The 134,228-nt window shown below is 43.6% G+C and overlaps 10 protein-coding genes across 11 annotated transcripts; 3 read left to right on the forward strand and 7 right to left on the reverse strand.

The window, feature by feature from the left end:
* Positions 1–15,685: 15,685 nt before the first annotated feature.
* Positions 15,686–16,342, reverse strand: LOC139301040 (growth arrest and DNA damage-inducible protein GADD45 gamma-like). The gene is made up of 3 exons (XM_070924301.1): positions 16,242–16,342; positions 15,920–16,127; positions 15,686–15,799 (listed from the first exon to the last, which is right to left on the reverse strand). Exons 1-3 carry the CDS (start codon positions 16,340–16,342, stop codon positions 15,686–15,688), a joined length of 423 nt encoding a protein of 140 aa, XP_070780402.1.
* A 3,977-nt stretch (positions 16,343–20,319) lies between these two features.
* gadd45gb.1 (growth arrest and DNA-damage-inducible, gamma b, tandem duplicate 1) lies at positions 20,320–21,013 on the forward strand. 2 transcript variants are annotated; one of them, XM_070924439.1, is made up of 3 exons: positions 20,320–20,462; positions 20,572–20,783; positions 20,907–21,013. In XM_070924439.1, exons 1-3 carry the CDS (start codon positions 20,320–20,322, stop codon positions 21,011–21,013), a joined length of 462 nt encoding a protein of 153 aa, XP_070780540.1. The 2 variants fall into 2 exon arrangements, with proteins under 2 accessions (XP_070780540.1, XP_070780539.1); XM_070924438.1 differs by having other exon boundaries at positions 20,572–20,779; positions 20,900–21,013.
* A 2,102-nt stretch (positions 21,014–23,115) lies between these two features.
* nim1kb (NIM1 serine/threonine protein kinase) lies at positions 23,116–26,531 on the reverse strand. Its single transcript, XM_070924954.1, has 3 exons — positions 26,258–26,531; positions 24,584–24,852; positions 23,116–23,877 (listed from the first exon to the last, which is right to left on the reverse strand). Exons 1-3 carry the CDS (start codon positions 26,529–26,531, stop codon positions 23,116–23,118), a joined length of 1,305 nt encoding a protein of 434 aa, XP_070781055.1.
* A 3,177-nt stretch (positions 26,532–29,708) lies between these two features.
* Positions 29,709–33,980, reverse strand: LOC139301532 (coiled-coil domain-containing protein 152). Its single transcript, XM_070924955.1, has 8 exons — positions 33,918–33,980; positions 33,327–33,432; positions 32,677–32,745; positions 32,268–32,332; positions 31,426–31,561; positions 30,893–31,020; positions 30,515–30,619; positions 29,709–29,837 (listed from the first exon to the last, which is right to left on the reverse strand). Exons 1-8 carry the CDS (start codon positions 33,978–33,980, stop codon positions 29,709–29,711), a joined length of 801 nt encoding a protein of 266 aa, XP_070781056.1.
* A 1,747-nt stretch (positions 33,981–35,727) lies between these two features.
* Positions 35,728–47,107, reverse strand: ghrb (growth hormone receptor b). Its single transcript, XM_070924957.1, has 8 exons — positions 47,029–47,107; positions 41,279–41,402; positions 39,847–40,025; positions 39,001–39,179; positions 38,642–38,786; positions 37,394–37,484; positions 37,045–37,114; positions 35,728–36,606 (listed from the first exon to the last, which is right to left on the reverse strand). Exons 1-8 carry the CDS (start codon positions 47,105–47,107, stop codon positions 35,728–35,730), a joined length of 1,746 nt encoding a protein of 581 aa, XP_070781058.1.
* An 8,080-nt stretch (positions 47,108–55,187) lies between these two features.
* Positions 55,188–64,305, forward strand: c7b (complement component 7b). Its single transcript, XM_070925115.1, is given in 21 exon segments — positions 55,188–55,194; positions 56,295–56,326; positions 56,328–56,345; positions 56,347–56,370; positions 56,827–56,876; positions 57,115–57,190; positions 57,689–57,830; positions 58,055–58,199; positions 58,349–58,487; positions 58,851–58,979; positions 59,134–59,377; positions 59,836–59,949; positions 60,121–60,287; positions 60,640–60,868; positions 61,155–61,326; positions 61,480–61,567; positions 61,807–61,939; positions 62,534–62,725; positions 63,270–63,372; positions 63,453–63,658; positions 64,127–64,305. Coding segments are annotated over 21 exon segments (2,589 nt in total).
* Positions 64,306–65,064: 759 nt separating this feature from the next.
* On the reverse strand, positions 65,065–75,682 carry c6.2 (complement component 6, duplicate 2). Its single transcript, XM_070924139.1, has 17 exons — positions 75,537–75,682; positions 75,161–75,317; positions 74,144–74,288; positions 73,738–73,879; positions 73,171–73,309; positions 72,478–72,669; positions 71,950–72,193; positions 70,899–71,021; positions 70,620–70,786; positions 70,266–70,491; positions 69,908–70,076; positions 69,490–69,601; positions 68,774–68,906; positions 68,414–68,608; positions 67,475–67,562; positions 67,098–67,342; positions 65,065–66,460 (listed from the first exon to the last, which is right to left on the reverse strand). Exons 1-17 carry the CDS (start codon positions 75,680–75,682, stop codon positions 66,276–66,278), a joined length of 2,808 nt encoding a protein of 935 aa, XP_070780240.1. The 3' UTR covers positions 65,065–66,275.
* A 4,575-nt stretch (positions 75,683–80,257) lies between these two features.
* On the reverse strand, positions 80,258–83,748 carry LOC139300930 (regulator of G-protein signaling 7-binding protein B-like). The gene is made up of 6 exons (XM_070924140.1): positions 83,617–83,748; positions 83,119–83,291; positions 82,244–82,374; positions 81,185–81,323; positions 81,021–81,091; positions 80,258–80,349 (listed from the first exon to the last, which is right to left on the reverse strand). The coding sequence occupies exons 1-6, from the start codon at positions 83,746–83,748 to the stop codon at positions 80,258–80,260; spliced, it is 738 nt and encodes a 245-aa protein (XP_070780241.1).
* Positions 83,749–87,061: 3,313 nt separating this feature from the next.
* On the reverse strand, positions 87,062–91,736 carry rnf180b (ring finger protein 180b). The gene is made up of 7 exons (XM_070925263.1): positions 91,680–91,736; positions 91,060–91,158; positions 89,809–90,552; positions 89,217–89,339; positions 88,392–88,614; positions 87,859–87,984; positions 87,062–87,258 (listed from the first exon to the last, which is right to left on the reverse strand). The coding sequence occupies exons 1-7, from the start codon at positions 91,734–91,736 to the stop codon at positions 87,062–87,064; spliced, it is 1,569 nt and encodes a 522-aa protein (XP_070781364.1).
* Positions 91,737–94,412: 2,676 nt separating this feature from the next.
* Positions 94,413–95,663, forward strand: htr1ab (5-hydroxytryptamine (serotonin) receptor 1A b). The gene has a single exon (XM_070924659.1). The coding sequence runs from the start codon at positions 94,413–94,415 to the stop codon at positions 95,661–95,663; it is 1,251 nt and encodes a 416-aa protein (XP_070780760.1).
* The last annotated feature ends 38,565 nt before the right edge of the window (positions 95,664–134,228 follow it).

A 134,228-nucleotide genomic window follows, 5' to 3' on the forward strand; every position in this document is an offset into this window, starting at 1 on the left:
CATACAATATCAGTGAGGTGACGATGCCACCTTCTTTCCACCGTAGCAAAAAACAGAATCTTTGTGTAATGCTGACGCTGAAATCTTCTTTCTGAAAAAGAATTTGAATCAAACAAACTCCCTCACCACTGGAAAAATAATGCTCTAATAATGCTCAACACAGCAATATCATCACATCATAGGCCTATACCTTAGAAGGGAAGGGGGGGGCTAAGAGGGGGAGGTGGTTATTGACCCCTTAAACACTAAAAGTCTGAAAAAGAACACATTTTACACACACATGTATACACTACCCCTGATGTACCGGTGTGTACGAGCTGATCCACTCCTTATATGTATTGTATTCAAATGTCCCCCCAGTTCTGTGTTCATTATTACCTTTTTCTTTTGCCACTGAGCCTTTCTATTGACAAAAAAAAAATCTCTCTTGTTTCGACCAGGTCTCATTACAGGCCGAATTATTATACATCTCATTAAATGCACTGAGTTCAAATTCAGTTTCTCAGCCTCAAAACAAGAGGGTTCCCACCGACGCAGGAAAGTCCACAGAATCTTAAGTCAAAGTTATTTTGAGTCAGTAAAACACCTCGTGTTTTTAAATACAAATGCCACGAGCATAATGCACAACAGAATCAGAATAATCTTTTAGTGGGGGAACTACTAATAGAGGAGTGGCTGCAGGGGACGGTACGTTAAATGACCAACTGAAGCACACAAACACAGCAATAAACAAAACACATCAAGTACAAGAGGACGTTTAAGGCAAATCCATGCAAATAACAAAGGAAAAGGAGGCTCTTGCTACACCGCACACCCACAGCTGTAACCACGCCCTGCAAGAATATCATATTATATAACATCAATATAAAACTACTGTTGAGACAAACACTTGAGCTAGCAGTCGTCCCAAAATCTAAATCAATAATCCTTAGTAAATAAACATGTAAATCAAACTGCCAAGACTAAAAGCAATCTGGAAGAACCACGATTAATGTTCAAATGCAATAAAATGTCAAGCAGAATTCAAGTTCTGGCCAATTAAAAAGCTGTCTTAGCTAAAAGAAGGCATAAAGTAATAACTGAGCGAGCACATTAACGGGAGCAATGCAAAGCAAAGCAAAGCAGCAGCCCCCCCCCCCCCCCCCCCCGCCCATCAGTGGTATGGCAGGTAATCTCCCAGCACCAGGCTGACGATGGTAACCTCCAAAAGCAGTTAATGAAAGTTCCAACTGTCACTTTACACTTAATACCCTCCGGACCGGTGTGTGCTGGAAACAAAGTAGTCCGTGCAATGTGTTGGATCACATCTCAAGTGTTTGGAGCTCTTCCAAAAGACATGACAATCGTTACCAGTGGTGAAAGCAGTATTTAAATACTTACTAAGTAAAAGTATACCACACTGTGAAAATACTCCACTACAAGTACACGTCCTGCATTCGAAACCTTGATTAAGTGAAAGTATGTGAGTATTATCAGCAAAATGACTGCTGCATTAACGTGCATGTTGCATTTCACTGCTGTAGAGGTTTACGGTTGTGCTCATTTGAAACTTTAAACTACTGAAAGGCATCATATTCTAGAAGATCATCACATGGTTGTAGCGTCGCTGTCCTGTGAGAACCACGCATCTCTAAAAAGTCAACTTTTCGTGAGCTCAGAAAAACAGCCCAGTTTTCAGCTTTGTTACGCTGCATTTTCCAGCTAATCCAAGGAGGTGGGGGGGGGGGGGGTTCTCACTGTTCTCAGCCCATAAAGGAACACGAAGGAACACGTCATCGTTCAGTTCATCAGAAACATTCAAATTCAATGGAGATACATGGTTTTCACTGGACAGGAAGGGTCTGAAAAGTAACTCGTAACTAAAGCTGTCAGACAGACGTAGAGGAGTAAAAAGTTTGTGTAGAAGAATAAAGCTAACATTGTACTTAAGTGCAGTACTTGTACAGTAAATGTACTTAGTTACATTCCACCACTGATTACCGATAAATAAGCACAGCAGCGCACACTTTCAGACAGTCGCACCAAAAGTGAAGGAAAAGGTGTGAGAAGAATGAAAAACTGAGCTTGAGTCGAACCCTGCCCACTTTCATACATCTGCTCACCTGCCTGCGGTGGGCGTGCGTGTGTGTGTGTGTGTGTATTGTCTTCCAGTATTGCGTCCATTGCAGGCAATTGTGAAAAAATGAAAGGAAACCTTTTATTATTAATATGAAATTGATTAATTCAATCAATTGGTCCAATAAGGGTATCATCAGGTATATGAACCAGCATCACATATATATACGCTATGGTATATATGTGATGCTGTGTGGGTGTGTGTGTGTGTGTGTGTGTGTGTGTGTTGCTCTGACCTCTGTGGCGTCTCAGCAGCGCTGTAGGACGAAAACAGCTCATCAGCAAACACATCAGAGTTTATTTACCCCTGCTAACCCGCTCAGCAGCATCTTCATACGGCAGATGAAGCCTGCTCCTTTGATATCCATTACCGTATTATTCGCCGGTAATGTCTCCGCCAGTGTTATGGCTGTAATTATGACTGTCATTCAAGCCGGGCTTTTAACATAATTGAGTCATAAGAAATTAGCATAAAGGCTAATTTGTTTGATTATGCGTGAATTTGGGGGAATTATGGGGCTAAATGATGACGGCTGTGTGGCAGGTTAAAAATGAGCTGTGGGGGAAATTGTTTAAGGAGCTCGACAGAAGTGCGGCGAGGCAGCCGGTGTTCATAATGTGTCCGTCATGCCTGCAGATCAGCACCGTCCGGCTAGGACCTCGTAAGTCTTCGACTTTTGACTTTCATGGTGTGACGTCAGCTGAAGGATCACACGCTCCTCTCTAGATCCAGCTGGGGGTCGTATGGAAATGTCGATGGGTTTTTTATGGACAAACACGTAAGTTAACTACCATTAGAAGACGTGACCCTCTCAAAAACAAGATGGTTCCCCTCAAGGGGTTCATCCTTACATCAAAGCGTAAGGCCACAGGCCAAGCTGCCGTATTTGAAGCGTTGGGAGTGAGAACACATTGACGTGTACGACACCAGGACACTGAAGCAGCTAGATGGAATTCAGCCGTCATTCATTTTATTTTTTTTTACACCTGTGTTTTTCCTACTGTGGTATGTCAAGATGTCCTCATATGTCCACATATTTTTTGGCCGATTAGACCTCTTCTCAAGACTGTGTAGCTGTGGACTGTTTGATTGGCTTCGGGTCAAAGCTTTGTCACGCCTCTTAGTGATCAAAATAAGTGTGCTACATGAGACAATATCATTTTTTAATCAGAATTTTCACATTTCATATGGGCAAGTCAGCACGAAGGTATTGTGTCATTTAATTAGTGATTCATTGATGGTCCCTGTAGTCATTTCCCAGTGCGAGTGTGAGGAGGCGAGCTAACCGTCCTCCTGCCAACAAACGAGACAAAAATGTGTAAATGAGCTTAAGAGGTGCTGGTAGGTGGATTTTGTTACCTTGGGATAGAGCTCGGCTAGTATTTATGCTAAGCTAAGCTAACTGTCGCGTCATACTTTTATTCCGTCAGCCTGTTCGAGCTCTTCAGCGGAGCTACATCATGTTTACTCTTTTATCGCTGCATCATTCCTTTTAAGTGGAAACATTTGAGATGTCTCGTCATGCATCATTCAACACACATTAACCTAAATTTCAGTCTGAGACATTTGGCATCTTTGGAAGCTTTGGGATCTGCCAGGGAGTAACTACCCAGCTAACGCTTGAGAGTTATTTTCTGACAAGAAAAGGGCATTTCATTAAACAGTAATTGGATGGATAGATGGTAATATGTCATTAATTCTCTCTGCTCTGTATTTCACACAGTGAGTAACACTTTCCACCCCAAACTGTGTCCAGGTTTTGGGTGCAGTCAGCTTCTACTGGAGCCCCAACTTTCCTGCAAGTACAAAAAAACTACCAGACTGACCTTTTAATTCTTTTTTTCTCTGTTCAGCAGTGGACTTTAACTAGTTTAGTTATATACATCCCAACTCTCTTTTTGTATTTGCTTGAGCACTCACTTCTTCTACCTCTATAGTCCCCCTTTTACTGACCAAAGACACACACAAAAAAGCATTTCCAAAAAGCCTCCCTTCACAGCTCTGAATCCTTTTATTGCAGATTTGTACTGTTGTTATTCTGGACTTTCTGCCTGTTTTACTGAGAACATGTTCTCTGTTGTCACTGGAGGTGCGCTCTCTCTCTATCTCTAGTACAAGGACGAGTGCATAGATCAGTGAACCGTTTCTGACTTGTATTTTGCTTTTGAAAACCATGGAAACATCTTTTTTTTCCTCCCTGGGATCAAAGTTCAGCTTCTGGACGAAGGATTTAAGAAACTTTAAATTCAATTACTTTGGTTTGTGTGGACTCGTGCAGTGCCCGTTGAAATCGCGGCTGTTCGAAAAAGACTTTGCCACAATGCAACTTCTCCAGTCTGTCTTTCTTCATCTGTTCTTGAATGTATTGTAGCGAGCGACGGAGAGCGAGCTGTACCCAGCATGCCGCTCGCTGGTGTAACGGTCAATACACCACACACACTACTAATATATATATATGTGTCCCGTACATCTCAAGAGCTTGCACTCGACACTGCACTTCCTTGGGTCCTCAGCAAAACGCCCGCCAAGTGTGATCGGATGAACGGCTGTCGAGATACTCAAAGGACAGACAGACGGAGATGAAGGACAGTTTGAAGAGGTTACAACGTTTGTAGTTCAGAAAAGTCTGTAACAGCTCAACAAATCCATTAAATGTGTCTTATTGCAGCTTTGACTAAACTTACAGCAAAGTCTAAAGACTAAATCCATTACTGCATGGAAAGAAATAATATAGATCTGATGACAGATCGTACTATCTTCTGGTACCAACCAGATGCAGAGGTTTTCTAACAAACTATAATAATGAAAATAAAAGTACAGTTGTTTTTTTTAAAGCATCAAACACGTGGTTTACTCTTGAAATTCAGATTTAAATGTTTTTGGAAACAACTTTAAATAATCACTTCTGTTCAAACTAGACTATGTTTTGACACGCGGGCGAAATTTCATGTTTTGGGGACTTCAGTTCCAATGGAGGGAAATAAAATAATATTTTAGACAATAGTGGACCTCACTTACGCTCTTGCGGCTGAAAGGGAGCAAATCCCTGCAAAGGAAAGCCTTCCCATAACAGTTATGGCAGCAGATTACTGTAATGCACATGGGTTTATGTTCAGGTGTCCACGTACTTTTGGCCATGAAGTGCAAATGCGACTAAAAGCAACAAAAAAAAAAAAAAAAAAAAAGAAACTGTCCCAAACCCGACACACACTTCTTTCTCTTTTAGTCTGAGAGTTTAGCTGTGTCGAAGCACCCCCGTCTCTCCCTGGAGTGTGTTGCTGGTTTGCTGCAGGAGGCTTTGTGTCCTGCAACACGCTGATACTCAGAGTCAGTGAAGCGCACAAATCCAATTTGCTGTGTGGGAGCATTAGAGTATTAGACTCCTGTGTTAATTTCTTTCTGAAATGACTTCCAGTCTGTTCTGTGTTCATCCTAGGACGGAGAGACTGGGGGTTGGAGAGAGGCTAAAAGAAGGGGGAGGGGGGGGGGGGGGGTGGAGACAGAATGAGGAAAAACAACAGATTAAAAATCGGAGGATAGCTAGTACGAGGACACTGTTTAGAGAGACTTTAGCGAGTAAATCAAACCGGGACAGTAAAAATGTGTTTGTTGGGGATGAAAGGGGGGGCTAGAGTTTTGAAATGAAAGTGGTTTGGAGACATTGGGGGCCGAAGCTAACAGGAGAATAACAGTCTTGACCGTGAGCTCAGCAGTTCAATGCCCCTTGATTTTTTTTTTTTTTACTTCTCAAGTTAGTACTTGCTGCCTCTTGGACATGTGGACATGATGGTGTTGGATCTCACATGGCCTTCTTGGGTCCTGGGTCCGTGTGCCTTTGAATCTGCCCACTCCACCGAATTGTACTGCTTCTGGTCTGGCATCATGACATGAAACAGCGGTTTCTCGGTTGAAAAGCAATCGATCCAATGGACGCCATGGGGTGGGTGGGGGGGGACTAACTATTAGCCAATCAGCGCTACGGGCAGGACTCTTTTGTCTAGCTGTTGTTAAGCGTTGTCTCCACACTTTGGAGAAAGGTCTGGCTGAATCCATTATCATTCTGTTAAATGGGTAAAAAATGCTCTGGCTTCGTCTTGGAGGGCACTAAACCCAGGATGCAGCGACGGGTGCCCCTGCAAAACGGTGACACGCAGGTAACGGAAGGGGAGGATAATTCCGACTGAAATAGTCGGCCGATGGCAGACCTATCCCAGAAGCCCGCATCCGGTTGAGTCAGAGTAAGCGCTGTCAAGATTCAGGTGGACGCGTTGGTCTCGAGTGATTGGCTAGGGAAAAATCAAATCCCCCTCCCCCACCGAAATCGGTTAGAGCGAAGGCAATGTCAGGCTGAAGATGGAAATGGAGTTCTGCCTGATATCAGGCAAATGGCCTTCCTCTGCGGATGGAGTTTGCTGGCTTGCCTCCACACACGACCGCCTGTTATCACGTGACGTTCATGTTGATTCTCCTGTGGGCTTGATGTCAACCTGTGGACCAGTGCCTCACTAGAACAGGTGTGTGTGTGTGTGTGTGTGTGTGTGTGTGTTTCCTTGCCTTACTCAGTTTTGGAATCAGGGGCATGAATGCAGTGACCCAACGTGTTTTAACTCATGTCTAAGTGCTAAGCATGTATTCTACCTGGCGCCGAGTCTGACACAGAGAGAAACCCCCCCGTCAGCACTTCAGTCTGAACTGGGTCTCTCAAGCCAAGGAGAGCTTCACGGTGCTTTAAAGCCATTCACCAGTCTGTCCTCACAGTTTAATGGCGTGCGTATGAATTCAAACATTTCAGCCTGCTGCCGCACTCTGCTCTGAACGGCAGGTCCGTCGGAGGCAAACGGGGGCGACCACACGCAGATCCTCTGTTGACTCAGCAAGCACTCCCTGCGAGCTGAAAACGCGCTCCATGCGTGGGTGGTCTCGGTTGTTCGGGACGTGGAGGGATGACCGCTTCCTGCAGCAGCTGACATCAGCAGCAACAAAAAAAAACGACTTCTTTCATGATTCGAAAATTCAACCTGACTGTAGGAAAAGGAGACTTATAGAGCTAACCTGACACTAAAGCAGAACACGCACTGAAAACATACAAATACTAACACTGTGAAGTAAATCAGTGTGGCTCCACGTCCATGATGGAAACTATTTGTGCTCTTTTCCTTTTCTTTTTCTTTTTTTTTGTTTAAAATTCTCTGCGTGTCTTAATCAGTGTGGCTGAAAGGTATGTTGACTGAAATGATTACTGTGAAATAACTGTTGTTAGTGTGCAGCTGGGAAACATCTGGGGAGAGGGATTGTGGCAGATAGGGGGGGGGAGGTCTATAGATATCCATGAGGGGGGAAAAAAAGAAGGAAGTATTTTCCAAACATTTACTTCTTTCTCTGTCATGGGGCCTAATTTGTCGAAGGCCCGTCATGTTGACTACTGAGCCGGTGACAACAGTTGATGTCTCAACTTGTACACCGTACCAGGAAGTGAGAGTCTAATGACAGACGGTATTGAGTGGCATTATGGGAAATGTATTTCAATTTAACAGGGATTAAAAGTCAGGATGTCTCGGCCTCTGCTGCATCGAATTTGACCGATTTTTTTTTTATCCGTCTTCTGCGAGTCCCCCGTCTTTATGGAAGTGCAATACTAAATCACTGGAGGTCCCCTTGAATACATCTGTTATTGGATGTAATTATAATTTGGCAAACCTCTATGTACTGTATATGTCTATGTCCTCTTTTGTGCAAGCTTGCCACATGCCCGTCCATCCCTCAAAACAGAAATCCTGCATTCAAAAAAAATGTCTGAAGTAAATTCGAATTATTTTAAAAGCATCGTCCCAAGGAAGTAAAATAAGTATGTAAGGGCCGGATTTAGATTCTCTTTCCTCCAGGTTCATATGACACAATAGAAAAGTAAACGTAATCAGAGCATTGCAGAGCGCCTTTCAGACAGGGAGGCGATTCAAAGTGCTTGATATGAGGCGTTCAACAACGCAAAGAAAAGTCAGTTCATATGAAATACTTTTAGTTACAGTTAAAGTGCAGTGATAAGTTGCCTCAAATGTAATAAAAGAAATATTACAGTAGTAAAGCACACTGGTTGTGTGTGTCTTGGACACCCTCAGTCAGCGTGCATGATTGGATATCAAACAACCCAAAGGAAACTGAACTTTGTAAATGTTTATGCAGCTAATATTTTGTATCAGTTTGTGCTGTCAGCCGGATAAAAAGCGTGCAGATTCTTCATGTTCTCATGATTGACACAGTCACTTGTTTTTACGATTTGGTTGAATCAAATCAGAATATCAGCAGGTCAACTCAGGATGCAGGAGCGACTTTCAACAACTAGGTGGAGCCATTGCTCCGCTTCATCAGGCTGAATGAAGGGAGGGGACGATGCCTGAGAGGACTACAATCATCGCAGCCTGCAGTACTGCTGTTACACCACTGGGTGGCACATCTCACACACAACCACACACACACACAACCACACACACACACAACCACACACACACACACACACACACAGATAAGACCAACTCTGTCAACTGGACCTTCTTCTCATTCATTCAGTACAAAACTCAACTCACCTCTGAATCATTTAGAAGAGGGGTTCTCAACCTGAGGATCACAAGGTGGTTCATGAGATAATATGTTCTAATATATCAGTCACAGGGGACGTTTTACTGCAGAGCCAGAACTTTTGCGTAGTACGTTTTGCTGATAATACCTCTGTACTTTTTGGAAGAATCTGAAAAGTTCTTTCTTTCTTTTCATTTGAAGCCACAAAAGGAAGTACCTACATGCACCCGTCTTTTTTAGGGGTTTTTCTTTGGCATTTCTGCCGCAGTAACTGACACAGAGAGGGAATTTGGGAAGCGTCTGAAGGAAACAGTTGCTACAGAAACATATATACTTGTATCTGTATGTACTGTATATTAGTCATAGTTTATACATTATACCTCAGTCAGGCTTTTACTGTTGTGCAGCACTGCTGGACTAATTATTTGAGTATAAACAGTAAATGTTTTCAGTGGAGCGTAAGTGTTCTGCACAGGTTTCTGCAGAGGCTGAGGGAACAGAGAGGCAAAGCTGATCTAGTGTCTTCATAAGTTTAAGTGTGTTTTCATTTGCCAGATGCATTGATTTTGTTTTTTTCACTGATTTGTTCCATTCTGTCATGAATTGATTGTTTTATTTGGAAATCAGCTGAGCTAAAAGTCCTCTATTGGTTGAGAGAGGCATGCGAAGAGCATTATTGTGAGAAGCCGACCATTAAAAAAATAAAAGTGGTTCGTGGAAATGCGATGTAACACTTTGGAGAACCACAAGTAGCCGTGGTTATAAGAACCAGCACAAATCAATCCGTCACGCAGATCATCCTGGAGCACTAAAACAACACAGTGCCCTCCTACCTCTCTGGCTAATTGAGACACTGTGTTAATGACAACACCTCTACAGCCAATCAGAGACCAGAGATGTGTTACTGGGTAGAGCTGGGTGCAAAGCTCGCGCTGCCATTGGCTCTGGCTGCATTTTCCTTTAGTGATTCCTGAGCAGATGATGTGCCTGCGTCCATATGGCAGACCTCTGGGACTCCTTTGTGCTGTGACTGATGTGGCTCACGTCAACTTTAAAGGCTTCCTCCTTCACTTTAAGACCCCCCCCCCCCCCCCCCCCCCCCCAGCTGAATGGGGAGTCAGCTCCACGTTGATCTGGCAAAGTGTGCCTTTCGTTTTGTATACAGCCTCCCTCCTTCTCCTCCTCCTCCTCCCCCTCTTCACCCCTGCAGCCCTGCAGCCTGCACACTCCCAACTCCAGACTTTGTGTTTTTGGTGAAAGGGGGCCGTCTCAAATGTCCCGTGCAGCCAACAGCAGCTGCTCCTGGACTTCGCCATTCTTCAACACAAAAGAGGAGAGAGGGCCGGGGTCTCGGGGCACCTTTGTGCAGGGCCCCCTCCTGTCGTTTTCCTGCTCTTTGTGCCCATTGATGAGGGTGTAGAAGTGTTGGCTGTAGCTTTTGTCTGAGTTTTTGTTTTGGTGGGGGGTGTGTGCAGTGGATGGGGGTTAGGGTTAGGGTACAAGCACATTTAGCCATCTGATCTGGTTCTGCAGCACATACATGGCCTGCAAACACACAGGCACAGACCAGTGTTTGTGTACCTCAGTCTCCAGTTGGGTCTCCAGTCCACATTATTATGAGTCTGCTATCATTTCCGTCTTGCATGCATCTACAGAGCCTCCAAAGTCAAAGATGGCATGTTCTATCTTGTGTGATATGTGGTTGAAAGTGCTGCAAAAAAAAAAGCTAGTAAGTGTACCTTGAGTTCAATTCTTTTTTGTACTATTTCCAAGAATGAACTCAAGATTCATATTCTGACATATTGGCTATCTCAAACACAACACACACACACACACACACACACACACACAGTGTTGCTGTTGTGTCTGAACGAGGCCTTTGAGGGCCCCAGCACTGAATGGAGAAGAGGACCAGTGTTTTGGCAACAGCTGGCAGTGTGGCTGTGTGTGGCTCTATGTGTGTGTGTGTGTGTGTGTGTGTGTGTGTGTGTGTGTCTGCCTGTCGGATCTCCACTTTGTGTTTACAAGCTGCAACCATGGACGTAAACAGATACAAATTCTTTATCTTCATATTTGTTTACACTCTGGTTACCTTTTAAAGATAAAATCTAACACAAAACGAACACACTTTCACTTCCAACTAGCGTCTAATTCACTTGTAATAATGCAGTGATGCAGTACGTGGTATACAAAAAACACAACTTTCTTTAGATTTAGAGAAACAAGTTCTCACTTTAACACCAAAATGAGGATGTTTGGATAATTACGTGGTTGTTTTGAATTGTGCAAAACAAAAATAAAAGTATTTGAATGAAAACTGTGTAGTGTTGTTTAGTAAGAGAGCAGCAGTCCGGGGGGCTTCGGGTACGTTAATGTAATTAGTGATTATGTCATCATGAGCTGAAACAGGCCTGACTGATGGATATCACAAATTAGCATCAACAGCTGATAACTGAGGGAATGGGCGTGTGTGTGTGCATATACACAGATCTGACTGAATGTACACGCACACACAGGGTTACACGTGTGTGTGTGTGTGTGTGTGTGTGTGTGTGTGTGTGTGTGTGTGTGCGTGTGTGTGTTGTTTGACCCCGAGCCTGCTGTGACCTGCAGCACTACAGCAGCAGCAGCAGGCGTATGGTAATGACAGAGGACGATATTAGCATAGTTAAAAAAGTATATTAGCATAGCTATCAGACAGAGCTGCTCAGCAGACTTTACCCTCTGGAACTCTTCAACCATGGATCCATCTCATCCAAACTCACCTTTGAGTTGGTTTTTTTTTAGATACTCCGAGGAAATAAAATGTAGAAAATTGAGTTTGAAAATTTCACGCCGCATAAACACAACGTGGCTTTAACAAGCAGGTGCAAAATACATATGATACTCGGAAGTAGACATGGGGTGAAATTCAACATGAATTTGGCTCCTGGATGAACAAATGCTTAATGGTTTTAAATACCTAATGCATTTGTGTGCAATAGAGAAAATATTAGAGAAACAAAGAAATACAGATATAAAAATGTGTTTCAGATTGACGGGCTGTGGAGGGGATGCTCATGCCTGTATCCTAGCAACCTGCTCAACCAAAACACCAACGAACTAAGGGCACAGGAAAAACACACACACACACACACACACTCACACACACACACACACACACACACACACACACACACACACACACACACACGTACTGTGCAGCCAGTCTGTACCATCTGCTGCAGCTCTCCAGCACACAGAAAAGATTTTGGGGAGGAGGAGGCTTTTATGTTGAAAGGACACTTGAGAAGCAGCATGTGGCTGCAGCAGCGGAGCTCTTTATACGCCAGGGTTGAGACAGGGGGCAGCCGAGGTTGTTCAGGGTGAGAGGGTTCAGAGAGACTGGCAGAAAGTATTTTTACGTTTCTGTTTGTGTACAGATATAACAAACGTGTTAATAAAGGAGCCAGGCTCGCCGTTTCTCCTTGCCTCCATGTCTCTGTGCTAAACTAGGCTAACCATGGCCTGGTATCCATCTTCTCATCTCACTCTCACTAAGCACATTTCCCAAAATGTTAAACTATTCCTTAAAAGGCTTTTACAGATTTGATTAAGTTTATCTCTATAAAGTCACATTAGTTGTTATGTAAGTGGATGCAGCTTCATCCTGTTGTGACTTCAGTCGTGTTTCTGCTGACTGTTGGGGGGATGTTGCTGTTGTTGTTGTTGTTGTTGTTGTTGTTGTTGATGAATGGCAGCAGTCTTGTGCCAGGCACACGGCCTCCTCCTCCTCCTCCTCCTCCTCCTCCTCCTCTCTCCCTTTCTCTTTGGACAGCAGATGGAATGAGTGCCAGGTTGGTTGCCGTGGAGATTTAAAGGGGTGATTGCGTTTCAGCTGGTCCTGCTCAGCCCATTTTTTTTCTTTCTTTTTTGACATGGAGGGTGTGTGTGTGTGTGTGTGTGTGTGTGTGTGTGTGTGTTGCACGGTAAATGATGCTTCAGGTTCATCAAATGTCGCAACTGTACAGACTCAGAATCAGTTCTTCTTCTGTTTTCTTTTATTCTGGTGAAACACTGCATTATACGAAGTTGAAATGAGCACTTCAATACAAAGAGATAAAAAAATAAAAGCAGTCCCAGTCGTGTGTGTGTGTGTGTGTGTGTCACAGTGGGCGTGGGGGCTGCAGCAGCTGTTGACTCCACAATAGTTTGCAGTGACATGCAACATGCAGGTCAGAGTGACTTTAGAGTTTGAATCCAAAGGCACAAAAGCCTCTTCGAGGTTCTGAATCACAAATGAGAGAGAGAAAAGAAAAACCAGCGTGTGCCAGGAGCAAAAGATCACCTTCATTAAGCTGCTGCTCCGGTTTGATTTTTTTTTGACATGACATGACGACAGCGTCATGAAATAAAGCTACAACTTCTGTTAGTGATTAGAATTAAAGTTAGTATGACACTTTTTGTCTGTAAACGCAAAAAAAAAACAAAAACACAACACATCTCACCAGCTCAAACACACGTACCTGACTGAAAATAGTCTTATCACATGCCAAGCTGCTGCAGCAGTTTCACAAAGAACTTTACAACTCTGGAACAGGAAAGGTTCTTATGGCAGGAGTGTTTTGCTCCTCTGTCTTGATGGTAAACAGCAGCATAAAGCGACAGTACAGCGGACATTCACCCAGACTGTGTGCACGCATGTATTTGATTGGTCAAAAAATCAACCTTTTGGCTTAACCCCTGCTACGCTAACAAAGTTATTGAAATGAAGGAGCAGCGTGCGTTAAGCTAACGTCGGCCTGAACACAGCCCACAACCCACAGAGCCAGGTTAACTGTTTCCAGTCTCGATACTAAGCTAAGCTAACCATCTGCTGCCTCTAGCTGCACATTTAGAGACTTGACTCATCTAACTCTCTACGAGTGAACATGCACCTTTTTCCATATGTCAGACTACTCCTTTAAAGAAAGTGAGATGTCCATGTCTTGTTTGATTATAAAGCAGGTCTGGGTGCTGTATAAATACTGGGAAAGGATCGAAACGCTCAGTCCAGAGAAATGAAACACAGCCCGTATTCAGAAGCTGCGCCTTTAAACGAGCCGTCAGGACTTCTGTAAGGTTGTGATGTCACAACTATACAGTCACCGCAGCCACGCCCCCAGCAGGTCATCTGCTCCAGGCACAGCACCACCCGCCAAGTACAGGGACGCTCATCCACCCGCTCAGTCCGTCTAAGTTATTGGAGCACTCTGCGCAGGACGACTCTTCTAGTGTTTGGAGGTTGTTCAGTTTGTCTCACACGGCTTGTTTCAGACAGACGGTGAACTGAGGGGCTGCATGAAGGGCCAGGAGAAGATAAATAAGGACTTTTTTCAACTGTGAATCATGCAAAGCTGCTCTAGTGGAGTCCCAGAATATAATTATAGAGCTGAAATGAGCATCATATGGGACCTTTAAATATTGGAGGACCAATGACTGCCCAGCATGTTGTCATTTAATTCCTCAGCTAGAGGAAGAGTTCATGTTGACCGATTGAGAGACAGAACTGTCAATCATCTGTTGCATAGCCTTGAGATCTGTCCCAATAAAAAAAAAAAGCCATATTGTGAAGGAGAGAAGGGAGAGCAGTCACCATCCAAACACATGACTTACATTGTAATCAGCACATTTACTAATAAGGATGTATAGTATTTTCTTAGTTCTCATGCTAAACTCGCATTACAGGTATTATATTTCAATGACATCTGTGTCACACACTGCACAGCTTCTCGTCTCATGTAGGCTACTGTACATATTCTTAACTACCAATTAAAACTCATCACAGGGTTCCCATTTTTGTGCTGGACACTTTTGATTGATTTTGTTGAAGCATCTCACATTTAGAGGGAGCAAATACTTCAGAGTATTCCAAATCATAAGCCTCTCCAGAGCTGAGTCGATGTGTGAAAGGACACAGCGGTAGATGAAAGAAGACCTGACAGATTGGCAGACTGATTTCAGCCGAGTTAGTCAAGTCTCACTTTTTAAAGTACAGGAAAGTTTTAAAGAAATTCCCAAAAAGGGCTCAGAAAGTCCCAATGTCAAACCAGACTGGAGCAGTGCGGCCGATCAAAAGGTCTCCATGGCTCTTAATTTGTGCTATTGACAACTTTAACCTCAGGTGGAAAAGTCAAAGTACAGTCAGAGTGCAATGTTGAAGTCAAATATTTTATTTCTATGCTTTCATCTTACAAAAAAAACATCAGATATGCAGTGAACAAGTTATTTCATTTGACATAAATAAAGCGGAAGTGAAACCTTCAGGAAGTCGGCCTACTACAGTTTTATTTTGTGTCAAGATTCAAGGTCAGATTCACACACTTGTATTCTTTTTCATTTTTTCTTTTTGTATTTTTTTTTTCTCTCAATGTTAAATATCTAAAGTGAAACCTTTAGATATTATATTTTTTTCGATTACTTTTTTTTAAAGAATATTTTTGTCATCGTTAAATTTCTAAAGTGAAACCTTTAGAGAATTAAGACAATTCTGGAAAGTGGGAAACATTTCCGCTGATCGCAACTGTTGTCGTGTTGCTCAGCAAAGAAGACGTCTTCAAAAAGTCCCTTTTTGATGACGTCTCTTTCTCAGCACCGCTTCTTCTCCTGCTGCGCGTGCTTCAAGGCGCGAGCTCTGCTCTGTGGACGCACAGGACGCAGAACTCGCTTCTCCTTCCTCTCCAAACCTCATCCGCACAAAGAATGAGGGTCGATGCGTCGCTCTTGAGGCATGCCTGACCCCATTCACATAAAGAATGAGAGTCATCTTGGCACGGACGGGACAAGAGGCGACGGTTCACGGGGTGGGGTGGTGGTGGTGGGGCCCACTCGGGGCCGGCGCCGTGCTGCCTGGACGGGGAATCCTCCTCAGGAGTATCCAGGGATGAGCAGAAACAGTGTCATCCTGTTCATCAGGATGAGTATTTCCAGACGAGAAGCTTTACAGCATCTGAGCAAGAGGGGAGCCGAGTCTCCGGATCAACGCTCGGGGAGGTTGATCTCGGGAACCCAGTCGTTCAGGCGGCGGCTCTCCTCACAGAACAGGTGCAGCTTCTCCAGAGCGGGGTCCTCCCAAGACCCGTCGGCTGGGTTCTGTTCAAGAGGAAAGAGGAAAGAGGCTTTAGTCACACAGTTTTCTTTCATCAAAGCGTCACGTAGAGACTTCTGGCGTGAGTCACGACAGCGGGGTCTCGCTTGCTCAGCTCTACGTACCGTGATGAGGACGCAATGGGTGTCTTCGAGCTGCGCCGCCTTGTCGCCAACAATCTCAGCCAGACGCTGCATGTCGCTCACTCTGACGATGCTGATGTCGTTGTCGAAGCAGAAGGACTGGATGAGGGTGAAGTGGATCTGCAGGGCGATGTCACACTCGAACTCCTCATCCGTGGCCAGGACGCAGAAAGACACGCTGTCCGGGTCACTGTGGGGACAAAGAAAAGTCAGCTCGTGTTAATTGCTGCAGTTCGATGTTGATCATGTTGAGTGTTGAGCGAGAACGGCAAAGTCATATTTAAGTCACGTTTGGTTTACTTACTCAGTCATGATTTTAGCGCTCTCGTAGACTCCAACAGTGAGTCGATCCTCGCTCTGAGCACTGAGCAGAGCTTCTTTCAGAGATTTTCCAGGAGACTGCATGGTGATGATTAAGCTTACAGTTTAGCTGATGTGGTCAGAAAGTCCAGAGAAGAAGTGTTTATGCTGCTTCTAAGGATCTGCCAGTATTTATACTGCAGACCCGGCACACGCTCTCTCTCTGATTGGCCGTTTGGGGCACAATGGCTACAACAGGCCTGCAGCCCCCACCCCACCCTCAGGGACGCGTGCCTATAGAAAAGTCTTAGAAAGTCGGGGGTAGCTTTGGTTGAAAGGATCAGATGTAGAAACTCTCTGACCTTCAAATGAGCCTTTCAGCTTACAGGAATAATGAAACCACACAGGAAGACCAGACTGCTGTCCTCAAAGTCCTCAAAGTTTTGGACCATACAAGGGGTTCTCCATGTTCACCTCTATAGTCCTTTACATCACAGCTGAACATTGTGCAAACCGTGCCATTGTGTTTTAATTTCCATTCATTTTCCACGTTATTAGTTGTAAGGTAATCAGTTCAGACTTTTCAGATCGATCGGCACATTTATAACAACTTCAAACACCTCAAGCAACTCACAAAAGCCTGCTATTTGATTTTCATGCTGCACAGAGCAAGATTAATGTAAACCAATGGCTGCCTTGAGCAGCACAAGAAGTGCTACATTTGGTTTGTTTTGTTATTGTCCTTCCATGTTGTTTCACATTTCAAGATGCAAGATCAGATTTAAAAATGTATATTCCCTACCGGTCTGGTCAGCCATTGCCTTCCATTCATTTCTACACGACACACAATCAATTAGCAGACTCTCTGACTGCAAAGAAATGAACAAAACAGAATGTAACTCTTCTTGAAGGTTTCAGCTACATTCATGTCAAAGGAAATAACTTTTTCTCTGCATTGTGTTTTCTATAAAACCTCCAAAATAAAAGTCTGAATTCAATATTGTTCTCTGACAATCTACAGTTAAAGTTTCTCAAATGAAGTCTCATGTAGACCTTTTATTTTGTCAAAGCTGTTTTGACTTTTGGACATTCTCTTTTGGGGGGGGGGGGGGTTGTTTCAGAATGAGATTTTAGCACTGAATGTTCCTGTACTGCAGTGTGGCCAAGGCAACTTATAGCTGTACAGCCTGCATTTGAAAATGGCCAGCAAATATGAAAAGTACATACAGCACAAAATGCTGGTGTGGTCCTTAAAATGCCTCTAATGAAAGTACAGAACGTTTATATACATACATATATATATATATATATATATATATATATATATATATATGTATATATACCTGTGTGATTGCACTGGATGTCAGACAGACTTTTATAACTCATGACCAATTTCCCTGCATGAACTATTTTTTGTAGATTGGGCAGTGGCACGCGCCGCTGCTTTGCATGCGTAAAGCCGGGCCTCACTTGAGGCGCGTGGCATCTGGAGATGCCTGCATGCTTTATCTCTCTGTCTGAGTCACTCTCCATAGCAACCCAGAGATACCATCTGTCCGCAGGGGTGGGGGGGTTGGGGGGGGGTGGACAAAGGAAGTCAGGCAGCACCTGCTGGGCGTGATGGCAGTTTTTCCATTCCGCTGCAAATATGATTTTTCAGTCTTCAGGCTGAACAAAATCCGAGCGCAGAAGTTTAACTTAATCACACACAAGTTTGTTACGTTTCGTCCGTTTTGTTTTTTTTTTATATATATCATATCATCCCTTTCCATATGAAAGATCCGCCTGTTTCCCCTAACCCCAAGTCATATTTGCACACACCAGAAGCCAAATGTGTAAACATCGTATCCTGCAGCTTCAGACACGTTCTATCCCCACAAAGGGGTTCAGGGCTTTACTTGGTCGCCGCAGGTCACCAGAACAGAGCTTTGACCCACCAGCACCTGTCGCGCGCTGCCGGGGAGGCCTCCGTCTGGCAGATGTGCTTCAGCAACAATGGGTCGCTATCGATTTGCACGCGCCCGCCCGCCCTGTGGCCACGCAAGTTGATCCTTCCAAAAATAGCTCAGTGTGTGAGCCTCTATCAGCCGGATCCAAATCAGCCTCTCGGCCAGCTGACGCGCTGATGAGTTTGCAAGCACGCCGGGCCAGAAACCGAAAGCGAGGCAGACACAAACAAATGACCGTGTCGCTGCAGTAACGCGTAGATAAGGGTTTTGTTGTTTAGCAAAACACACTTCGGGCATTCTCGCACGTGTTTACAGCTCAAACTGAAAGTTTTTTTTATCTGCCTTTACGCGTCTGGCATATTTTGGAGATAACACTCTTCACTGTGAAAGTTCTTTGGCAGTCAAATGTAATCGAAACTCAGACAGCAGACCGGCGAATGTGGAGACTTGTAGACAAAAGATCGGCGCGCCCCGGGGTCGGGGTTGACCTGGGTTTAGGAGAGAGGAGAGGAGGGGGTGTCCCTCATAGCGACAGTCCTCCATCTGCCGCTCTGCCTTCCGCAGAACAATAGCGCTGAATCAATCACCGCCAACCTGTGTCTCCTGCACCGCCTCTCCTCCACAACACCCCCACTCCCCACCCTCCTCTATTTACGCAGTGGCAGCAGGCCTGACCTGATGTGTCTTCAATTATTATGCAGATAAAATAGAACCAACTAAGCACGAGCCGTTGGGGAGAAACTGCTCTGTCAGATGCGTGCCGTGCGTAAAAGTTCTCGTCGTGCGTAAAAATGCATGAAAAGTAATAGAAAGTTGTCATAAACACATTTATTTGAAACCACAGATAGAGACATTTAGTGGATCCACACACCAAATACTAAATATACTCAAATAAGCAGGAGGTGCAGGGGAGAAACAGCTCAGTCAGTGTGGAACAGATGGAACAGAGCTGTGCGTTAAAGTTTCTTGGTGCGTAAAAATGGTCGGAAATGAACAGAAAGTTGCCAGAAATAAGTTTAAATAAAATCACAGATGAAGACATTTGTTGGAACTACGCACAAAAAGAAAACAAAACAAAGCTTCAATAAACTTCACAAGTTTTTTCCCCCCTATAGTATTCAGCCCGTGCGGCCCCTGAACTCCCCAGAGTAAATAAATAAAAAACCGAGCAAGGATTTTCCGGACAGCTGATGGCCACGTGGTCAGCATTGGGCCAGCAGCGCAGATTGCGCAGCACTCAGAGGGCTCTGGCACGCGCTGGTCATTTGCATTTGTATGGGGGGGCCGTGATAATAGAAGGGCTTCTGTGCGCACAATGGGGCCGTTTTTATGGCCAGCCTCGAGTCCACAGATGGCATCATCCACCTGCCCTTTCTCTCTGCTGCTCGGGGGGGGGGGGGGGGGGGGGGGGGAGCCGAGAGAGAGGGGTGGGGGTTGAAAGTGCTTCACACTTTCTCCATGTTGCTGCTGAAATAACCAAAATTCTGAAAGGCAAAAAAAAACTAAACAAAAACAACAACAACAACAACAAAAAAAACAGTACTGAGAGTTTGTCACGATTTATGTTGAATGAGATTCTTTTTTTTTAAAGTTTGAAAGGTGGCTTATGGGGCCGTAACTGTTCTATAAATAGCTTTTGCGTTTCCAAAAACGGACAATATGAAGCTTCTGTGCATGTTCTGCATGAACGCATGTAAAAGCGCAAGTGGTGTTCAGAATGCACCTCAGCGGCTACAGTCACCCGCCGCGTCTTCTCTAATGTGCACCAAAGTGCTGCAGAGTGACCAAACCTGTTTTGTTTTAATGAAGCTATTTTTAGTTTCAGGGCCAGGCCAATGCGCCCAGAGGAGGAGGGGGGGGGGGGTTGGGTGGGGGCGTGCGTGGCTCGATGACCCCCATCAATCTGCCACGAGCCGGAGTGCGACAATGGCATTATCATACCAATACACCATTCAGCGTTCAGCCAATGGGAGCGCAGGGCTTTCACTGCGCCGCACGAGCTGGAGAGTATAAGAGGGGGCGGGCTGCAGCTTCAGAGGCACTCTGCTCCTTCTCGGATTTACTCTCCGACCCAACTCTTCCAAAGCTCTTCCCTTTTTTTTGCGGAATATCTTCTTCGTCATCATCTTCATCATGACTCTCGAGGAGGTCCTGATCCAGAAACCCGCCGAGCGCGCTCAGTGCACCGGCAAAGCCCTGGAGGAGGTGCTGGTGTCCGCCAAAGACAACGACTCCCTCACCGTCGGCGTCTACGAGTGCGCCAAAGTTATGAACCTGTAAGTCAGACTCTCGGCTGAAGATGACCTCTGTTGTTTGTTGTTGTTGTTGTTGTTGTTGTTGGAATGAAATCTCACGAGCTTTTCTCCCTTTTCTGTGTCCCCACAGTGACCCGGACAGCGTGTCTTTCTGCGTCCTGGCCACGGATGAGGAGTTCGAGTGTGACATCGCCCTGCAGATCCACTTCACCCTCATCCAGTCCTTCTGCTTCGACAACGACATCAGCATCGTCAGAGTGAGCGACATGCAGCGTCTGGCTGAGATTGTTGGCGACAAGGCGGCGCAGCTCGAAGACACCCATTGCGTCCTCATCACGGTACGTAGAGCTGAGCAAGCGAGACCCCGCTGTCGTAACTCACGCCAGAAGTCTCTACGTGACGCTTTGGTGAAAGAAAACTGTGTGACTAAAGCCTCTTTCCTCTTTCCTCTTGAACAGAACCCAGCCGACGGGTCTTGGGAGGACCCCGCTCTGGAGAAGCTGCACCTGTTCTGTGAGGAGAGCCGCCGCCTGAACGACTGGGTTCCCGAGATCAACCTCCCCGAGCGTTGATCCGGAGACTCGGCTCCCCTCTTGCTCAGATGCTGTAAAGCTTCTCGTCTGGAAATACTCATCCTGATGAACAGGATGACACTGTTTCTGCTCATCCCTGGATACTCCTGAGGAGGATTCCCCGTCCAGGCAGCACGGCGCCGGCCCCGAGTGGGCCCCACCACCACCACCCCACCCCGTGAACCGTCGCCTCTTGTCCCGTCCGTGCCAAGATGACTCTCATTCTTTATGTGAATGGGGTCAGGCATGCCTCAAGAGCGACGCATCGACCCTCATTCTTTGTGCGGATGAGGTTTGGAGAGGAAGGAGAAGCGAGTTCTGCGTCCTGTGCGTCCACAGAGCAGAGCTCGCGCCTTGAAGCACGCGCAGCAGGAGAAGAAGCGGTGCTGAGAAAGAGACGTCATCAAAAAGGGACTTTTTGAAGACGTCCTCTTTGCTGAGCAACACGACAACAGTTGCGATCAGCGGAAATGTTTCCCACTTTCCAGAATTGTCTTAATTCTCTAAAGGTTTCACTTTAGAAATTTAACGATGACAAAAAAAAAAAAAAAAAAAATATTCTAAAACAAAAAAGTCTCTTCTCTAAAGGTTTCACTTTAGGAAAGGGCTAAATGAAGTTAATGTTGAGAAAATGATCATTGTAAGATTATATTCTTAGAAACATTTCATTATGTACTGACGACAGAAAAGATTTGACTGATGATGCTGTGATCCTGTTGGAAAGAAACACGTTTTCTATCTCTATCAGTTTCACGTCGGGAATTGTTGGAAGCCATAACAATGCTTAATAAAACAAAAAGATCATATATTTATCTGCAGTGCTGTGTTTTCCCTTTCTCTTGCAGAGGGTTGTGTGCCTTGTGTGTTGGTGGTGAGGGGTCAGAGAGGCGGGAGTGAAGAGGGGGGGGGGGGGGGGGGGGGCGTTTATGAAACTAACACAAGTTTAAAACTCAGCAGATTTGCATGGAAGGCGCTAAGGCCTGTCATCTGCTCGCTGCCGTCCCTCCAGACCAGCAGTCCTCATCTGCATGTGTATGGCGCAGCGCACAATAGCGGAGCTCCGGGGCCCGTCAGCTCCAGCGGTCCGCACAGAGCGCCCATTGTCTGGCCTGCAGATGTCTCCGCAGCCACGCCGCGCCATCTGCCGCGTCCTGCAGGTGGGGGTCGGGCAGGGCAGGACTGGGAGGAGTCGAAGGGGAGGAGGGGGGGGGGGTTAGACTTGTCAGTTTCCAGTGCCAGGGGGGGGGCAGCCGGATTTCTGGTTCTGGCTGGTTTGGTCCGGTTGTGGAGACTGAGGGGGGAGGGGGGGGGGGGGGGTCCTGAGTATCATCTGGTGTCCTGCCAGCTGCTGCAGGGACTATTATTTACTAGCACGCACTTAGTGAAACTTTGGTAAACAGAACACAAAGGCGCGAGGCCTGCTCGGTCTGGGTGCAGCGGCGGCCACCTGCTCGGCGCCTCAACAATGAAACGCATCAGGGTCTTTATTTCGTTTTTCATAAACAATAAGAGTCTTTTTCAAGAGACAGGATTGGTTTAAGTGGGTGTAAGCTTGCCCCCTTCTCCCTTAGACAAACTTACAGTGTTGTCCATGCGTACCAAACCCCTTCAGTGCACTCTAAAGGACTGAAAGGGTTGAATGAGTTGCAAATATATTTTGCATGAAAGGTTTAGTGGATGGACAGAAAATGAATCATTAACCAGTGCAGCTTTTTTGGGGGGGGTTTCTATCATTGTAAACTAACTGATTATGGGCTGTTTGGCTGAACGTTTAAACAAATACTGGACACTTTCACCCCTTCAGGCCTCTACAAGTCCTTCAAATCAAATCATTTGAGAAGGAAAAATCACTCTTTAGTTGAATTTATATGCTTTCACAACTTTTATTTCATCAGGCACTTTTACATATACCTAAGGCTATTCCAGATAGATGCATTGGAAGGAGTAAAACAAATGTAATCAAATCTACAAAGTGTGAAAAAACATTTGACAGTAAAAACTCAATGTCCCACAAACAATGTGAAGTAAAAAAAAATCACTACTACTATTCATTTGTATAAAAGAAATCTGTATAAAAACTCCACCAAACCTCCACCCGTCTGTTATGAAAGCACACAGAATTTGGAGGTGTGTCTGAGGCCCCTGTAGGCCCGGAGCCCCTCCCTCTTGGGGTCCCTCACCATCCCTCGGACCACAGGGGGAGTGTCGCAGCCCCTCCTCTTCTGGGCTCGGTGCAGCAGGATTCGATAAACCCCGGTGACGGGGCTGCGGCTGTCTTTGGTCTGATTGTTCCGCAGGTGCTCCGCGGTAAAGCCGAGCTCCTCCAGCGAGCTCCTGACCTCCTCCTCCTCTTCCCCCTCCAGGTCCCCGTGCTCTGACTCCAGCAGGCTCTGCAGAGCGCTCGCTGGTTCGTGAGGCACCAGTGACCAGGGAAACTCCACAGGTAAGAGCCAATCGCAGCCCAGCATCTGGTCGACGGCGTAACGCTCGGCGGGGACCGTCTTCAAGATGCCCTTGATGAGCCTCTGGCAGGGGCCGGGCACCCAGGGGGGAATGGCGTAGGCACCTTCGATGATGCAGCGCCGCAGCTTCCCCATGGTCTCAGCTCTGAACGGCATAGTGCCGGTCACCATGAAGAAAAGCAGGACACCCATGGCCCACACGTCCACCGGGGGCCCCAGGTAGCACTCGTCCCTGAAGAGCTCCGGGGCGGCGTAGGGCGGCGAGCCACAGAACGTGTCGAGGGTGTTGTTGCGGTTTGAAACCCGTGTGCTGAATCCAAAGTCCGCCACCTTCACGCAGCTGCTGCTGGTGAACAGGACGTTCTCCGCTTTCAGGTCCCGGTGGATGATGTTGATGTCGTGCTGCACGCGGAAACATACAAGAGAGATATTTCTAAATATCGAACACATCTGAGATGACAGATTTTCTGTGGGACTTTGGGGACTTTACATCTTTATAATTATGATATTTATATAATTATATATATATATAATTATAACTATAATTAGAATTATAATGGAGTCTGTCACATGTGATCAGGAGTTTTAAACCAGTCCGTTTCCTCATAACAAATCAAGACAACTTGGAAGTGAAAAGAAATGTAAATGTTCTCCAAAGCTCTCCAAAATGTACAGGTAGTCTGGGTAGGAATTTTAAAGCCATCTTTGTTTTCATATCTGAAATGAGTGGTTTAGTTAACTGGCTCAAAGCGTGTCAGTGAACCAGCACGCACAACACCAGGACCCTGAAACCAAAGCAGCTGAATGGAACCCAGCCATCACTAAATGTATTCTTTATACCTGTGAGTTTCCTACTGTGACGTGTCAAAACGTCTCCAGTGAAAAAGGCCTGCTGCTACCATCTTCCTCGATGGGTTGCTGGGTAAATATTGGCTATGGCAATTACCTAGGGGTGCACCTGTGTCTTGTGTCTTTCCTACTTAAGAGATACCTGGATCAGCTTTTCTAACGTGAGGATGTGCTGCTTTTCTTTTTCATATTTTAACATGACTTATTAGGATAAATACATATAACAGCATGAGCTCGGAAATGTTTCTACGTCACTAACCATGTATTTGATGGCAGAAAGGATCTGGGCGAAGATGATCTTGCAGGCGTTGTCAGACACTTTTCCCTCGGTGCAGATCCTGTTGTGGAGGTCTCCTCCTCCTGCGTACTCCAGCACCAGGTAGAGGCGGCTCGGCGTCTCCACCACCTCGTACAGGCGGACCACGTTGGGGTGCAGGAGGAACTCCATGCTGCTGATCTCCCTTGAGAGCAGTCGCTGGGCCTGAGTGTCCAACCTGGTCTTATCCAGGATCTTCAGGGCCACTTTGTCTACGAGGAGGACAGATGAAGGGACATGGAGACGTTAAAAAGCAGTCTGGCTGTCAACAAGGGGACGCGGTAAAAAAGCTAGTCAGGACAAGCTGCTTCAAGTTTTATTAAATTTGAGGATTTTACGTTTGATTATAAACTGAATACTGTTGGGTGTTTGGATCGTTGAACCGACAGGAGGTTTGAAACAATTAGTCAATTACAACAGATTATTAATCATCAACAATTGTGATAATTGGTTTATCACTGAAGCCAACATCAATATCTGATTCCAACTTCTCAAATGTGACAATTTCCTCTGTTTTATATCATTGTAAATTAAATATCTCTGGGTTTTGGACTGTTGGTCTGGCAAAACAAGACATTTGAAAACATCACCATGGACTCTTTAAATGGTTTGTTTCACTAAAGATAAAAATAACAGAGTGTCTATAACTGTGTGAGAATAGTCACACAGCAGCTAATCAAAATGGTCAAATGCGGAGACTTGTCGTATGATTAGCTAACACAGCTAGGGTAGCAAATGCTTCTTAAATATGCTACTTAATTTAGCAATAGTTAGCTAGCTGAAGGCATACAGTAATTGTGCTAACTACCATTAGCACCAGCTAGCTAAATGGCTACAGTTGAACATGTTTGGACAATACGTGAAACTTTCACATTTCCTACAGTTGGTTGAAATACTCTGCTGTGTTGCCATTTACAACTACTACCATTTGCTATTTATTACATCACTGTGGCGTTGTGAATTTTTTTTACACTGTCTGGGATTACAAAAAGGTAAACAAAATCATTTTACAGTCATCAGCAATGCAGACGTTAATGTTCATAATTGGTAGATGACCTAATAATGAAAACAGTAGCAGCAGCCTTAGCAAGGACTAGACTTTTACTATCCGACCTGAAGCCCGACAAAGGATCAGGTTTGGAGTCGGATTCGGCCGGTTTTGCTGCATAAAGCTTGGGGTTTGGGTTATTATCAAATGTAATTTCATAAGAAATGTCTCTTTGTGACTGTGCCAAGTGCACATGCAATGCGTGATGAGAAAGACAGCAACTATAGGCAATGCGTTGCATATTGATGAATGAAATAAAGCAAGCTTTATAGCTTTGGGTAGGGTTCTGCTCTCAAATTTGGCAATATACGTCGGGTTCAGTAGGGTCGGGTCGGGTCTATGAGACACAGGTATGGGCTTGGTTTGAGTCTCTGTTTTGGGTTTGTGCAGAACTCTACTGACGAAAGTTTTTCCTATGTTGTTTAACAACAGCATCCAGTTAAGGTTCCTTAAGGTGTTCTGTGTATCTCAAATAAAATAACGGGGCTAAACAGTGAAGGACCACAGGCAAAGATAAGAAATGGGACTCTATAACAAAGGTGTGATGGATGGACAGCATAAACACCTACCTTTAGTCAGAGCGTGGAAAGCCAGCTTGACCCTGGAGAAGGTCCCACAGCCGATCTCCCCACGGACCTTGTAGAAGCCCACCCTGCGGCCTATGATCAGCTCCTTGATGGTGTTCTCGTCCTTGCACATGTCAGTGGTGAGCTTCTGCAGGGGGGTGAGGCGCACCTCGGGGAGGGACACCTCATCCTCGGGGCCCGCATCAGAGCTGTCCGTCAGGCTGTAGAGGCTGTGGTGGAGCTTGGAGCTCGTCACCTGGTACTGGCCTCCAGGCATTTCTGCAGCAGGCTGAAGATAGGGTCATCTTCAAAAACACAACAACGTCATCAGGTCTTTACCGGCTCATGGTTTGGACACACAGTGCTTACTTTCTTTTCCTTGAACATTGCTAATAAGTATATGTATATGTAATATGTTAAAAAAGACATTAAACACAGCTTAACAGGAAACACTAAATGCGAAATGGGTCTAAGTCAGTAACATAATGAGGAAGCAGGCATTTGAGACATCACATATAGGCCTACTGGTGAGTATTTGCTCAATGGAACCCTACATTTTAAAATTAGTGAATGTCCTCTAAGATCACACATAAATATTCTGCCCTTCCTGTGAAGCCACATCACTTAAGATTTTAAGACTACACACATTGTATTGCATATTAATGGAGAAACGTCTAACCCTCAAATGACTGCAATAAGACAGGAGACATTTTACAAAGAGATGAGTGTAGAAAATGAATATGGAAAACAAGATTCTTACCAAGTGTCCAAATTGCTGCTCTGCATCAAAACACAGCTGAGGAATTCATTGCAAGCAGCAGTAGAAAAAGCAAAGTCCTTCTTTTAGACCAAAAAAAGTCTTCACTCACATGCTGAAGTCTGACACAATTTGTGCAAAAATCATACGAGACAGTCTTATCCTAGTGAGCCGAGCGGTGCCGCAACAGTTTCCTTCTGTGTCCTTTCTAACAGACAACTGTACACTGATGCCCACAACTCAGGAGGGGAAGGGTGTGTTTGAGCCGCCAGTCAGGTGGATGGTACGGGAGTACGGGCTTTCCTGACCACACCCCTCACAGCTCACCTCTCCCTGTCTTCACCATCGCCTCCTTCACTGAGGGACGCGGGATTAAGGTGGTGTCATGAACTCTAATCCTGTTTTAATTTAGGTCTGTCCTAATCCCTTCAAATGGCTAACATCACTTCAAAAATGAGGCCAAGAGGATACAACGGACGTCAAATGCAACTGCACTTGTGTTTGTATCTGCAGTGTATATGATCAGAATCATTTGGTTCAGCACAACACAACCTTGGGTGAGAGAAGTGGCAGTGTTATGCAGCCAAGGTTGATCTCCTGGCCTTTGCGAAGATGAAACATTATGCAACGGTGTTACCCAATGTTCCCATAGAGATTAGCTCTCTGTCCCCTTTAGACGCTGGCTGAGCAGCTCAGATAAAGAGATTACAAAGCATGAACCCTTCGGCAGGCGCAGCATCTTCATTCAGGTGTGTTGTCCCTGTGAGGAGTGGTGGAGGGGCAGCAGGGAGACACGACAGTCGAAGGAGATCAAGAGTTATGAGAGCACATTCAGATCTGCTTTCTTTAGTTAGCTTTAGATAGATTGGTATCGGCAAACGTGGCTCAATTACACCGGAGAGCACTGACAAGTTAATTGTGCAACTGTAAAATGTCTGCAAATGTCTCATTAGTCATCAATGACTGATCTGACTATATCCCGAGGTGACGTCTCCACATTGCCTGTTTTTTCCCGGCCAACAGTCTAAAACCCAAAGATATGCAGCTTACTATCGTATGTGACAAAGAAAAGCTGCAAATCCTCACATTTGGGAAGCTGGAACAAGAAATGCCTGAAATCTTAACCCATAAGAACCCATGGTGACACCAGTGTAACACACACTTCAAAGGCCCCAGAATCTTCCTTATACAGCTTTGTGCTTGATCTTAACTCATTAAGTCCCTAAGCGACATTTACGAAACATCCTGGTGTGGTGGTCATGTCACAGTCATGTGACTGTGACTGGTCGGGACCTTATCAAAATGGTGGTGTGACATGTAAACACAAGTGAAGGAAGCAACTAATTTCAAAAAGCCTGTATTTTGATACTGAAGGTAAGTTAAAACCCATTTAACGATTCTAATGCTTTAATAGTGTGTCCTGTATACAGTCAACCTGTTTTGACCATATTTCTTGAACAAATTAATATAAAACAATAAAACAAGTAAATTTACCATAAACGCCCAACGTAACGTATATGTACCATCACAGATCTTTGACATTAAGTATTAAAAAAAAAACCCATCAGAAATGTCTTCAATGTGGTCCAGTTGGTCTGTGGTGTACTCCCCATAATTTTCCTTTGAGGGGAAATGGGTCTGGGTTCTTATGGGTTAAAGATGAATAGATTGTCAATAATAGTCTATGCATATGGACACATTTATTCATCAATTAATGGTTTCTGCTCTCAATTCTTCAACGACCAAATTGAAGGGAAGTGCTGTTTATGTTTTTTGTTAAAAATATGTTACAAAAACAAACATCAGCCAATATACTGCTCAGGTCTGATTTTTTAAAACCAATTGGGCATTAAAATTATCAATTGGGCTCCAGTGTGTGTAGGCTGGGATGTAAAAAAGTCCAACATATTGTATAGCTGCATAATCAACCGCAGAAATTGATCTTGGTATTGAGCTCAGATTAGGAGTACTGCTCGGGTGGATTTCAAGTCCCAAATGACTGCATTGCTATGAATGTTCCCACTGAACACAAAGTTGTTCAACATAAAGAAACCGATTCTTAAATAATTATTCAGGTAGACGTAAAGCTTTTAGGCTACTGACAAAAGAAGATCTTTTACCTTTTTTTTTTTACTTTCCTAAACATCAACAATGGGAAATCCTTGAAGCTCTACTTTCCCAAAATGTCAAACATTAGCGGAACACAAGTTTGACTTAGAGGGATCTGAAGAAATAGGAGAAATTAGTTTAATGATGTCTGTTTTCTTTCAATGAAAGGAGATAAACAGGTTTAATTCACTGAAAGAGATTGGCCTTCCAGCTATCTGATTCACTCAGAAGTGTGCCTCTCTTGCTCTACGCCTCCCCCTCCCTCCCAGGCAGGCGTCTGATTGGATTATAGTCTTAGACAAGAATACGGCATGCGTTTAAATGTGCTCTCTGCACACTGGTCACCTGCAAGCAAGGCAGTGAAACTGCAAATCTAGTCAAGTATGACAGTGTACAATAAGCACTACAGTTAAATAAATGATCTGTGAAATAATGAAACAACCCAGAGGAATTGAATTGTGCTTTGAAATGAAACTGAAATACCAATCTGGTTAATTTCAAAACACTTTAGTCACTTCTGGCCCCTGAGAGGTTAGGAAATTGGTGCACCTGCAGAGCGACCAGGTCAAGAGCCTGTCAGCGTCCAAACTAGATTTTTCGCTTCTTCAGACGGCTGTCGCTGAGGCCGCTGGCACGCTGGTTCTCTTCCAGCTCTTTGATTCTCTGACGCAGAACCACAATCTCCTTGTTCTTCTCCTCCTGGAAGAACTGCAGCTTCTGAGGAAACACACGCACAGTTAATCCACACACACACACACACACACACACACACACACAAGAAAGAGGAAATATAAACAAGACATGCAACACATTTCTCAGAACAGCATAGCTGACAGCAATGACCTATAAAAATATCACCCACTCAGTGACTACTAATCAAATTGGTTCTAGGGCTGGAACTAATGGTTATTTTCATTATCGTTTATGAGTTCTGAAATTATTCTTTTCTCGACTGATTTAGTGTCTAAAATGGCAGAAAATGGTGGAAATGCACATCCACAATTTCCCAAGTGAATGCCTTTTTGGGCCCCTTTCTTTTTCAGACTCAACATAACAAAGCTGATGGGGCATGCTGGGAGGTAGCCTGATGACACTCTGATGTTACTTAGAAGGTGGGGACTAAACAGGATGAGACATCCAGGTGAAATCTACAGGTGTTTGCTCTGCTCTCAGCTGAGGTGTGCATGCCAAAGTTACAAACCCACACCATCTTGCAGCAAAATGTCTGTAACATCATTTACACTCATGATTCTGTCCTCACTCCTGCACAAACTGGAGTGTCAAATCTGTTCCTGCACGCCAAGAACCAGTGTGACAGATTTGTTTTGTACCTTGTAAGTAGACCTCTATAAGGAAGAGGAGAGGCTGTTAAAGGCACTGTGTGGGCAGCTCACCCTCTTGAAGACGCTCTGTGGAAGAAGGTTGGAGCCGTGTTGTTGTTGCTGCTGCTGTTGGCTCCACTGAGCTGCACTCTGAACTCTGGCCAACTTTGCACCAAACTGCCAAAACACACAGAGTAAAACTCCAACAAGCTTATAGAGAAGCCTGGGGAACACCAGTCAGTGTCCTCAATTAACTGCATTCATATCTGTGCGACGGGAGCTTATTATCAGCTGATAAATATCAATAAACCAATAATCAGTCTATTCTTATGCAAAGTTGATTATTATACAATAGCCTTGTCAAGCTTTTAACTCCAAAAACGTCAATTCTTGTGAGTTTTTCATCACTCCAGCACCCCTGTTGGGAGTAAAAAGTAGCTTTTAATTTACCTCCATCTGTAACTTCAGAAGCTCGCTCTGCCTCTCCCTCTCCTGGTCCTTCAGCTTTATCCTCATCTCCTCCAGATCCAGATCCTTTTTCTCCAGCAGATTCTTTACCTCGGCATCTCTAGCTGCCACTGTTGTGAAATAAACCAGCAGGCGGGCACAAATAAAGATTCAGCTTCAAGATGCTTGGTTTGTTTTTTCTCTATTTTTGTCTTATTCAGTGTCCATACTGCTGCTCTGCTCCGATGCTGTGGGCTGATATCTAGACAAACGTGTCGGGGATTATTGTTATGAAACTCTCACAATGTTAATAATGTTTTACAGAAAAAATGTAGGAAGTAGGAAGTGCAACACACACCTACACTGCAACCACCAACCACCAAGTGTAAAATATACATTTCAGGATATATCTGATCCACTGTATTTGTCTGTAGGCAGGTTATATTGCACATGTATAACGTCAGTATTCCCTAAAACATCTTACAACATCAACACTGTCACTGTCTCAGTGCATCGAGTGTTTTGCGAGGCCTTACACTGATTGAAACCCTCCCTGTGGGCGTCCTCCACCTCTCTCCCACACTGCTGCCTTACAGTCTCTAGCTCCCTCTTGTGTCTCTCTCCTTCTGCCCTCAATTCACCGACCAGCCGCTGAACCTCAGTCTCTCCGTCCTGATGACCACACACACACACACACACACACACACACACACACACACACACACACACACACACACACACACACACACACACACACACACACACACACACACACCATCACTGATTGATACCACTGGAAAAACATTTGGAATTGCTACCTAGTTTTTTAGTTTTTAGGTTTTGAAAGGCACCAACCAAGAAGGCATATTTAAGGAGAGGATCAACTGCTCATTATGATGTCAAGCTGAACTGTAACTCAGGAGCTTAAAAACAAGTGCTTCTATCAAGTATTTTTTCTTCAACTAGACAAAACAAATATATGTATATACTGTATGTCAATGCTGTTTATTTACATACATTTATATTCACCTAGCAAATTACACATTATAATGCAATCTGTCTTCTGAATTGCACAATTACACATGTGGCCTTAATGTTTATATTATTACAGCATTAGCCTGAGATAACATTTCCCATCTCATCACAGTCATAGGCAAGACGGTGTTTACAGATATAATGATGACTAAACTGAATGTAAACTGTATCTGCCCCCCATGTAAATGCCACCCCAACATTCATATCACAACATACAGAGAACGTTGACCTGGTCCGCACACTAGCTATGGAAACGGAAACATTCACCTTTCAAGTGAATGTCTTGATTCACTGCTGTATTCAGTTTATTTAATGATAAATTCTGTCAGTGTTCCCTTCTCACCTCTGCTGCTCTCTCATTCTGTTGTTTCAAGTCCGCCACATCGTTCTTCAGTCTCTCATTTTCCACTGCAACACGAACAGTTTCAAAGTAGCCATATGATGAATATCCTTGCAAAGAATTTCATCTGTAATTTAACTCTATGTAAATTACTAAAGCAGTAATGCTTTGGGGTTAATTACGAAGTATAATACTAAGTGAATATCACACAAGGAATAAGATGTTTTTGCTTTAAAGCAATATTAAAAAGAACAACAACAGCAACACTATTACATCTCGTACTGGGAGACCATTTATTTGTTGTAGACCATATTCTTCTTCAACTCTTGTGGCAAACCTGTGCTTCACGAGTGTTTAGGCTTGTGCGTATTTGCGATTGTGTTATGTATATACATATGTCCTATACAGTCACCTCTGAGGTTGCACTGCTCCTGCAGGGTCTGCTGCAGTCTGTTCACCGCGACAAGAAGACTGTCTCTCTCTGCAACAGGTAGGTCAATTAGCATTAGCAACTTAGCATCAGGGTTTGTGTTTTTAGGTGCTGGTATAAAATGACTCAGTGAGAGATAAACAACCATTGAAATATTTTTTTAATGTATTGTTTGATTTTCTGTGGTTAGACGTTTACCCATCCATCCAGTATTTTCCATACAAATGAATGTGACATTTGTGTGTGTCATATAATATTAATTGTAACTGTAATTGTAATTGCAATATTCAACCGTCTGACACAGTACAGTCATCACTTTCTCACTGTTGTTATGTCAGCTAATCTCACCTGCCGTTCAATGTTGACCTGCATTAAAATGTATTAGAAATTAGATCAATAGCCCATCTGTAAGTTTTAACAAATGTATTTAATTTCTTGAATTGAGAACTGGAGACGCCAGGTCAGAAGTAACTGTCATTTGACAAAATCGCCAGCAGAGGGAGACACACAATCACCAAATCAAGCCTCACAAGGATCTTAAACCTTAGAAAACAAAGCCCGTAGTAAAAAAAAAAAAAAAAAGGAAAATAAGCGAGAAGCTCCAGTTTTCAAATGAAAGGACAAAAACGTACCCTCGACCAGACTTTTCTCCTTGGCCAGATAGAATTTCATGTGTCTATTGGCATCCTCCAGCATGATCTCCAACACGTTGTTTTTTCCATTGACCTCTGTGATTTTCTGTTTGATTAATGTCAAAGTGATTGGAGATACTCAGTTTTAGTAGTTAAGTGGCGTTGTATTGTGTTTTGTTTCTTTTGTTTTAAGTGACTTGGCTGCTGTAACATCACAATTTCCCTTTGCGATTAATTAAAATATCAATCTAGCGGACAGTACAGATTTCAATAGACATATACTGTACAATACAGAGAGAAAAATAGCAAAAGCAAACGAGTAGCTAATGTTAATCATGGTCTTGGAACATAATCACATACAATTAGCTATCTTCTTTGAAAATATGAGCTTGTGCCCAAGGTTGCCTACCACTCCTTAAGGCTCTCTGTAATACTCTATTATTATTAGTACTTTCTGTAAATTCTCCTCATACCTCTGACCCTCTCATCTAGCTAATAAAGCGGCACAAACTGAAAAACAGACACATAACTCAAATGGCAGGAGACATCCATAATTAATTTAGCGTTAGCCATTAGCTAACGTTACTTTACCTGTTCTAGTTGAGTAAACTCCACCATGAACTTGTCAAGATTAACACAGTTCAGCTTCATCATTTCACCAGTCTACGAAAGAGCAAGCAACTGTAACGTTAGTAAAAGTAAATGTGCCGTATCGTATGACCGCTACACTAACGTTAAGTTAGCTAACGTTAGCGAGTTGCTAACTCGGTTCACTGCGCAGTTACTCAGTTAAAGCTAGCTTACTCCCTGCACGAGCTCAAACGGCCGTGCTACATGGCGCCTGCACAGAGAAATGATATTTACGTATTGGCAAACTATTAAGAATGATGTGAGTACGTTTTTAAGGTAGGCGTCTTTAGTATTTCCTGTTTTAACACTTTTACTCAACATTTCAGACTCAAGTGTTAGTATTTTCCCAATGCAATGGTGCTACTTGTGCTTTAAAAAATATTTTTTCTGTTTGTTGTCGTTTGCCACCATCTTTGTGGTCTTTGCAGTGCGGTGGAAACCTAAAACTAGCTGAGGTTAATGACAAGACAGACAAAGGCAAAAGTATGAAAGTAGTTTATTTGTAACTTAACACTTTTGAACAGTTAAAATGCAAATAACCTTACAAATTCAACACAGATGACCACGTGCCCCCAACATTAAATGCACGGTTAACCAGAAACTAAATGAAAAATACAAACTTTTACAGTCCATGCAAACACAATACTGAGACTGACAATCTTTTCACAGTTGAGAACACTTGGTATGTAATGGCGTCAAAGTAAGAAAAGCATCTAATAGTTTACGCTCCGGTTGACCCTTTTACAAACAGAGCATGAACGTCATTTTACATTTTCTAGAGTTCATGTGTTGGTAACAACATAATATATGAGTATTTACAAAAACACAATGGGTTACTTATTGTTTGAGTACAAATTTCACTGTAGCAATACTCATCAACAAGCCTGAAAAGGAATGAAAACATTATGAAAAGTGTAAATATGTTGGATTCATAAAAACAGGACTTATTTACAGACAGTTTATCAATTACACATGGCCTGATATAATTAAAAAGACTTTTGATATGTACAAAATGTTTGGAATAAAGCATGTATGGCAGTACAATTAAATGTGCTCTCATTTAAAGCTGCATAACTCAATATTTTCATATTAACACTGAATGAAAAAAAATGACTGCCTGTGATGTGAAATGTGTTATTCGCAGTGACAAAACCGCAGGGAGTTACCACCGACTCTGCAGCTCCACAGAGCTTTTCAGCCTCTTTTAGCTCCTAGCACCAAACGGCAGACAAAGGAGCAACTAGCTGGTGAAGAAAGTGGTGGACAGGAACAGGACTCCAAATGAATGATAAGAGTTTCTCTTTGTCAGCTGGATGTGTAAATAGGCAAAACAGTTTTCTAATGAATTCACTGGGGCTGTGCGTCTGTGAGCTTGCTGCGTTGTTCTTCTGTCCTCTAGTGGCCAAAAATGGATCGATGCAGCTTTCACAAAGATACTTGTAGTGTTGTAGACCTGTTTTTTTTAGGCGGCAGAGTATTGATGTTTTAAGGCAATTTCCAGCCCCAGCTTGTGTTATTTCTCTTTGAGCGGTTCCCTTTCCACAACTGCAGTGAAACACATTCTTGTGTGCTCTTTCGTCACTCACACCAAACGTCCAACCCTGTCGACTTTACTTAGAGGAGGTAGATGTGATGGCAGGAAAGGCACCGATGCCCCCCCAACTATTTTAGGAGAGCTGACATTCAATAATTCGACCCCCGATAGTCAATCTGCAAGACTTATCTCTGCCTTTGATTGAATAGTCTTAACTTTGCACAGTTCGCCGCTGATCTATGGTGTGATGCTTCCCAAAAGGTCAGGGGTCAGGTAGCCGTCTGGTGTCGGCATGGTCTTTGGGATTATCAGCTGGGGAGCAGGTGATGAGTTCGGTGTCAGTAAGAGGCTGTTCTGCCTGTCAACGCCCTCTACCACAGTGTAGACGGGAGCAGGTGGAAGAGGGGACATGGGGGTGGTATCGGATTCGTGGTAAGGCGACGGGGACGACGAAGAGCTTGCGTCTCCTCCCGTCTGGCAGGGTTCACTCATGTCTCCTGTGGACCATCTTGGGCTCATTTTTCCTGCGTTGAGCTCTGAGGTGTAACCTCCATGATCTGGATTCATCACCAGGAGATGAAACTCTTTCTTTTCTTTCTCCTTCTCTGCCATAATGTCTTTCTCTGTGTCTTTGCTGGTTGTTTTCTCCACCTCAGTCTGTTCTTCGGGTGACAGCAGCACCTTGCCAGATGAAATCACCTCACTCACTCGGGTGTACAATGCCTCTCTGCCCGGTGCTACAAAAAGACGTTCCCCAGTGGTGGGCCTCTGGACCGGGGAGCTTGGCTCAGAGGCTGTTGGGCATGACAGTTCCTTACTGACAGCTTGAATTGGGATGAGGGGATGGAAAGGTGATGCTTCCGGGTCGCTGGGGAGATCTGGGTCGCAGCAGCTGGCCCGGCCTGAGTCATCGTCTCTGAAGCCAATGGAAACGGGAGTGCAGTTGGAAGACAGGGAGCGGTGCATGAGACAGTCCGTGTCCAGGTCTGTCCGTCTGTCGTTCTGCTCCTCAATGTCCAAATCGATGAATTCAACCCAGGGGTCGTTGTTGTACAGCTCTGGCCTCAGGTCAGGGGGGGCTCCCAGGATGGATTTCAACTCCCTCAGCTTCCCTTTCTGCCGGATAAAGAAAATAGAGTTGATGCACTCAAGAGGCCACATTCAGCAACTAAGTTAGGTCGGCTGCTTCGGGAGTTAATTACTTTAACTCTAGTTTATTACTCCTTGGGTCTTATATTTGTAGCTCTATTAGTAATATAACATTCTTCTCATCAAGTTACTTCCTGAGAACTGGGAATGTGAAGACCGGACAAGAAACACGAGCAGTCATACAGGTTTTACACAAGCGCAGGTTGGCCAAACTCATTTGGAAGCGGAAACGTCCTTCCTGGTTAATCTTTGACCTTCCGTACTAGTTGTGTGCACACAGTTTTCCTGTGCAGTGAGGGATTAGTACTAGCATTTTGGGTGAGCTCACTTATCGGTTTTCCCTTTTACATTTCAGGGGAAGAACCACTGTAATACAGAGTGTGCTAGCTACATGTCGATGAATACCTTGAGTAGTTCAGCGTCAATTCCTTTTATTTTAGGCCCAGGAACAGGAGGCAAAAGAATAACCATCAACCTAAGGGAAGAAAAACAAAAAGGAAAAATGTTATAATAATAAAAACAACACATGAATGACCAACACAACAAATATAATATGAAACCACGGTATAAACACTGAGGAGTGGATGTACAGAATGTCTCACTGTGTGACACCTCTGAATGACAGCCCTGATAACAGAGACACTGAGGAAGTTTTCAAGGTCAAGCGCCCCCCACGCTACACTTTCTCATTTCTCTAAGCTTTTCAAACCCTTCCAGTCCCACACAGAAATTCTAATGGTTGTAGAATACTTACTTTTCCTGCTGCGATATGATGACTAACATCAGGATGGCGACTAAACACAAGGCACCAAAGATGAGCAAGGCCACCACAGGAAATCTTGACACTGGGAAAAGAGATTCACACAGATTCACATATACTGCATTATAAAATCAAAACAATCGATCAAAATAAATGGATGCCATGAAAGGCTGTGTTTTATATTGACAAATGTATAAATCACAGAAGCCCTTTACAGACATGAAATATGTAACATTGCTGGATCTGGTTCATTCAGACATGACCCTTACGACCTTATGATTGCTTTGTGCATAAGGTCAGATTCACACCAACAAACATCATTTTTAGCCATGCTAGCTGCATGGTTGTTAATGTTCACCTCTAGATGAGTTTTAATCATATTGGTGGTCCCCATAATTGGTTTATGACCAAATACCTGCAAAACTAAAGGCGTTCCCATCAGCCTCAGCCATGCAAATGTTAGAATTCTAACATGCTAAACTGAAAATAAACATGATATATGTTTTACCTGCTAAACATCAGCGTGTTAGTATTGTCATTGTGAGCATGTTAGCATGCTGACGTTAGCATTTCGCTCAAAGCACAGCCGAGCCTCAGTACAGCCTCTCAGAGCTGCTAGCATGGCTGTAGACTCTCGGTAAATGTGTATATGCAATGATTACATTACATTAAAGTTACAGAAATACAATGCTGTTTTAGTCCAGAACAAATAAAACTTTTGAGACAGCGAGCTTTAGTTTACGGCTGCCACATTTGTTTAGGTAAAGAAATGCAGGTGCACCTTGAAAAAAGGATCTACTTCTACTTTATTGTTTGCCGGAGGGAATATTCTTTGTAGCAGCAGGACAGAAGAGTCTTTAAGCATTATGGACATGTCTTCAAAAACTTTTTTTTGACAAGTACACTGGTTAAATCCTGTGCTGCATCAATGCAAAATTCTTTTAGGCAATTTATTTAGGCATAAACTGGGGCTCGATTCACACATGCTACTGGTGCATTCTGATCACAGCGTCAAGACGACCACACAGATATCTAGTGGAAAATCATTTCTTTGCCATACAGTGATTCAAGCTACTAATGCTCAGGTGAATATTGAGTGATGTATTCACGGTGACAAGGACATTCAGCTGCAGCCTCTACAGTTTGAATGTAAATTTGAAAAAAGAAAAAAAAAACCTTTAGAGCAGCATTTTGTAACAGCTTTCTTACATCCAGCCTGTTAACACTGCAGTGAGTGTTTACCTTTAGATGGAATGTGGACGAATACAGAGTCACTGAATTCTCCAAACTCCTTCCCACCGAACATTTTGCACCGGACCCGAACCTCGTGATTGACGTTAGTTTGAAGCCCATAAAGGGAGCGATGTGTGCTTTTCACAAGGTCGACCTGTGGTGAAGAAAACAAGGTTGAAACGCCAGAAGCAGTGCAGTGCAAACAAAAAAGTGACTTTAAAAATCAATAAAGGTTAGATTCTTGTACTCTTAAAATGAACTACGCTGAGGTTAACTGATGCACACAAAAGCATGTTTTAATATGATACTAAAGATGAGATAAGACTGAACTGAAGTTCTAATTTAGCACACTAAAAGAAAACACCCACCGCTTCCCACAGGTCAGAGCTGACGTCGCGGTACTGGACCTCATACTGCAGCGTCATCCATCCCGTCTCCACGTCCGCGGAGCCGGGAGGCTTCCAGCTCAGCATGATGTCATAGTAAGTGCCGGTCAAACTCACATTCAGCAGCACCCAGTTCAGGTCGACGGGAGGATCCGGTTGCACTGCAGAACATATTTTAATTTTAGAGTCGTTTCATTATCAGCAGTCTCAGTGTTTTAACGGACAGTGTTTTGCACACTGCACACTGCCTTTTTACTCTCATTCCAAAACCATGGCCATTTATCTGCTGCTATAACAGGCTCCACCATTATGGGAAGGCCTTCTAGATGATTTTGGAACCTGGCAGGGATTCGCTCCCATTCAGCCGCAGGAGCATTATCGGTTCGCTAGAGGAAAAATCAGTCACCAAAGTGGGATTCATCCGCTACAAAATTTCATGGCAATCCATTGGCAGACCAACATTGGCATCCCTAGAGCCATGCTACTAGCTAAAAACAACTACAGCTGCCATGAGGCTTTGACTCATGGGATATGTTGTACAGGATTGGTTTCCATTTATCTGAAAATGTGGACAAGAAACTTCTATTTAGGGAGGTGTAGGAAGTTGAGGAAGAGCAGTGGTGCTTTTTTTCACCCAACAGTTCCTAAAGGCTATTCCCAGCAAAGGAGGCAGGATTTATTTGCTACCTGAGGGGTGCAATTCAGGATAAATATTGCCCAAAGTGCTCTGTGCTGCTCATTAAACTGGAAAGTGTAATATGGGAAGACCTTACATGACTGTACACAGGTTTTTAATCTTCCTGGTGGGAGGTGAGGCAGTTAACTCACCGATGTCTTGCACGTGGAAGAGGATCTCGTCGTAAAGGCTGGCTTGATCCCACGAGCGGAGCTGGACATTGTAGTATGTCCAGATGGACGTGTGGTTCTCATTGAAGAAGCACTCATTTGGCCGGTCGGTGCTGTACTGAGGACACTCATTCCAGTCTTTAAGAAAGGCAGGGAGTGGTCTGTGGGGGGGGACAACAAGAGGTCTTAAAAAACAACAGCATGGACAAAAGGAAGGAAATCTACTCAACAAAGCAGTTTCTTAATATTTATGAAAATAAATCTGTAGTGACCATCTTCATAGCTGTACATCCTAACAGGGTAAACAGATTATGTGGTCAGTGATTTCATGCCAATCTGCCAATTATCTTATAGTATATTACATCTCGTGAACAAAGCTGACATTTTGGCCTGGTACGGGAACGTTTATGGATGAAATACTGATTCAGAAAGTCCTGATTCAATTCAATTCAGTTTGATTCTCTAAGATTGAACAATTGTATCAGGTGAACCCTGATATTGCGTAAATGTCAAAGTGCTTCTCAGAACTCTTCTCTTCTCAGGATTAGTTGACAGTTAGAAAAACACAAAGTGTGTCCCGGCTTATCCATAAAAACAGCAACTTTAAGAAATCTCGTGGTCCTTTCTGGAGTGCATTCATAAATTCACTTACCCAAGTCGTTTACTGTTAACTATTCGATAAGAGAGAAACACTGCTATGTCCTCGGTTACACTTTTCAAAAGTAATATAAGTGTAAGCCCGAATTGGACTTTAGTCCTGTCAACACAGACTGAGCAGGTGCACCGTATCCCAGATAAGGTTCAGACACAACAATGTGTGTGCAGTGACGCTGCTTGACCTTGATCAGGTCAGCAGTTTTTAAGTGGTTTAAAACAAAAACCTACGCTCGCTTACACAACATGCATTTTCACACTTTCCCTTCTTTCCTCATCAGACACATATGTACAAACTAACTTCACGTGTAATCCAGTTTCTTCTCTTCTTGTTTCTTCCAAAGATGCTACTTTCTTTCTTTCAGCTGGAAACTAAGTAAGGAAAAGCTAAACAAACATATGTAGGTCGGTTAAAAAATAATAAAACAAATCAGAATATACTCCTGTACTACAACTTGAGGCCCATCATTTGTTTCTTTCTCTTACTATGCATTTGAAAAATGTACTAATATTCTTTTCTTTTCTTTCTCCTTCTCTCTATTCTTATTTTGTATTATGATATTTCTCTATTATTGTAATTATTATCCGTATTTCTTCCATGCATATCATTTAAAAAGCCTAGATAGTCAAGGTTTTTATCTTTGGCTGTAATGACTACATTATTTGCACCTCTTTTTGTGTTACCCGGATTTCCTTGAAAGCACAAAAAAAAAAAGAAGAAAAAAGACACTGTTAGTAATGACAAAGTCTTCCCCCTCACTTTTTGTTAATGTAGAATAAGCGGAGATCTCCCGGCTCGGAGACGCCTGCATTCCACCTGCAGCGGAAAGTCTCCATGTTGGCGGAGACACAGCCAGTGAGGTGTGGGTGTCTCTGGGGGAGGACTGTAGGGAGACAGAGAGAGTAAGATTCCTTATTTTTGATACTGTAAAGATCTGCTTTGCTTTCTTCCCTTTGTTGCAACTGTTAGGACTCCTCGTTGCCTTTAAGGGTGGCTATGCTGCACTTCAGGGACAGGATAACAACTGTGACCTGACTGGTGAGCAGCCCGGCCGCAGGGCGAACGTCAGCATTTTCCTGGAAGTCATTTTACTGTTCTCCAAGCTGCAGCTGCAGCTGGAGAGTTCACTGCCACGGCTGTCGTAAAAAAAATAATAAAAAAACTGTTTGCTTTCTCTGTGCTCGGAAACCAACTTCTTACACAGAAAGTACCACTTGGATCCTTGGATTAGCGGCTCCATAAACTCATAGTCCGTTTCTACGGCTCTCTCGCAGCAGACCTTAGCTGTGTCCCAATTCCTGTCTGTCTGTAGTGTGTTCATGCAAAAAATGAAGTCTCGAATATCAATATCGGTCTCAAAATTCCAGCATCCAGGGCTCGACTCAAAGCCTGGACATATAAACCTAAAACGTTTCATAAAATGAAACTTAATTGAACGTCCACAGATTGCTTTCTTTTAGACCGTCTCACACTCTTTGCAGTAAGTGGATGTAGTTTGCTTAGAAAACGACGTGCATGACCAGCCGCTGCACCTCGCTGTAAGTGAGGAAATATTTCATAGTTTCTTGTGTTTTTTCCCCCCTTTTTTTACATTCCGTTAAGTAAACACTGCTGATTGTACCGCCAGGAGGCTTTGTGACTCTGGGGGCAGCAGCAGCAGCAGCAGTCAGCCGGCCACATCAAGATTTCAAGAGAGGAACAAGACACGAGCTGAGAACCGAGACGTGTGAGGACAAGATGGTGGCAGGGAAGGGGGAGCTACAGGTTAAAAATAACCTGTTTACCACATCCTCGACGCCCTCCTTGGAAGTCTGCTTAGCGCGGGATTAAGAGAAAAATCAATTTGACACTCAGCTATGCAGAGCATCTCCGTGGATCACTTCCTCATGATATATGAGGACATGTGGAGGGTTCGTAAGTTGTGCGAGTGGGAAAATGTGCAAAAACAATATGCCATATTGATTTATTACAGTTTTTTGGGTGTGCGAGAGTGTGTTCCTGTTTTTGTTTTTAATCGTTATTATTTTACATTACTGAACTTAAAGATCAAACTCAAAGAGTGGCGGATTTACTGTGCTCAGCACAATTTTGAGGGAATTGGACAATATGACAATATTGATGATAACAAATCGAAACGTTTCAATTCGCCATACTGTTTATGCCGAGGCAGCTATTCCTTTCACATCTCCGGCTGTATTAGACGAGTGACGGCAAAGCGAGGGGCAAGACTGCTTTATGGCAATATATTTTCATATATCTACAGGATTGTTGCATCAAAGTGAGCAGAATAATCTTAACTCAAAGGCCCACCACCTTTAACTTATTTGTGGGGTATTTACTGTATAGGGTTTGTCAAACACTGGTTATTTTGTCTGTAAATAGCTTCTCAAATGACTTTCCAGAAAATGTACTGTATCGCAAAATATAGTAGAACTGCGATATAAAATGACATATAATGTGATAGCAGGTTTTAACCTTGTCACCCACCCTTTTTTGGACTTCTAATAGTAGATTTCACATTCGCCTTCATGTGCAACCCTGTCTCCAACAAAATACTTTTAATTCGTTTTGCCACAAACGCAAACAAAAGCGAGACCGCTGCCTGGATTATTTCTCGTGGCATCGCTTTTTCTCGATTGAGTGAAGCGCTATGTTCACTTGCTGCGCGGCATACGCAGGTAGGCGGTTGGGGTGGACGGTGGGCACACAAAACGCAGTCCTGTGTGAGGTTAGGTTCAGCCGATGAGAGGAAAACATTTTACTGGTACGTTTTGTGTCAACTTGCCAGATACGTTGAGGAACACATTTCCTCATTATGGCGATAAAAAGTGGAATCTATCGTTATAAACACAATAACAAGGAGACAGGGTTGTTTGTTTGACGATTGTAGTACTTTGCAGAATTTACATTACATGCAAAGCATATATTCAACTTATGCATTGTTATAGACCAGAATACCAAACAGTACATGAAGTAGTCAGAGGTAGCTCCACTTCCACCAGCTCCAACATTAAAATGCACATTAATGCATCAATAATATAATAATCCAATAATTTTATATAATACATAGAGCTGAAAATGTATCTGCATCCATTTTAATATCGGATTAATCTTCGTTGGATGGCTGGTTCTAGACATTTTTCACCACGGTCTGACATTTTATTTACAATTGTGCAATTGTGAATGCGGGACTTTTATTTACATTTACATTACATATTTTTATTAACCACTACATTGTGGTTTTGCTACCTATTGGATCTGAATACTTCTTCCTCCACCGCAAGAAAGGAATATGAAGAGAACAGAGAGGCTAGGCGTGCATTGCTCCGTGATGCTTAATTCTGACCTGGCACATCTTAACATACATACAATGTGTACATCGTGTCCTTACCGGCGGGGAGTGTGCTTGGAATAACTAGATCAACACGCACGCTGATAGGCTTCATTTTTGTGCGTGTCAAAGTGCGTGCTGCTGTGTTTGCTCAGCAGCTGCCAAGCGGAGTTCACTTCTGGTGTTAGGTAAACATGTGAGCAGTAAATGCCGGGCACTTTCTGAACACGGCCGCCAGAGCCGCAAAACACACGCGGACGGTTTCCCAGACGGTGATATCAATTTACGCCGAATTCTCACTACAGGACTCCTCTCTCTGAGGCAAACTGCCACAACTCTATGGAGTAAACATGTTTACAGCACGATTTTCCTCTGGGTGCTGCTGACACGGCCTATTTCAGGGCGAAACAAAACATCCTCCCTCAAACTGTTTTGACAAGCCCAGATGCATTTCCTTTTAGCCATGATTTTTGCAGGGAGCAGGAAATAGCAGCCAGCATTAATTTCCTTTAAGGGACTCACTCAAACCTCCAGCAGATCCCATAAATTATCAGGTAGCTTATTGTCGTCCTTTGTTTATACAACCGCTTGATGATCATTCATTGTGCGTGTTTTTCCTATCACATCGTCTATTAACATCAGCACAGAGTGTTGGTGGGAAGCCTTCATTACTGTCTTTCCTGAGAGCACTCCGGGCAAACGCCTATTTAGAGAGTCACATGTTCAGACATCAATCAGTGCACTCTCAGGGGGGAAATATTTCATCCTCTACATTTAGTACAGCCGTTTCCTTCCTTGGCTAAGAGCCACAATGCTGTCATCAGTGATTACTGGACCTTTTACTAACCTAACAAGTCTCATGGAAACAACACGGACGGAGAAAAACGTTTGTGCATGTCCGAAAGTGAGGAGCGACAGTGTGACCTCTCCAGTCAAGAGACGTAATCACATTAAGAACCAATGTCCAACCAAGATGGTGAGGAGGAAAAAAACACCTGCCCCCCCCCCCTCATACAGGGACCATTCAATTTCTAGAAGTAGTACCTCCGGCTGCTGGTGCTCCAATAGAGCTGGGAAGTGAGGGGAGTTATTTTGGGCAACCAGTGCTCTTAAAGGAAAAGTCCCTTGAGTCATTTTCTCATAGACAATGTCAGCGTACATACAAGCTTCTTTAGACATGAAACTCTCCTGGCTGAGTCGTCAACACAGAAGATGACAAAATACCTGGTGCTTTGGTAAATAACAGCCAAAGCCTGTTTGCATGAGAGAGGAGAGGAGAGAGGGGCACTTCCAATAAAGCTGAAGCTACAGATTGCACTTTGTAGAAACCTGATAAAAGATTCAGCAGTTTAAATCAGCTCACTTTCAGATTCAGGGCCAATTGGGATGCATTTAGCAAAAGAAATCACACCAAGCAAAAACGATACAGGAGCTAATGTTACTGATATCTGAGTACTCTGAATTATACACGTCTACGCCGAGCACCAACCTCCGTGTCTGAAAAGTGAAGCCAATGTGGAAGTGCCTTAAACCTGTATCCTTTCTAATGGCCAGCAGGGGGTTGCAAGAAGAAGTCCGATTGTATAGAAGTCTATGAGAAAATGACTCTACTTCTGACTTGATTTATTACCTCAGCAAACATTTTCCTCTTGAGTTTGTGGTCTCAATCGCTAGTTTCAAGTCTTCTTCAATACAGCATGATGTCCATTTAGTAAATTATGGTCTCATTTCGAGTAAAATATACAATAGAGCAGGGTATGCTTTAGGGCGTGGCTACCTTGTGATTGACAAGTCGCTACCACGGGGACCTGTCAACCGTTCGTTGTACTAAAAGACACACTAAAGGAGTTCATTTTTTCCGATAAGGACATTTACATGCTAACTTTGTTAGCAGCGGCGTCAAAACGGTAGTCCACAAACCAGTGGGTGACGTCACGGTGGCTACGTCCACTTCTGTGGTGTACACCAGCAGTGAAAAAAACACCATTTTTTAAAAAATGGTCTGCAAAATAAGCTTCAAAGTTTTAATTATCCAGTTTGTGCCATTGTAGCTTAACTTGTTATATTAATTGTCTCATATTGCTAACCATTCCTCCTACTCTACTTAAATACTGAGATCATCAACATTACAACAACTTTATATTTGTTCTTCGGTCACGTTACATGTAGTTGTTTCTCCCACAGGGCAAGTAGCCATTCAGCAAAGCCACACCAGACTGATTTAAATCCCACAACAACATTTGAGATCAGGCAGCCAGTCACAAACCTGCAGGCCATTAAAAGTTGGCAGACTTGCTACCAAGTCTGCATTAAAAAAGAACTATACTCAGCTGAGGCACCACTTCAGTTTTGGCAGTTGTTTGCTCTCACTCCCATATTATGCTACAGGGGGAGAAGGCCTGTCACAACACTGCAGCTTTGTTCAATCCCACGTAAAGACATACATAAACAGAATAAAAATAAGTAGCAGGAGAATAGGAGTAGAGGGGGAACACATCCCCCAACCCCACCTCCGCTGAGCTACTGCCTGAGTGTTGCGTAACAAGACAAAGCACAAGATGTCGACACGTGACTTTACTGCTCAATGCCGACCCGGTTTATATCTGTGGATAAAACGCCACCCGTGTATGTAAATACACAGCCTCTCCACTGCCACTGAGGGGCTGTTTGTTGGGGCCTCTACGCACTAAACAGCTTTCCATTGTTCAGGGGTAGAGTACTCTCTGCTCTCCAGAATTCCTGGGAAGCCACTTCACTAGAAATCTGCTGGCTGTTCCCTGCAGCTCTCTGTGGAGGGCTTCGCTCTTGTGCAACCCATTTTATATTCGTTTGAACGCCAAAGCGGCTCAGTAACTACGCATAAATAACAATAAATCATGATATTTTAGATCATTCTGGGCTGAAATTGTCCTGTGGCCCATTAAAAGCATTTTTTTTTTTCAAAAACTGGTTGTGCAATTTTTGATCCCAAACCAAATATATCAACAGGAATTGAAAATCTGGGCATGAATCAATGCCAAGCATAAAAGTTGCAAACATCGTTATACAGTGAACATAATTTCAACCTTGCTCAAGTCTTTAAAAGGCTGCAAATGTTTGAAAATTCTAATCTTCTCATGCTAATCACATAAACTGAAGACACTGGCCACCAAATGGATATCAGCATTCATAAACATACCTTGCTCAGAGGCTGAGTCCAGCGCCGAAGCAGTGAAGATGTGGAGGAGGAAGACGAGCATGGTGAGAGCGGCAGCCATGGCGTTGAGCTGTGGAAGAAGCATGTGGTAAATGTTAGTTTCTCAGTGCAGTCCACGCAAGCCATGAAGGCCCAGCCCACTAGCACCATTAAACATCCATAAAAGAGGAGAGGTTGGGTGCACCCATGATGCAACTGTAGAGAGCCACGGAGTTGTAAGGTATCACTCATCAAATGACTTGACAGTTTCACTTTGTAAACCCACTCGAGTGCACACATAGCAGCTTATCTACTAGACTATTCCATAACATTCTGCTGGATGAACTCTGTTCCCATTTTGCACATATTTTGCTGAATACGTGCAACTCTTTAGGACATGAACCCAAGAGACCCCTTTGCCTTCTAAATCTTTTGCTTTCTAAGCGGCTGACAGTAAGTGAACTGAACTGACATTTACTGTTGTTTGACTTCTACATGTGAAGTCACGCCATTGGTTGTTTTTTTTTTTCATATTTTCATCCCAGTCATTTGAATTAAAGGACATTTTAACTGATGTCTGCACTCAGCTTTCACGCTTGAGCTGACACGAGCTCCTCTTCACATTGACACTTCCAGCTCTATTTATCACTTACACTTCCAACTACTACTTTCAACTCCTTTCAGCAGCTTCACTTAAAGTCACACTGTACTTTAACGTCACACAGTGCTCGCACTGCAACTGTCACTTTGTCACAGCTTTATTCTGCACTTTAAACTTGAAACTTCAACTCCTTTCAGCAATGCCATTTTAACTGTCACTTCAAGTACTTTTAGAAATCTTCGGAATCTCTGATCTTCAGAAGTAAACTTCAACTGACACCGTGCTTCGACTTCACTCAGCACTTACTGAGTGAACTGCCACTGAAGTGAACTGTCACTTCATCTTCACTCAGCGTGCAAACTGAAACTTCAAGTCCTATCACCAATTCCATTGCAACTGCCACTTGAACTTCTTTCAGAAATCTGCTTTCAGTTTGTACTTGAACTGACACCAACTCCTTTCAGAACTTCACTTTAGCTGACACTTACTTTTCCTTTCACACTGCCACCGACATTTCAACTCCTTTAAATGCTTACACTTTATGTTTACACTTCAAATACCACTTTCAACTTCTTTTAGCTTCACTTCAACTACCGCTGTAAACTGAAACCGTCATTTCAGCTGAATTTGGCGCTCACACTTTAAACTGAAACTCTTTTAAGTCCTTTAATTTTTACTGCAACTTTCAACTCCTTTCAGAAATCTTCTTCCAGTGTTAACACTTGAAGAAACGCTAATTCCTTTGAGGGCTTTCAGAATCAGAATCAGAAACTGTTTATTGCCAAGTAACATACATTACAAGGAATTTGCTGTGGTCTGAAGGTGCTATTGTTTTGATAACAAATAAGTAGAATATAAAAGCTAAAATAACAATAAGAATAAAAATAAAAATAAGATAAGATAAATAACAACAGTGCAGTGACCAGAATAAAGTAAAGTGTCCAGATAAAGTGTCCAGTAGGGGGTGAGTGCGTTAATGTAACGCAGTGGGGACAGGGGTGATGTACGTTAATATAACGTATAGCTTGTGGTAGTGATCGGGGGGGTGTCAGTGAGAGTTTGTCAGGTAAGCGCTTTGTTGATGCTTACACTTCATCTAACACTTGGACTCCTTTCAGCGCTTCAACTTCAAATGATACAAGGCTGAAACTGAAACTTGAAAATGATTTCAGTAATTCAGGCAATTCTGTTCAAACTGTCACTTCAACTGAATTCCCTTTATTCATTTTCATATTGTTATCATTTCAAAATGTCCAAAGACTCAACGTGTTTAAATGATTTAACATGTTTTTTTCAGCACAAACAAGCACATGTAAATGAAAATGTAGACTTCATATGTTTTCCCATGTAATTTGAAATGACATGAAAAATCAAGGTAATGAATCATAGTACATCACACTTAGTGGCCAGCGGGAACGACGAGCAGGTCTAAATCAGAATCTGAGCATGTTTCATTCATTGTTGTCTTTGTGGTATTCACACTGCTAATCCTTCCTGGAGAGGCGTGTTTCAAAATAGTAAACAGTTTTGTTCTGAACGTGACATCCACCTCCAGCCAACAGCGCTGAGTTCCAGCCAGCACTTGTGAAATCCATCCCTACTACATTCTGGGCCTAGTTTAGATCTTGTTTACTGATCCTGGTTTAGGGAGTCATACGGGATTTAAATGATTTCATCTTGTGAGTTTTTCAACAGAGAAGTCAGGGCCCTTTGTGCATTTGTGATTCCCAAGACATTTCTCAGCCTGATTTCTTAACAATATCTTTACAAATGATCTATTTGGATATGCCTCCTTACTCAGATAAAAACAACAGTGTCCTTTTCAGATTCCAATGGCAACTCAACACCTGTCTAATCGCTGGCATTGTGATTACTTCACGGCCCAAACATTCGCGTCGACAGCCAGAAACGCAAGAACAAGGCGCTAAAGCCATTTTGTGAAGACAGAGAATACGTGCAGAGGGATAAGACGGTAGACCACAAAATGAAAACAAAATGAATCAAACATTTCAATAATCAATCCATCATTTATCGTGGAAAAATGCCAAACAACCCCTGGTTTGAGTTTCTCAAACGGGAGGACTATTGAGCTGCCGATGTCTGGCTGTTGTTGAGCACGAGTGTCGTGTTTCTGTGCCATGTGACACCTGAAGTGCACTTGACTTTATATGTGCACATGCTCGCATACATGGAACGATGACGGATTTACTGGCCACGTTTATGTTTGTCTCTTCATGCTGAGACTCGTGTTCTCTCGTCTTGTTCGTCCAGAATCTTTGCTCTTAGTTTCACAGCTCCATGTTGCAGAGCATGTGGAGGACATGCAGTGTCTTCATAGTTTACTATATCATACTTTTTTTTTTTTTTTTTTAATAATACAGTCATTTTGTTACAGTGACATACACAAGATTCACCCTCATTGCTTCCTATGTAGCGGTGACTGTATTATATTTCTATTAGAGAATATTAACTTAAATTTGTGATTTTCTTGATTTATAGTAAATATTCATAATAATTAGATTTCCAGTGAAGTTTACTCTAAAGATGGATAAAGACTGATGAACCAAGCAGTCAATCTAATATACTGTATAATGTACCTGTCTTCCTCATTACAGATCTCTGTGGCAACTCTGTAAAAGCCACATATGAAGGCTACTAGCCAAAAGTAGTTTATGTGTGATTAGTATATGGGCTGATAAATCGTGATTGGATTGCTTTTTTATTCTCCAACATCTACATCGACCTCAAAAGCTCAGCTCGGCGTTCGATTCAACAGGTTCACATGTGCAGCATTTTAAAATGATTACCTTTACATAATCTTTCACTACTTGTTTTTGTTCTGTGGTGGCTAAATACTTTGGAAAGTATTATTATTATTACACGTGAGAATAGACAACTTCTTGCGCTCAGGGATTTCTCATGCTGATAAGACTAAACTACCCTCGTAGCTGCAGATGGCACGGACTCCGTTTAGATGAACAGGTGGCCCCTGTAAAACATATTCAAGGTCATGACATAACGTTTGGGAGAGCTTCATTGCAACATTTTATAATGTATTTATTGTGATAAAGCTGATACATGACGATTACGTTATTATAAACGTTATTTGTAAGGCATGCGTAAGAAAAAGGGATTTCCATGCAATCCACCTTGAGCTTGTTCTCTGTTCTTGCGAACACAGCCGAAAAAAACTGTCCCTGATAATTTGGCTACTCAATTCTGGCGACAATTTTGGGACCTAAAATGGGACAGAAACCCCCGCTGCGAGACGACATTGGAACGCATCAACAGGTTGACATGCAGTAAGGAACAGCTGACGGCATGTCCCCTTTTTCCACGATGGCGTGACGGTAAAATGTACTAAAATGTACTTTTGCTATGATGATACTTTACATTGTTATGTACGTCTGTGTTCACTGTCACGTGAGCTGTTGGATGTTTTGAAGGAGGAAACGTGTTTTGTATCTTTTGGAACGTATCAGCACAGGGGGAACTCCCTCTCAGGTAAAAGGCACAACAATAAGCCCTTAAGACTTTTTCACTTCCCATGTAGATCTCTGTGTTTCTGTGCACCACTCTCCTCTATCAAGTACTGGGGGGCGGGGGGGGGGTATCTGGCTCTTAAACTCCTATATATGTTCCACCAGCTAGTCACTACTGCACTGCATCATCTATACATACAGTATGTTTGGATATAAAATCTTGATCTACAATGTAACAGTGGTAAGTAATGTAATACAGTAATTAACAGCCGTCAGATGTACGACGTGGTTGAGTTAAACATAACATCACGCTGATATTTTTAGGGCCGCACCTAACGGTTACTTCCGTCATCGATCACCGTCGCCCGTCGATCCAATTATTTTGCTCGATTAAGAGATTAATCGCTTCGATAAAATGTCAGAAACGTCTCAAACCCCAAAGTTATGTCCTTTCACAGCCCCAAAACCAAAGACAAGCACATAGAGAAAGCTGAAGCTGGGGAATGTTTGACATTTTTGATGGAAAGGTGGCGCGAACAGTTAGCAAAATGGTGGCCACTTGACATTCGGTCAATCCGCTAATTGACTAATCGACCGATTGTTTCAGTTCGATTAATATTTGTTCTCGCTAAGACACAGGCAGTGAGCAGAGTTCCCCCTTTAAAGCGGCACCAAACGGCAAACATCCGATAAAACAACGTAACGTGTAACTTCACGGAGTCCCGCCGCGTTTGTAACGTGTTCCGGACAACTTTTAACGTTTTCCTCGCGGTCGGTCCGGTGGAGCGACGTCTTCTCCCGGCCGTTGAGTCACAGTCCGGGCTCAGACCCGGACTCGCGGAGCAAATGTACATTAAAAAGAGCTCCGACACGACACACCGTGCAGGAGGAGGTGTACGCTGCCTCTACTAGCATGTAAGAAAGGCTGCACACGTATCGACCGGTGACTCAAGAGTTCACTGTCGGTTCACATGCGCGACACCGACCCGCAGGACGGACACGAGAAAGCAACTCACCGCTGGTGGTGAAGCGGACAGCGAGTCCTGGAGGTCTCGCAGGTTGGCTCGATAAAACAGCGACAGCGAAATGTCTCACACACACACACACACACACACACACACACACACAAACAAAGTCCAGAGTGCCTCTAAACAGACCGCGGACGGCGTCTACAACACCAGGCGGGACGGTGTTTTACCGAGGTCCATGCGGGCTGCTGACGCTGTCGAAGAAACCCTTGACTGGCCGTCTGCCTGGCGGTCTGCGCCTGTGTGTGAAGCCGCCGCACAGCTGGAGCGGCCGGCCCGTTGTTTCCCATGCCGGGAGAAGGGCGCCATCTGTCGGTGGAGATCCGAATTACAGCAGGGGAAACGACCGGCGGACCTCCAGGAAAGCTGACCCGGCGAAATACATGAGCCATGAGCCCCATGTACCCACGGCCGTGATGATGTAGTCACTTGTTCTGATTACTTAACACTGCCCCCACCGCTGATTTGATATTGACTGCATTCTGCGTTTAACCCCGCCATGTTCCCACTGGATGAAAAACAGAGTTTCTGGTGGTGGTGGTGGTGGTGGTGGTGGTGTTGGTGTGATTGCTGGAGTGCATTTTGAATCAGAGACAGTGCAGTCAGCTTCAGTGATAGCTGGTCCCGGGCTGGCAAACTGCATTGCAGACCAGGAACTGTAACAGTCCTGCTGAGCACTGTGCAAACAGTTAGGCATATGAACTTTATACTAGAAGCTAGTATACTTTACTTTATTTTTTTTAATTTTTTTTTACATTACACCAAACTAGAGGAGCATTAGTCATTCTTCCAGGATTGCTAATTTGCTGTTCTGTCTTCCCCAGTTTTGAAATCTGTGTGGCTCCAGGGTTACATATTGGTCTTATATCTCTGTAAATGTAAGTAGCTATGTTTGCAGTAAAAGGCTGAGCCAGATCGCTTTGCTTTACATGTGTCTGCTTTTCATGAGCTGTAATGTTCCCTCAAAGAGCACGTCCTTCTGATCTGAGCATCGCTTTAAACCACTTTCTGTCATCCCTCGTGCGTGAACAGAGTGGCCTTTTTTAAGTTAAGGCGTATGGCTCAGAGGTGGTCGGTACAGGTGTCAGAGATTCTGATGTAATTGTTAAAAAAAACAATGTATCCCACGTGAAAGACCAAAGCCAGACAAATATAGTCACAATAAATAAACATGGTCGTATTTAACTGATCTACATTATACGCAGTGGAGTTATTTTCTTTTCTGTAAATTTCATTTCCCAGCACAAAAAAAGTGTAAATGCTGTCTCAAGGCCACAACTCTGGTGGGGGGAAATGCTGAATGCCTTAAAACCTAAAAGTACATTCAGTATAAAGTATAAAAATACTAGAACAAGCCCCCCCCCCAAAAAAAAACTTTCCCACCTCATCATTTTACTTGTATTATATATGTACCATAACTACAATAAGTATGTTAGTTGCACTTGTATTGTAAAGTGCACGTTCTTATTTCCCATGTGCCAAAATGTATGCACGAGGAAAACTATGATCAACCTAACGAAGGATAAATGAATAAGAATCGCTTGAAGTTGAATAAAGCTTCAGCTACTTCCTCTTCCTACTGCAAAACTTTAACTACGAGTCTGTCCTCGTGTGATGGAACTGCTCGTCGACAGTAATAGGTTCCCCAGCCTGTGGAGTCACATTTCAGGTCAGGTTCAGCTAGCGGTACATGTGAGTCTCACCCACTCACATGTCAGCAGAGACTTGTTTTTGACTGTGCGTTGTCAGACTGTGGGGACCACCCACGCACTCTCCACATGCTTTGCATAGCACACACTTACACACACAGAGAGAGACACTGGAGGCTATTTGACGAGTTGGGAACAGTGTAAGACGTGCAGCGATGACGGCAAATGAGGGCAACGTAGCTGAAAATGGAAAAATGTCATAGAGTCATACAAGAGTTGCATGATTTCGCTCCATTAACTTCAACTCTATCCTTAAGTTTGGACTAACTGTTGAGGTGAAAGGTTAGGGAGACACAGAGCAGCAATATCATTCCATTGCAGCCATGTTTGTGTTCACCTGATGCATTTAGGTCCCGATGCATTTCACTCTCTTTTCCGCCACAACCCCTGAGAAAATATCTGGCTCTTTAGCAGTGAAATGCTTTATTGTTTACCAGCTACCTGCTAACTTTGGCTCCCTTCCATTTGGGGCAGGTGGTGCACTGTTTGGCTGAAAACAGCTGGCGGATTAGAGTGGTGAGAGTGAACCAAAACAGTTAAGTTAAGTTGTCTCTCTCTGACGCTCTCTCAATTTCAGTCTTGGATGTAATTGGCTTTATTGGCATGACGTTTTGGATCAAACATGTTGCCGAAGCAAAAAGGGTATCTGCCTGTTGATAGGGAGTCTTTCCTTGCCACTGTCGCCTAGTGTTTGCTCGCGGTGGGAATTGTTGGGTCTCTTGACTGCAAATAATATCATAAAGAGTACGGTGTAGACCTGCTCTGTATGAAAAGTGCCCTGAGATAATGTCTGCTATGATGTGAATATTTCTCTATAGACTTCAGTCATCATTGGAAACAACGTAGCTTCTTTTGGTTTGGTTTATTCTTACAGATGTTCGCCTCAACTGTGTGAATCAAAATTGCAGCTAAAATGCTGTTTTTCTCAATGCACTGCTGTGGTCAGGATGTCATGTTAACAGCTAAAGGGTTACATACAGTATATGTATATTGAGCAGATGTACTAATAAAAAAAAACTACTAAAAACTAGCTGAGTGAAAAAACTACTAAGTGCAATGTAACAAAGAAGACGTGGACTGTCCGTGTACGCTGTGTCAGGGCATAAAGACAGAACAGCCGAATAGTTTATGGCATCGACACAATATAGTTAGCATAGTTAAGGTGTGGGAGGCTACAAGTTGAGTTTAGCAAGTGCAAGACAAATAGTGGCGGTGTATGTGAGGCGGTATGTGTAGGGTGTGGTTGTGGTTGAGTGTGTATGTATGTATGTGTAAATGCATGTGTGTGTGTGTGTGTGTGTGGGGGGGGGGGGGTGAATACATAACTGCAAAATGGATAGGAATGGAGAGTAAAAAAAGAAAAGACAAAATAATAATACCAATCGTAGTAGGCGAGCTGGGGCATGTGGGATGGCAATTTGCAATTTGCAAAACAAGCCCCGTGCTGACATTCCCAACCACAGCGCAGCTGAGAAGAAGAAAATAAGTCACCACTAGGTGGCGACCACGACTAACTATGTATGTTAGTGAGGACTCGCAGCCCCACTGGCCTTGATCTGTCATGTGGTGGTTTTTCCAGTTGGATGAGATCCTGACCTGGCGAGGGTGCTTTTTGTTACATTGGTCCTGTTTTCTGGTACAAACTGTGTGACTGACCTCAGATCTTTCACAACTGTGTTCCCTTTGTAAAGCAAACTGAATGGTTCTCCATTTCTTGTGGACTAGAGTTGTCTGAGTTGTCAGAGGACTTTAAGACATCACATTTGTACGGCATGTTTTGAGATGTTTGTTGCAGGCTGTATGTAGAGGCGGGTGAGACATTATTTGCAGACCGAGTAAAAGGACATTTTTGCTTTATCGATGGAACTGAGTTTATATTTACAAATATAAAACATAAACATAAAAGAATTGAAACAACGGAAGATGTTTACGTATAACACTTAGTAAATAACTGTCTTGAATGAAGGTATTGTGTTTCTGGCAACAAATGTGGATTCAATTAAGACTTGTATATTAGCATAAACAGAGAATTGGTATTATAACTGAAGATGTGGACGTTATTTCCACGTGCATTTTGTGTTTGCCGAAAATTAAAATATGGACCAAATGGGGACTTTTTGGACCGTTGACTCAGCTTCTGACGGCAGGATTGTGACTCATTGGATTGTGACTCCTGTCATTTTTTTTTATCATGCTCCTTCTTGTACCCTTCAGCACTCAAAGCAAACAGGATTATCCCCTTTTTTTTTTTTTTTTTACTGGAAATAAGCTCACCGTGTTGTTGGGATCTGGGGAAAAGAACACTGGGTCTCTGTTCATGACTCACTGTGTGAACCAAGGCGGTACAAATCTGGTTATTCAGATTTGATGAGTGAGAGTTTCTTCAGAGTGGGAATTCTAGAAAGAACAGTTGAGTAACCCCCCCCCCCCCCTCCCCCTCCCCATTCAGCTGATTATATGACCCCGAGTGTTAGAGTGCTGGGACCAGACGAGAGGACCTGAACTCTGGGGAGCACATCATGAAGGTACTGTAAACTCTACAACCCATTTACCATTCAGATTAGCTGCCACTACAGCATTGTTTTGGTTCTGTAAGGAAGAAAAAGTTGAGATGCATTTAGTTAGGTGATTTAACTGTTTTTAATTTCCCTAAGTTTAGGCTATGAGTGTATCAAGGACATAAGACAAAAGGGGTGCAGGAAGTGTCTGAAGTACACACCTATCTTCATTGTGGTTTTGCACTGTAATTGTAATCAGAGACAAGATCATTTGATTCCTCTGAGAGATGTAAAGATAAGTAACTGTTATTTATGCCAAATAAAATGGGCATTTTTATGGCGTACAGTCTGTTACTGATGAAGAGTAATCTGATCTTCCCGCCAAAGGGATTTCCTTCATGTCATGACGATTACTGCTAAATCTGTTTTTGTCAGTAGCATGATCAAGATTGAGTTCATACTCGTCTTGCTTTTTGTGTACAGTTGGACTTGTCTTCTTTGGCATTGCTGCTCGTCTGTCTGTCTCCAGTTTGGTAGGTACACACACTGTCTGTACATATTACTGCAGTACCATCACTTGTATTATAATGTTATTCCGCTGTTTAGAATTTGTTGTCAGAGGACTGTGGTTTTGGCCTGTACCATATAGGCCTAATCTTATTCTGCCTCTGCATGTCCTGTATGGTGGATAATAAGTTTCAGTTAATTCTCAAGAGAGGAATTTAACGTGATTTTTTTTTTTTTAATAATGTCAATGTCCAATCCTCTCAGCTGTCAGCAGCCTGTGAACTGCAGATGGGGGCCTTTTGGAGAGTGGTCTGAGTGTGACGGATGCTCCAGTACAAAGGTACTTCAGAGGACACACATACTCGTACAGCACTTGTGAGGACATCATATAGACTGCTATTCATTGCCTGGAGGTGGGGTCAAAAGGTTACCACTATTGCGCAATAACTAAACCCAACCCATAACCTAATCTGCATCACTTTAACACTAGCTGTAAAACCGAGTCCTTTTCATGGAGCAGTTTATACCCTGGCAGAGCAGCACAGCTAACGTGATAGCTTCCTCTGTTCAGCTCTGGCTCTCTGTTTCCTCAAATGTCAGTGCTGTCTAAACAGTTCACTATCAGTGGCACAAATTCAGTTGAGCTGAATTTTGTTCCAATTTATAATTTGCAGTGAGTGACAGAAATTTGGGACATAATATGGAGTCACCAGAAAGGCCAGGAAAAAAAAAAAAAAAGAGACATAAATCCTAAGTCTGACATCTTGAGTACAGTGTGACTCATTTCATTTGTTCACTTCTTTAATTCATTTAATGTTTATGATCACTTCCTTTTCAGGTGCGGACTCGCCATGTGCAGGTGTACGCCCAGTTTGGGGGCGTGCCATGTTCAGGCGAAGCCACACAAACACAACCGTGTGTCCCACAGAAAGGATGTCCCCTGCAAACAGGCTGTGGGGACAGGTTCCGCTGCACCTCTGGTATGTTGCGACATATTTAACAAAAACGTGCCGACGGTATTTTTTCCATAACATTGCTATGAATTAGTATTTTTATCAAAGGTTCTGTTAAGGGTTTCACTTGATATGTCTCATGATCGCTCAATATTCTATTACACATTATATAATTCAATCAGACTTTACAGATATAATAAAAGACGGAAGGAGCGTTTTTGTGAAGACTCTTAATTGAAACCCTGATGCAGGTCAGTGTATCAGCCAGTCTCTGGTGTGTAATGGAGACCAGGACTGCGAGGATGGTCTGGATGAGAGGAGATGTGATCGAGACAGCAGCCAGTACTCATGTGGGATTGACAAAACACCTCCCAACTCTGACTTCACAGGAAGAGGGTGAGTAGCTACAGCTCCAACACCAGGAAACTGGGTCTTTGCTGCGCCCAGTGAGTTTAAATAGCTTGATATGTCATGTTTGGGGTGAAGAATACTGCCACCCATTAGATCGAAGTCCATCAAATGGATTTGTTGTCATGTGTTTACAGGTACGATGTGCTAACAGACAAACTGAAAGCAGGTGTGATCAACACTCGGAGCTTTGGAGGGCAGTGCAGAAAGGTTTTCAGTGGTGACCATCAAGTCTATTACAGACTGCCACAGAGCATCCTCAGGTACAACTTCGAGGTGAGTCGAACAGGAAATGTATGTGTTATGTTGTCATGTTCACAGATAAGGGGAAAAGGCCTCCTCTGCAGGCAAATGTGATTTTACATAAATACTATTAGACAGTAAATGATTTAATGTGCTTTATATTTTCCTAGTGAAATAAACCGTCTTTTGTGACTGATTACGTTTTTAAAAAGTGCACTTATATGGGTTTTCAAAAACCTTGCTGCAGCTTTGTAACCTTGCGACCGACAGGTAAGACATTGCCATCCCGAGAGTCACGCAGCTAGCACGGCTGGAAATAAAGTAAAGAGCGGTGGACGACGAGCTACTCTCTACAGCAGCTGATGAAACGAAAGGTTGCCTTTGTTTGTGCTGCAGGTGAAAGTAGACAACGACGAGAGCGACGAATCCTACGAGAGCTCCTGGTCCTACATGCAGCACATCCAGGCCGACGCCTTGGTGGGACACGACCGTCGCACCTTCCACAAGGAGCTCACTGACAATAAGGTAATGATATAACCTGATCTGCTTCACGCATCACTTATTTTAGACCTTTGACAGGTCGGCCGGATATTGCCGTCCTGTGGCTCTGTCACTAGTTGGGTTAAAGGTTTCTATTCACCAGCTTACAGGAAATGACATCTTCATATCTATCGTTCAGGCCTACAGACTTTTAATCCTGAAGAATAGAGTGGAGCTGGCCCAGTTCCAAAACTCTGCCCCTCAGTATCTGACTCTGGCCGAAGGCTTCTGGAAGGCCTTGTCCTCGCTGCCGCTCACGTATGACTACTCTCCCTACCGCCGGCTGTTTCAGACCTACGGCACACACTACCTCTCCGAGGGCTCGCTCGGAGGCGAATACCAAGCCCTGTTGGAGATAGACCGCCAGGCGCTCACATCTAGCAGTAAGAACGATTGGTGTGATACTTGTTGCCATTGATATTAGTGCCTCTGCATACCCAGACATCTTGATTCAGGACATCAAATCTGAAGCAGAGTGAATGTGATGTGTTGTATTTTTAGGGAATATTGTGAATTTGTTTCTTGCCTTGGCTATTGGTCAGTACCACATATGAACCTTTCATTTATAGAATAATCAATAGTCTACAATTTCATTTTTGGTTCCCCTACCATATGAACAAGTTGAAAAGTAAGCCACCAAAAGTACATGTACTTGTTAAAGACAACTTTCATCAAATATAGATTAGCTATATACTGTATATATATATATATATATATTAATCCAGGTTCATGCCAGTACTACGCTTATATGTTCTATGGACCAAAATTTGGTGCCTGTCAGCTGATAATTTGAGAATTTTGACCTGTTTGGATCTCTCGCTCCTGCCTTGTTTGTGTAAAGATACAACAGATATAGAGTACCAGAGGTGCTGGAGAAAGGTGAAACGCCGTCTGTTCAGGAAGAAAATCAAGACCACCTGTGAAAAACTGACAAAATCTTTATCATCCAGCCACGGTGAGTGAAAGCCTTCTTATTCAGAGCTTCAAACCACAAAGTGTGCCCTGGAGGGGCAAAGAAATCTCTTGATTAACTCTGATTACAATGTACTTTTGTAAAGTTTGGATTCAACTGAATAAAATTAAACTTTACCACTATTACACAGTCTATATTGTCATTTGTCTGCAGGACACAACGTAAACAAGACGTTCATTAAGGTCAACGTGGTCGGAGGAGATCTGGCCTTGACAGGCGCTCTCACTGTTCTGGATCTGGAAAACCCCGAAGCTAACGGAGAGATCTACGACAACTGGGCCTCGTCTGTCAAAGACGTCCCTGAAGTCATAGACCAGAAGGTATGGCAGTCAGCACAGCCGGTTGACCATTATATAACATAATATATACACGCTAACACGCTAACAGGCTCCCTCACGGTGAATGTCTCAGTCCTGAACAGGCCTTTTTAAATCTGAGGCATGCTAATGTTAGCATGTCCTGTGAGTGCTAAAAGATAAAGGATTCTTTTTCTGTACATTATCAAATGATGATAATAAACATATTTTTTTTATTGAACATATTCATGTGTTTTGGTTAATTATCCTTGAATGAGTATTTTGTTTGTCAGATGTTTTGGATCTTTTCAAACGTCTGTGTATTTCTTTCCTTTTCAATACATGCACATTAATAAGCTGTCGACTTGTTTCCCAGCTGCGTCCTCTGTATGAGCTGGTGAAGGAAGTGCAGTGTGCAGGTTTGAAGAAGCTCCACCTGAAAAGAGCCACAGAGGAGTACCTGGCGGAGGAGCATCCCTGTCACTGCCGGCCCTGCCAGAACAATGGCCGGCCGCTGCTGACGGGCTCCGAGTGTCGCTGCGTCTGCCGGCCGGGAACCTCCGGGCGAGCCTGTGAGAGGGGAGCTGTGATTGGAGAACAACCGGGTAAGCAAACGAAAGATACAACCAGATTCAATTCCAAAGTAGTTCTGTTAAAGAGTTGAATGCCAAAGATGAATGTTGATGCTAGTATCAACATAAAATAAATGGTAATGATTAATAACCCGGTATGGTTGAACATTACAGAATAAACCAAGATTTAATCCAGGTTAATCCAAGTTTAATCTATTATATTTCATAAGCCCTCTCTCTATTGAAAAGATCTTTACCTATCGCCAAAGAAAAAAGTATAAGTGGTTTTATGTTACTGACTTAATGTTTTCTCTCTCAGGGGTGATCCATGGCAGCTGGAGCTGCTGGTCCTCCTGGGGATCCTGCTCTGGGGGTCAAAGGTCAAGGACCCGAAGCTGCAACAACCCTGCCCCCAGCGGAGGTGGCCACCAATGCTCTGGACTGCAGGTGGAGCAGAAGCCTTGTGAGGACGAAGACATCCAGCACTTACAGTAAGGATACATGAACACACACACACACACAAACTTGTAGGTCACAGATGTACTCTAACCCTAACCTTAACCCAAAACAAGTCTTAACTCTCATAAAACCAGTACTCAGTTTTTAATATTTATCTATTCTCACTGTAAACTCTTTGTGTGCAGGATGATGGAGCCTCAGTGCTTTGGTATCTCTGTGACTCGGCCAAAGACATGTGGGCCGCCTCCAAACCTCAGCAATGGATTTATTCAGGTAAGTTTGCTTGGTTGATGCTTTATTTCCATTTGTGTAAATGTTGGAGACCACTACGCTCTTTGGTTTTTGGAGAAGATTGCAAAACTGTATTAGACTGCTCTTCTGAAAGTAACTTTCTCTGTAATTATTCTGAGGTTTCTGTATTGTTCGTAGTTATTGTATGGCACACAGTAGAGGAGGTGAAGGGAAGTGCATGTTTTGGATTATAGCTACTGTTGTTGTATTTTTTTTCTCAGAATCCCAGAGATTCTTACCTGGTTGGAAACACGGTGGAGTACTCCTGCATATACGGTCACTACCTCAGTGGAGACGCTGTGGCTGAATGCACTGAAGACCAGAGGTGGAGGGCAGGAGCGATGGTTTGTAAAAGTACGTCTTCGCTTCATTAACTCTGCCAGGGAGGTTATGTATTCTGTTCTACTGTTCGCTCATCAGCAGGATATCTCATGGATCAACTTACTGTAACAAATTTAAAGTTCGAAAGTTGAGCCATTGGCCGAGAAGAAATTTGTTTCTGTTCACCACCATATGGCCATTTATAAAGCTCGTGGTGCTTTGTGCTCATAAACGTTTTGTTCCTGGATTCCTTTGGCTCAGGATGAATCCTTCAGGATAGGCCACACCCCTTTCTGCATGAACACATTTTCTACTATTTTAAAGTTTTTTCACCATTCCTCCTGAAAATGTCATCCAATTTTGATCAAATTTGATAGAAAACATGTTCAGATGAGAAAGAAAAAGTATTGCACAAATGAAAATGAAAACTTAAGGGATCACCGTCATCAGTTGCAGCAGTTCATCCTGAGGGGAACATGAACGTCTGAAACACATTTCACGGAAATCCATCAAACCAAAACAAGTCAACCTTGTGGTGACGTGAGAGGGAAAGTCTCGGTTGTCTAGGAATCACAATGGTGTCATCTTCTCCTCCGCTTGCCCCACATCCCTCTTTTCCCATCCCAGGTTCCACGTGTGGTATTCCCCTACTCAACAGTGACGTTATAGCCACGCCCACCAAAGCAGCCTATCAGATTGGAGACAGCGTGTCCCTGTCTTGTCCTGCAGGGTCTGTGCTGGATGCTGAGGTGTCAGAGATCATGTGCAATCCCAGTTTGCAGTGGTCTCCTTCTCCGGACAGCGCTCGCTGTAAAGCCGGTACAGCACCTTTATTCTCAGTAATACAAATGTCGTTGTTGTAATGCTCTGTGCTTTCAGCGGGTGTTGCTTCTCAGACATAAAGTTATACTGTGAAATATTTTCAATTTACTGAGAAAAGGATGCAAAGGACATGTATTGTATCGACTTCAGGACCAAGAAACTTGGACAAACCCATAATTCTCACCAGCTCTGCAGCTCTACTGAGCTTTTTTTTAGGTTGTCGAGGCCTCAATCCTGTTTCCAGCAGCTGCAAGCAGTTGTTGTCAGACACAGTTAACGACTGGGCAGGTAGTGTCGTTTTTTTATTTTCCCACTGTAAACAGCTGCCTGCTGTTACGCTATGAGAGCACTGAGAGTGAAGCAAAGCGCTAAACCAAAACAATGAGCTGAAAGTAGCTATAAAGCCCCGCAGGGCGACGGGAGCTGCAGAGTGGGGTTATAGCTTTGAAGGTTCACGAGCGACCCCTTTCACATATTTATTTATTCAGGGTTGTGTTTCTGTGGACACACACCAAGCCTGCTTTCTACGCTTTCTTCTCAGCGCCCACAGCTCCCGCTCCTCCGTCTGGCCTGAAGTGTAAGCTGTGGGAGAGAGTAGGAAAAACTCAGTGTGTGTGTAAGATGCCAGTTCAGTGCTCGTGAGTATCATTTTTCATAATTATTTCTGCATTACACACTGGGAAATGGTCTAAGGTTTAAAAGTACAACAACACAATTAAGATACCTCCAACATGTCGTCTTCGTTTAGGACTTCCCTGCAGTTGTGCGCCAGACTCGGCTCAAGCAGAACCCGGTTGCTTGGCGTTTGTCAGCTCGGAGCTCTGCAGTGTTTGGGGCGGAGCTTCACCTTGGCCAGTGACGGCGACTGTGACTGGCCAGTGGAGACGTCCACGTCCTGCGAGGACTGCAAACCGGGGACCATCTGTCAGGGTGAGTCTGCTGGACCTTTTTTTTTTTTTTTTTTAAAAGGAGATTTCCCATTGATTACAACTGACCGCCATTTCAGTCGGTTATATTCACACTGCACTTATCTCGACATCAAAGTCCGATTTACGCAGATCGTTCATTAGCCAAACTGAAAGTGATCGCACTCGAAATGTTACTAGTAATCCCTCACCGAAGCAGTGAATTAGTCTGTGGACTGTGATGGATGTCTGCAGCTGTCAGTTTGGGTAATGAATTTACTCTTCACCTCGTTCCTTTTCCAAAGAAGTCTAGCTAGCTAGTCTGATCGTCTGACTGCGAGTGCTTCTTGCTCACTTTTTAGCGATGTCACCGCGTTCCCCGATCTCAGGAACGATGGGCAAACATCCTTTGCTTCTTTCATTTGAGGCGTGTGTGTGTGTGTGGCTGCGTCAGTACATGCAAGTCGTTTTTTTTTTTTTTTCCCTTTCCTAGAATCGACAAGAAAATGCGTATGTCGGAACGCGTCAGAATGCCCTAAAGACTCCGCCCCTCTGTGCGTCAGCTCTGGTGCTGGCGGCGTTGCCACGACGATGACCGAGTGCGAGGTGGGAGCCAGGCGGTGTGCCGGGGAGCAGGTCAATGTGATCAGTATTGAGCCTTGTCCAGAATAAAGATGGCTCCTAGTTTATTTTTCACACTGTATTCAAAGCAGGAACTTGTTTTTTTTTTCTCAATTGTAAATAGTAAGTAGTATTTTTTTAACACTTGAATGATGTAAATATGTTCCTCTGCCAATCCTGTGGTGTCTTTTTTTATATTTGTCATTTGCATGTAAAGTAAATGTAAAGTTTTGTTCCAAAGGCTTTGACAAAATCCTAAATGAATTGTTTTTGTTACAGGAGGTGAATAAAACTCGTTTCAGAACACTCTTGGTTTTGTTAAAATATTAGAAGGGGTTCCCTTTCTAACTGCTCGGTCAATTATCAGATTCATGAAACGGACAATTTTGCAAATCACCAGTAATGAATTCAACATGTGTTGCTTCCAAACGCCTGTATGGATGCAGACAGTCATGCTGCGGTATAGTCTCACTTTCTAAGGTGGAGGGGGAAGCTGAGTAAACCGTCTGGCACTAGGACCCATTTGAATGAATGCTTCCTTGTGTGGTTTGAGTCACCCAGCCTGCGGTGCACAGGTCATTGTTGGTGTGAAACAGCGCTTGATTAATAAACACGTGTGGCGACAGTTTATTGATTTGCCTGCACATGTAGTGAGAGATTCTCTTCTGCGCTAAAACACCAAGGACAAAAAGTGTATTTGCACTGCAGCCGTTATTGCAGTTATTGTATTTGTTTGCTGCTTCCACTTTGGTCTCTATTCAGATATTGCCATTGGGCATTTGTCATGCTGTATAATCAAAGGAGGAAGTCTTTCTCAGTTGTAAAACAAACCTTTTATTTTTGGTGAAGCGGCGCCTGGGTCCAGTTTGGTCTGGGTCCAGTTTGGTCTGGGTCCAGTTTGGTCTGGGTCTTGTGTGTCTGGATATCGCTTGGTCACATGAAGAAAAAAGTCGTGGTTTGAAAAATATTCTAACTATTGAGCAAGAGGAGCAGACAATGTTATGATTTTATATTTTTATTATTACGTGTGCTGAAGCACATTGAGCAAGTGTAAATATTCCACTCTGTGCCTGGAATTATTGACCACACGAGTGTCACAAAGTGAGGAAGTGATATGTGTTGAAGATCAGAGCTGTTCGGGGGCAAAAACTATTTCCAAATAGCGTGACTCATCTTGAGTCACCCCCCCCCCCCCCCTCCCGTTCATTAGACATCAGCAGTCTAATCATCAAAACAAACCTTTAAAAGTACCGTCATTGTACTTCCTTTCCACAGCATCTCCACGATCAAAGACTCGCTTTTGTGACTTTGTCTTGTTAATTAGGGGTGTTTTGTTCCTCTTGTTGATCTTTGTTTGCACTGTGTAATGTCTTGGCAAAGCCAATCTCACCAATAAATTCTCCAAATGACATCATGCGCTCCAGATTTTCCATTTTTGCCCAATTTATTACAAACCCAACATATGTGGCACTGTTAACACCTTGTTGTGCCTGTCACCAAGTCATGATCCAAATAAGGCAGATTTGATGTGCATGTGTAAATATCACATCCCAGATTCCCCCGTACCAAATCTGACATTAGGCGGCAGATCCAGTAATCCTCCAGTATAATCATACATTTGATATATAACGTTTATAACAGTGCTGCCATCTAGTGCCTTTCAGAAAACATTTCAGAAGGCCCTGAAAGTGAACTAGATGCACTGCAGCCTACCAAAGCGCCCTGTACCACCTCCTGATTTAGAGATGCTCTTGGCTTTCCCGTTGCACCCCCGATTAGGTGTGACTTTGGTCCCGAGTTGCGTCGGATACATGGACCCCTGTATACCTGTTTGTCAGCCTAGTGTTCCTATTAGAAATCGTGTAAAGAGAATAACACCGTGCAAGATGTGCTAAAGCCTATAATGTCTCTAAATGAGAAGAAGAAACCCATTTTGTATGGTTGACCATATGTAGTTCACATTATTTTAAACCTGCTACTTCTTGATAAATGATGAAAAAGGGAAAGCGTTAAAAAAAGGATCATCTGGACCCACAGACGCCCTCATTGAGAATCTCAAACTGATAGCTGGCGCATTTGAGGGCGGCCATGGAACAAAGGGCCATGCTGCGAGTCGTCTGGGTGCTGGTCAGCCTCACACAGAACTTGTGCTCTCCAGCTGTGGGGCAGTCCCGGGCAGCTCTGCACTCACACTTCTTCTTAGACGCTGAGGACAGACGGGAGCTAGCGTTAGGGAAATCAGCTGATGTGACATGTGAAGTCTTCAGATATTCAAACCAACCAGTTGCCTATTGAGGTTTTAAAACTGCTTTACTGTATACCTTGAATGTATAGACTTGAATGAAAATGGCTTCCGTGTTGTGCGGCCCACTGCACATATACAACCTCCATAGTTTAAGAATCCACAATACATGGAGTAATAATCGACCTCGTTTGCAGTTGAAGGTGTGTTGTCGACAGTTTTACAGGCGTCTCTTTTATGATGGTGGTCTATGGGGAAAGTGCTTTTTGCACTTGGCCACTGGGACAGGGACATCCATCGCCTGGGTGCAGCACCGGCACATATAGCCTTGGCAAAACCACAGCACTTTGGTTTTTGTACGGAATAAACAAATGAGATATAACGTGTTCATTAGTGAGCTTTAGAGGTGCGGGTAGGTTTTTCCCCTTCGGACAAAACCGGGCTAGCTGTTTCCCCCTTGTTTCCATTCTTTGTGCTAAGCTAAGCTAACCGTCTCCTGGCAGTAGCTTCATCGCCTGACTCTCAACAAGACAAAAACAGCTAAACCACATCAGACAGCAAACTTTATGGAAATGCAAAAATGGTTTCATGTCAGACTTACCAGAGCAGGTCTCCCATTCGTAACAGGTGTCGAGATCGCAGGGCTCCTGAACAGAGCTCTTGGAGGACATTTGGGCCCTGAACTTGGCCCACTCCAGTTTGGCCGAATTGGCGGCGTCACACGCACCCTCGTTGACAAAGAAGAGCTGATCGCCGTTGCAGCGGCCGGCGTGGAAGGAGCAGAGGGACATCGGCACGCCGACGCCGACGTCCATGTTCAGAATGCAGAGGCTTCTCGGTTGTGAACTGCACACACACACACACACGTTTTATGATGAGCTCTCTCCAAAGCTTGTTAAAGTGTGTACGATTTTATTTAAAAATGAAACTTTTATACGTGATGGTGAGACATAAAGACAAACATTCACACAAACTCACAGGCAGCTCTCCCGTTTAATGCAGACACATTGAGAGTCCTGCAGTTTCTCTCCTGGACGACACCGGCTCTCGGGGACAAACGGCTCCTCTACGTTCGGGAAATGCACAGAAACAAGAGACACATTTGCCGTTTCCTTCATACAAAACAGAGGCCCCATTTCGGCCCGTCTCACCCACTGCACAGGGAGAAAAGTCCAAGCCCAAAGACGACGCCACACTTTTATTTATGCTTTGTTGGAAGTGTTTTCTAACTATGTGTTAAAGACAAGGATGAGGAGTGAAGCTGCCAGTATGCTTCAGTCTGACCATTTCTGTCAGTTTCCTGAACCGATGTTTTGCACCCACTGCACCCTGTGATTGGTCTTTCTGTAGGTCTCTTCTTTCATTTGTTACGCGACAATTTCTGTCACTAGTTCTGACTGAGCACAATCCAACCCTAACTGCTAGGTTCGGATGGCATTCCCACCTCTAATAAAGAGCAGCCGCTTCCTTACACTTTTTTTTGTGGGAGGCATTCCGGGACAGCCTCATCCACTGGGCGAGAGACGGGGGCTAACAAAACACGTGGTCAGCTTATAAAATATGACACATGGTTGCAGATTAAACTACTCAACAGTGTACGAGATGGTTGGAACTAGCTACATCAACCAGCTATGACATTAAAATGCTGCTGACACATTAAAAGGCTCAGTGGAGTGGCAGTCAGAGTGTTTTTAGGACATTTCTGAGCGGAACAGGATATAAATGCAGAGTATCATTTATCAGAAACAGTCATAATAATATAATAATACAATAGGTTTTATGTAATCTATGTTTATGGTCCATATGAACCAAAACATTAGACTGCATGAAATGTATTGGATGTGCAAGTTTTTGGTCCCCCCCCTCCCCCCAAATTTCCCATGACTGTGGGGGCACAAAATGTATACTCTACTGTACCACTGGTGCAGCGTAGGTCGGCAGGTAGTGGAGGATCCCAAGTGAGACTGTTGCTGCATGTGTAGACGCCGCTTGGCTGGGGCTTCAGGTCCGGCTCGTCACAGTTCAAACCCACTGAGTCCCCCACGTTGTACTGGTCTTTGTTGGGTAAGAGCGCCATACCATCGGGGATTTCAGGAGGAAGGCACAGTCTCCCTAAGTGTGCAGAGGACAGATTTTAAGCCAAACGTGGATATCAGGTGCAGAAATATGTAAAGTTCATCTTAACGGTTACTTGAGTTCATGGAGAATGATGTTGCAGGCACATAGTTACCAAATGACCAGACTTCTTAGGTCACTGTCGGTGGGAAACAAACTCACTGATGCATTTTCCTTTCGGCTGACTCCACGTCCCGTCAGGAAGACAGTTGATGAACTGAAAACCCTCCAAGTCGAATCCAGTGAAGCACACAAACTCCTCATCCTCACCAAAGCCGTAGTACTGCTTTGCTTTCTGGCAGAGAAGGAAGTTCATGAATACAAGAAAAGTCAGGAAAAACACAACTCTAAACCCTCCTGGGCGTCTTTCTTTTAGTTTTCATAGTACTTTGTCATCATCCCGCCAATCTCGTGCACATTATGTGCTTTTCTTCGAGATGACTGAGTCTGATCATTCTGATACAATGAGTAATAAATCATAACTGAGAGATGTGAAGTGACACTTTATCATTTTGAGATACACTCTTTTTGTCTCGTTGTTATTTTTGACTTACCGAGGCATAATTGAGAGATAATGAATCATAGTTTTGTTTTGGTATGTTATGAAATATGGAGGGGTTAAAGTAAAGTGTGAAGAGATACTCATTCATATTTCTATTTTTTTTTTTATTATTCTTAGATTTTCATATATGTATCTATTTTCCTGGCAGAAGTGAGTATTTCTCACAGTTTTGGTCAGTTAGCTAACCAATAAGCAACAACCTACAGCTTCTGTCTCTCTTTCGCACATTACTATCACTAAGGATATGGTCAGGGTTCTTCGGAGAACCCTAACCGCGGAGGGTTCGTCCAGCTGAGTCTGGAGGGTTAGTCTTTACCCTGAGGAAGCTGAAGGCAGGCTTCTGTGGCCTCAGACAACCCTGCACACCAGGAGGCAGCTCGTCGATCCAGCCCACGATGAAGTCGTCATCATCGTCGCAGGTCTCCTGTCTGGACAAGAAGACATGAACCAGAACGTACAGTGAATCTACACCTACAGCGTCGACGAAGACAAAAAAAACGTGAGAGTGTGTGTGCGGCAGCAGTGCATCAGTGGTAAAGTTGTGATAATGTTAAAATAGGTCAAGATTTCAGTGAGGAAAAGCAGTGTTTTAATTTGATCATCACGCAGTGTTGAGACAAAGTAGTTTCCTTCATGGGGTGTTTAACTCTCACGTTAATGTAAAAGCATGAGAAACTGTCCGTCTAATATTTGACTTTTGAAGAGAGATGTTTTAAGCAAACAGTTCATCCTACTTTTCAAAGATGGAGATGTAACATGGATCCTCATGTCGGCGAGGGCCCTCGCAGGGTCGGCCTCCTTGGAGGGGGGCGGGGTTGTCACACCGCCTCGTCCGGTGCCTCTTCATAGAGGCTCCGCAGCTACTCCACGACCCCCAGCAGCTCCAGTAACCATCCACTTGCTCTGTGGATATTACACACCAAACCACATTCCCAGTGTGAACACAACCAAAACCTGGTTAGAACCAGCTTGAATCCTCTGAGACACAGTAGACTTTTGTAGTCTACCCTTTTCTCCACCACCCAGCAAAAGTGTTGGCATGACTTAACTTGAGCTCCAAGCATATTGTGTTCTGCAGCTGTCCCGCTGTACCTGAAGTGTAGTCGGGAGCTCGTCTCTCACAGTTTGTGCCAAATGTGCCGGTTTGGCAAACACACTGGCACTCTGTGCCGGAGAGAACAGGCTTGGCGTTGTTGGGGCAGGGAGCGCACTTGCAGGTATCAAACTCATCCAGGTACTGCAGCAGGGCCTTCCTCAGGTGTCTCCTCTTTGTGGCGGCGCATGGGATCCCCCGAACCAGATCTACAATGGGAAGCACCTGGACATACATGCACATACAGCTTTTTTTGTAGTCTTATAACTTTGTTTGTTTGTTTTTTTTTTTCTTTTTGAATTTTCTGCAGGATTGACATGAGAATTGACATTTCAGTGGCGTTTGATTTTAACCTTGCTTTCCACCACAACAGGGTTGTCGAGAACAGACTTGGCCCAGTTCTTGAAGGATATTCGGTCTGGAGCGGAACCCTCTCTCTCCCAGGACAAAGCCTCTGCCTCCCCGAGTCGACCTCCCCTCACCATTGAGAAAGACTTCTCTGCTGATTGAATGTACGAGCCTGGACCAAAGAAATGTTTAAGGAACAAATGAAGGGAAGAGCGTGGTGACAAATAAGATCTGTGTTCTTTTCACAGTCAGTGAGCCATGAACAGCAGAGCTGGGAATAAAACCTTGATATTTCTCAGTCATCCTGTTGTTGGAGCATCGGGTCACACTGCTGTGTTGTGAGTACAAGATGACGGTGAAGGTGGTCTCTTTGTTCAGGCAGCCACTGACGTGCTCTTCTGTTTGATCTATTGGAGAGGAAGAGTGTGGAACAACATGACAAAGAAATAAAGGAAAGGGCAACAAAACATTATGTAGGACTATAGGGGTGCTCTTTCCCCCCCCCCAATAATTCATATAGTCATAATTAAATAGAACAGGTAAAATACATTTTCCCCAAGTTGTGTTTATTCAATGAGTCCACTCATTTGGGGTTTCATAAATTCTAAACTCTCATAGAAAGACCTGAGAACATAACCATGACGCTAACTTCAAGTCAATTAGATAGATTTTGATATTATACGTTTTATGTCCAAAAAAAATCCTTTCCATTTTTATATCTGCTTAATGTTGGGGGGGGGGATGCTCAACTGAGCCACCAAAAGTGTTTTAGTAATATTGAATATGATGTTGTATTCACGTAAGAAAAACCTTTTAACACACATTTCCACACCAGGGGAACATTTAGCCCCATCTGTGACCACCTCCTCCTCATGTCGTTTGGGGGAAATGTTGGACTTTCAATTTGATTCCGTCGAGGAGAGAGACGTCGTACGCAGGATCAAAATACCTCTTGAAGATACAAACTGCTGCCCGATAACGGTTAAAAAAACAACAACTTCTAAATGTTTGTGTGTAGGGAATGCTACACGACAGAACCACGGAGTAATGTGCCGAGATGGTGCTAGGGAACACCCAGCCCCAAAACATTTAACTGAACTTTTCCAAAATGGAATACATATCAGGATATAACATGAGTCTTTGCCCCACTGTTGATGTGGGCATTCAGAAGATGACTCAGAGACTTTGGCCTTGGTTGGACCACAGGTCATACGACCTAGTTTGTTTCAAAAATACTAAACCCTTTCTAGTTCTCAGTTTGTGTCAAGACTCTAGTATTACCACTGCAGCCAGGGTGTCATTCTGGATTTTGACCACCTGGCTGTGCTGTTGTACCTAAACTCCTGAGCACCTCTCGGTTGAACTGGTACAACAGGTCATAGTGGCCTCCCAGTTTCCCTTCGGAGTAGTAGTGTGTCCCGTAGCGCTGGAAGACGTCCCTGTAGAGGGCATAGTTGTACTCGACGGGAAGAGCGTGAAGGAACTGGAGGAAAGGCTGTGACAGGACGAGGTCCCCTGGGTCCCTCACCTTGAACGTGGACACGGGCAGAACCTGGCTCACCCGGAAAAACTTGGAGTCCTATGGAAGGAAAAGTAGGAAATGACTAAGAAAGATAAGGAATACATGAAGAACATGAGTATAGCTGCAACCAGCAATGTGTGTGCATGTGAGTGTGTGTGTGTGTGTGTGTGTGTGTGTGTGTGAGCGCTCTTGTACCTATATGTTGTGGGGACCATGTTTCAGACTGTGAAAGCGGTCCTCAGTTCTTTATGTTAAGGTTGGGTGATTAGGGAATGCATTATGTGAATGACGGTCCTCACAAGTATATCACTACAAATGATTGTTTGATTTGATTCACTCACCGTTTTTTTTGAAGCTTCAAAAGCGTCCTTGTTCCGGCTGAGTTGCGAATTAGAACCGCGACTGAAGAAAAGGATGATGAATAATGTGTCGCCATCTGATAGGCGGTTTGAAGACGACGTGGTCCTGGACACACTGATGGGCTCGGTGTGCAGCTCCTGGGGCTCGGTACTGAAGTCCTCCACCACTCCAACCTTTACAACCGCAACCAAAAAATCAAAATCTATAACAACAAGTGACCGTGGCTGCCCCTAGTGGTCGTTTCAAAAAGATAGCAGACAGCCTCATTTTTCTCCAATGTGTATTTGGTTTCACTTGTTATTTCCAGTGCTCAGAATGAAAACAAAGTGCTGTTAGTCCCTTTTCACATTATGGAATTTAGAATTTCTATAATGAATAAAAGAGGCCAGGAGATTTTGCTGATGTCCACAACACAAAGTCATACTGGTTAAGCAGGGTTTATGCTTGGCGCAGTGTCCCTCGCGCAAGGGTCGCGCACCTCCGAATTTTTGTAACTAAGCGACATGGGTGATGCGCACCTCAGCGGCCCTTGTGGTAACTCTCTTGGACTTCTTGCTTATTCACAGAATGTTTTCTTTTGTACAACACAAGGCCTATTTTGAATCACTGAACAAATCTGAGGCGCGGGAGGTGATTCAGAGGTGTGGAACCAGGCTTACGAATAATAACACTACCTTAACGTCAAAGCTCTCAAAGTTGTGAGGGACTCGGTGGTAGAGCAGCGTGGTCGCGGGCCTCCTGAGGATGCAACTTCCTCCCATAAACATGTTGTCCAATACCGCTCCCCTCTGCTTCTCCGCTAGAGCATCAAACCTGGAAACACAAATCAGTGAAAAGCCAAATCTCATTGACTTTTCTTTAGAATAAGCACTAAAGCCCAACAAGACATCGGCAGACCAATATAACTGGCCAATATCAGATAATTACTGATAAACCGGAGCAATGTTTTCTAGGCAGCATTGAATACATACATATGCTTAAGTTTGATATTGTTTGTTTCGTGTGTTTTTTATCTATATATTAAATTCAGTGACTTTTACTGTTCTACTGTCTTATATTTACTGTTGCTGTTGAAAAATAGTCAATTGTTCAGCTGTAATATCTCAGCCAAGACATATTTTTATCTCAAAATGCTTTGACTTGACGAAGAGGAATGCGATTCATGAACAACAACATGAAGCAGGGAGGCATTAAAAGCTAAAGTTGTAAACTCAGCAGTGACCTTTTGACCTTGTGCTTACCCATTTCCCACCAGGTCAGCCCCGGGAGCCACTCTCCTGTCCGCTGGACACACAGTCTTAAAGCTGACACAGTCCCTCTCGTCAGAGTTGTCCCCGCAGTCGTTCTGTTTGTTACATGTTAGCGTCGAGTTGATGCAGCGGTCTGCAGCAGAAAGGATGTTTTGTAGACGATGTAATGTTGGCGTGTGTGTGTGTGTGTGTGTTGTGACAGAAGATTAGAGATTAAAGAAATGCGTCCGGCTCTGAACATATTTGATCTGATTACCCTCAATCAGCTGGAGAACTTGAAAAATGAATGAGAAAAAAAATCAGTTTAAAGGGACATCACATTTAGAGGATTGCACATGTGACACTTTCCCCCCCTTTTCATTCTAAAACACACCAGTCATGTCAAAACAGCACTCACCATTATCACACTTAAAGTCGCCTCTGCAGTCGACGGACGTTAACTTGCACTCTTTGGAGGTGAAACAGCGCCTCTCTTCGGACAGCTCCTCGCTGCAGGCCGTTCCACCAAACTGGGACGGCCTCTGGAGAGACCGCGTCCGGAGCTGTGGCAGAGAGAGTCTGACTAAGATTTCAATTCCTTTCAGACAGAAGAATAGCCAGAAGAGAAGGAACAGACGTAGACGCGGACATGCGTTTGCTTACAGACTGCCCAAAATGTGGGAAAAAAAGAATGAAACCCTGCTCAGATTTTCCCTCTGAGAGGAGAGTTTGAAGTCTAAAGTTAGAATTAAATAAAATAAAATATTTGTAGCGCTTAGTCAAACATACCAAATGACATTCATATAGTACATTTTGGTGAATCACTGCCTGGATTATGATCCAGGCTGGGCTTCACGTCCTGAGAGTTTAGGTTGAGGCAACAAAAGCATTTAGTTTAAGGTGTGAACGTGAAGTTGGCTTCTATCTTTTCAAAGTAAAGGTTCTTATGGAATACTTATGGCTCGCCACAGGCGCAAGTACAAATAACACTGCTGGTTTTAATGTTTATGAGGACGTTTGATATTAAGTGAAATCGAAAGTGTGAGTTTTGTGCGTGGGCAGCGGTTATAAATGAGACCCCTGATCTGTAGAAAAAAATAATAATAATCTACAAACGTGAGGTGCAGTTACCAGCTACACCAGCAGGTGGTGACAGTCAGTGCTGGAAGAAGGCTTAAAAACTCAACTGCATGCAGCACTATAGACACACTGTTGTTACTTTTTGTAGTTGTTTGCCATTCTGCACTAGCAGGAAGTTATACAATATATATAATAATCTAAAGCTCCTAAAGCTAGAAAATGTTGCCACTTTTCCAGTCTGCACACCCTACACACTACAAAACCTGCAGAGAATGAGTTCTGTAGCACGGAGTCGAGACACAGCCATGAGATGGAACGTGTCCGAGTTTTGCAGTGTGACTTGTGTGTTTCTTGCCTGTTTATTGATACAGGGCGAGCAGTCGGACCAGGGACCGAAATCCGTCAGCAGGCAGTTGATGGGGCAGGCCTTCTGGTTACAAGCCCTCCAGTCTTGTTTTTCACACAGCTCATTGCAGCTGTTCCTCCAGAAATACGTGTCATAATTAAATGACCTGTCAAAAAAAAAAAAAAAGAAATGCTGTTTTACATGCAGCAGCTGTCGGCACCATATTGCATTAGGTATTTCACGGCAATGACTGGAAACAGCAGAGGAGAGAAGAAAAACACTTCTTGATCGCAGTATTTCACAACTGCTTTGACTCGATTTTCACGACAGTTTCAATTTGCTCCTAACTAAAAAAATGCTCCTGACTCTGGCCTCAAAAGCTCACCTGTGCCTTTGCTGGGTACCTTGATTGCAGGTCACGGAGCAGGTGGACCAGGGTCCCCAGGGGTACAGGTCACAGAAGCAGGCCAGCCCGCCCGATATCCAGCCGAGGAGCTGCAGCAGCAGGGCCAGCCGGTGGGAAGGAGCCATCAGGGTTCAAAGTTCAAAACTGGTTTCACCTCCTCTGAAATGGTGACCAGGCCAGAATCAACAGCTGGATTTTCAATACACTGATAATTCATTGCACTTTTGATAAACACTGCAAAATGTCAGCGCTACAAACGGGCTGAAATCAAACCACGCTGATTCCCAGCTGAACATCTCAACGTCAACAGTCTACTCAAAGTCAGAAGGATGACTTGATCCCACAGATTCTCCACAGAGGAACATCCAGACATGATGATTGGACTGCGAGGACGTCCATGAACCCAAACCCTTAACTCAAATCCCCTTGTACTCTGCTCAGGGCAGTGCACGTCACTGCTGTGCAGCCTCCAGCATTTGCTACTTTACCTTTAAAACACTGTGTTCTCGAACACATTAAACTCATTCATTAAACCCTGTTTCCGATGTGCCTCATGCAATACTACATGTTTCACATTTATAGCATTTTAGGCAAGGCAAATGTTTTGGCACATTTCATAGAGTGATTTCAGTGTTTTACTTAACGCACAAACAGGCATTTAGTAAGAAATAGACAAAAAAAGAATGAATAAATACAATTATGCAAAGGGTCAGGGTGCAGTCTTAAGTTAATGCATTTCTGCAACATTTCATTTTCTTAAGTTCAGTCAAAATGCTTTCAAAGGGTAAAATGTGACTCACCACAAACACTGACGTCCTCTTCAGCAGATGTTAAAGCAAGTAATTCAGTAGCTCCTGCGTTTGGCTGTATATTTGAGCCAGTTAAGAGTCTTCTCACTAAGTCAACTCTGCACTGCAGGCAGAGATGAATGTGACTGCAGCAACATAAAACCTCCCCCTGTGATTTTTCCAGGGGAGCTAGCTGGGGTGGGGGGGTGGCTAACTTACATTGCACAATCTCTCCTAAAACGTCTCAATAAAAAAAAATCAATAATAGCAATAATCAGAGTCGTTACACAACCATCTTGTCGCTCACTGTTACGGGAAGTAAAGAGCTCTGGAGTTTCCCGGCTGCAGAGAGACGTGAACCAGATGTTTTGTGTTTTGGGACTTGGCGGTTTGGAAACACTGAAGGGAGAGAAAACTCATTTTCGTTCCACTCTTCCTTTAGTTATCCAAGTGCTTGCACAATCTGGCACTAAACACAACTGTTCCATGTTGTGAAAGGCACACAAGCAAATTCTGGCCAAAATGTAATAAATGAGAGAAAATGTAGAGGTTGTGGAAAGATGTTCCTCATGGAAAACCTTATGTGAATGCTTCCATCAGAGGATACACAACTGGAGGAAAACTGGGCAAAATGGACATTATTTGTCTGGAACGCAGCGTTATTGAGAAGGCAAAGACAACTGAATTTAGCAGCAAGATATACATTTAATTCCCAAGTCATTTTTTGCGTATACTACTTTTGTGTGATTACTTGAAGGAATAGTTCAACGTTTGCGGAAAACACTCTTATTCGCTTTCTTTCCAAGAGTTAGCTGAGAGGGTCGACGTCAACCTCATGTCTGTGTGTTGTGTACGGCGCTGGAGTCAGGACACGGTTAGCCTAGCTTAGCATAACGACTGGAGGCAGGTGAAATAGCCTACATATGCCACATCTAAAAGCCCCCATAATTGACAGATAAATAGATAAATAAAGATATATAAAACAATTTGTGCTGTGCTGGAACTACTTCTGTATGGTGCATGCACAGTTGCGCATCAGAGCCAGCTTAACTTAAAAATAAAGAACTGAAAGAGTCGTCCGTGAGTCGGAACGAACCGGGTTACTTAAAAGTACCGGTCCTCTCATCGCTAGTGTTGGCAGTTTACTGAAGTCTTGTCATTGCAGTGAGATTGCGAGGTTTGGTTACATCATCGCGCCTGCACAGAGACCAAGACCACAACCGGTCCTCACCGTCCATATCTGGCAACCAGCCAGAGACGCAGCATAGAGGTGCCGGGCAGATGGATAAACTGTGGTTTGTCAAAAAAAAGTAGTTCAAGCATGAATAAAAGTACAAATTGTTGTTTGTACATTTCTGTTTGTGTAGAAATGAATCAATGACATACATTATGTTAATTAGTGAGTTTTTTTCCCCCCACTTTGGACAGGGGCAGATTAGCTGTTCCCCCTGCTTCCACTCTTTATGCTAAGCTAGGCTAGCCATGCTCTGACTACAACTCTGTGCTTAACTCACGAAACTGATATCGATCCGCTCATCTCACTCTTGGAAAACAACTGTATTTCAAAATGTTGAATTATTCGTTAAAGACAATAAACAAACAAATGAAATGTCATCGTATTGTATATAAAACTTTTATTCACATTATAAAATGTCCTAAGCTGTACATAGGTTTAGCTGTGGATTCTCTACATTGCAGGGCACACTAAGTACACATGGCCTACTCTGAGTCATATACATGCCAAAACAAAGAATTTTGCAATTTAGACATCACCACTTCACAAACACGAATTTACAAACTACATTGCACTTACATTCAATGGGAAAATGGCTCTAGTGGAATGCTTCAGATGAAGAACTTCATGAGTGGATTTCAAGTAGTTTTTGAGTGCAGTTTTTTGTTTTTTTCCCCCCCAATTCTGCTGTTTCTGTATGTGGTACATCTGCAGAGTCCTTGTGATGGAAAACTCAAGCTGTTAAGTTAAAAAAAAATGTTCTTTTTCAGAGAAGACGACTAACGATGTGCTGCACATTCGTATATATAAAAAAAAAAGCCAAAGACTAAAAGCCCCGCTAGTTTCCCCTAGAGGCTGCGATGATCATTGCGCCCCAAAACACCGATATTATGATTTTGATATTATGACGTCATAGAAAAAGATGGTTACATTTCCAGAACAAAATATGATTTTATGTTTAGATCGGTTGTGATTCGATCAGATGACGTGCCCTCACTTGTTTACTGTGACAGAGCATTAAAAGAAACACCTCATTGTAATTTACAACTTTATTCTCTAAATGTTATGACTTTTTCTGGTAAATCTTTGAACCCCTGCCCCCTCTCTCAGTGACCCTAGCACTCCGTTGTAGCCTTACCAGCAGTGGAATTAATACCATAAACCTTGCTACGGGGTCATTAAAATCAAAGGGGTTTATCCTCAGGGGAGCAGGCTTGTGATTGGTCAATCTGCGCACTTGAGATATTTTCTAGATGTTAACATGTTAGATTTTGATATTTGAATGGACGTTTTATGGCTGTTGATGATGCTAATGTTAGCATTCATCCTCTAGAGACCATGAATATCCACAGCAAATGTCATTAAAAACGCCATATAGCATATACCACATACAGCCAATAGTCTTCAACATTAACAAGCAATTTTGACCTTTAATTGTTGCTTGAGAAAAGTTCAGGGGATGAGCTAAATGACTAGAAATCATCCTCTCTCTCCAGACTAAATTTCATAGTAATCTGGCCAGTAGTTGTTGAAACACCTCAGTCAGTGCCAAAGTATTTGGACTAACTGACACATCATTAAGCTTTATATCTGGGTGGGAGCAGAAAGGCTGGCAACCTGCCTAAGATGTCTAAAAGGCAAAGTTTAGGCAAAGCTGCGTAACAGCTTTTACTTATCTGGCATAAAGTTGATTTTTTACACGCGCACTGTTGAATGAATCCAAAAACCTTTTCTATAGAAAAAGAAATGTTATTACAGGAGCCGATTAAGTATATGCATCATAACACTGTAGATGGATTGTTTTGTCTACGAGGAGTCACACCACACAGGTAAGTAGAGACTCACCTGGCAAGAGCCTCTACTGAATGACGGTCAGATGGCGATACATCAGGAGGTTATTGGGACTAAAAACATCTCACATTGTGACACATTCAAACATGAAGCACAGTGAGACAGCTGAAAACTAAAAAATGCCAGTGCATAGCCTGAATATGTACATTTTTATTCTCTTTCGTTATATAAAATGGCACAAAACAGAAAGAGAGGGATGACTGAATATGTGAGAAAAGAAAAAACGAAAGACAAAGCTAAAGATGCCTCACCTTAAAGAACCAGAAAACAAAAGAGCTCTGCAAGGGCCTAAAACTGAAAGCCAAACCGGTCCGACCCAGCAGAACCCGTATGGTAATGACACATTTGAGACCTGCTAGCCGCCACTATATTTTTGCTTTGCGGTATCCGTTATTGATTGTTAGCTCCCAGGCTAATGCAACACTTTGGCTTCACTATTATCCTCTTTCTACTAGGAGCTGTCTATGTACTATAATAACCAAACCCAAACTTCATCCGAGCCTCAAATTTTACGCAACAAAACGGATCGAACCCTCCAGCGAGCTGAGTGAAAAAAGAAAAAAAAGTAAACATCCAGATGAAAAAGACAAACGGGATGGAATCAGATACCGGATACTACAAGATTACAATTTCAGATAATATGGAAAAAATACTGCAACTAAATAAAGAGAAGTAAATAAGATTAATGAATCCTATTTATATATATATATATATATAGATATATATATATATATATATAGATATATATATAGATATATACGCCACAAAATCAGATCAAATCAAAGTCCTTTCCTATGTGTGTTGACCGCAGTGCTGCCGTCGGACTCTCAGCCGGACACCATGCAGCAGAGTCCAGGGAAGCGTCTCTTCCTCTGTCTGATCAGCGGGTGTGGAGTCAGATTCAACAAGCTGCTGTCGTCTGGAACAAAACAAAGGCGGTGTAATCGAGCATCGTCATCGCGTCTCCCTGCTCTGCGCTTCCATCGCAGGGAGACAAAGTCCAGTGTCACCGGTTCCCGACCTCCTCGCACCGTGAACCCTTAGTATGAAGCAGTGTCACTCTCATCCCGGCGGCCTTACTTTCCCACCCATAACGTGTTTGCTCATATGAACGGCATTTCTAGGAGGCGGGGTCGGCTGAGGGAGTGCGGTCGGGTATTTGGACTACGGCCTCAGCATTCCTAAAATCCTGGCTGTGTCTCTCATTAGCAGTAATCACTTGTGTCAGTCCATGTACTATATATATATATATATATATATATATATGTATGTAAATATCACTACTTGTGTTGTGTTATTAATGTACTCTGTTTACGTATATTCTCATGTCAGTAAGGTCTCATTGAATTGAATTGAGAGCAGTTCTAATGTGTCTGGACACCTGGTTGTTTTTGTGTGATCAAATGTACCGTAACGTAATAATTCTATAATAGAAACATTTGCACCATTCTGTACTAACAGGAAATGATACGACACATGTACCAATGGACAATTGGAAAACCTCAGAAAGAATCCAAAGTTGTACAAAAGGCGCCTTTGAAGCGTTGCACACCGACGCTATGAGTTTCCTCTATCTCAAACATTCCATACCTTGGTTTTTCAGTGGCAATGGCATCGTCTCCCTGAGTTTGCTGAGAAGGTTTCGCATCTCTCGCATATCTCTGTGAAAAACAAACGACACAGTTTGGAGTTTGGACGAATGATTCCGAATTCACAAGAAGAATCCATTTAAAAGCGGCTGGCAGTCGGCGTACCTCTCGATGTTTTCAATATCAGTTCCCACCAGCCACTGCTCCTGCAGGAAGTCGATGGGCGAGGAGGATCGTTCTTCCAGGATGGGAACGTCCGAGCTTTCGTCCACCCTGAAGTCCAGCTTCGGCTCAGAGTCCGTTCCTTCAGGTCCGAACAGAGACAGCAAGCACTGAGACGACTCAAGCGCATTCAAAACAACCACATCTGTGAAGCAACGGATGATTTCTTCCCACAAAACAGGAAACTCTGGTGCTGCACCACGCAGTATTTCAAACATACCTTCATCTGTATTGCGACTGTGATTAGAAATGTAACAGAAATGGTCTTTTCTCTCAATCCAATGCGGTGTTGTTTTAATTTTGTTTTTGTATACTCTCTTATTTAAAAATACAGTGAAAATGAATCTGCACACGTTGAGCGTACTGACAGCTCTCTGGCGCCCTCTGCTGTTTCAACAGTGTGCGAGCTCAACTCTGATCTCTGATGTCATCGAACAGCCTGAGTGGGAAGAAGTCATTTAAGCAGGGGCTTTTACTGGCCGCGTGGCATTTGAAACTACATTTTGATTGTATTGACGTGGATAAGGCAGGTTGAAAATGCTTTTCAAGCCAAACTAAGACTCATTTCTGAGAGGAAAGCATGGGATAGTTACGGGCTCTTCTGTGGGTCATTTTAAATGTATAATATTATGTTTCAAAATGGGGGGTGGGGGGGGGTTATATGATATGTAAATGTAATATGTGTCCGATTCCCACATGGAAAACATGGGCAGAGCATCTGTAACATGCTGGACAACTGCCTGGAAAGCACTGAAATGCAGCCTTGAATCCCAGCACCACAGTTTGTGCTTTGTGGTAAAATCTGTGTTACTTGTTCACTGCATTTGTTACAATGAAACATCCATTAACATGTGTGATTATTGCCACAACAAGCCTTTTTCAAGTTTAGAAATATTACATGATTCCGTTACTTTGAAACTGGCTTCAGAATTAACACAGGTTTTCATTACTCTTGAACTTTTGTGGCACTATAATATTTAGATTTTTGTTGTGTGACGGTACTTTTTCTGTGCAGCTGCAGCACCCCCAGCAGGCACATGGATTTGAGCATCTCTGTTATGAACATCTCCAGGCAGCACTGCAGCTGGATGAAGAGCCGGCAGATCTCAGGGTGGATCTCTCCGTCCTCTGGACTGCAGCGTGAAGAGGAGGAGGAGGAGGAGGAGGAGGAGGAGGAGGAGGGGTGGCAGGGAGGAGAGAGAGAGAGAACGAGATACAGTCAGACAAACAGAGACACATTCAAGCTGACCAGGTCCCACAACAAGCTGCAGGTGTGGCTTTTTGAACGTGAACTATATTTCATTCATTTCATTACAAATGAACTTGCAGACACTCGAAACTTCACTGTGAACTTTCGCCAAAGTTATGGTCGCAGAGTGTATTTGAAAAGACAGTACTGTCGTTTGTTTTTGTTTTGTTTTTTCATACCAGTGTTTCCAGTGTTTGTTAAAAAAAAAAAAAAAAACATGTCTCTGTATTTATTGTTCGTTTCAGAGTTTGTGAGGATATGGTGGCTTTGTGGGAGGTAAAAAAAACCCAAAACAGTCCCCTTCCTTTTCAGCTGTGCCCAGTTCAAATGTGTTGAACCGTATTTTGTTGTTGTGATTTTGTTTTGTCACTTTGTAACTTTGTTTAGAAAAGTGCCACATGACCTAAATGAAATGCATTATCTTTACAAATTGTCTGAAGCATGATGCACCTTCAAAAGAGCTGCTGGAACAAGCAGATATGTATTGAAATAGGGTTTTATTCGGGGGGGAGGGGGAGGGGGGGGGGGTGAAATGTTTCCTAAAAATAAAAAAGTGATAGAGACAAAATATGTTCCTTTATGAAATGAATAAATAAATAAATACATAAATAATCTCTTTCCTTCTCACCCTGACACAGAGATGACGGCGAGATCCTGGTGTGCGGCCCGGGCCATGGAGCACCCTTTGGACCGCGTGTGGTGCATCTGAGCCCGCAGAGACGGACAGTCGGCGGAGATCTCCCCGACTGATATGACCTGCTCCCGGTACAGCGCGACGAGGGTGTTGAATTCCTGGACAGTCTGGGGGGGGGGGAGAGAGAGAGAGAGAGAGAGAGAGAGAGAGAGAGAGAGGGAGAAAACGACAACCAGCCTGAGCAAACATGGCATCCTCAAAGGAAGGCAAGACTACAATAAAAAAATATAAAAATCCAGCCTTAGAAGGATCCTCAGCACTTCTGTCTTTTGCCCCCCCCCCCCCCCCTCCCTCCCTCCCCTCCCTTTGTGTGCGCCACCGCTGCACCTGCACACGATGACATCGGTTCTATCCGGTGAATACAAGGCGCCTGTCCTTTGGTGCAGAGCTGTGCGCTGTAACGGAGATTATCGACGGTGTTTCGGTACTCACCATCCTGCTGCCGTCCACGGCCCCCTCCGTGCTCTCCCGGCGCTCCGGCTCCGTCTGCGCCACTTTACTGATGGGGAAAATGATCCCCGCAGATCTTGGGCGCTTTTTCCGCCCGTACGGTGCAGAACACATGCATGCACACCCACCAGCGGAGCCCAGGCAGACGCAGGCAGACAGAGAGGGAGAGCGCCTCTGCTCGCCGCCGTGTCCTCTGGAGAGAAGAAAAGCGCCCCGCTTGGACTCAGCAGCCGGCTCGCGGGGTTCGCGTCGATGCCTTTTAGAGCCCCTCGCGGGAGTGCGTCGTTATTGCCGGATGCAGGACCGTGTAGCGGGCCGGACGGACCCCCAGCAGCTCCCTCCGCATCCCAGCCGAGAGGAGAGTCACCTTCAGCCCCTCCTGAAGGCCGAGAGGGAGGCTCCTCCGTCTTCCGCCGCGCGCGCGCGCTCACGTGTGAGGAGGATTCGGAGGGAGCCAACAGCAGAACAAGTCGTCACCCACCGACTGACAATGAACTGTTTAGGCGCATCAGTGGGCCAGAAAAACAACAACAATGTGATGTTACATTACCCAAACTCAGTGACGGCTGCTTTGACAGCCCTCAAGACATTTTTGCGTCGCATGAATTTCCCGTCTTGCATATCACTGTTCTGTTGGAGGGGTGAACAGACTACTGCTGATGTGATTGTAATGCGTTCCGTTATTTAAACCTTTTTGTAAAGCTGCATTAAATCTTTGGGCCACTAGGGGGCAGAGGAAGTCAAGCCACCCTGACATATTATCGCCTTAAAAAGTCGGTATGGCTAATGTACGGTGGAATGTAGGTGTTCGCAAACAATGTACTCATCCAACAGATACAATATTATCATACCATTGCAGTCATGTTTGTGTCCACCTGATGAATGTAATTCTAATATTCGCAGTCTCTCTTAACTCTGGTTTGGTCGCCACCAGCTCTTCAGAAACATATCAAGCTGTTTAGCAGCTAAATGTTCAACTGTCTTCAGCAGCTACTTTGACAGCTAGTCGCTAGCTCTTCAGCAGCTAAGTAACTGTACAGCTAGTCGCTAGCTCTTCATTAGCTAACTAACTATACAGCTAGTCGCTAGCTCTTCAGCAGCTAAGTAACTGTAGAGCTAGTCGCAAGCTCTTCATTAGCTAACTAACTATAAAGCTAGTCGCTAGCTCTTCAGCAGCTAAGTAACTGTAGAGCTAGTCGCAAGCTCTTCATTAGCTAACTAACTATACAGCTAGTCGCTAGCTCTTCAGCAGCTAAGTAACTGTACAGCTAGTCGCTAGCTCTTCATTAGCTAACTAACTATACAGCTAGTCGCTAGCTCTTCAGCAGCTACCTAAATGTACAGCTCTTCGCTAACTTTAGGGACTAGCTGTACGATTAGCTGTATGCTAACATTACAGTGGGTTCATGAGAACTAGTTTGCTGAAAACAGCAGTTGTTAACAGGGCTGGGTGAGAGTGCTGAACCGTACATGTGCCATAAAACCAAAACTATCAGCTAAAAGAGTCACTTGATTCAATGTTAATACAGAAAATATAGTAACCAATGGTGACAGCTGGTGGCAATACTTTACCTCTACTTTGGCACAGAACATCACTTTTACCTGTTTGAACAAATGCTGTTACTACAACAACTTGGAAAAATATGAACCCTGATCATGATTATTTTAGAAATATAGTGAGGGGAGTGGAAAAAGCAGGCTTCATCAGTTTGTTTAATAAAGTTTTGTATTTAGATAGATTTTTATTCATAAACCATTTCCATGAATTCATTAATCTTGCCCAATCATACCGAGCTATCGAGCAAACAAGGCAACCTAAAAGATTAAGCCAGAGAAAAAGAGGAACCCACATGTAAACTAAAGTTTTCCTTAAAAAAATAATACAATTAAAACAGACGCAGTGGATTTGTTCTCGCTGTCAATTTGACTCTCCTAAAGACCAAAGTGTTAACTCTGTCCCCATATATTTAAATTAAAAAATGATGCATGGATGCATCGCTCAAATAACACACCTTTTAGCCTCTATAGTTCAATTTTAGCACAACTATTTACTCTTTACACTATACCAATGCCAATCATTCATTAAAAATCAAACTTCTTTTCCTTCAATAAAAAGACATAATTAGTGTTCACTGAAAGCTTTTTTATATTCTTCACATTTCTTTCTGGCTTCCTATGACTGCGGTATATTCTGTGCAAGAGAGATAAAACTTAAAGCAGCTCGAGTCCAGTTTCATATTACTCGTTGTAAACAGAAGGCACAGACTAAGCAAAGGCACCATACTGAAATGGGTGTTTTACCCATTAGTAAATCTGATTTTCTGTCTGTTCTTTCTGCTCCTGCTGCTGTCAACAACCAATCATTCACATCAACTAATAAATGCTGCTGTCTTTACCTGTTAAGATATCTTGAGCATCCCCTATCTACTTTGTAAATAAAATGTGACAATGTAAAAATAAACTCTCTCAGCAGTGCATCTCACTTCAAATTTTAATCTACATAATTTCACTGAGCATCACCCAGCAAAACACAAAGGCTAAACTTCCTCCAATGACACTGGAGTAATGACACCCTAAATTTGACAAGTTTTGTACGTGCAGGTTGCAGTTTGTCACATAAGGTTGGGTGAGCAGAATTTGGTTTTGGTGTCTGTATAGACACAATGGTACCAAACCTGGCAACCTCATGGTGACGAAATACTGTTGTTCAAACACGTATCTTCCTCTGAAAACACTCACTTACATTTCTGTTTGTGTACATATTAAACAACGAGATACAGTATGTTTATTAGTGAGCTTTAGGGTTGTTGATAGCCATATTTTTGAACTTCCGACTGAGCCAGGCTGGCTGCTTTCCCCTGCTTTCAGCCTTTATGCTAAGCTAGGCTAACGTACCTAACCTTTTTTTTTCTGTCTGATGAACACTACTATTATTAACTAATTGTTCTACCACAAACCAAAAGATTTCACTACCAAACAGCACCCTTTTGACAAGCTTTCCCTCATGTCCAAAGTAACAGAATCAACAGAGGAAACGCCACCCTGCTTCAGGCAGCGGCATTTTTCTGTACCTCAGCCTTCCCCATTATTTCTGTACATCAGGACACCTCAGAGTATATTATTGCACGTATGCCATGGGTACTTAACACAAGCAAAAAACAAGCTTTGTTCAAATTATCATTACATTTTTAAAGTTAGTTTGTTGTCAGTTAACCCATATTGTAAACTTTTCCAACTTCAAATTCCTGCTCCTGGCCTCTATGTATGTCACGACCAACTCTGCTATTTCTAAAAACACTGAAACAAAAGGTTTGACTTGAGACTCTATCCAAGTGGTGAAACCAGGAAAACACACATTACCTACTCTCTTTAAAAAGGACAAAAAAAACTGCACTGCACTGCAAACTCTCGAGCGCTCCGCGGCGTCTCAGAAAAAGAAGTAGTACATGAGGAAGCAGAGGAACAGGAAAGCCAGGATCCAGTTGACGGAGTGGACGTAGACTATGACCAGCCCAATGTCGAAGAGCCAGCCGCGCATGTCGGTGAGGTCCAAAGCGTCCAGAGTGAAACCTCCATGGGCAAAGTGCCAGCGTCTCCCTGCCATCGCTGCCCGTCTCTGATCTCCTGGAGTCAGACAGGAAAAAAAAAAACGATGATGATGAGACGATCCGAATTCAAAGTGATTAAACACGATGTATCCTTATGCTGGTTTGAATTTGTGCTGTAATTTATTTGAAACATCTAGATTTATTCTTAGTGAGCAACGCAAACATTTCCGAAAAAAGTCTCCAAAAAAGTCATTTAACCTACTGCTGATTCTGAAATGTTGCACTGATTGGGACAAGTCTTGTTTTGTTTTTTTTATTAATAAGTCTTTCTTAATAATTCCTGATTTTCTTCAAAGATTACCTAAAATCACGACATCATTCAAATAAGAATTCAAAAGCCCAGTTAGCATTTCATTTCCAGGTTTAGTCCATTGCAGTCTTCATCACACTTTTCATTTTGGCAGTAACTCAAATGGCTATAAAGATAAAGTTGATTATATTGCCACTAAATTGTAGGGAGAAAAAAAAAGCAATAAAATGTCTGCTTTCTCAGTGAACGCGGTCATGGCACGACATGAGGGAAGCATTTTTTTTTTTTTTTTTTTTACATTTAGCGGTAAACTGAACCATCTCTTTTCAGAAACAGCATCCTAGTTCGTCAGGATGACTTTCTTACCCCAGAATGTACGGAAGCGTTTGCGACAGCTGGGCAGAGGCCATTTTGCACAGGGAGCACTCTGGAAGTTCTGCTTGCGGGCGTAGTACACTTTGGGGAAGAAGGTCTTGGCTGTTTGGTTGAGTTCTGAGGAGGAATGAGGACAGCACCTACAGTCACTATTTGAATCCGTTTGTTGGAGGCAATATTCCCCGCTACTGTACTGCAAAACCATTTTAGACTACAAAAGAATCAGAAAGGTAAGATAACTGTGGAAAAATACCTATTTTATACAATTTCCCAGAACCCAAGGTGACGTCTTCAAATTGCTTGTTTTGTCCCCAAACCCAAAGATATTCCATTTATACTGATATAAAACGACAAATCCTCACGTAGAAGAAGCTGGAACCAGCAGATGTTTGGCATTTTTGATTACAATAATACATCACATAATCAAAATAGTTGTTTCTTAATTTTGTCCGTTTACTCATCAGTTAATGCTGGTGGGAGATGGACAGTATGTCGGGTGTTTGAGGGTCCTGGAGGGAGCTCACCTTTGTGGAAGCTGGTGTGTGAGACGAGGGTGCGGCAGAGAGGGCAGGGCGAGCTCGTCGGCCGGTTCTTGGCGATTGTGCGGAGACACGGCTCGCAGAACACGTGGCCGCAGGGCTGACAGCTGTGCGGGCTGAAGTAGACGTCGAGGCACACGGCGCAGGTGAGGCCCTCTCTGTCCTCCTCTTCCTCACTGTCCAACAGTGAGCGGCTCACACTCTCAGCCTGGACACACACACCCACACACACACACACACACACACACACGCACACACAACCTCAAATAATCAGGATATTTTTTCACTGTGGAAGCTTGCCATACATTCTTTTCCCCCCAGCTGAAATGTTAATATTTTGCTAATGCAGCGGAATACATTGATAATATAATACTACTATATTACCATATTACTGTTTAACTCACCCACCTATTGCGCTTTTGATTTTGACAGTATGTTGTTGTTTTTTTGCTTTTGATGACTTTATTCATTTGTTAAACTTTAATCTATCAAATGAATAAAACTCAGTGATGAAATTCTACTAATTATCTACTGATATTTCCTCTCAGTTGCCTGGAGGGGGGATTAAGAATTTGTAAAAAAAAATATAATATGATAAGTCCGTTCATTTTTTAACAGATATAATGCAATATTGGTAAAGCGGCTGACTCAGTGCTCGGTTCTCTGCGAAAGTCTTAAACTTCTCTTAAAGAAGAGAAAAAAAATATCCAATAACATCCAAGGCTGTGTTCCTTCGATGAGTCTGTAAAAAGAGCTGAGATTTTGTTCAGTGGTCAGTCATTTTCAATCAGACCCTGCTCTCTCTCTCACCTGCTCCAGCTGACTGTGCAGCCATCGCTCTCTCCTCCTCTGTTTCCTCCGCAGACTCTTCAGACGGTTCTTCTCTCTTTTGCTCAGTCTGGTTGAGGCCGGGGAGGCCACGAAGGCTCGAGGCTGAGAAGGTAACACGCACACACACACACACACACACATCAAGAATCCCAGTCACTGATTCAACAGCTGAAACAAGAGAATCCACGGGGAAGATTATTGCTTGTCCCACTTTCACCATAAAACACTGTGGGAAATCCTGAATGTGCTGGTTTCTGGGCCCATCTGAGCCTCTGCTGGCTTTTCTATTTTTGTTGGTGCTGTTGTTAAAGATTTTTTTTTTTAGCATTTGCAAATATCTATGTAGACACAGTGTAGAGAGAGACACAAGGAGAGAGGGAACCGATATGCAACACAGGTTGCCTGGACACAATTGAACTGGGAATGTTACGCTAGGCCACCAGAATGCACCAATTCTTGATTTTCTTTATCAACAAATCCCATGAAAATAATAAAAATGGGAACTACACAGAATAATACTAATACTAATAATTACTAATTCTTTATTTCACTGTAAATGCCAGAAACGTACCACCACTTCCTGGTCCTGCTCCGCCACACTGTCAGAGATGGATCTCCCGCTGAGGAAAAGGGCTGAATCAGAAACCTCCTCGTGGACAGCCGTGGCCTCTGGAAAGGACTCGACGGCCTCCGCAGTTTGCGGCACCTGTCGATCTGGAGGTGAGCGCGTCCTTCCAGACACAGATGAACGACAGGCGACGGCGCCATCAGTGTCAAACTGCTGACTTGTGGGATACGAGACAGGTGACCATGTGGACTCATCTGTCCCTGCCCTTGTCCCCTCGACAGCAGACTTGTCCGTAGGGCCTGCAGGGCAAAAACACGATGACCTGATGGCGGCATCATCTTCCAAACTGCGCCGTCTCCTGTGAGAGATGCAGTACAGAGGACTGAAAGAAAAGGACTGGGTGTTTTCACCGTGAGCCGGTGAATTAGAGGCCTCTGCGGGGCCGATGTGGGACATAACAGCAGCACAGTTTAGCTGGAAACTGTCCAGTGCAGTCCTGTTAAAGTCGGGCCTCTGCTCTCTGTTCTGAGCGCCGTCTGTCGGCAGACCAGCATGTCCCTTCTCGGGCCTCGTCCTCCTCGGCTGGACGATGAGGACGTAGTGCTTGTGGTCGCGATCCACGCGGCTCTTGTTCAGGTGGACGGTGGCGTCCCGGCCGCAGGGACACTCACTGCGGTTAATGAAGTTGAAGCCGCCCAAGCGAGCTGCGCAGTTCTGGCAGTTCAGTTTTCCTACAGTCCACTGGGCCTGGACAGAAAGCACAGATACATAAATCACAACTGCATCGTAAAAGGGAGTGGTTCTTTAAGGAAATAAAATTGTTAAACCCTCTTCTGTAAGAGCTGCAACTGTCCTTATTGTATGATTTTATTGTCAATCTGCTGATACGTTTTTTGAAATATTGGTTTGTCTATAAAATGTCAGAAAACAGTGAAAAATGGCCGTCTCAAATTGCTTGTCTCGTCTTCCCAACAGTCCAAGACCCAAAATATTCATTTGATATAAAGACAGAAAAAGCAGCAGATCCTCACATTTGAGAGGCTTAAACCAGAAAGTTTCTGTCAATTTTGCTTGATAAATGGCACAATAACAACAATAACAGGTCGAAGGAAGAATACAAGGTAATATCAAAACATGTGCGCAGATGTACAATAAAAACTTTGAGATGATCAATTTGTCAAAATAAAAGATTACAAAATACTAAAATATTGTAAGAGCAACCAAAGGCCACTGGAAAACATGTCTTGAGATTACCTGGTGAACTGAGGTCAGTATCCACTCGGGCAACGTGTCAACATTCACGTGCCAAATACTGCAAACAGCAGCTGAGCTTTCATCTGTGGCCTCAACCTGCTTCCACATAAAAAAAAGATACACAATCAGCCAGGACAGTCCCCATCTCACCCCCCCCATCACGTTTCTCTGACTCTGATAGCCGGCCATCTTTCTTTATGACTGAAACACAAGCTGTTATCTTTGAAGTTTCCCAACGCTGATGTCCCTGCCAACGTCATAGACTGTTAGCTATGACGAAGGCTGCAACACAGCAGAGCTCAAATTGATGTCTTCAAGTGTCTCGTTTGGTCCAACCACCCGCACAAGGCCAAAACATATTCCATTCACACTGATATAAAACACAGCAAAATCAGTAAATCCTCACATTTGAGAAGCTAGGAACTTGTAAAATGTCGTATCAAAATCATCCGTGATTCATTTCATCAACTCATTGTTTCAGGGCCAGCTATGGCTGGGACAGAGGCAACAATTCCTCGCGTCGGTCTGTAGCAGCTCACTGGGTGGAGAAAAGACTGAATGCATGCAATAAGGGGGGGGGGGGGGGTCAGAAGATGCAACTTCAAACATTTTCCACCCACCACTGACAAACATGTCGAGTCTATGATGCCTTTCCGACACCTCCTGCAGCGGAGCATGGTTCTCTCTCTTCAGGCTCTTCTAACCACGTTTTCAGTCCAGCTGTTGGCGGTAATGTCGATAGTCAAGACACGCAGCTGAAAACACACCTGCACTCATACACATCAAATTACTTTTTCATCTTTAAAGTTCAGGTCAGATTTAACTGGTACGTAATCGACTGGCTTTGTTTCTGCGTGTAGCATGAATGTGGCCAAGACAAACTAAGCGAACATGCTTAATGTTCGAACATGTTTTATGCACCCGTGTTGCATAAAGGTTGATAAACCTTTAAAAAGAGTTATAATAAGAGAAGCGATTGCAGTGAGCCACTTATTTACATATGAGGTAACCTGATGCTGAACCTTGTGGGAGTGCATTTATATTGATGTGGCTATTTTAAGAATTCAGAGAGGGGGGAGCCCTGTTAGGTAAACGCAAATGAATGAGACAGTAAGTGGACACCTGAACATTGCAGGCATATGACTGACGAACATGGCATGAATTTGCTGCTATAACAGCCTCCACTCTACTACCAGATTTTGGAACCTGGCTGCAGGGATTTGCTCCCATTCACAAGCCAGTAGAGCAACCCTGATGCTGGGTGGTAAGGGTCTGGCTCACGGTCGCCGTTCCAGTTCATCCCACAGGTTTTGGATGAGGTGGAGGTCCGGGCCAGGCAGGTTCTTCCACACTAATGCACGCACACTATTGTCTAAAATATGATGAGATGCTTGTAGCATTAAGATTTCCTTTTATTGGAACTGAGGGGCTCCAACCATGAAAAACAGCCCCAGACCAAAAGAACAGGAAAGTATGTACACAGCAGGGCTGCCCACAATCCCTTTGCCTGGAATTTCAAATGTTTAGCCCCATGCTCTGTAGCCTGTTGAGCATCCAGTATAAAGGTAAGGCTGTGAAGTGAACATAAAAGGAGTTACAGTGAACACTCAGGTGTTGTTTCTGTAGCAGGTTGAGAGGATGTCCCTTCTCTTCTCCCTCATAGAGCTCAAACTACATCAGCGAAATGACTGTTTAGTTTCCCCGTGTTTTAGCATGTACAGTACACAGCTAACAACCAGGGTGGCAGAGTAACAACAAACGTCCTGCTAACTTAGCTCTGCTGTTGACCATCACAGCAGGCTCTCTTGTGGCGTTTTTCACCGAAACAAATTATAACGTCCCGGGAATAATGACACTCCGAATACTCACATTTTCATTACACAGTCTCGCTTACCTGACAGCTGTGAGGACTCTTTGAGTCGCGGTAACGAGGAAGACCTGTGAGCAAAAAAACAAGAAAGTTAGGCAGCCTCTCGGCTTTAAGAAGGGCCGTGACGTCACGAACAATGGTGACACTACGGGAAGTCTAATAGACCAAAAAAAGAAAAAAAAGCTTACGCGCTTTCGCTATGAAAGCTTAAAGGGTCAGCGCACCGAGATTGACGAACAAATTAAGTAAACAATAAATACAAATACAACCTATTTGTTCAGAACTGAACGGGAAGGCTGGACTACATGTCCAAACGGGGACACGTGGTCCCAGACTCCCAGGGGCCCCAAAAGTCCCAGGTTTACCAGGTGTCAGTTGTTTCTTTTTTTTTGTCTGTTTGTTTGCTTGTTTGTAGTTTGATTAATTAATAATGTGTAATGCGCTGTAACAATGTACAGGCAGAGAGGTGGGGGGGGGGTAATGCAGCCATGATGAATAGAAAATAATGTGACTTTTATTATAATAAAAGTGTTGGTGGTGAATTCGTTGTCACACTTTTTAAACCGTTTTGCACACACAAAAAAAAAATTTGTGTGTCTTTTTTTTTTTTGTTTTGTTTTTTTGTGGGGTTTTGATAGTGTTATTTAAGATAATAAAGGATTGCATTACCATTTTGTAATTGTTATGAAAGCCGACCAACGCCTGGTGGCAGTGTCACACCTGGGGGGGGGGCAGAGCGCTGACCGTGGTGCTGAAAACCAAAGCGAATAACGCCTCACTGTAACTTCACTGTAACTAAGGTGGTACAAGTGTGAGCATAGACCATGTATTAACTGCTAACGAGGTAAACAACTTAAAGCATTTCTTCCCCCTCTTTTTATTGTGGTATGTTTTTAACTTCCGAGACACTAGTTCCATACTCTAAATAAAACAAAGATTATTGGCTTTATTATTAAAACGAAGAGCCGTTTTTATTCTGTAATTCTGTGTCAACACGATGCAGATCAGTTCACTTCCGTCGATAAAACGAGACTCAAACAAACAAAAACAAAAAAAGTGTCACTTGACACAGAGGAAAATCTGGAAAGCTGCATTGCGAACGGATTCAACTTCTTTCCTCACCGAAACTGCAAAATCCACTCGTTTCAAGAAAAGCCAATAAAGAATTACAGAAAAACTATAAAAGAATCATAGCTTGTACAGTATGTGTTTATTTAATACCTCCCACGTCTTCGCTGCCTCGGCTGCAGACTAAAACAGACACAAACGGCCAGACTCCGTTACATCCTCACAGACAAATGACGCGTTTTCCATCACTGGTATAAATGAGCGGCGTCATTCTCCGTCAGCATCCGAGACTCGCAGTTCAGACCCGCTTCTGCCGCACCGAACAGTCCACTATGCGCTCTTCAAGGTGCGACGGTGTGACGCGCGCCAGGCTCTCCTCCAAGTAACCGAAGCCACTTCGAGGTGACCAACGACAATGGAGGGCGCGAACAACACCACAGCCTGGCCCCAGTTCGACAGCCCTTCCAACAAAACCCCCAGACCTGAAGACGAGGAGGTGAAGCTGAGCTATCAAGTGCTCACATCCTTCCTGCTGGGCGCGCTCATCCTGTGCGCAATCTTTGGGAACGCTTGCGTGGTTGCAGCCATCGCCTTGGAGCGGTCTCTCCAGAATGTGGCCAACTACCTGATCGGTTCCCTGGCCGTCACCGACCTGATGGTGTCGGTGCTGGTGCTGCCCATGGCGGCGCTTTACCAGGTCTTAAACCGCTGGACTCTTGGGCAGATTCCGTGCGACATCTTCATCTCGCTGGATGTGTTGTGCTGCACGTCGTCCATCCTGCACCTGTGCGCCATCGCTCTGGACAGATACTGGGCGATAACCGAGCCCATAGACTACATGAAGAAGAGGACGCCGAGGAGAGCCGCCGTCCTCATCAGCGTCACCTGGCTCGTCGGATTCTCCATCTCAGTGCCGCCGATGTTAATCATGCGCTCCCAGGACAGCAGCATGGCAGAGGACAGGGCGAACCCCGAGCAGTGTAAGATCAGGCAAGACCCCTGGTACACAATATACTCGACATTCGGGGCGTTTTACATCCCGCTGACGCTGATGCTGGTTTTATATGGGCGGATATTCAAAGCGGCCAGGTTTCGGATCAGGAGGACCGTGCGTAAAACGGAGAAAAAGAAAGTGTCCGACTCTTGCTTGGCGTTGTCCCCGGCCCTGTTCCACAAAAAGACTCCCGTGGACGCGCAGGGCAAGAGCTGGAAAAGGAGCGTGGAGCCCCGGCCGCTGCCGAGCGCCAACGGCGCCGTGAAGCACGCGGAGGACGGCGAGTCCCTGGAGATCATCGAAGTTCACAGCAACTCCAAAGGCAACCTGCCGCTGCCCAACACGCCGAGCTCCGTGCCGCTGTTCGAGAGCCGGCACGAGAAGGCGACCGAGGCGAAGAGGAAGATCGCGCTGGCGCGGGAGCGCAAAACGGTGAAGACTCTGGGCATCATCATGGGCACCTTCATCCTCTGCTGGCTGCCCTTCTTCATCGTCGCCCTGGTCATGCCTTTTTGCCAGGAGTCGTGCTACATGCCCCGCTGGCTGGAGGATGTCATTAACTGGCTGGGCTACTCCAACTCTTTACTCAATCCCATCATTTACGCGTACTTCAACAAAGACTTCCAGAGCGCCTTCAAGAAAATAATCAAGTGTCATTTCTGCAGGCCGTGACGGTCCAAAAAAACAGAAAAGAAAAAAAAAAACAAAAAACAAACTCCCGACAGCCTGTCGAAGTGTGGCACAGAGAGACGGTTCTGAACACAGAGCAAAGAGGGCTCGCAATGATCATCACCATCGTTATCAGTATTGAAATGTCCCCACAGATGTCTGTAGCCTATGCATAGATAAAGCTGTGATCGTTTGACTGAAGCTCCGCGCTTCCTCATCCTGTTCTGTAATGTCCAATAAAGACACACTTTTTACAAGACCTTTTCGGGAAGTCATGCTTTTAAAATGTATGTACAGATTTATTTAATTCTGCAAAATAAATGGAGAGAGAGAGAGAGAGAGAATGATACAATTGGGGGGGGAAAAGTGAATCTGCATCTCCTGTATCTCCTCTTAAATTACACTGGAGTCATTTATGAAGCTAAAATGTCACAAAACGTGATCTGGTTCTGGCTTCTCAAATGTGGACATTTTGCTGCTTTTCTGTGTCTTTGGCCAATGCCAGGCATGTGACGGCATCACCGTTTGGCTCTATTATTGGGATGAGTCATTTTCAACATTTTCAAGCATTTTACAGCCGGAACCACAGCCCTTTCACTGAAATAATGAAGAGAGTTTTAGATAATGAAAATACCATTAGTTGCAGCCCAACTCTAAGTACTGTATCTCTAACACTGTAACTACTGCAGTGCCCTCAAGCAAGGCACATAGCACGACGCTGGTCCAGTGGGAGCAGTGGACAGTGGAGGGTGTGACTGTGTAGCTTCCAGGTGTGGATTGGCTTTCACTTTTTGTTTTTCTGTGTGGGTGTGAAGCAGAAAATTGTAAAAATCCTGGGTGACTCTATTGACCTCGGTCATTACAAACTCCTGCCATGCAGGTAAACATTGTGTAAACCCACAGAACTTTATTTCAAATGCAAGTGGAGATCCCAAAGTGTCCAAAAATACCAACCGTGTCTGAATCTTGGGGAAATGTGTGTCAACTTGATGCTCCATATATCTAGAATGCTCATAAATGCCATAAATAACGTGGAGTCTTTGATTTGAATATCTTTCTCTGTGTGAACAGCATGAAGCTTCATTGAAGAGCTGGAAAAACTGAATATTTCATATGACCCTGCCAGACAATGTGGAAAAAGATGATTTTAATAACCTTGGATGTTGTTGAGGGGGAAATAAAAAAAAAAAAAAGGGGAGAAGCTTTATGATAAGGAGCTAAAACGTTTGTGAATTGAAATTTGTCACGGTGGGACTTAGATCCCCTGCAATGGAAAAAATGTGTCACCCTCCTCAAAGTGTCTTCAAACAGCATCCTGAGCCCCAAATCTGCCCCCCCCCCCCCCCCCGAGCTCCACCTGCACTCTGATCCTCTCATAACATGCGCGGGTGGATCTGCTGTATCTCAGGGCTGCTTGTCAAACAAAGACCTTATCCTTATCACAGTTTGACAAAAAACAAAAAGTATTTCGTCATTCCCGGGGAGTGATACTGACATGGAGAGGGCCTCGGATCGGGTGGGCGGGTGCAAAACAGACAGACAGACGGTCGCAGAGAAAGGGAGACCAAACAGAAATACACACTCGTCACCATACATGTCATAAAAAGGTTGCTGTTGAAGTGATCGGGGTGCTTCTTGCAGCGCCTCGCTGCCCTTTTCCTCCATCACTCACAGCCTCGTAACATATAAGTCCGTCTTAAAAAGGCTGTGAAGGGGGCTCACAGATGGATGCTGGAGAGGTGGTCGCCATAGCGACATATGGGGGATGCAAACTCCGGGGGCCGAAGGGGCAATTACCTGATCAAAGGCCTGCTGCGACACAGGAATACAGAGGTGTGTATGAGGGGCCCACAGCTGGCAGCTACCTCAGACAATAAGCAGGTGTAGTTTTTATTCTTTTTTTCCTTTTGGCTCACAGTGTTGCACAGATACTGCTGCTGCACAGTACGGCGTGTGCCCCATAACCCTCTCTCCTCTCTCAGACAAACTTTTTCCCTTTTAAAGTTGGTCTAACCCCTCAGCAGGTTTCTCCTTTTATTTCCCCTTAAGTAACCATCCATATACTGTGTTTCCCTTTGCTCCATGAAGCTATATGATGTTTGCATTGAATGGAATACTAAAACCAGAGATGCCATGCTTTTTTTGCTTTTTTTCCTTCTTTTTTTTTTTTTTTACGGCTGCATCGTTCCATCAAATGGAAACGTTCTAGATACGTTGTAGACACATCTCCCAAAAACGTCAGCCTGACATACATCGCACGTATCTTTGGACATTTTGGGATGCGCGCTAGAATTTAAAATGGAGTTCTGTGGGTTTGAATAGAGGTTAGAGGATAATTCTGTTACCAGGCAGGCAGGGAGGGTCTAACGAGAAGATGCCACTGAGCTGCATTATGGGAATTGTGGGAGTTCTGTAGCTTGAGCCATGCTAGGAACTTAAATTCAGTCGCTTTGATTTTGACTACTATATCTGCCTCCAGCATGTCAACCAACTTTATGGAAGTGACGTACTGAATCCCCCCCTTTTATGTGTTTTCCTGAAAAGAAAAGTGCTCATAAAAGATGTCTCTTTTCTGTAAAATAAACCACCCTCAACAGCATGGTGAAGTATTTGTGAGCAATGAGCTGAGCACTGGCTATTGTTTTCACCTTGTGAGTCTGTGTATGTGTGTGTGTGTGTGTCATCATGGGCACGATGTGGTCCTGGAGACACGGACTGTGGCGGGAACTACTGCAGTACTTGAGTGCTTTGGCAGGTGTTCCTATGTCTGCCTGTCTGTGGACAGATGTTGTCAACGGGATAGCATCACAACCGTACAAGATGCAGCCACGACACTTCACAGGTGTGCAGTTCAGATCAAAATGAAGGCCTAGCTGGAAGATGGGTGTTGTCCGAGCAAGGGCTCCAGACGCAGGGTGGTAGGAAGGTAGGCGGGTGTGGTCCGACCCATGAGTACTGAGTACTCCTGTAAAGCTCTCCAGCTGTGTGTTGTCAACATCAAGACGTAAAATCTAAATAAAAGCTTCCAACACCAAGATCTGTACTGATGCATTTCCTCCACAACACAATTGTTACGCTGTCTCTCTTCGATGCCCAAATCCGGACATTTCATTCCTTCCAAACAACAGGATTTGTCAGTCAGGTTTGCCATTGTCTTTTTGACGGGAGACATTTCAAAAGATCATTTCTCGAAAAAAACACAACAGCAAACAACAGCTTGAGAAAAAAAAAACAAAGCAAAAAAAACGTGACCTGCTGACTTCAACTTTTCCCTGAGTGGAGTCAAATTCCACGGAGTCACTTGAAAATGTGCAGGGCGATACTAAAACACCGCAACACTGTTTGGATGCATCATTGCGGATGCTTGTGCGCTCTCCAGGTTGGCTGCCTGTCGTCTGTCCTCAGAGGCTGCCGCCGAGTGCACTTGGCTGCAAATCAGCCCGCATGTTGGAGGAGGCGAAGAGTGTGGATTAAATTTCATCCATACGCTCTTGAACTGTTCAGTCATGTTTCCCCTGCAGGGGCGCCGGTGGCGTTCTGCTGTCAGAGGAATTACGTTACGGGCTTTCACAGCCTCACAGGACCCAAAGAGAGAATGAACCCGCCTCGTCTTTTTTCGGGGGGAGGATTTCTTTTTGGAACTGTTGTTGCTAACAAGCTTAGAGGGAAGAGGATTCTCTTTAAAAAAAAAGGAAACAACCTTTCATTTTAAATAGTACTTTATAGTACTATGTGTATACAGTATATTATATGAACATTATAGGGGGCATTTCAAGCAGTGGTGCAGATCCTGCACGTTCTGCTGCAGAGTTACAGTCGAAAAAGAGAGAAAGGCCCTGAATGTGGAATGTGATTGCAGCATCTTTCAAATGATTCTGATGGCACAAAGTCTTTGCTGGTGGTAAAACGAGACAATCCCAATGCAGTTTGGTGCAGTCTGTGTTGCTTTCAGGCCATTCATCTCTGGAACCCTGGGAAATTTCAAGATGAGAAATATTTCGTTCATATTTCAACATAAACGCTTCATTGGGTTTTTGAATTGCACACATTATCATATGGTTTGTTGTCAAATCTTATCCAACACAAGTATTATTACAATTCAGAGTATTAACTAGTGGAGAAAATGTTTGGGAAGTACAGAAAACTCGTGTCATAACCCTTCTGTGAGCTCATCCGACAATTTGGGGCAGAACAAACTATCTCAGCAGCCAACCGATCAGATAGTCGTGAAATATTCCCTTGATGTTCGTGCTCCCCAGAGAACCAATTGAAAACACTTCATTTCAATGACCCCATAGTTTCCTATAGCTGAGCTGAGATGCGACTGTAAATTCATAGGAGCATTCTTTAGAACCACCACTTAGCAATGCATTATCATTATCTACCCACCGCACTTTGACTCAGGTCATTACATACAGTCGGTCGGTGCCACAACACTCCCACGGCTCTTGCTCCTTTAAGGTACGACATTAGCATCAGCCCGGTTCTGAACTTGTGTTTCTCCAGTGAAGAAACTTGTTGTGTTGATGGGATCATGTAAAGCACGGCCACGCACGAGTGTCTCCCCTGGAGCTATAAGCAAAGAAATTAAACCTCTGCTGTGAGGTCGTGGCGTTTCACACGGGGCCTCCTCCAACAATAATGAAGTCACGACTGATTACGTGTACGTCTTAATTAAATCAACTTCACCAACCAGAGGGCTGGGCAAAGTTTTCTGGACTTTTTTTTTTTTTTTTTTTTAATCTGAACTTGAGCGGTCTGTCTTCAGCGTTACAATCAACCTCTTGTGTGGTTGGGGTCAGGATATTAGCATCAAGACTGACAGCAGAGGGAAACAGTTAGCCTGGCTCTCTCCAAGACTCAAACATACACCTCCCAGCGCTCGAAAACTCATTCTCATTTCCAGGTTATATCTCATTTGTTTAATTCATACACAAACAGAAATATTGTTATAGGGGGAGTCATTTGCTGTAACCATTTCTTGGTGAACTATTGTTCAATGTTTCTTTTGTTTGTTCACAACCTGCTTTCCCTTGTCTCTCCCGTGCTCTCTAAACTCTTAAAGCCTGGTCCGGTTTTTGGCTTCCCTGAATCTGACCCTAGTGAACCTGTTGCAGGTGCCGGCGCTGTCACTTCGTTTGGTTTCACAGTCAGTCATTTTGAGTGGGGCATCAAACAGAGGCTGACTGTGTGGTGTCTCGCTGTTTGATACCTCCTGCAGGTGTTCCTTCTCTTCTCCAGCCGATTTGAGTAGATAAAAGTTAACTGAACACCTTCGTCATTTGGTCCGGCAGGCGTCAGCTGATGAAAAGGCATGAATGATTTCAGTTAATGCGGATTTTCACAATGAGATCATTTTCTGATCCCATCTATCTTATTTTGCTCATTTAAAAAAAATATAAATCCCAAAAGGATCGGTGACACTTTACTTTAAGTCACCTTATTCTGCATTTATAAATGTTAAATAATCATATAAGGACATTTGTAAGTGTTTATTAAGTGTAGGCCTGCTTGACTTCCACTGCTACAATTATTATTATTATTATTATAAAAGTGTGTATTTTCCTCTACTGAGTTTTCGTACAGAGCAATAGTCAGGACACAATATCATAATGCCATTCATGGTCCCCAGGGGATGAACCCTTTTAATAAGCCCATGACTAGCGCCTCCAGGACAAACTTAACATTTTTAGCTCCCCTGCTGGTGAGGCGCTAAAGGTGTGAGACAATGCAAAGCAAATTTTCTCCTTGCATTATTCACGGAAATTTGAGTGTTTTTACAGTCCGGGTTTATTTGCCCCAAACGGCCGACGTAACTGGCAATGTACGCTTTGGCAGCGTGTGTGGAGTGTGTGTGTGTGCGTCTTTAAGTGACAGCTCGGACTGATCTCAGAACTCGCCAGAAACTCCAGTTCATTCTGTCCCCTCCAGTTTCTCTCGTTTTTTACTCTGATGTTTGTCATTTTATAACTTGGAGTTATGAAGAAGCCTTGGGAGGTGCACACATGTTCTCTTGATCTCACAAGCAGTCGCCTCTAACATTTGCTTCGCCCTCAGTCTGAATGTGACTTAAGAACAGCTAAATTCTGTCCAACACTTTCATATCATGGGTGTAATGAGTCCTGCGGCCTCAAGGGGAAGTTGTGGTCTTGTTGGACTTCATAGCAGATAATACTTCCACCGGTAGTATTACATTGTTCATTTAATTGTTGAGGAGGGACTGTGATTGTTAAACAGGCAGTGATCAGCTCGGTCATGTTTTTTCTTCATTCATCACAGTCAGTTCCGAAATAGTAATATGAAACTACATCACGTCGCAACACAACATTGTTATGTCAAATGCTGAAAGCACAGCGTCATTTGAAAACAGCGAGGTGTGTGTCACTCGGCAGAGCAATATCCAGACGTCCTCAACCAGAGTTATTAAGGCTGGATCAGTCCATGACATTTCACCATCTGTCTCTTAAATTCGACTGCCTGGACCTTGCGAGACTGTATAAGCATTCTGAAGCTGGAGGTCTAGATTTGGACTTTGATTCTGCCATTATCTGACGGTTTGTTGAGTGATCACTAACAGCGACGCTGTATCCAACAGTGTGAAAGGACAAGGCTAACGATAGCCAATGCATGGTCAATAAATCATATGAAACGACCAAAACCATCAATGAATTGATCTCGCTAAGTATTGTCTTTGTAGCCAAAGCTTGATATATCTTGTTCCTCCGCAGGGGTCCATTGTTGTCCAAAAACACATCCATGAGTCACGCCGCTAGAGAACCAAATGTGTATTCATCCGCTGCTGAAAATAGTCCACAACAAAAGCACTATGTACGCCTATTCGAGTAATGTTGGCTAAAAACTACAGTGTCCAGCTGTTTGAGGAAATGATTTTCCAGCTACACCCACTTGTTCTTTAGAGAGTCACGGGGGGGGGCTGGGGCTGATCTCTGCTGACAGTGGGCAAGAATTAGGAAATTATTTTGCCTTCTTAAAAATGAAACGATGTATTTGTGACATGTTTCGTTTCAAAGTCTTGGGCTTGGAGCTGAGAGCTACATACTGGGTACGAAATTCTGAGAGTATTGACAAACAGACTACCGCATTGTTGATTTTGGTCTTTTATTCGTAGATAATACGAAAAATGCACCAGACCTATCCTCTAACACATCAGTGCACAAGGAGCACGACACATGACACAACATATCAGAAATGTCACATAGCAAGGCAGGTCTTAGTGGTGTTTTACCAACTTGCCATGAACTTAGCTCTACAGTAGGAGTGCTGCAGTCACTCCTGACTGAACAGCATCTGTAATTCACACATGTCTCAGATTGACCTTTGAAATGCTTGCCAATAGTTTTAATAAATTACTTTCCCAGAATGATGATGAGTGTGCATCTGCTGGTTGTTGGAATATTTCTATCTTTTTTCTTTTTTTTTTTACCATAGTAGAGTCACTGTCATATTAAATAACAGATTTTAGTTTCATCAGAAGTTGGTGGTATAGGATCAGTGATGGAACATGCCTGACCCACAAAGCTAACATATGTCTTGGAAAGCACATCGCAGACGGAGGGTCACGCTAACATTGCTGGATCGTGTCATGTGACTAGACTCTTTGACAAAAGGTCAAGTGTTTGTTTTTTTTGTTTTTTTTTTCAACTTTTAGCAAAGGAGAATAAGGTGCGCTTCATTCAGTCTTAATGCGGGAGGTATGCTGGAGAATTTCATCTTGCAGTCGAATTCTTGAATGCTAACTGGAGTTGGGCGTAGATGGTGAAGTTTGGAGTCCTGGATGTTCTCACACACCATCTTTTCATTGACACAACAGCTTCTCTCAGCTGCAGCCTGATTCCATTACTCTGAGTGTGGACCAACATTACTCCCATGTACACCCTTTGGTGTATTACAAACAAAGAGAGGCAGCTGTGGATTTGTCAGAACAAGAGCTCCATATGGGGTTTTTCTCATCTTAACTGGGTCCACTTCAACAGGGGCTGAGCTGACTCGTGACATCCTGTTGAGGTTTTACTTTCAGCTGCTGGACACACCGCTAACAGTGGATGCACCGGCTGATTAGCACCAATTTCTCAGTGTGATAATGTCCTCTCGCTTACAAAGCTCTGATTGGCTCGGTTGTTTTCCCCAAACTACAACCCTGTCTCCTAGTAATTGCGTTTATGTAGTACTAATTTATTTTGTCTAATGTGTTTTTGGATGAAACAGAAGACCAGGGTTTGTATCCTGAGTCCTGCATGTGGTTGGGTTTATATTCAAAATGAATATGAATGTCATTTTTAGGAGACAAAACAGCTGTCAATAAGCATCATTTTCCCTAATACAGATAATAACCAGGCTACCGTGTACTAAATAGCGGCAACACATCCTGGAACCCCTAGTTGACTGAACATATTGCGACTCATTGAAAGTCAAAACTGCAGCTATCAATACATATTTCAATTACTTTATTTATAAAGTACAAAAACAATCTCACAATCGAAACACCACTCATGTTCGATAATAATAATAATAATAATAATAATAATAATAATAATAATAATAATGATCTCTGTAATAGTGACAATAGTATTTTTTTAAACCAATGCTACAAAGTGCTTCACACAACGCAGGAAAGCAACAAACGTCAGGTGCCACATTTTCTTCTTGAAGTTGTCACAGAGCCTTTTGGAATACAACCTGCAAAGTTCTCCTGTACGTTTCCCCATTTGCATGAGGAGGACGTCCTCCTCCCTCTGCATATGCGCGGTGCCCATGAGACGGTATCTGCACTCTGCAGAGCCTGCATACAGAGCATCACTGATGGGTTTGCTCACAATTAGCAAAGCCATACGCCTACGTCTGCTTTTTGTTTTGGCAAAAACTCTCAGAATTCCACTTATAAGGTTACGAAACTGTCAACCAAATAACAAAAAAGAAAAACTCAAAGCAGCAGAGTGGTGAGCACGACATGACCCTGTTGTTGTGCTGATGGAGTTATTTGATCAAGACAGCAGGCAGACATAATAAATACACATGTGTACAAGCAATTACTTTTATTTTATGTAGTACAATTATTAATACAACTTCTGAAGAAATATAAAGCATAATGTGTAAATGTGGGACTCAGTTGTCCACATGCGTTGATGTTTAACATTAAAATTGTATTTACTTTCAACAGAAGCAGCTCTTTTACACATTTGTCAGGTTTGGTTCAGCAGAGTTAAACAGACATTCTGTTTCTAATTGAAGTAGTCAGGAGGTGTTTAGCCTCCACCTTCCCATGGCAGAGTAAGACGTAGCTGATCTTAAAAATACTTACTTTAATAATAGTTTTGTCCTAGAGGACCAACTTTTGTTTTTCCCTTTTCTTGTCTCATCTGTTTTGATCTTTTGCGACATGCGGAATCAAAATGACCAATGCTGATTGCACACTTGCAAGTCAAGGGCTTGTTTTGGTATCACGCAGAGGTGACGACACCGAGAGCAATGCGAACAATGACCATTTCCTCTCGCTGTGACTGGCAGAGATTAGAAAATGAGAAGAGGGCAGACGCAATTACCAAGAATCTGCACTTTGAGTCAAGGGCCTCTGGGACAAAGAGTCATTTAATGGGTGTCGGGGTCAGATTCATGATGCAGCAGACAACTATCAGTCAATGCGGTCCCACACAAAACTGTGTTGAAATTTAATTTCAGGAACAAGGACACTTAATGTGAAGCACTGAAACCAAGCTCAGTATCACGATACGACAACAAGAAAAGTTTGCATGTCATGATGACGTGGAAAACTTCTTGCCATAACAATAAACATTTCACATTATAATCATATTTCTTTTTCTGGAGTGGCAGCAACACTCTGCCGTAAATGAGTGAGTCTGTGAGTGAGCTACAAACCAACTGTGTGCGGTGGAGGATTGAGACATGGATTTAAGTTATAATATATATATATATGCATGTGTTGCCTTTAAAAATGTAACACCAACCTGGTCTTAATGATTTAGGGAGAAAAAAATCTGAAATAAAAGATCAAATATTTCCCAGTAAGAAACAAAATGATGACGACGGCCTCATGTATATCTTTTACGGCCGTATGAAGCATTTCTTTTAGCATTCTAAAATGAATAGATTGCAATTTGAGGTAAAAAAAAAAATCATTTTTCACTTTCACACAATGCACTTCCTTCAATTAATATTACTCAGATTCGGAATACAAACGCATTCATTTTCATCCTTGCATGACATCCCCTCATTTTATTTAATCACAGCAGCAGTATATTGTTACAAATGTCTTTCCTGCTCAGCTTACGACTAATTAAGAGACAAGGCCGCAGCACATGCACAGATTGAATTAACTGGCTTTTAGTATGGAGACGGAGGCCTCGCTAGCAGACTCAGGAACAGAAAAGACTAAAGAGGCATGTCACGCAAGGTCTCGGTTTTCACCCCAGCGAGAAGAAAGCAACAAACAGCCCTCAACTAGAACGGCTCCCCTCATGAATTTACAATCTATTGCTGAATTATAAATGAGAGGCCTGTTGGGGAAACATGGTTAAATATTGAAGGAAAAGTCAACTTAACAGCTTGTTAGGGCCAAGGTGGATGCTAAGGTTACCATATCAAAGACAGACAGATGTTATCTGTGTGTCCACAGAGCTACTTTAGAGAATGATCAATCTGTGCTCATCTGGGAATGTCTTAGTCTGGTCACTAAGGTACAAATTATTCATAAATTGCAACTGTACTAATTATACCTTTGTTCATTGTGGTTTTGAATGTGTTTAAGAGACAAATGAAGAATTCAAAATTCACGTCTGAAATTGGGATATCTTTTTGAATGAAAATACAGCTCCAGAGTCATAATTCAAGATTGTACATGAAGAAAATGCAAAGCAAGGTTGACGGAGAGAGAGCGAGAGAGTCAGAGGAAACACAGAGAATGCAGAGAATGGTGTGAAACAGGGAGGGTCCCTGCCGTGGAACAGCAGCTCAGGAAATGCCTGGAGACAATGGGCTCTGCTACAGGAGCTACAGTGTAAAAGATATCATATATTAAAGAAAAACAAACCAAACTTCCCTCTTGCTATCCACGTTCGGGACTCGCTCAGTTAGAACAATAACAGAGAACAGCAACGCGTTAACTGCAGGAACATCTGTGTCAGCTTTATATCAGACCTCTCTGATACTGCCCTGTGAACCTCTAATTGATATTTTGTCATTTACTCATTGTAATTATTTGGGTTCGCGTTCTTCAGATACCCTTTCGTTTTTTCTAATTTGAAGAATGTTACATGACGGAGGTTTCCTGTTTCCTTTTAAACATCTCTGCGCAAAATCAAAACAAAGCAAACCATGGTGAAGATTGGTGTCCACTTGGACCACTCCTCGTACTCTTTCTTTCTAGACATTAAAGCCACAGGTGCCACCTCTAACATCGCTGATCCTGGTCTGAAAGTGACAGCAACAGCAAAACTGTGATTACTGTGTTAGGTGGACTCTAAGACTAAGACTCTAAACCTGTAGTCGCTCATCTTGGTCATGGCTCTTCTCTGGTCTGGTCCCACAGAGGTGGAATGAACTCCCCACTGAAGTCAGGACAGCAGCCCATCTTTTACCGCATCCCACAAAAACACAATTTCAAACTACACCTTGACAGCCCATGCTAGCACTTACCTCTATCTAATTTCTTAAGAAAAAAAAGGACTCAAGGCGATTGCACCACAGCTCTCTAGCATGCAATATTTAGCTGTTTATTTGCATTTCCATTCTGTCCCATTTTGATGACATCTAGCTCTTGTTTAGTTCTTGTTTGGTTCTTGGGTGAACTTAAAATGAGTTTGCCGAAATGATGTGCGAGTGAGAATTCTAAGTTGAACAAACTCAAAGGCCAAACGTAACTTAAATTGTCTATAATCTACATATTCGTCAAAGACTGATGCCTTGAAAATTTGAGTTTTCTCAACTTCTTCGTGTTTTCAGTGTATGTAAAAAATACCAACAGACATAGTTAGTATCTATAATATATATTCAGAAAATAAAACTCACAAAAGCACAAAAAAACAAGTCTTTCTTTCGCTTTCTTATTTACCTCCCAGACAAGAAAAGATGTCAGGTTGTAAAAGTTCTTCAGGGAAAGAAATGCTGTGCTTCCACCAGTCTGGATTAAGTGACAACATAATCACAGTTGAGATGTTTTGTTCAGAACTGCAATTTTCTTGCCGAAGTCTGGCTGACAGCGTTTTTGGTGATCACTACAGTCTGCTCAAATGTTGACGTCTCCAGTCATGTTCTGCATCAGGGGTCAGAGAGACGAATGCTCAAACAGGATGACTTTCGATTGGTTGGAGAGGCTGGAGAGCCTCGAGGGCCTGAAAGCTCCGATCCGAGAGTACACATCTGCGTCCGAGCAGGCGCCCCATGACAGGTGAGGGCTGGGCGGGGTGGTGTGGATCGCAGGCAGGGGGAGAGGAAAGGCAGTAGGTATTGGGAGGAGGGAAGGTGGAGGCAGGGCAGGAGGTGGGGGGAGGGGCAGTGGGGGTGGAGAAGGCACCGGTATGGGTGGGGGTGGAAGTGGCGTGGTGACAGTGGGTGTCACCAGGGTTACGGTTTGGACAGGCCAAGGAGCTTCAGGGGCCGTCCCGTTCTTGGTTGGCTGGTCCTGACACGCCACAGGGTGTTTGAGTGTGTAGGTGGCGGTGTGGTAGAAGCTGTAGTACTCCAGAGCGTGCCTCGCCCTGGCCAACCTCAGCCTGCGGGACACAGCACAAATCAAGTTTCTTTCCATTTTTTTCTGAGTTCAACATTTCAGGTACGATGAGAAGATCGACGTAAAACCTCATGCATCAAGTTCAGAGCTGGAGTCTGGACACGGTTAGCCTAGCTTAGCATAAAGACTGGAGGCACGGGGAGACAGCTAGCCTGGAGTTTCAAAAGCTCTGGTCATACCACAGGCACAGCGAAAGTCATCTACAAGTCTTTGCAAAATATTTGGTTCTAGAAGCTTGGTGATGTAGCGACTACTCAGAATTACTTGGTGAACTACTGTAACTGGTGAGCTAGCCCTTAACACGCTATCCAGCTGGGAACATGCTAGTGCTAGTTGCTTGCTAACGGTCAATGGCACAAACACATTAAGTTTCCCGTGCTAAGATATAAGAAAACAGACAAACAGTAAATAGATTTTACAGGGTTTTGATCTCATGGAATGTGGATCTAGTTGGTTTGTTACGGCGCGTATGACTCTGCGACAGGCACACACCTGTGTCTCAGCTGTAAGAGTTTGTACAGCAGCAGCAGGATCACAGCTCCAGCTAGAGTCACCAGGAGGACGGCCACCCTCACATCCAAGCTCCAGCATTTCCCAGCAGGCCCTGGAGAGCCGCAAGTCCTGGGTGGCTGTGGTGTCTGGAGGGGTCCCTCCATACCCAGTTTAGGATTGATGATGGCCAGGACAGGCTGGACGGTGTCCACCAGGAATGGGCTGCACTTCCTGAGTACAGCAGTCTTGGGCTGGGGAGGGATCTGGAGGGAGGTGCTGCTGGTGACCTGATGACCAACCTGCATCGCTGCTGCTTTGATGTAAATTATTTCCCCATGCTGAATACACCCCGAGAAGTGTGAGCAGGTGTCTCCGAGGAGGCGGCTTCAAGCGGCTTTAAGAGCCGGACGTTCTGTAACATTAAAAGTTCTCAATCACTGCGTGTTTCAAATCTAAGCTTCGAACATAAAATAAAGACAAATGTGTCATTTTCCATCTTATATTCTCTGTGTGTTTTGCATCTGTTACACAATTCAGTATTAAAAACTGCTATTTTACAAACACATGCACTTAAGAATCCTAAGATCTTCTAAAACGTCACTGTCTAACACTGTATGTTACACTTGCATTCAGTTTTTCTCATTAAAATGCAATGTGTGTTTCCTTTTCATCATTTCCTTCCTTTCCTTCATTTCTTTTTACATTTAAACCTGCATTAAATGATATTTTTGGCCACTTGGGGGCAGCGGACACAAGTTGTTAACACATCATTGACATATCATCAGCTTTTAAGTTAAGGTGAGCTTACAGAGCATTATCATCAATTTGAAATATCTGGCTCTTTAGCTGTCAATGCTGGGCTGACCAGCACCGGCGCTAACTTCTGTCTGTCTGCCGTTTCATGTACTGAGGGTTTTTAGAGCCGAAAACAGCGCAGCATGATTGTGTTGCCATGTCCTTGTGTATGTGATACAAACAAAACAGGGACGCACACACAAAACAATGCTCTATAGCGCTATTAGTGGTCAAAAACGCAGCCGGGTTACCTTTAAATTATTCCGATTTTACGAACGGCCGCGCATTCCAACGGCTAAAAAGTCTCAATTTATCTTAATGTTTGTCAGAAAAGTTCACAAAAGAATATCCACTTACTTCATTCAAAATGCGATGGCGTTGTTGCAGGTACATTCGTTAGAAAAACAAAGGCACAAAGTAGAAAACCTGAACACAACAACAGGAGCGCTGGCTAAGAACTGTGTGGCTTTCCAGGGCCAAAGGCACAATCCTGAGCACACACCAATGGGAGGAAGGCAGTGAAAACAGCAGGAAACAGTGCACTTCCCTAACACACAATACAGAGATGTGATTGGAGAGCACTTCCTATTGCCATGGTTACAGGAAACTGGTCAAGGGTGTCTTTTTGTTAAAGACTTCATTTTGAGTTGAGTGTGGGTCTGAACAAAACACACTGGGAGCACTTATAAAGTCACAATAGTCGCTTACAAAGGGTCTGCTGAGCAGAAGGTATACTATTCTTCTAGTCTTTCAGACAAGCTCTAATGCCTGCTATAATTGCAATTATTATCGTAATAAAAAACAAGGCACAAAAAGACGTCTTGTGTTAAAAGGGTTTCCTACACTTCTATAGTTTGATGAATCAGGGAACAAAACACAGAATATAGTAGTAGAACCATCTATACACAGTGTGACCTTCAGATTGTAGCTTTGTCTTGGGGGGGGGGGGGGGCAAATTGAACAAAAGCAGTTCCAAAGTGAAAGGGAAACGGTTGTTTCTGTGCCACCAAAGCAGCCCACATTAGTCCTGGCTGGGGTCAACAGAAGCAGAGAGATGGTGGCTGCCGTGAAAGGCTGGCCACTATCTGATTGAGCCAGTATTCAGGGGACGAATAAATGACACACCGGCACAGACAGAGGCCGCTCCGACGAGACTCATTTATCTGTCTAATAAGTTTTGATGGCGGGCCAAGCCGAAAGGGAGGAACTCTTAGCTCTCACTCAATATCCCTGCCTGGCACCCTCACAATCCTCTGATATTGAAGAAGAGAGTAATATTAAAAGATCTGTTATCAGAGGCCCAATTGTAGCTCGGGGGGGGGGGGGGTGATCGGCCCAGACAACCTGCTAGAAAATGGATTCAGGAGCTGAACTATTTCTTAAAACCACAAAGACGATAATAGGAACAAGCGTCTTCATTATGATATCTTCAATTAGCTAATTTATTCTTTTGTTATGTTATTTATTTTTTTGTTGTATCTTTTTAATTTTGGATTAAGGTTTTTGGGGAGGACCATAGGGACATTTCCCCCATATACTGTATGTTCATGATGAACATGAATGTCTTGTGGATAAATCATCAGCACAAATCATCAGATGTGGGGGACGGGGGGGGGGACGAAGATGGTGTTGATGAGGCTGAGTATGATGATGAAAATGTGACAATTACGGTGGTGATGATGACGATGATGACGGTTACAGTGATGATGACAATGATGTGACGAGGATGAGGACTAGCTAAACATGACGATGATGATAATAATGCTAATGACAATCATGAGTAGAGGGATGAGGCTGAGGATGAAGACGATGATGATGATGATGATGATGAGGATGATGATATTGTGATGATGATGTTAATAATGAGGAGGATGGTTGAGGGTGATGAAAATAATAATGAGAATGATGTTGAGGATGAAAATAATGAATAGGTTGATGTTGGGGATGAGAATGACGGTGATGATGACGAGAATGAGGTGAAGGGTGATGACGACGCTAATGATGAGATAAAGATGTTGATCAGTCAATCAATCAATTGCATTTGTCACATGTAATCATACACGGTACAATCACAGGAGGATGAAGAGAATGCACTAAAGCTGATGGCAATCAGCCGCAGTGGTGTAATAAAGACTGGTGGTGTACAGCAGCGGAGAGAATCCTCCAGTTAATGACCCCCGAGATGTAAATCTATTCATGAGCTCTTAATGTGAAGAGCTAATGTTGCCGTTGTCATCGGAGCGCTGACGGAACCAACGGGCGGCTGAAGTAGGAGTTCAGTGATTGGGCTTTTTATTTTTTCTGCGTGTATGACTAAAGACTACCAGGGAGCTGTTAAGTGCTCTTTGACAGGCCATCCACTGTTAACCCACACTGTTAAGAAACGAGACAAGACTGTCCATCACATCACATCCTGCTCACTACAACCACCCTCAGAAGCCTTGAAATGTGACGTGGGAGTGTGGGGGAAGAGAGACAGAGAAAAAAATGGTGCTTGCGTGCATATGAACCGTCTGCATTAAAAACATATGGAAGTTTAAAGAAACAATGTTTGGTTCATTAACTAACGTTAAATGTGGCTTTGAATTCATTATTATTTATGAAAACGGATAGAACCTTCAAGACACGTCAACAACTAGCTCATTTTAAATAGGAATGCACCCATTCGACCCATTGGTGTGGTATATATAGGGTTAAATAAGAGGATCAGATGTCGCCCTGACGCGACCAATCCACATTAAACGCATACATTTCTATTCTGCTCCATTAATCTAAGGTTGATTCGCGAAGCTACTGCTGACCCCACCACCACTTCCTGCTTACTTCCTGATGAATTAGTTTGAATGTGGAGGCAGCGGCCGGCCTTTCTTCTTCATTCTTACCAAAGGAGGACAGCTCAGAAATGGGGACATACTATGTGTATGTTTCTTTTTCTTTGTTGTCCCAGGCTAAATATTCTCTAAAATGTACTGATAGTATATTTTTGCGCACTCAATACATGCATGTCTGCAGCACCATCCCACTCCCACCCCTTTGAAATAGGGCTCCCTGGAAAGCCATGGTATAAAACACTTGGATGATGGATGATGAAAATCCTGTTTGAACTTGAGACTAAAAGGACGCTGCTAACTCAAATCGGGACCACCAGAGGCACCCCAGTGGGACTCCCTTGACTGGCTGTCAAAACATCAAGGAGTCTGCACTGAGGAACTTTGGAAAGACAGGACACCTGAGATATCCATTCAGCGATGAAGATACCAAGAAGCAAGAACTAACAGGTGAACCTTTGAGTTAAGTTTATTCTGATCTCTGTTCTCTCTCTCTCTCTCTCTCTCTCCCGTGTATGTGCTTGTCTCCCCCTGTCTGTCTCTCTTGGAGAGTTGCCACCGAGCGGAGACAAGGCGGTTACTCCGGTTCACCTGTCCACACACCTGCTTCAGATCATCCAACCAAGCCAGCTACACCGCTCCAGTATAAAAGACCGGCTCAGCTCTCCACTCGTCGCCAGATCGTCCGTTACCTTCCCGTGGTCATTTGTGTGCTCAAGTTAACCTGTTCTCTCTACGTCTCCCGGACCCCGGTTCACCTGCACCTGCACCTGCACCTGCCTGCTCCTCCTCTCCTCTCCGTTCCTGTGGATCTCCGGCCCTGTCAGCTCTCTCCCCGGCCCTCGCCTGCTCCAACCACCACGGCTTCCAGCCTCCTCCACGACCCCGGAACCGGCCTTCTCTCTGGCTCACGCCTGCTTCAGTTCCACGGCATCCAGCCTGCACTACGAATCCCCCAGAACTTTCTCTCTCCCCCATTTTACAATAAATCATTGTATTCTTGTGTTTGCATTTTCGGGTTCCAGCCAGTTAGCTTTCTTAACACAGCCTGGGAACCAGACTGTCCTGGCTGCGGCTAATAAAGATGAATGAATAATACATTTAATGATGCATGTAGTTGTTGGCATTAAAGGAACAAGGCACCAGCATTCAGACCATTTAATTGTAAAGTAAGATACAGTGCTACGGCACAAAAAAGGACACCGAGAGAATGTTGATCTTTTGTGTCAGTTCGAATATATTATACTCTTTGTTCAGCAGGTTTCAACTGTTGAACAAAGATGAATGTCAAACTATGACGTTTATTCAGGGAAAAAAAAAAGCATGCATAATCGGACGCATTTATTAATAGTATTTTGCATAAAAGTGGATTCAATTCAATGTGTAATTCAACATACTCTGTAATTTATTTCTCCTTCAAAGCCTTTATGGAGTGATTAGGCCTTATCTGTCCAGTCAGCCATAAGAGGGTAACATGACTTTACTGGTCACCGACCAGCATTTATGGAAATTCCACGCAAAACCCTAAAATGGCATCCAGCCGGCAAGCTGCAGCGACAGCTCCATGGGGGACTGAGCGCTGAAGTAGGATTGTTAATAATATCAAGTTCATAGATAGAGAATGTGTTTGTGGAAGGAAATTATAAACTCTGTGATACATTTGTTACATTGATATCAGGAAATTGAGCCCTTTGCTGGAGCTCGGGCAGCTCAGGAGCAAAGTGGCCATTAATGCTGGGCTCAATAACACAGCACAGGGCTAACACACAAATACCTGAAGGCTAAAGCCATTAGAGGCACATTTGTGATTGACGGATATATTAAATTGACTTGAAGTGACAGGATACAAGCTGCTTTATAAAAAAACATTATTGTTGTTTCTAAAACCTTGCTGAATGACTCATGATTTGGATGTGATTCGATTCTTTCATCATATGAGGTTCATATGGAACATAGCACGCCCTAAAGGGACTTTCTTTTTATTGACGTGTTATCTTGGAATACAAATGATTTAAAAGCGCATTCCAATTAAATTGTGCCAAAAGTTGGCTGAGCATTCCTATGGAAGCCCTGTGTTCACGTGAAAGGATGTTCTGACCTATCATTAGGCCCTGCAGTGGGTATCAGGCTGTGCCACATCATAAATCTACTGAGCCCACTGACAGGCGGCATCACTCTAATCCTTAACTAACATACCCCTAAACGGCCTTTAAAATCCTACTTTCACCCAAGCAAAGAGCAGATACTCTAGCAGCGTGACCAGAACTTATGTCTACATTGTATCTGCTTAGGCTAAACTACATTGGCGAGCCCCACAAGCTTAAATAGGCAGTTTTATTTTGAATGCCACGGCCTGCTCATTTGCACCGCCACCATCGATGTTCATCTAGTTCCACTCGTCTCACAGATAGCCACTACTTAGCAAACATGAAATATGTCCCTTGACTCGTGTTACCAAAGAAAAAAATGGTTTCAACATCAATTTGCCTGTCAGAGTGCAGCCAGGTCTCAACAACTGCTGTTTTTTTGAGTTGGCTCAACAGTGAGTTCCAGCGTCCAACATGTTAAGCTTACTAGCATCACCGGCAGCATTCTGCTCAGCAACATTTGTACAACATTTGTACGGGGGTTATGTGCGGAACAATTTCTTGGCCCTGACTTCCTGGAGTCTCCGCTGGTTGCTCGGCAACGTCAAACTACGACAACACAGCACGCAATGTAACATGTTATAACCAATGTAACCAGTCTTTATGCTACGCTAAGATACCGGCTGCTGGCGGTAGCTTCACATTTAAAACACAGACATGACTTGACTCTCTGCACAAAAGTGAATAGGTCAATGAAAATGTTGAACTATTGGTGGTAGCTACGGCCCTGCAGCCTGGTTAACTAACCAAAACCTTAATGGCCCTTTCAACTAGGTTGAACTTTGAGCGCAGCGAGGCGTGAGCTCGCCGGGCACTGCGCCCTTGCTCAGCTGTGAAAAGCCGGCGCGGCGCGGCACAAGCCATTGGAAGTAATGGGTTTCAGGGCGCAGTGGTGCTGTTGTTGCGTTCTGTCTGAAAGGGCCTTTCATGCAAAAACATGCAAAATATGAATGAATATATTAATAATATTAACCACGTGTAAATCAAATGAATGGATGGATGCAATTGATAAAATTGATATAATCAATAGAACCTCAGGATCAGGTCTCCATGTTGATTAAAATCACACACAAACAAAAAGGGCTGCTGATCACAAAGTGGTGTTAGGATATAATATAGTGTGTTGATGGGCAGGCACAGTCAGGAGCAACACCTCAGAGGTTCAGTATCTCCCTCCTGGACATCTCAGCACGTCACAGTCTCGACTATTCACCAGACGAACTCTAATTGTTTAATTGACGTGCAAAGCATCGCTGTTAACGGCCCGACGCCTCCCAGTCCTCCTGACACCGCGTCTACCGCGTCGGCGTCCTGGTGGCTATCTTCGCTCCCACATGTGTGTCCCTGGCCTCGGGCCTCGCGCTGTCAGATCAGCTTTCCATGGCAGACAGCACAAGGTCATCAGACGACGACCCCTCGGCCGGGGCTGCCCCGCGGTCGCCCAGCTGTCCACATTCATTCTCAGTCAGCCGTCGTCCTGCGCTCACCAGCCGTCAGGGTGGCACCGCGCTGCAGCCGGGCGGAACCCCTAATTTGCCCACACTCCTGAGCTGAGGGGGGTGTAGAATTACCAGCTCTCTAACATAGGGCTGTAACTAATCACTTTCATGATCGATTAACCCCACAATTGTATGCTCAATTAATGGTTTGATCTTTAATATGTCAAAAAAAAAAACATGTTCAAAATCATCGTCATTAAGTCGCCCAAAACCCAAACCCCTCATAAATGACAAGCTGGAACTAGGTAACGTTATAATGTAACGTTCATAATCCTTTGCAAAATGTATCATTGCGCGTTTGTGGTAATTGTTTGTCATGCAGACGTAATCACAGCGGTGAAGAGTCCATCTCTGATCGGTGAGCTGTGACCCTCTCCCCTCCCCCACCGCTGAGAAACAACACACGTGTTGAGAAAGAATAGAGGCTTAACAGACGAGTAGAGGACAGAACGCGAGCTGTTCAGGACTCTTGAAGGCAATTATTGGACAGCTTGGGGCGGAAATTGTGTGCTGCCGTTAAATGTGTCTCAGAGTCAGAGAAAGCAATGTGGAGCACTGAAGAGCTTGACCTTCCAAACCCTTCAATTCGCACTTAATGAGGTATGAACACAAATACTAAAAGTTTAAAGGCCTTCCAATGTCCCCAAGAGTCTGCGCTGGTCATCACACCCAAAGATAAGAAACAAATAGAAAAAGGTTCAAAGTAGGATCTATTGTCATTCACTACATATACAAATCTCAGTTTACGGGGGAATGAAATTGGTGTAAACAATGAAAGTACAAAGACAGTGCAAGTGGTATTAAGTAGAGTGAAGTGCCGTCACGTGTCTGTTTTCATTAAAAAGAGTAAAACAACTGTTTCATAACTGTCTGCAAAGGCGTTCCTCTTTAGTGGAGGTTAAATGAAATGGTGCGACGCAGCCAGTAGGCTATGATAGCTTCGATGGCAAAGGTCAGCTCTATCGGACAGCTTGCTGTCGGTCACCACTCGGACCCTTCATCGACATTAATAGCATCCAACCATTTAATGTGGAGGTTAAAGTGAAAGTGAGTGCACCTGGAATGTCGGTAATAGTTTCTCAAATCCACCGGCTCAATTCTACTTTGGAGGTTTTGAGTATCCTTTAACAAACACTTTCTCCCACCAGCCCGAGCCCGCAGTGGTTGAGGCCGGGTGGACGTTTTTTTTTTTTAGACAGCAGAAATTACAGCTAAAAAGTTAGAAAAAGATTAGTTGTTGTTCCCATTGTTGCTTTTTTTTTTTTTGTTGTAGCAGCCCTCATGTGATTTCAATGAGGCAAAACACACAGTTACAAATGTGAGCATTCATCAACAACTTGTGCAGATCCACAAGAGGCTTCACAGCTTGTTATTCACTTTTGATGTCCGAGTGTGTATTCCAGGATCAGTTTTCACGCCTCGGGATTCAAAGTGGGTGCTGGTGTCAGACTTGGTTTGCCTTGAATGTGGAGACGAGATGGCGGGTTAAAAGGCTTTCATTAGTCTCTAACCAACTGCTTAATAAATGCTTGACACTCATCCAGCGACGGTTCAATTGACTACATAATTTCCAAGCTTATTTCCGCATTTGTGTCGCGGAGGTCAGAGTTTGAATTACTGTCAAGGTGCCTTCGTACGGGCATGGAAAAAGCAGTTAGGCAAAACAATCTCAACTCAAACTGTGATAAAAAAAAAAAAATGAATCTAAAAACTCAACTAGACTAGAGAAAAAAAAAAATGCAATTTTATGTTCCCAAGGTTAAGAACGAACGTCAACACTCTCTTAATCTATCTTAAAAGTGGTCAGTCAATGCAAAGCTTGACCACTATGAAGATTGTTTTTGCATTTAAAAAAAGAATCCCCATCACTGGGAATGCAAGGCAAACTGGTAAAAGGGAAACAGCCAGAAAGCATATCAAAACATGACTCATTGGCTGCTGGAGGATTTACACTGTATGTGACAGCGAATGATTAACAACCCTAAAAAGAAAAACTGAATGCAGTTTTAAAAACAATGCTGTAACATTAATATACACATAAAAATACACAACATACTAAATGACAGATCATTCAGACAAGAAAAACTGTGTAAAGCCGTCAGAATAGGCCACGTCAGCAATATCTGCCTGACGAGGAAGACAAAACGTCTACACTTTGCGTTCAAACTCTCCAGACTACCTCCTGCCTTTCGCAGATGGCACTGTGTGGTGTGTGCATTAACTGAGTGGCCGAACAACTTCCAAGAGGCATCCACCGTGCGGTCGCCTCCAGCAAAGACAGTTAACGCGCTCTCATTTCCGGCCAGACGCGTCCCGTCCCACTGAACCGACTGAAAAGCTCTGAGTCAAATGTCTCTCTGTTGGTCTGACTCATGACTTTCATCGCGCAGCACACGCAGGATCGCTGCTGGGTGACGTCGGCTTTAAGTGTACTTTCAGCCAGGCAGTTGGCCGAGCACCTATGTAATTGATTTGTTTTATTACGGCGCTTTCTTCCCATCTTTATTGAAGAGCGTGGTGGTTCAATTTGAGAGCATGACTTATTGATTTCACGCTCAGATTTTGACGTTGGCTTTACTTCGCAGAGCGTCCCGGTGACTGTTTAACCGGGTTCACCCACTCCTGCCCTCCACAGCTTTATCTTAGCAAGCAGGGGCTGTTTGAGGTTAAAAGGAAGTGTTGGTAGGAAATGGCATGCAGAAAGAGGTCTTTTACGTCAAAGTCAGCCACCCACTCCCACCTCCTTCTTCAGAGGCTTTGTGGCACTATAATGTCACGCTACTTTCTCCTTTCGCTTCTACAAGACAATAGTCTTTATTCACATGATCACAAGAGGTCGCTCGTCAGCACAATGTGAACACAGGTTGTTTTAAGTGTGTGGAGAAAGACCAGTGCAGTGCTTTCCTGTTGAGGACAGGTCTAGAAATGACATCATATTACATGACAAACATCGTTTCTGTCTCCTTCTCTGTTAGCAGGTCGTTTGCTTTTGCCCTGATTTCAGTGGACCACTAAAGCTTGGGGGATGGTTTGGAGCAGAGCCTCTGGATTTGTCACTGGGTGCCACAAGGCTCTTGCATGAGCGACAACAGAGATATTTAGCAATTCAAATCTTCAGACGGGTCCAAATCAGTTCAGCTGCAAAAATATATGCCCATCTGTTCATGTGATAGGCGCGCTACTCTGAATCTAGCTTTAAAAGCCACAAATTCACCTGCTAGAGAGAATAAACATATCACGTCACCACATACTACTGCGTCATAAAAATATCCAGTCTAATCCCTTTGACAGCGTCGCTGCTGTTTGAGAGACACGCCAGCTTTTGTCTTACTGAGGGCAACATGAGGACACAGGAAGGAACAGTCCAAAAGCAGTGTGATTATATCTAGGAGCAATTTGAATCCATTTCTCTGAATGTATCGTTGGCGTTTAAATTTAGACGCGTGCCTCCTCTACCGCCTCCTCCGATGTTGGTTTTACAGAGTGAGGAAGTGGGAGATGTAGAATGAATGCAACTTAAAATCTTCACTTCCTGTAAGAGAGAGGTGAAGAAAAGGATCATTTTGTCAGCGACGCAGTTGGAATATTACTACAATGAACACGCCGTTATATGCATAGCTATATTGAAGAGATACTGCAGTGATTTAGTATTGCACTTTCAAATAGTTTGGGCTATGGCTTGTGAGAAACTGAGTAGAAAAAGAATGGTCAAAAATGAAGCAGCAAAGGCGGAGATATCCTGACTTTCAGCCCCAAGTATTTGGAGTCAAGCTCCAAAAACACCGGATCCTACACTTCCCATGATGCAAGTCGACTGCATCTTTTATTAGACTTGCATGCGTGATAAATGCCCACATCTTTCAAACCCACCAACAAACCCCCTGTTTGTAAAAACGGTCTCCCTTCAGACCCACAGAGGACATTTACACAACTGTTTGCACAGGCTGCATTGTGCTAAAAATGGTGCCCTTGCAACTGGAAAAAGTTTCAAAAAGTTTGAAACTGACTGACGCAGCACAATGTTGACTTTGCACTCCAAATTCACATTCAGTTGGTCCACTACAGCTGGTCGCCTGAACGATGAAATGTTTAAAACATCCGGTTCCATCCGGTGTCTGAACAGATCAGTGACATAAACTAAGATGAGATGAGGACGTAAGATGTAGGAGGCCAGGGCTCCACGTGTCTCCGTGTAAAGTGTAAAAAGGGCTGGTACGCAGTCTTTCATAATGTGGCCTCCATCCAGACAGCCTTTTTAAATCTTAAAATATGCTCATTGTCCTGTGAGGAGTGGGCATGTAAATGCTCAGAGAAAGACAAAAAGTCGTATGCTTTTAGTCGCCATGGTTACCCTGAATGGTTTGACTCACTCAAGTCATGTCACTGAAACATGTGGAGACATTTAGTGAAATTTGGGTCATGTGGTGAGTTGATAATGGCCAGAATGGAACATGTATGAAAATGTAGGACACGCACATGTTAAGTGCATCCATTTAAGATCATTTAGCCACTAGAGGTCTGAAAAGACGGCATTAACGGCTCTTGTACATGTATGAACGAAAACCAAGTAGACAGTGGGAGGGAATGTGATCGAGGAGAAAACGAGCTGAGGAGAGACGTAAACACAAGAGAGAAAGCCAGAGGGGGGGAAAGCCTGTCCCAAAAATGAATTAACATTGAGATCTTCAGAATTAGAACAAAATGTACTGACAATGCTGACAGATGTATGTATGCAGTTACAATGCAGAGACGAAAAGAGCTAACCAAGCGTACAGCTGCTATATATAAAGATCAAGTAGTTATACAGTGTCTACAGCGTGCTTGGTGTGCAATGCATGAAAAAATAGGTCTGAATATATAGTGTATGTATTGTACAATGAATTATATATAAATATGGCCACATCTACAGCTCATATTCAATAATGTACAGGGATATGTATATATAACCGGCTTTGTAAGTAATGCTGACAAAGTCAGTCAGTAAACTGATTAGTCAAGGGACAAGAAATGAATCAGTGATTATATGAAGCAGACAGAGAGAGAAAAAGTAAGGGGCATAGTTAGCAGACAAGTGGGAAGGAACTGTTCTTCAATCACACAAATACTGTAAGTTACAAGAACGGGTTAGGCGGTGTGGCGGCTGAGTCAAACCAGACAGCGATGAAAGCGGAGAGAACGGACTCGGTGGCTGCCATGCAGGACTGGATCCAGCAGAGGTTCGTCGGACAAACGGAGCCCCAGGCAAAAAACCCACCGCCTAACCACCAGGCCCTCTGCGCGTCTGTGTGTGCCTAATATGCTATACGATGGGGGAGGAGTGCTGGCCTGGCACCGCTCTGTGTGTCTGTGTGTGTGTGTGTGTGTGTGTGTGTGTGTGTGATATGGCCTGGAGTGTGTGAAGCTGCTTTTTTGAAAGTCGACGAATCAGTGTTCTCCCCCGTGCTCCATCTCACCAGTCTGCATCCAGCTGCAGTGCATTTTTTCGAAAATGTGGCTTTTCTATCAAATGCGACTTGTTTTTTTAGGGCCCGAGCACCGAGACAAAAAGCCCCACTTACTGTGTGTGTGTGTGTGTGTGTCTCTAGTGCCACGTAGTGGACACAGGAAGTGATTTCAAATGTGCGATACGTCATGTCCGCCGGCACGCAATCCACGCAGGAAATCAATTCTTGTGTCCGACGGTCACGAAAATGCACAGCGGCATCGACTGGCGTCCCGCTAGCACCCCCCACGCAGCTTTCGTTTTTTTAATTGTAATTTTTTTTTTCCCATGAACAGCCAATGGGCCAGTTCCTTGACTGAAAGTTTACAAGGAGCTGAAACAACTTCGACTGACTGTGTCGAGTGTTCCTGTGTGTGCCGCACGTGTGGCTGGTGGGACATACTTGATTTTGGTTTCCCCTTTTGTCCTTCAGACTTGCATTTGTTTCATTTTGGTAGTTTCTGAGGGGTTCCACTCTTCTCCACCGAATGTGTGCTTCTAGAAGAATGGCGACGTAGTGACTACTCACAGAGAGTAGCTGGCCAACTAACCACTAACACACTAGCCAGCCTGGACAGGCTAGCGCTAGACAGTCAAAGTAGCTCCTCTCTCTTTTCTCTGCCGTTTACTCTCCCTGGCATGTCGGCAAACCATTGCTCTTTTGCGGAGCAGTTGTCCGACAGAGGAGGTTAAATAAAAGTGGATGGTGCGACACAACTAGTAAGCTACGGTGGCCATACTTCACCATTTGTAAGGTGAAGTAAGGTTTCAACCGTTGGACAATTTTCCACCCACAGGCAGCAGCACCAAAATCAATTATTGAAAGTCTATTCATCATTGGTTATTGATCAACTGTGTCGCCTTTAAGTACCGAGCAGAGGGATGCAAATTTTGCTCATTTAGCTCAGAGTCTCACTCGGCTTTGAATCCTAAATTGTGAAAGTGTTAATGCTGTCGAATATAAACCAGGAGCGACCTTGAGCACTCGGTTTGACACTTGCGATATGAGAAGTGTCAAACTTCTGATCTGAGATTTGTCAAAATGTATTCAACCACCAGCGTTGCCAGTTTTCAACCGAAAAACAGAAGACCAGGGGCGATAGAGCTGATGCTTTTTCTTCTTGCTCGTATTCCACACACACACACACACACACACACACACACACATATATACGCTTTCCGAAATGAAAATGAAATATTGGGTTACGATAGGGCAGGTTCGGTCCAATCTGGCAACATTGATTAGAACTTTTTTGCTCAATAGAGTAAAACCTTCTGTTTAGACTTCAGTGATCATGGCTGGCAACAGGAATAGTAAAATCATTTTTCATTGATCTAGAGTCACTCCAAGATTAATTAGAGAAAGAAGAGGAGAGTTGGATCAATTACCAGTGGCTCTTGAAGCTGTGACGGAGAAGATGTAGACGCAGTGACTGCCGGCGTGTGAGACATTTCTCCTTTACAATTGACATGAATTTGAATGAGGTTTCTCTCAAAGGTGTTTATGTGATAGCTCAATAAAGTGATCTTTTAAGGGAAAGATTAAATTTAGAATTGAACACAGACGGGGAGATACATTGCACGCTTGTTATCATTCTCACATATAACACCGTGCACCCCCCCCCCCCCCCCCCTTAAGAAACTGGTTTGTTAGTTCGTTGTAAAAGGTTGGTCAGTGACCTGCAATTATCTGGAATTTCCCTGGAAATACTAAACGGGATGTGGGAAGCAGCAAATCTGAGACAGCAGCCGGAAGCTGAATCTCTCGGATGATGGTCATGATGGGGGAGTTGCTTAATAGTGGGCCTGAAAGACAAAAGCCCAAACAGACCAAATGGCCACCCTCAACTTGCAGACTGAGCCCCCGTGGACGTCCGCAATGCATGTCGTGACACATTCACTGTCATTACATCAAGCTTGTGAGGGGCTAAAATGCACTACAACATTGGACTTATATATGAATTCAAGTTCCTGACCCTACAACACCCACCCTGGAAGTGTTTTTCTGAACGGTTCTTAACCGCGTCACTATGTAGAAGACTGAACCTCCTCGGTTGAATCTCCAGATTCTATTTGAGCTCTTGATCTGAAATACAGCCACATAAAAGGCAGAGCTCTTTCTTTCTCTCTTCCTTTTTTTAACAGAAAAAGAGAAACCGCGAAAAGTGTCTCGCATCCAGGAACCTCCCCTCAGTTACGATTGGTCCTTCAATGGGCTGTCTGCTCGACGTGGCGATGCTAATTCTGATTACCCTCAGGTTTTTGAACCGCCGTGCTTTGTTAGGCCCACCGAGGCGTCACACTGGCTGCTAATTATCTGTCATTACAACCCAGCCACTTGATCACACGCGAGATGTCTCGATCTGAACTGACAAAAGTGACGCGCACGTGCGCAGCAATTATGTTCCCGCATGCCTCTTAATATGTGCAGTTTGAATTTGCACATAAAAACACCAGATGAAAGAGCCCGCATGCACCGTTTCCCACACATAAACGGTTTGTGCGGTGAGAATGTTCACCCCCTCATGCTGACCTCAGACCAGGCGTGCACGTGCTTTTCTAGAGATAGCCGCGGGCGGATATGATGAGGTGGACTAATATAAGTCAATGTAACCTTATAGTAAAGTTATATTTTTTTTTAGGTTGTTTGCCCATTTGATTGTTTATCGTTATTCTTTTTGCAGTCTACACAGTTAAAACTTGACTTTAAATTATTTACCAGTGATGAATTTTCTCATTTGTTTTGGCGGTGGAAATTCTGAAGAGCCGGTCAACTCGAGAGTGAAGAAACGCTTCAGGAGAATTCTGAAGAAAGTGGGCAAACAAGGCCGTCTGTTATCCTGTGAACGCGAACACTGCTTCGTATTCCAAATAAGGTTACGCTCACTGGGTGTTGAATTCTAAACAAGGAACTATGCTTGCCTGCGTTAATGCAAGTCGCATTGTGCGTCACTTCGCGTCATATTCAGTGCATGTGTAGTCTGAGCTGAACTATGGCTCTGTGCCCGACTACTATTAGGTGTACAACTGACCTGAAGGAAACACTGTGCCATCCTCCCTTTAGCCTAAAGAAGGAACATTCCTTCACAGTTTTATTTACATTTGGGCACGGTGTCAATAATGTCTTCATTTCACCCTGAATTGTGAAGCACTTTGTAAAGTCTGTTGCAATGTGAGCTCTGTAAGACAATCATTGATCATCCTTCTGATGCTTAATAATGATTGAGATACTGTGCGTCATGATGGATACACGCGATGACCTAATGCTAAGGTTATATATAGCCCCGTGCTGTTCTGGTGCTGTCGGAGAAACCTCGCAGATGCGACACAACCTGTGAAATTGCTCTTCTTCTTCGCTGTTCTCCTCACTGACAGGTCTAATGAGCGGTGAAGCGGCCACAAGTATCGATATACGCAAACGGACGCACATTTCTACATCCATTTGTGGCAAACTGTGGGAGAGGAAATGAGGCATGTGTGCCCAGCTCCAAAAAAGATTGAGATTTATGAAGCATGCTTATGTGTGGCCTCATAAATCAAAACAAAGGAAATGGGTCTGCCTTTTGTGCGTACACACAGTTTGAGTCGTAAATCGAAACAGAGTTTTATGCATCTGCCCCCAGACTGGAAAAACAAGAAATTTGAATTTGAAAATGCCTAAAAAAAAAATAACAATAAGGCTGTTTACAGTTGTTATTCCAGGAGCAGTGCTACAAGTGTGGGTACATTACTTACAGCTTATATTTTGGTTGCTGCATTTGAATAGAAATATATGGCAGATGCAGCTGAAGTAATTATTAGTAGAAGAGATCAATAAATAGTAGATCCAATCCACTGGATCGGGAACAACGGCGATACTGACCTTATTAACCGGATCAAGTATCGGTCTGATGTGACCCGTCCACGTTGCAGTTTCTTCATCAGTGTCATAAAGTTTCGTGTTCTTGCTATCAGTTAAATTCATTCAGTCACAGCGGGCTGCCAACTCAATTTTTAGCGCCTCAGCCGCCCAGAGTTTAGATATCAGAATCAGTATCGGGACTGAAAAGTAGGATCGGTGTATCCCTAGCAACGTGGTCGAACTGGCCATCGAACTGGCGGTGGGACGCTTGGCAATTGGGGCCGACGCAATGCAAAATATACATATTTTAAAATAACCCCTGTAAGCTAAATGCTGTGTGGCTGCCCGGCCCAGGCGAGTGGGCTGCGGTTGGGTATTACATCTGTCAGCCACTCTCTCTCCCAGCCAATTACTTTTGGTCCAGTTCATTCCAACTGTACCTGGGCCCCGCCCCTTCCCATCTCTGTTAAGTAGTGACATTTGCATAAGCGGAGTGGAGCAAAGTTGAAGTGCCTTGTGGCTGATGCAGCCAAATGTTATTATCACACTCAATTATTATTACATTTGGCGCCGTTCAATCATCTGGACCTGGTGATCCTGGTGACAGGCGACAGATGAGATAAGTTTGGGTTATATCGGGCGCCCTTTTGTTGCTCGTCAGTGTCACTTTTCGTGAATCGACCAATCACAGCCTGGATGGGGCAGGACTCATTGATCTCATTGTTATGCATGAATGGTTATGAATATTGACAAGTTAGTAATTAGCATTAACAAATTAGAGACTAACCACATATGTAGGCCTTTGGTCTTGCACGGGGATTTAATGAAGCAACAAAACCTACAAAGATTGAACTGCTTTATCGTCCAATTGCAACAACGATGAAATGAACAAGCTGTCAACGCTGAAAGCAAGTCGTCCATTTCAATTCTATTTGATGGAACAAAGCTCAAGTCATTAAAATGCATCCATTTAATGAATATCGCTGTGTACACCCGTCACGTAATGGCTCTCACTTCACTCGTACTTTACATGCACAACTGAAACCCGAAGCATATCTTTAGGCTTTGGGTCTATTTTCTAGTGTGCTTCAGCACATTGATGGGCTATGAGGGCTGTCCAAAAACGCGTTCACTGCCTCCCACAAAAAAAAAAGTTCAAACACACCTAGATAAATGAGCAGGTTTGCCTTGATAATGATGAATGTAACAATTCATTTTTTTTTTTTTTTCATCATGGTGTTTCTCATGTTCTCATTTCTGATATATTTATCCCATGTAATTACAATATGACCAGGTAAAGGTACTGGGCAGTTGAACTTCAGGTTAGATGTAATCAAGGGCGAACATTTCATTTCACTGAAGGGGACACCAAAAGTAACTGTTGTAACAGTTAATTATTAAATGTATATAAAGGAAACCCCAATGACTACAGTGTGTCCTGTGGAAAGTCGGCTGCCGTCTGGTTTGTGTGCTCCTTCTTTGCAAGCCGGTGTCTGAACTCAACCAAAGGTCATTTGTGAGGAAAGAGGCTCCAATCTGCGACACCGCCGTACAACTGTGAGTGTGTTTTGAGGTTCCACTTAATGATTAGTGATAAGTTCCCTCCAGTAAAATGATCCAGTCGAGTCGCATTCTTTCAGATAAACCTTTCGTTCACGCCGTGAAGACATCCAACGAAACACAGCAACATTGCTCACATGGTTGCAAGTGCATGCAGTTTCAGTGTTCATCTTTTGAGTGCTGTGTATTTTGGTCAGTGCTACTAGAGAGCTAACTGTATTCTGCGGGTTCTATGGTGTCATTTTGGTAAAGAAAATAAAGCAAAAACAGTTTTGCATTTTGTACGAGTGTGTACTGGGAAGCTGTGTCATTTACATTAATAAGTATTGGCAGATACTGTTGGGTCTCTGTAATAACATTATAAAGAGTCGGTCTAGACCTGCTCTATTTTGTAAAGTGTCATGAGATGACTTTGTTGTGATTTGGCGCTATATAAATAAAATTGAATTGAATTGAATTGAATTGAATTGAATATCCAGTATTAAAGCCCTCAGATTGGAACAAAAAGAACTTGACCAGGAAATATCCCTGGTCATTTCTTACACTTGACCACCGAGAAACGGCAACAAAGCAGTCTGGCATCACAGGTTGAGTTTGTTGCTTCAGGAGATTGCTGAGGTAAACATATTTCCGTCCGAATTATAGCTTTTTAACCAGCAAACACAATGAATGTACAGGTCTGAGTAACGTACATCTTGACAGTCATTTGAAACTGTTGAACAGAAACATGAGGCGATTTCTCAGCGCATGGCGTGTGACGTTCAGCCGTAAAGTGCACTACATCTAACATTCAGCCTCTATGCTTGCGCACACCTTCGCGGCGTCTTGTTGTGACACCTACCGGGGCACATCGCGTGGAAGATGGGGCTCATTTGAGAGGGGAGAGTGATCAGGCGGCATCTCGCCCACACGGCCACTGATAGCTGCAATCAGCAGAAGAAGGAAGAAGGGGACTCGAGAGGGCAGCTCGTCAGCTCTGATAAGGCCCTTTGTATCACCTCTGATTGAGTTGGAATACTTAGAAGATGCACTGTAATGACAGTCAATCGCGGCTAGTGCCTGTCCGGGGTGTGCTGTCTGAGGACCCGAGGCCGTTTTGTATTCATGTGTGTGTCCATAAGAGCGAGGGAGAGGAGAGAGAGAGAGAGAAAGTGAGGACGTGAAAGTGTATGTGTAAGTCAAGAATTTGTGCTGGAAAATATGAACGTGACGCGGGCGATCGTCCTCCCGTCAAGAAATTCAATCTAATGTGATGTGGAGTAAAATGTGTAGGCGAAATGAGGCATGTCTGGAAAACACACGCATTTACGTTGTGGGTGTTTCGCTGAGGCCGCTGTTTAGAGTGATTTACGTTCAACACAGTGAACAGGTCCTCTGCTGTGTTCAACTGACAATTACCTGACGACGGGAAAAATCCGCTGGTTGCAGTGAACGCAAATAATTGCTGGTTTCTTAGTCTACAGTAAACTGAGCATCTTTAGGTTTTGGATTGTTGTTCAGACAAAACAAGCAATATGGAGGATTAAAAAAAAAACTACAAAATTGCAAATGTTGCATCCTGAGCTTAACACTGCCACCTATCAGTTTGATTGGAAACGATGTCTCGACATGGCACAATGGTGACAGCTGAATCTATGTAAAGCACTCAAACTTGTGTTTGAATGTTTGAAACCAGAAAAGTGAAAACCACAATATATATTCAAATATATATATACTATTCAAACCCTTTGAACTGAGATGATTATGAGTTGATTATTGTATACATCATGTAAAGTAAAACATTTTAAAGTAGATTTTGCAAATTCGAATAATGATTTTTATTTATGGATTTTCAGACACAGGAAACATAACACTTATTTCCAACATGGTCCCAAGATAAAAACTGAACAACACAATCCTGAAATCCAAAAAGCACATCACCACCACCTCAAAACAAAAACTGCTATCATCACTAACAATATCATCGCAAATTTCACGATAAATCTGTCACCATGTTATATAAAAAAAAGTCCCAACCTGACTTCTTGATGTGTAACGGAAGGCTGTTCCACAACAAAGCACCAGTGTAAAAAAACTCACAACTGAAATCAGCTTCATTGGTTCTTCTGTATGAACAAGAGCATAACATTTTTCCAAGAATAACTACAATTGTAGGTGATAGCAGCCAAGAAGTAATCCTTTTCAGGACATAGCAATAACTAATCTAGCATCAACAGTCAAAACCATCAGATCCCCATATAGAACACACACTTACTGTAATGGTCGTAACTAATATAAGGCAATATTGCGTGACAGGATGCAAACATGACAAGTTGCACATATTTCGGAAGCGTATGTGGAGATTTTTATTCACAGGTTATCCCATTGGTTATATCATTCGTCGAGTTTTTTTTTTTTAATGGGTTTTTGGTTAAATGCTTGAAATAAGGTCTGTGGTTAACACAACCTTAAGAAATGTTCATGTTTTGTTCTACCACATAAAATACGGCAGTGGATACCCCAGTCACGAATTTTGAAGGTTTTATATGTTTTGAAATAGGCCGTTGCTAACAAGTGGCTAAATGAGACTACAGTGGTTGTCGCGGACATAAACGTCTTCATGCCAAACTCACTAGTCCGCCTTTACAGCCTCTTGTGTTTATACTCTCTATATGTCTGTCTATATATCTGTATATTGATTGAAATTCTCTTAAAAGTGAAGCTTAGTGGTGGTGACGTTGAAGTAATGCGACCGTGCTGCAGTTTGTTTATAGCCTAACGTTTAGCTTTTTACTTCTGGTGATTCCATTTACGCTTCAAAAATCCTAAAAGTGGTGTTCATTAGTGAAGATTATCTTGCTGAACAAAACGTGTCATAGTATCATGAACTTCTGTTTGCCACAGAGTTTATTTTCTGCATTAATACAAAATCCAGTGGAAAAGTCCCATTGGCTTGTCGTCGAGGGAACCGGGGCGACGCTAACCTCCAGGTTTGCCTACAAAAATACGTCATTCGTGCAACACTCTATACTGAGTTTGGATGCTACAGTGTCACATGACAGGGGCATAGGGATTATAAATCCTATCCAAATGGGGCAAAAGTTTGTCTTTTTCTAAACTTTACTGTCCAAATGTGACGGTTTATTCATGGTATGTAACAGCCCATTCGACCGTTATCGGGCTATTGAATAGGCGTCATCATCACACATGCCGTCCCAAATATATGGGCTAGTAGGGGCCTACTAAACCTACTAGTAGGTTCATGAGGTGGTGATCACACATTTATTTCAGTGAGCCAATGCAACGTGTTCAGGTGACGTAGTATAAAGAGCGACAAAGTCCACTTCGGGAGGTGGCTGGGGTGGATGGATGGGCCAAACACAGGATTTTCACCCAGGAGGCCGGGGGTTATATCCCAAGTGAAACCAAAAAGTCAACGTTGACTCCAGTTTTAAGTTACATAACGTTACGTACGCGACTTACGTCTTTTCCTAACCATAGCCAAGTAGTTTTGTTGCTTAAACCTCAGCCTTCTGAACCTACTAGTAGGTGTAGCAGGCCCCTTCTAACCCATATCTATGAGGCTGTTAATGACTGATAACGGCCATTCAGCACATTCCAATCTGGTGCCCATAATTAGTCTCCATACTGAGTAGCAATTTGCTTAAAGGTGGATAAAGCTCTGTGAAAAAACAATAAACTTCAAGCATTATACACTACATGGCCAAAAGTATTAGGACATCCAAATATTACATTCATATGTGCCAGTTGAACATGTCATCCCAACACCATGGACATCAATCTGCTGCTATTACAGCCGCTATCCTTCTGGTTCAGAAAAAAATAAAAAAGTCTATTCATCTATTTTGAGAGCCACTGTTTGCCTTATTTTCGTGATTGTTGATGGGAGTGGATGGCTGGTGCTTTTTGACTTGCAGCATGTCGGCGGCTTCCCAGACAGCTCTTTGGCATAATGGAGCTGTCAAAACGTTGAAGGTCCCACCCAGATGAGCGTGCTCCAAGCAATCATATCCGCAGATGACCAGGGCCGCCCTAATATTATCTGATGTTATCATATGAAGCTGGTGTAGGAAGAGTTTCAGTCCATGCCAAATTTTTTATCATGGCTTCTCATAGTGTGTGCTGAAAATCTGACACAAAATGATATTATATTCCCGTACTACTTTTTAAAGGCATAATTACGTGATTTTTGTTATTAAAACAGCATGTAAATTCTGTGCATAGTCTTATATTCAGAAACAAAGTATGAACAAACACAGAGCACAACTCCTCAGGTTACACCAGGTGGAGCTGGAGCATGTGGCTGAGAACATTGTGGTTGTTTGGATGGATGGATGGATGGATAGACGGACGGATGGGTGGCCTACACTTCAAAGTTGCTGCCTGTGTCAACTCAGTTTCCAGCCCCCGCTCCGTCACCACATCTGTGTGAGCTATTTTGTCCCAGTTTTAAGTCAGAACCCAGCTGCTGGTCATGGGGCTCTGCCTGTGGATGGAGACAAAAAAAGCCTGTGGCTCATTTTGGCCTGGGAATATAAACCTGCAAAGGCTGTATGGAAAGCCTCTGCTTGTCCCCCAAGGCTTCATTATCTCGGGGCTACATATGGAGTATGGAATAGTCGGAGTCTCTCAAAGGCAGAAGCACCAAAAGTCTGAAGCACTGTAAGGCTGTAATGCTCATATACTGCCGAAACTGTTAGATGAAACACATAGAGACAAATTTGGTATTCTTAGATGCTTAACACTGTAGAAGGGGAAAAGATAGTCCGGAGTTTGGCAGTTGTCATCAGGGTGGCTCAAGAGGAAAGGCCATCTTATCAGCTAAATCCAAAAAATGATATATATTGTATTGGCCATTTTAGGAGAGCTCAGTTCTTTTGTCTGCTTCAGGTGTAATATACAATAAAGCGTCTCCAGGTTCAGGTGTTGGTGTAAGGGACTGAGACAAAACTGTTTTAATAACAGACACCCCCCTACTTTTTTAAGCACTATGATTACAGAGTTGACTTTTTCGTGTGGATTTGCACCACCGGGTCAGTAGATGGCGCCCTAGCGCTTCTGTGGATCAGGCTGAGCCCTAACGAGCGCAGAGTGAGAAATAAAATGGCGCTGGCTTGAGTGCGCCGCTAACCTGTCACGTGTCTCTGCATTAAGCCACAGGTACAGTAAAAACATGTTGCAAGTGTTTTAGTTTTCCCTTATACAGCTTATCCCTTATCCCTTATACCTTGTTATGTTTTGGAGCCATTGTGACCGATGTGTATATTGTGTTCGTCTGTAGTTAATCGATGAAAGTGGCGATTTAGGTGCTAGCTAACCTGCTTCATGCATAAAGTACGGTTGTAGATTTAATCCTGCGTATCTCACTCTAACGTTTTATAACGTGAAAATGATGTTTTATGTTGCTAAACGTGTAACTATTTTACCAGTGTTTCGAAATGAGCTTAACTATATGCAATAGTAACTTTTCCATTCATGTTTAGTCGCCACTGCCATACTGTGCATTTTGTCAACAGTGCATGACAGTGGATGATATTAGGATGTAGGGGTCTTGGTGCAGTGGTGGCCAAGTTCTTTGCTGTTGTTGTGTTTGTACTGTTATGTTTGTGTCTCAGATGATGGGTGGTATGTTATTTTGCACATAATTCATTCTTTGGATAAACATGCTGTTTTGGAGAGTTAACATGAAGAATATTTGAATATTGCCACCAAGAAATAAAATGGCGCTGGATTGAGTAAGGCGCTAACCGGTCACGTGTCTCTGCATTAATCCACAGCTCCACAGTGCTGTTCAGCCTGTGTAGTACATGTTGCCGGTCCAGATACCCCTAGGTCTGGAGCCGGTTACATTGGTCAATTGCACTCCCTTAAATAACTTCAGGCAACAGAAATAGATATTCATATAAATAAAACTATTCATTTACCTTTTGTGCACTTTTGGAGTGTTTGTTTTGCAAATGAGATTTCCTCAGAGCTCCCACTGTACATGTGCTGAATATCACGACTTGAAAAAGTGAGAATTCATATCTGTGAAATGCTGTTGGAACAACAATTATAAGGACATCTAGCGGACTTAACACAGGTGTGACTGGAATTACTGAGGCTTCCCTTGATGCCACCCACAATATTTGATCACTACATGAAAATATCTAGTTTTCCACCCTCTCACCCTCCATGAGTGTTAAGTAACCTGGAAATAGGTGTTAAAAAACCTCCTCAGGTGTTGAGAAACCTGGCAATAGGGGTGTTTTTGAATTGCACCTAGGCTGGACCCTCCCCTGAGAACCTATTTGCCTGGGGAGACCCTTGCAGTGGCTATTGCTCCCGACAACACAGCTCAGAGTCACGCAAACCCCTCCACCACGTTAAGGTGGTGATTCTTGGAGAGGAAAAATAGCATAGGTGTTGGGAAACCTCCTCAGATGATGAAAAACCTGGTATTAGGTGTGAAGGAACATCTTCAGGTGTTGAGAAACCTGGCATTAGGTGTTAAGAAACCTCTTCAGGCATTGCAAAACCTGGCAACAGATTTTTGGAAACCTCCTCAGGTGTTGAGAAACCTGGCAATAGGTGTTATGAAACCTCTTCAGGTGTTGAGGAACCTCTTCAGGTGTTGAGGAACCTCTTCAGGTGTTGAGAAACCTGGAATTAAATGTTAAGAAAGCTCTTTAGGTGTTGAGAAACCTGGCAACCTGGTATTAGGTGTTAACAACCTCTTCAGGTATTGAGAAACCCTGGCATTAGGTGTTTAGAAACCTTTTTCAGGTGTTGAGAAACCTTGCAATAGGTGTGTTTTTGAATCGCACTTAGTCTGGACCCTCCCCTGGGACCAATTTGCCTGGGGAGACCCTTGCAGTGGCTATTGCTCCCGACAACACAGCTCACAGGTTCACAGGGTCACGCAAACCCCTCCACCACGTTAAGGTGGCGATTCTTGGAGGGGAAAAATAGCATAGGTTTTGGGAAACCTCTTCAGGTGCTGAAAAACCTGGTATTAGGTGTTAAGAAAAACACCTTCCGGCGTTGCAAAACCTGGCAATAGATTTTGGAAACCTCTTCAGGTGTTGAGAAACCTGGCAATAGGGGTGTTTTTGAATTGCACTTAGACTGGACCCTCCCCTTAGACCAATTTGCCTTTGGAGACCCTTTGCAGTGGCTATT

The sequence above is a fragment of the Enoplosus armatus genome, chromosome 18, assembly GCF_043641665.1.
Source record: "Enoplosus armatus isolate fEnoArm2 chromosome 18, fEnoArm2.hap1, whole genome shotgun sequence".
NCBI lineage: Eukaryota > Metazoa > Chordata > Actinopteri > Centrarchiformes > Enoplosidae > Enoplosus > Enoplosus armatus.

Excerpts from the sequence above, each read along its gene's own strand:
- LOC139301040 (XM_070924301.1), bottom strand. The coding sequence starts at position 16,342 with ATGCAGTCTCCTGGAAAATCTCTGAAAGAAGCTCTGCTCAGTGCTCAG. Across the intron at positions 16,128-16,241 it reads AGCGCTAAAATCATGACTGA|TGACCCGGACAGCGTGTCTT; the intron begins GTAAGTAAACCA and ends TTGTCCCCACAG. Across the intron at positions 15,800-15,919 it reads CCCATTGCGTCCTCATCACG|AACCCAGCCGACGGGTCTTG; the intron begins GTACGTAGAGCT and ends CCTCTTGAACAG.
- LOC139300930 (XM_070924140.1), bottom strand. The coding sequence starts at position 83,748 with ATGTGTTCTGCACCGTACGGGCGGAAAAAGCGCCCAAGATCTGCGGGG. Across the intron at positions 82,375-83,118 it reads GCCGTCATCTCTGTGTCAGG|TCCAGAGGACGGAGAGATCC; the intron begins GTGAGAAGGAAA and ends TTCACGCTGCAG. Across the intron at positions 80,350-81,020 it reads ATTGCCACTGAAAAACCAAG|ACGACAGCAGCTTGTTGAAT; the intron begins GTATGGAATGTT and ends GTTTTGTTCCAG.
- ghrb (XM_070924957.1), bottom strand. The coding sequence starts at position 47,107 with ATGGCTGCCGCTCTCACCATGCTCGTCTTCCTCCTCCACATCTTCACT. Across the intron at positions 41,403-47,028 it reads GGACTCAGCCTCTGAGCAAG|TCCTCCCCCAGAGACACCCA; the intron begins GTATGTTTATGA and ends GTCTCCCTACAG. Across the intron at positions 39,180-39,846 it reads CTTCCACGTGCAAGACATCG|TGCAACCGGATCCTCCCGTC; the intron begins GTGAGTTAACTG and ends TATGTTCTGCAG.
- htr1ab (XM_070924659.1), top strand. The coding sequence starts at position 94,413 with ATGGAGGGCGCGAACAACACCACAGCCTGGCCCCAGTTCGACAGCCCT.
- rnf180b (XM_070925263.1), bottom strand. The coding sequence starts at position 91,736 with ATGCTCCGCTGCAGGAGGTGTCGGAAAGGCATCATAGACTCGACATGT. Across the intron at positions 91,159-91,679 it reads ACTCGACATGTTTGTCAGTG|CAGGTTGAGGCCACAGATGA; the intron begins GTGGGTGGAAAA and ends TTTATGTGGAAG. Across the intron at positions 89,340-89,808 it reads AGCAGGACCAGGAAGTGGTG|CCTCGAGCCTTCGTGGCCTC; the intron begins GTACGTTTCTGG and ends TTACCTTCTCAG.
- nim1kb (XM_070924954.1), bottom strand. The coding sequence starts at position 26,531 with ATGCCTGGAGGCCAGTACCAGGTGACGAGCTCCAAGCTCCACCACAGC. Across the intron at positions 24,853-26,257 it reads TTTCCACGCTCTGACTAAAG|ACAAAGTGGCCCTGAAGATC; the intron begins GTAGGTGTTTAT and ends TCCTCCTCGTAG. Across the intron at positions 23,878-24,583 it reads TTTCTGCCATCAAATACATG|CACGACATCAACATCATCCA; the intron begins GTTAGTGACGTA and ends TTCCGCGTGCAG.
- gadd45gb.1 (XM_070924438.1), top strand. The coding sequence starts at position 20,320 with ATGACTCTCGAGGAGGTCCTGATCCAGAAACCCGCCGAGCGCGCTCAG. Across the intron at positions 20,463-20,571 it reads TGCGCCAAAGTTATGAACCT|TGACCCGGACAGCGTGTCTT; the intron begins GTAAGTCAGACT and ends GTGTCCCCACAG. Across the intron at positions 20,780-20,899 it reads CCCATTGCGTCCTCATCACG|AACCCAGCCGACGGGTCTTG; the intron begins GTACGTAGAGCT and ends CCTCTTGAACAG.
- c6.2 (XM_070924139.1), bottom strand. The coding sequence starts at position 75,682 with ATGGCTCCTTCCCACCGGCTGGCCCTGCTGCTGCAGCTCCTCGGCTGG. Across the intron at positions 68,907-69,489 it reads CTGCCTTCAGCTTCCTCAGG|AAAGCAAAGCAGTACTACGG; the intron begins GTAAAGACTAAC and ends CTTCTCTGCCAG. Across the intron at positions 68,609-68,773 it reads GCCGAAAGGAAAATGCATCA|GGAGACTGTGCCTTCCTCCT; the intron begins GTGAGTTTGTTT and ends CTGCACACTTAG.
- LOC139301532 (XM_070924955.1), bottom strand. The coding sequence starts at position 33,980 with ATGATGAAGCTGAACTGTGTTAATCTTGACAAGTTCATGGTGGAGTTT. Across the intron at positions 32,333-32,676 it reads GGAGCAGTGCAACCTCAGAG|TGGAAAATGAGAGACTGAAG; the intron begins GTGACTGTATAG and ends TTCGTGTTGCAG. Across the intron at positions 30,620-30,892 it reads TTCTGAAGTTACAGATGGAG|TTTGGTGCAAAGTTGGCCAG; the intron begins GTAAATTAAAAG and ends GTGTTTTGGCAG.